This window comes from Eumetopias jubatus, unplaced genomic scaffold (assembly GCF_037043125.1).
Source record: "Eumetopias jubatus isolate StellerSeaLion01/CBP00866 unplaced genomic scaffold, mEumJub1_p1.0 scaffold_8, whole genome shotgun sequence".
Lineage (NCBI taxonomy): Eukaryota > Metazoa > Chordata > Mammalia > Carnivora > Otariidae > Eumetopias > Eumetopias jubatus.
In genome coordinates this window covers 8445517-8547428 of record NW_028274814.1, presented here as the reverse complement: position 1 = coordinate 8547428, position 101912 = coordinate 8445517, and the positions used below count along the sequence as shown (strand labels likewise).

Here is a 101912-nt window from a genome sequence, read left to right as displayed (position 1 = left end):
ATGGATATACATGGTTTATAAACAGTCTTTAAGAATCATTCCCCACTTTGATATACAGAGCCTGTAACATCTCAAACCCTAGGATGCACGGTCTCTTGAGTAGAAATGACAAAGGGATTTGTCCTCTGAGGCCTCTAGAGGAGCACTTCATCAAAAGCCCCTTTATTTCAGGAACTTGCTGAAAGTGGTTCTCCAGCTGAAACAGTTCTGGAGATGAACATTCCCTGGGAAGCTGGGTTCACAGCCCTAAGAAATTCCACAGCAAGTGGCAGCCGCCATAGTGGCTCCGGACCAAAAATACCAGTTCATGAGAGAGAGTGCAGGCTACGTCGCCAAGTCGGAGCCCACACCAATGCAGAAAAATGGCACTCAAGGGGAAGTCTAAACTTGAGTGAAAATGCTGAAAGGGAAGAGCTTCTCAGGATCTGATGCCTGGGACTGCTTCCATTGCAAATTTTAAGGAAAAAAAAAAAAGAGAGAGACAGGAATATCTCAAATGACAATCCCTGAGAAAAGAAATGAGTGAATCCCAGCCCCTCCTACACCCTGGTCCCACAAAAGTGGTCAATCTCATGGTGTCGAATTTAACCTCTTTTGAGAGGTTCTCCCAAGGGTTTTAAAAATTGAGATATAAAAAGACTCGTTTACAAAAGCCAGACTCTTAACTCTAGAGAACAATCAGATGGTTACCAGAGGGGAGTTGGGTGGGGGGTTGGGTGAAATAGGCAAAGGGGATTAAGAGCACACTTACAATGAGCACTGAGTAATGTATAGAAGTTTTGGATTACTATATTATACACCTGAAACTAATATAACACTATGTTAATTACACTGGAATTAAGATTCAAAAATGAAATGATTGAGATTAAAAATAAATGAATGAATAAATATTATATATATAAATAAAATTCATGGTTTAAAAGTGTACATATCAGTAGTTTTTGCATATTAACTATTACTATTACCTGTTTACCTTTAACTAAAACCACTAACAAATTCCAGAATAGGGGCGCCTGGGTGGCTCAGTCGTTCAGTATCTGCCTTCGGCTCAGGTCATGATCCCAGTATCCTGGGATCGAGCCCCGCATTGGGCTCCCTGCTCTGCGGGAAGCCTGCTTCTCCCTCTCCCGCTCCCCCTGCTTGTGTTCCCTCTCTTGCTGTCTCTCTCTCTGTCAAAAAATAAAGGGAAATCTTAAAAAAAAAAAGAATATTGTCCAGAATATTTTCATCACACCAAAAAGAAACCCCACACCTATTAGCAGTCAATCACAATTCTCTCTCCCACCCCCTGGCAACCATAAATCTGCTTTTTATCTCTACCGATTTGCCTATTCTGGACATTTTATATAAATGGAATCATACAGTGTGTAGCCTTTGTGACTGACTTTCACTTTAGCATATTTTCAAGGTTCATCCATATCATAGCATGTAGCAACTCCCATTCGTTTTGACAGCTGAATAGTTTTTCATTGCATGGATATACCACATTTGTTTATCCATTCATCAGTTGATGGCATTGGATTATTTACATTTTCCCCCTTAGATTTTATTTATTCATTTGAGACAGAGAGATACACAGAGAGAGAACACGAGCAGGGGCAGAGGCAGAAAACAGGTTCCCTCCTGAGCTAGGAGCCCAATGCAAGCCTCGATCCCAGGACCCCAGGATCATGACCTGAGCCGAAGGCAGACGCTTAACCATCTGAGCCACCCAGGCGCCCCGAGTGTTTACAATTTTTTTAAGAGATTTATTTACTTATTTGAAAGAGAGAGAGCGTGGTGGGGAGGGTCAGTTGGAGAGGGAGAAGGGAGAGAAGCAGACTCCCTGCTGAGCGCATAGCCTAGTGGAGCTCAATCTAGTGACCCTGAGACCAGGACCTTAGCTGAAAGCAAGAGTTGGGTACTCAACTGACTCAGCTACCCAGGCACCCCTGGATTGTTTACATTTTTTTTGGCTGTTAGGCATAATGCTATGAACATTCTTGTGCAATCCTAATTGGTTTTTAGGGTCATGTTCATGGACCCCAGACAAGCAACATAGGTTGACTAGTAAAGTTGAAAGAAATATTTTTCAGATACTTTTGAGGTTCTATTATGGCTTTTGACAACACTAAGTGCTGAGATTTGGAACATAATTATCTTTGGGATAACTATACTAAGATTTGGGGATTGCCTTATTTTTTTGAATGTGTAGGTGTGACAAACAATTGCTGTGTAATTTTGCATGCTTTAGATCCTTCACAGTGAGCCTGCTGAACTGTGTAGCAGGGAACAAACACAATTTCTGAAGTCCTGAACTGCTGCCACTCTAGAGAAAGACAGTCCAGGCTTCAGCTGCTTAAAGAATGCAGACATGGAAAATTCATCCAGCTGAAATTGAGCAGAGTGAGAATTTGGGGAGAATGATTTTAGATTTTAAACTGAGATTTGAGACTTTAATTTCTTGGATTCATAATGCCCAGGGACAGCAGGATTTTTTCATGCATTAGCCCTTTGGGACTGTAACTAAACGATTTTGGATTTTAATTTTTTAACATTTTTTAAAAAAGATTTTATTTATTTATTTGACAAAGGGAGACACAGTGAGAACAGGAACACAAGCAGGGGGAGTGGGAGAGGGAGAAGCAGGCTTCCTGCGGAGCAGGGAGCCCGATGTGTGTCTCGATTCCAGGACCCCGGGATCATGAGCTGAGCCGAAGGCAGATGCTTAACGACTGAGACACCCAGGTTCCCCTAATTTTTTTAATTTTTTAAGATGTCTATCTTTTAATTATATTGCTGGGAAATTAATAATGGGAGGAGGGTTTATTTAATTTTGGAGTATCATGATATGTTGACATATGATTTTTGGAATATTTTAATTTAATTTGGAATATTTGATTTAATTCTAATATTTTAATGTTGTTATTTTAATCTCTTGCAGAAACTCTGAGAGGCTGTTGGACAATATAGCTGGGCAAAATTTGGAATAGGAAATAGAACAGAAGTGAACGTGCATCTTTAAATTCATACATGGCCATTGAGGTCATTCAATTAATATACCATTCTGTCCCACTTCAGAGCCTAGAGCAAAATCTAATTCTTTTAGCAGTAAGAAAGGTCCCAGAACGTCTCAGAAAGATCCACAAAAGAGAATGGAAGGGCAGTTATTTTCTTACAACAAATATTTTCTTCACTATGATAAATGTGTATTAGTTCTATGCTAATAATGCCTCATGGAGTAATTTTTAGACAATATCTAAAAAAATGACCAGAGACCTACATTTAGAATAAAATTAAAAAAAAATGGAGCACAAGATAACTCTTCTGTTCAAAAGTAAAGGAAAAGTACAAGAAATGATGATTGTATTATCAGTTACTCTTCCATCTGGGAGATGGAAAATTTCTTTTGCCATAGATTTTTTAAGTAGCTAGATTACAGACACATTCAAATGTGAAAAAAATAGTCCTGGATTTTCCTCTCTTAGTTGAATCACTGCTACTTCCACAGCCAGGAGTGTAAAAATGGTGATTGGACTTTGGCCCTTCAGCGTTTTCTCCTTGGGCTAAAGTGGAAGATAAATTTGGCGGCTCTTCCAAGGGTAGGCCTTGAACCCTTTCCTGCCAGCAGGGAAAGAGGCTGGAAACCTCCTAGGCTCTTTCTACCCCTGACCTGCTGGCACTGTGGGGTCTTCCAGAATTTCCCCACTTGCTGCTACTTCGCATACTCTTCTCTGGAAAGGTAGTCACTTTTCCATTCCTGGCCTTTGGTGCCAGATTGTGGTATAAGATTGGACCTGTTTCTGTTTGTTTGTTTCATCGTGGAAGTTATATCATGGAAGACCTGTTTCTCACTGTTTTTACTTTTTAAGTTCATGTCATTCACTTTCAAGAGTGATTTCAAAAGGGATTTCAAGAAGGGTGCCTGGGTGGCTTAGTTGGTTAAGCATCTGACTCTTGATTTCGGCTCAGATCGTGAGCTCATGGATCGTGATCTCATGGGTTGTGGGACTGAGCCACACGTCAGGCTCCAAGCGCAGTGGGGAGTCTGCTTGAGATTCTCTCCTTCCCTCTCCCTCTGCCCTTCCTCCTGCTTACTCTCTCTCTCTCTAAATTAAATAAATAAATCTTTAAAAAAAAGAGAAATTTCAAAAATTTGTGCTTATATGGCCATTTTATTCCAACTTTAGACTATTTAGAAATCTTTCAGCCTCTCTTAAAAAAAAGTCTGGCATATTTGTTTAGTTAATACATGGACACCATGCCAGGCTCTGATGAAGAATGCTATTTTTATTAAAAGCCATCTCTGGAATTTTGAAGTTAAAGAAAAATTCTGTGAAAAATCCCACCTAGTCATCTAATTTTAGTAGTGTTAGGAAGTTTACCTATTTTTTTTTTCTTTTTGAAAGATGATTGAATACAATATTGCACAATCAGACCTTCACATTCTACCAGGCATATGGTGAGTGTTCAACAAATGTTGGCATTTACCATTACTACTCTTTAATTTGCTCAGCCACAGACGATCACCACACAACAGTTTTACCCTGTGCTTATGTAATATCTTCTTGCTCTCCTTCTCTCTCCCCTCACTGGCTCTTTCACTCTTCAATTTTTTTCTTTCTCTTCTTGCTGTGGTCAACTCCACAATCATCCTCAAAGTCCACTACTATTTCTATTCTCATTATTCCTATCAATAATTCCACCAGGCAAGTAGTGCAAATTTGTATATTTACAAATTTCTTTTTTTTTAAAAACAAGATTTTATTTATTTGAGAGAAAGAGAGTACATGAACGGTGGGGGGAGGGAGGGGAAGAAGGAGAGGGAGAGGGAGAAGCAGGCTCCTGGCTGAGCAGGGAGCCCAATGTGGAGCTAGATCCAAGGACCCTGAGATAATGACCTGAGCTGAAGGCAGATGCTTAACTGACTGAGCCACCCAGGCACCCCTGTATATTTACTTTGTAGTCCTATAAAGTACCAATGTGTTTCTTATTGAGGTATATTATTAAATTTAAACAAACTATTTAAATTACTATATCAACTTACACTAGGAGGTCCTATATGCTAATATAAATGCATACCACCCAAATATTATCGCTCATTGGGAGATCCCTTTAGTCTTCATGGACTGATGTGTCCATGGATGTATCAGATTGCATTTATAATGCAGAAGAAGGCCTGCTTCTGCTTTCCATGGCACCATTTTATATTCAAAGTAAGGATGCATGTTAGTTAGCTCATGGCATTTTCTTTCAGTTTAGTCTATAAGATGTGGACATTTGGGATGACATTTTGGCTCATGCTCATCATATTTCTTTGGTCAGTCCAGACATTCCTGGGAAGGATTTTAACACTTCTTTTTATAGCACTATGTTTTCTGGAAGTCAAGCTGTACTTTCATGGACTCTTAAAAATCAAGTCACATGTTGTTTCTAGTGCTTGGAACTATCTCTCAAAGACATTTGCTGATTACCATGTTAATGCCTAAAAAATGTTTTAAATCTTTTTTCCATGAATGCATTATCTTAGTATTCAGAATTGAGATCTGTCTCTGATTCAAAAATCAAAGTATAATCATGGAAACTATTTTTTCAGGAAATTAGATTTTCCTGGCTGAGATTGCAATGAGTCTGATTGTCAAGGAAAACTCTCCACATGAAAATATTCTAAAGGAGGAATAAAGAGGCTTTATCTGGGAATTTCAGAACACGGAGGGAAATGATTGTTTAAGGTGGGCCTGGTTTTGGCAATGATTCTTTAATATATTGAAAAACGTGAGATAAAATTTTTATTTTTACTTCTTCATAACCACAAGATGGCACCAGTTTCCCATTTTTAAAAGTGTGACACTACTGTTTTTCATTTTTTTACATTTTTTTTCAAGATTACAAGCTGTTGGGTGACGTTTGGTTATAACTTTCCTTCACATACAGGCTCATAGACTGTAAGACTAGACTTACTGCATTAACTAAGAATTTGTAGGTGGAATAAGGTTTATAATATGCATTGCTTGTAATAAAGCTTCAATGTGGAGGGAGTGACTAATGAATAAGGTGGAATATTGCAGTAATTTTGCTCACAAATGTGAAATTACAGAGTAAGTTTCAAACTCAAACCCTCATACTGGCAATTTTATGAGCATTTTCTCATACAAACTCATATAAATGAGTATAAGCCAGCAACTAAAAAGCAATAAGTACTAGAAATCTATTTACATGCTTTGGGATCTGGCTATATATATGTCTTGTCTTCGTTACCAGAATTGTAACGCATTTATGAGTTTGGATGGCCAAGGCCAAGAATCAAAGCAGATTGTATCTAATTGCTTCCTGCTAGTTTTTCTAGATTATCCTATAAATAAAATTCAGATTTCTCAAAATGACTACAAAATAGATTTTGGCTAAACATTCCATGATCACATTTTTTTGATGTTGCCTTTAAAGCAACTTGAAGTTGTGACATCCTTGTGACACTCTAAGCCCTGGTGAGTTTGGGATCGGGCCCAGGAATGATGAGATGGCATTGATGAAGCCTGTCTGTTTTAATTGTTTTCCACATTAGTTTACAAGTGTTAGAACTGTTCCAAAGGACTTAAGGCAGAGATGAAATTTTCTCATTCAACTGAAAAGTCCCCAGATAGCCTGGCTTCCAGAACAATTGGATTCTGGGCTCAAACATCATTAGGGCTTGATATCTGACCCCCGGCCCCTGCCTCGCACTGGGCTGGTTTATATGCAAGCTTCCTGTCACGGCCCCCTGGAACTTCTAGGCTCTCTCTTTGTGGCAAGATGACTAAGGCAGTTCTAGACCCAGAAGAGTTCAAGATTCAAGTCTAGTGAACACAAGCCCTTTATTTAGAGATCTGGGAATCACTCATATGTCCACTCACCAACCAAACTCCAAGGGCAGGGGAATGTGATGTGCTGATTGTTGTGGACCTGAGACATCTGGTCCACCATTGGACCAGTGTATGTGGACTAGACTGAGGAAGGAGTAACCTCCAGGTTGAAATATGGGGCTGTTTTGAGAATGGGTGAGGTGACAGGATCTTACTCTAGAAGAATCTTCCACAGCTCTGCGCCTAAGGAAAAACAGTACTGGGTGCAGAGGAGATCTCTATGCTTCTGAAAATATTTTTTGAATGAGTATTTTCGAAGCTTTGGAAAATGCCAAAGCTAAAAGACATGTGGGTCATACACTTGCATTCTTGCATTCGTAGTGCACACACTGATAAAACTAAGTAGGCAGGGTTTTCTTTGGTGTCCCTCAGATATCTTTTTCTTACCTATTATCACTGTGGAGGTCACAGTTCTCCAGGATTTCTGCATTCCTGTGTGTTCCAAAACTTTTTTACATCCTGCTAAAAAAACTCACGTTTCCTAAATAACATTCTATGTTTGTTATAATTTAGGTGCTAGATATTACCTCCTGGCTTTGAATGCCTTAATTCAAAGAATGACCAATAATATTGATTAATATTTTTAAATTTAATTTAATTTTATCGTGTTATCTTAGTTACCATATAATACATCATTAGTTTTAGATATAGTGTTCCATGATTCATTGTTTGCGTATAACACCCAGTGCTCCATGCAGTACGTGCCCTCCTTAATACCCATCACCAGGCTAACCCATTCCCCACCCCCCTCCCCTCTAAAACCCTCAGTCTGTTTCTCGGAGTCCATAGTCTTTCATGGTTCGTCTCCCCCTCCGATTTCCCCCCTTCATTTTTCCCTTCCTTCTCCTAATGTCCTCCTTGCTATTCCTTATGTGCCACAAATAAGTGAAACCATATGATAATTGACTTTCTCTGCTTGACTTATTTCCCTTAGCATAATCTCTTCCAGTCCCATCCATGTGGATGTAAAAGTTGGGTATTCATCCTTTCTGATGGCTGAGTAGTATTTCATTGTATATATGGACCACATCTTCTTTATCCATCCATCTGTTGAAGGCCATATCAGCTCTTTCCACAGCTTGGCTATTGCGGACATTGCTGCTATGAACATTGGGGTGCATATGGCCCTTCTTTTCACTACGTCTGTGTCTTTGGGGTAAATACCCAGTAGTGCAATTGCTGGGTCATAGGGTAGCTCTATTTTTAATTTTTTGAGGAACCTCCATACTGTTTTCCAAAGTGGCTGTACCAACTTGCATTCCCACCAACAGTGTAAGAGGGTTCCCTTTCTCCACAACATCTCCATATTTGTTGTTTCTTGCCTTGTCAATTTTTGCCCTTCTAACTGGTGTAAGGTGGTATCTCAATGTGGTTTTGATTTGAATTTCCCTGATGGCTAATGATGATGGACATTTTTCATGTGTCTGTTAGCCATTCATATGTCTTCTTTTGAACAGTGTCTGTTCATGTCTTCTGCCCATTTTTTGGACTTGAATATTTGTTTTTTGGATGTTGAGTTTGAGAAGTTCTTTATAGATCTTGGAAATCAGACCTTTGTCTGTAGTGTCGTTTGCAAATATCTTCTCCCATTCTGTGGGTTGCCTTTGTTTTGTTGACTGTTTCCTTTGCTGTGCAGAAGCTTTTTATCTTGATGAAGTCCCAAAAGTTCATTTTGGCTTTTGCTTCACTAGCCTTTGGGGTTGTAGCTTGAAAGAAGTTGCTGTGGCCGATGTCGAAGAGGTTACTGCCTATGTTCTCCTCTAGGGTATTGATGGATTCCTATCTCACATTGAGGTCTTTCAACCATTTTGAGTTTATCTTAATTAATTCTGTGATGCCTGTGTGACTCATTATGTTGTGAACTTGTTAAATACGTGGAATGTGTTTTGTTCATCTCTATGACTGATGCTTAGCTCTCAATATATGTTGGTAAAATGAATGAAGGCATAAAAAGATTTGAAACTTAAGGTGGATGGTTACCAGCCATCTGTGCTTTTCAGAGCTTGTAAACATTTGCCTCTTCTGACAAAGAATCCCTGATCTACCTGCCTAATTATAGATTGTAATTATTTTGTCCATTTTTTAGAGGTAGCTGGGGACAATATTAGCTGTTTACTACACTTTCAAAGTAATTTGGCACAGAATAGTATATGATCTCTGTTTTCTTCTTTCTGGATTAGAGTACTAAATAATAGCTCATGCCAGGGAAAGAGAAATGTAATTAACTGGGATTACTATTAAATGTGGGTATTTAAGTGGTTCAGTCCTGGTAAAGACAGTAGAGGGCTACTCCAGTGAAATGTGATTGGTTCTAAAGTAAGTAGGATTGGATTAATGAGAAGGTGTCTGAACGTATCTAATTGAGAATAATAAGTGATATCAGATATAGTCTATAATTTACCCAAAGGGTTTAGAGAGGGGATATGTTGCCCAAATATATACAAGGGCCATATCATTTTTAAGTTATATTTCCCTTAGCATACGAATGTTTTGATCCGCTTACATGTGTGTATAATAGAATAAACAAATGCTGTAAAGGCCAACGCTACAGCATATGGAAGCCTCCTTTGTTACAGGGGTGTGATTTAAATGGTTGGAATCTCAACAGGAGGGAAAGGAGTGTCTCTGGGGGTTTTGCAAGTGAAAAAGGCATTGGGCAACTTAAATTGAGTCAGATGTAAAGAGAAGAGAAGTCAGAGGTAAAGTGGTCTTGGCCAGGAGTTCCCTGTCTGGTCCAAGAGTATGAGTTGGCAGAGAATATAGGCTAGGATGAGAAAGAGGGTAAGAATGGCAGCTGTGCTGAGCGTCGAACTCTCCTACAAATGATATTTTGAAGTGAGGGAAGTACTGAGGGTGTGTTTGAGGAAGGAGACGGAAGAGATCAGAGAAGGAGAAGCATGCCTAAGGCAGAAGCAAAAAGTAGAAGGCAATTCCACCCACTTCTCAGCTCTGACCTAACTCTGTTAACATATTCTGGTTTGGCAAACTGTCCTGGGCCTACAGAAGACAAATGAAGGGAACCGCTGGGGAACCAGCCACCTTCTAAATGCTGTTGTAAGGTTGTTGTCTAGCTGTAGTTCTAAGACCTTCCTCTCCTCACCCTCCCTTCATCGCCTGTTTTCCTCCTCTTCATCAGTCCAATCCCTTTGGGTTATAAGTAATGGAAACCCAGTGCAAAGTAGCTTAAGCAAAAGGGAGTTTATCAACGCCTAAGACTTAAAAGTTCAGGGTTTGAATGACTCCAAACAGCTGCATATAGATGCTCCACTGTTGCCTCTTTCTATTTTTATTTTTTCTGTTGTCTTCATTCTCCCTCACATCTGTCCAGGGTGCCGGGAAGATTGTCCCAGCAGCATTAGACTTTCATGATTTTCATAGCTCAGTCTCAGAAGCCATTCGTCTCTTTCCCAGTATTCCTACAAAGGACCCTCATTGGTTGGTCTGGGTTGTGTGCCCACCTGGCTGACCACTGCGTAAGAATTATAGGGACCACACAAGGAGCAATACTCAAAAGAAAATGTTTATGGAAAGATTTTAAATGTAACCCATGTCCATTATATCTTCCTAGGAAACTGTCAGGACTGTAACACGGCCCCAGGCCAATGTTCCCAATGCAGTAAGAACTAATCTACTAAATACAGTGAAAATGCACAGTTTGTAATTACGCATAAGGACTAGATCTAAGTTTGGATCTAAGTTTGGAGATCTTCAACCTAGGAGGAAAAACTCATGGAGAGAATTACAGGTTTGACCTGTTGTTACCCTCTAGTATTTCTTGTTCTTTTTAGCCATTTACTTCCATGGGTAAGCATAACGGTGGGCAGGTTGACTTGAGAAGAATTTCTGGTCTCAGAGTCTCCCGACCTAAAATCAATTGCGTTCCCTCTCCCTCCTCCATCCCTCCCTCTGCACCTCCCCCACCCCATCACCAAATGTGACTGGATTTCCCTTGACCCACTGTACGTAGGACTTGCTCAGAATCCTGAAATGGGACATTCAACAGAAATCTTGGGACTGAAATCTTTGTGTTCAAAGTGGGGATTGGGGATGCTTCCTTATACTGACATGTGGTCATATAATTGTGCCAATAATGAAAGCTCTAGATGTAGCTACTTTCATTAACTTCCATTTCACAGAGGTAACAAGCGTTCCGTTGTGAGTGCCTGGGAAGATGTCTCTTGCCAAATCTGGAGAAGAATATATGAAGGGAAGAGTTCTTCTGGGTAAACCTTCTTGGTACGAGTTATCAGAAGCTTTTGTAGAGCTCAACAGCATACTGCAAAGTTTAATTATATACTCATATATTTTAGGCTCTCTAAGTTTATTTGATAAAGGTTCAACCCATTATATTAACATAATGACTGTGCTTTTCTTGTGGAAAACTTGGAAACAGACTAATAAAATATCTCCCCTGCTATGAAAACTAGATGGCTTTAGTTTGAGAGAATTGAATGTGGTTCATCGCAGTCTCACACTGATAATTTCTACACTATTTTGGACAGCATTCTCAGAGCATTTAACATTTACTTTGACGGCAAAGCTGTGGAAAGAAAGGTTCTGACTGAGTGGTTATGAACCAAAAATCAGGTAAGAAGTTTGACTTTTAGGCATAATTTCCACCCTGTTAATCCTCCTATGGCTCTTTAGGAAATGAGATAGAGAATAATCCATTCTTAGTGGGCCGAAGAGGCTCAACATCTGAAAAGTTAGCACGTATATTGGAAGTTAAATTTCCATTTCATACAATTAGAAAATAAGACAGACTATTCCAGAAACAACTATGGACGTTAGGAAAAGGAATATTTCTTAAAGAACATGCACCTGTAAATCAGAGAAGATGTTATCCTAACATTATTTGAAGTTTCAACAACTCAACATTGGTACAATTAATGATGGCAGCCCCTCCGGTGCAGCGTTCTCTCACGCAGGTGCTCTGCACACCACGTGAATAGTCACTCTCAGTGTCATAACTTCCATCTTGCCATCATCCGTCACCTCACCTCCAGAGGCAGAAATGACAGCATTTCACCTTCTGACCACAGCCTTCCCTTGTTCCAGATCACGTGGTCGTCACTTTCCACTACTTTGAACCTCACTGGCACAGACAGGTTCCTCACGCTCTGCTCCTCCCAGTACCCTGGGCCTCTACTCTTACCATTCCCAGCTTAGATTTCTCTTTCCTCAATGGCCAGTCCCCCCACTTGTATTTCAAATTCCATCTTCCCGTTTTTTGTCCAGTTCTTTACTACACTATTAATAACCCCTTCTCTGTCTTGTAACTTCATTCTACTTCTCACTGAATCCTCCTGTTAGCTTTTAAATATATTAAAGACTCTCCCATTAAAATAACTAGAGTTGGTTCTCATACACTGCTTCAGCTACCCTTCTGTATCTCTCTCCTCCACCCTCAGACTCCTTCAGAGAAGACTTGGAGTCACAGCATCCACTTCCTCACCTCCCACTTACTGCCCAGTCCATTCCTATGCAGCCTCTGGCTCGACAGAGGTATTCTCAACACCTTTCACTGAAGTCACCAGTTTTGCGCTTCCACATATAGGTGAGATCATGCAGTATTTGTTTTTCTCTGTCTGGCTATTTCACTTAGCACAGTGCCCTCAAGGGCCATCCGTGTCATGGCAATGGGAAAGATTTCCTTCCTTTTTACAGCTGAATAACTTCCCACATTCTATATATATAGTGGATATCTATATCTATATATCACATCTTCTTTATCCATTCATCCATTAATGAACACTTAGGTTGTATCCATAGCTCAGCTATTATAAATAATCCTTCAGTGAACATGGGGATGCATCTATCTTTTCAAGTTGCTGCTTTTGTTTCCTTTGGATAAATACCCAGAAGTGGAATTGCTGAATCATATGGTAGTTCCATTTTTAACTTCTTGAGGAACCTGCACACTGTTTTCCACAGTGGCTGCACCCATGTACATTCCCGCCAACGGTGTACAAGGGTGCCCTTTTCTCCATGTCCTCACCAACACTTGTTATCTCTTGTCTTCTTTTTAATAGCGGTTCTGACAGATGTGACGTGATATCTCACTGTGGCTTTGATCTGCATTTCCTTGATGATGAGTGATGTTGAACATCTTTTCAAGTAGCTGTTGGCCACCTGTATGTCTTCTTTGGAAAAATGTCTATTCAGAGCCTCTACTCATTTTAAGATCAGACCGTGTTTTGTTTTGTTTTGCTATTGAGTTGTATGAGACCTTCGTGTATTTTGGATAGCCCCTCCATCCCAAGTCCTATTTCCCCGTTCCCTTTGCATTGACTGGTACCACCATGCATTTGGACATGCTAGTCTATCTCTCATCCTATCTACCACTGGATTCTGACATCTTTACCTCTGGAGCATCTTTTGAATTCTTCTATCAGTTTCTACCATAGTCTAGACACAATTTTTTACGTGGTATATTGCATTATTGGCCTTAAAAGTGACCTTCTTGTATGCAATCTGACCTTCACCCTGGCAGAATATGAATCTGATGATACCACCCCTTGGACAAGACACTTCAGAAATTCCCCTTTCTATTTAGGATAAAGACTCCATTTCTAAACATAAGTCACCTGTGCCGGTATGATCTGGCCCCTCCCTTAAACTCTGACTTTCTCCTGCACCACCTCCCTCACTCATCTATGCTCTAACCTCTCTGGCCATGCTCTCTCTTGCCACAGAACATTCTCACATGAGGCTCCTTCTATCTGGATTACTCTTTTGCCCCTCCACTACTTACCAAGTTGGCTCCTATCTTCCCACAAGATAAGCTCCAGGTTTACCTCCTCGAGTGTGCCTTTGTGGACCCCCCTTGCATGTATTTCTTGGCACTTATCAGTGATAATTTTACATTTGCTTCTATTATTATTGTTAGCCAACAGTGCCTGTCTTCCCTACGGGACTCAAGCTCCACAAGGTAATGAATTATGTTGTTTTTGCCAATCATTATTACCATATAGTCCCAGGAAAGAGAATGTAATAGGAGCTCAATAAATATTTGTTAGATGAAAGATTGCTTAGATTGCTTTACAACGTATTTTTCTATCTAAAAAAAAGCAGTGTGTGATTACTGTTAGGTTTGTGCCGTCTTGAGAGTTGTCTTGAAGTGGCCAGCAGAAACTTTGATGGCATACACGAAAGGGAGCGTATGTAGCAGGCCACTGTGTGTGTTCTTTCAGAGTAGGTTGTGGATATAATCCCCCAATTTCTCAGAAGAAATGAATTGTGGCTCCTACCTTATTTCCTCTCTAGTCACATAAAAAGCAGACTAAATGGAATCAGTTAATTTAGCACCGTTTCAAGTGAAGTTTCACACTATTCCTGGGATGGGATAGCATTATAGGATAGTTGACATGATCTAAGATCGGCCGTGGACAATTGCAGTTGGTGTTCTTCCCTACACGTTGGAAAGCATTTTGAAGTTTCAAGAAGTGTTACCAGAAAAAAAGATCTTGTTTGCATACCTAAAAGCTGTTCCTACCTTTTCTCCAGCTGTAGAGCCTTTATTGCAATCCAGTGTGTAGCCCCAACTCATGTGACTTGAGAAAGACACACTATCCAGGCCCCAGCAATAAATTCTAATTGATCTAAGCCAGTCGTTGTGATCCAGTATCCTTGTCAGTTATTGAATCTGATGTGGGCATGCCACCGTATTTCTGCCCAGTGAGATGTGAGAAGCCTTCGGGTTCTTGGAGAAAAGGCTCTTCTCTTATTATCAGAGGCACACGGATGAAAGGTCCCTCTCCTTCTGCTCAGTGCTGTTGTGTCTGAATGGGGTCCTGAGAAGGCTGCAGCCAGCTTGTGACAATGGGAACTAGTCTGCAGATGAGAGACATACTGAGCATGGCAGAGAAGAAAGATAGAAAGCTCTGGGCCACAGGCTAGTTCTCCTCACTGATATGGCTGGGTAGGCATGCGCAATTTGCCGGACACACACACACGCACATGTTTGTACGTGTGCAACAAAGAATTTGGCAAAACATCATGTGCTTCAGTTTCCTTCTGCTGTTGCATGCATATACGTATAGAGTATACCCATCACAGGACAGAATCTTATAGGGCTATGTTTCAGGAATGAAACTGAAAATTAACCACTTCCATCAATTTCATTAAAGGTGAAAGAAAAATTGTGGTATGGCAAACACTGAAAAATTTCCCAGCCTCTCATGGTTTCTTCCACTTTTAAGAGCTTGGAGATTACATTGGCCCCACTTGGATAACCCAGGACACTCTCCCTGTCTTGAGGTCAGCTGGTTAGCAATCTTAATTCCATCTGCAACCTTAAGTCTCTTTCTGTATGCAACAAAGCCTAGTCACGAGTTCTGGGCATTAGGACGCAGAGGTATTTGGGTGTCACTCACATCCTTGCTCTCTTAGTATGTCTTCCACTTTAAGTTCATTCAAAAAATTATCCATTTGGTGAACATTTGAGCCCTTGCTATGGAAATGGAAATGAGAGGTGGTCCCTGCAATTAAGGAGGTGATGATTTAGCAATGTATTTCTCATAAAATGTTTTAATTTGTAGCATTCGATTTAATGGTAAGGGAGATATTGTTCTAAATAGTCTAGATATCCTGTCCCAGATACTCTAGATGTATGTGTGTATGTGTGTTTTTCATTTTCTAGCTGAGTAACAGGAAGTTTACTGAGGTAAAGCTACTCTTACCCAGGAGTGCAGTTGGGAAGACACGGAGACAGTGTGTGAATGGTGATGTTCTTGCTTGTCCAATGGTTTTTCCTCTGTATCAGTGAATGCTTTATGTATGAAGAATTCCGGTCTCGTTTTTGTTTTACGATAACTTCCAGAAGTGTAAAGCAAAAAGGGAATGTGGCTTTCCCTGTTTTCACAGAATTTCAGCTGAGAACAGTGGGTGATAGAATCCTCATTGCATCCATAAAGTGCAGGGACGGTAATTTCCAACAGTCTAAAAAGAATAAAGATTTCTTGAAGTTTTCTTTGACATACATCAGGAATACATACGTATGTGAGTGCATGTGAGCCTGTGAGTGGCTTTTCCTCTCTCCTCCTGGTGGAGAGACTCTTGCATGACTCTTGCCTTAAGAATTCTAAAGGCCGGAGTTTGGCAGGAGTTAATCCATCAGCGCCGCAAAGAGGAAGGGCAGCAGAAAAACATGCCATTTGGGAAGGAAGGGTATGTGATTTCATGGGCTGGAGGATATTGCACAGACGAACGAGCTGTGCTTGAGTGAACAGACGGGTCCCTCTCTGGAGGGCAGGGGACCTCACCAGGAGTTTGTGTGGTGGGAACCACAAAGGGGATTTTAAAAGAAGTCAGCTGCAAGAGCATCTGCGTTGGGGGATGCAAAAACTCCACCAAGGAGACCCAAGACAAAACCTGCCTTAACAGAGTGAACAACAGCTATTTTAGAGGAACGACAGTGACGGGGACCGCACCCCTTCTCGGAGACAGCAGCAGGATGGGAGAGGAGGAGTGGAGGAGAGGAGGAAGGCAAGAACAGACACAACCCCCTACCCCTTTCCCCTCGCTGATGTCAGTGCTGGGCGTATTCCTTTGTCCTCACGAACGACTTTGTGCTGAATGGTTCTCTAAAGGACAACTTTTAATTTTAAATGCAGTGTTTCTCAAACTTGGGTTTCTAAGTTTCTGGGAGTTACTAAGTCTAAAGGCTCAAGCTGTATCTTGGGAGGTCATGCTCCCGCCTTACTCATTTTTTCACAATATTACCTTCAGTATAATAATTTGTATTTAAAAAGCTATATCCATTGACATTGAAGAACCCACAAGATGTCACATTTATAGCTTAAAATAAATAACCCCGACTTGAGGAGACTCTTACCTGTCAAATGTCACAAGCACAGGCAGGAGTATGTCAAGATTTGTGTCTCATAATTGGGACTAAACATAGGACGAAACTTCGCTTTCGGTTTTGCCATTTTGTCCTGGGGATTTGTTGCACCAGTCCAAAGTGGAGTTGGTCTCTGATCTTTAGGAAATGAAACAGGGTCACTGTGGCAGTACATAAGACAATTTCTTGTCTTAGGGATGGGCGCTGTCTCTGTATACAGTGGCTTTGGTCTGGGTGGGTCCATGGCGGGAGATGGCCAGGAGAGGAGGTGACTGAAAGGGAGGAAGGCCCTTGTGATTCTCCTTAAGTAGGATGACTACCGCTGCTCTTTTCAAAAGGCACAGGCAGGGTTATCATCTCCGCATCTCTGAATGGGTACATGGAAATCTAGGTACCTTCAAACTTTATTTGTAAGTACACCCAACTGCTTCCCCGCACAGCTGACCCAGGAGAAATGTGGTAGAGTAATATACAGCACAACATACCCTAAGTTGATTTTGGATCTTCATCTATGCACCCTTTGGCGCTGCCAGCCATCGGTGATTTGAAGATTCTTCCTTCGGTCAGAGGAGGATGCCTTAGCCAAATTGAGGCAAGTAGCCATTGTTGATTAGAAACTTTCAAAATCCCCTATTCCTTCTAACCAGTGGCAATGGGGACCGAGTGAAGAAAACACAGACTGTGATAAGTAAAGCTTTACCCTAGAAAAACGGTCTGCTGAAAAGTTTTTGGTCTCAAAACGCTAATACACGAGTCAATCACTGGGAGCAGAATTCATATGAAGAAAATAACGAAGCTTTTTCTCAGGGAATGGGCAAAGTATTTCTCCACATTCCTGAAGTCACCTGAAACTGTAATGCATTTCACCACATTTCAGCAAGATAATAAGAAAGTGCTGTGGGGACAATGGCTTGTCTTGTACGCATTTGTCTGTGTGAGGATGAAATAAGCCACCAGTGGTGTGGAAAATCTGTAACTAGTGTTGAAAAGCATATTGAGGGGTGCCCGGGCGGCTCAGTTGTTAAGTGTCTGCTCAGGTCATGGGATCGAGTCCCACATCAGTCTCCCTGCTCCGCGGGAAGCCTGCTTCTCCCCCTCCCACTCCCCCTGCTTGTGATCCCTCACTGGCTCGCTGTATCTCTCTGTCCAATAAATAAACAAAACCTTTAAAAAATAAAAAAAGAATAGGGTATTGAAATTATAGATTATATTTATTCATTCCTTACTGGCAAAGGAATTATGCAACACACTGGCTTTAATTCATTTTATTACCAACAAATTGTTGGCAAAAGGCCTCGATAATGTATTTTCTTTTAAACACCAGATAAAGTGTTGAAATAAAAGTAAGCTATTGTTTATTTTTAAAGTTACCAAATTTCTGTTCCAGAAATATTATGACCTTCACTTTTAAATGGTGTCGATAATGTAGGAAATGAACTATATTTCTTGGTCAGCAATCTGAAAAATTCATAAAACCCTGTCCCCTCTTTGACTCTTGAACCTAGCAGCGGTAGGCTGCTCCCAGAATTTCCATTAGAGTTGATGAAAGACACAGGTGCGCTCTGAGAGGCAACCATATCTGGTGGCCTGTTATTTGAATAACATTATAAAAGACTGCTTTAGAGAGAGAACCAGTATGGGTAGGAGGCAAAAACCGAGGGACAAAAGTCTGTGTTTCTCTATGTGGGTGTATATTTATGGGATTTCATTGGTTGCCTAGTTCAGAGAATATCTCTTGAGAAAATAATTGTGGGGAAAATAACTCAGGAGAAAGAGAATAATGGAAAGTAAAACCTTAAAGGATTAATATATTTGGGAATCCAGTTTGCAATCTTGTGCACGCATGTGTGTGTGTGTGTGTGTGTGTGTGTGAGAGAGAGAGAGAGAGAGAGAGAGAGAGATGGGGGAGAGGGAAGGTGAGAGAGGGCGAGAGAGACGGAGAGAGGGAGAGAAAGGGAGAGAGGGAGGGAAGAAGAGAGAGAGAGAGACAGGGAGGGAGAGAAAGAGAAGGAGAGAGAGAGGAGAGGTGAGAGAGAGAAAGTAAGAGGGATTACTGACTGCTACCTCTATTGGTAGCATCTATTCAAAAACTATGCATACCTACTAAGATTGTTTTAGGCTCGGCCATCTCTATGCCAAATATCTGTTTCTTCAATAAATGACTTTTAAAAAACCTCAATAGCTCTATCATGGCTTGCAATTGATTCTTGGCTCAAGATTATTTGGCTTTAGGTTTTTATTGATGGGTTGTGTGTTTTTCCTATTAACATTTTTTTTTTTTTTGTGATTTCCATAGCAGTTTAACACCTGGAATATAGTTTTTATTTTGGAGGAAGAAAACTTATTTATTTCATTTTATTAATTTTTTTCAAGGTCTTTTAACATCATGACCTAGATGATTGTCCTCATCATTGTTGATGATAGTTATTATTTGAATGAGTTAACTGTCATATGGGCTTAGTCAACCTGAAACTTTAAATGTGTGAGTTTTATTTTGTTGGGCCAACATTACAACAGAGGATGAAAAAAATGTACCGTTCTGAATCCCTTAAGGCAGGCTCTGGACATCTGACATGCCTGTACAAAACATAATCACTTATTCTGCCTGAAAGCACATGCCAATGCTTTTTGCTATATTTCTCTGTTGCTAGATACTGGATTTTGCATATCTCTAAAGTCAATCTACCTCCACATACTTTGTAGTGTCTGATAGGCTGATTCTCTACAAATGTTCAGGGCACAGATATCACACCAGACTTGAGAAAAACGTTCCTTTGGTTGGATTTTGTTGTGTCACATTATGGAATTCCTTTTTCTCTTCTACTTTCCAAAAGGTAGTACTCCTAGAGATTCCTGCATTTATAAGAGTATCCTTCAACATGCCAGAGTGTGCTGAAGATCTGGAGGGCTTGGCGTTTCCAGTGAGTGAAGACTTTTGTTATGGCAAAATAATGAGGTGTGGGCTTTTTATTATGAAGTCTCCCTGGAGTGTCAGTGGTTGTTTTTTTTTTTTATTTGCTTTTCTACTTACTAAAAGTAAGTGAACCCTTAAATCTAATAAATTCTATTAAAATAAGGTACATACTTTATAATTCAAAATCAATTTCCTTGTTGATACCCAGAAAGTTGATGCCGATCCTAAGCCATTTTAGAAAAGAGAAGAAAACAGTAATCATGATTGATAATATGTAGGAGTACTACACTTCCTTTACCTAAATTTACTTTCCAGGTTAATGTATGTTAATATACTTATAAGAATAAGCTTTCATTTCCCCTCCAGTTTGCTCATGAACCGCTGTGGCAATTTCCTGCCCTGCCACCAACACATGTAGACACACACACAGACACTAACTGGTGTATGTATGTACACACACATTCCTATCTAGTGATGAGGTCTCACGTTATCCTGCTGGACTTCATGGTAATTGCAATCCAGATGCTCAAAAAAATATTTGTGAAATGAATGAACAGATTGCAGGCTTTTAACACTAGAAAGGAGATTTATTATTACTGTTGTCAAAAAGAAAGAAGTGTTAACAACCGCCTCTCATTTACCCTCCCTCTTTTAGTCGGATATTCATTCTCTGAGTCTGTTCTTCTTATCAGGACTGAAATGCCTAACAAGCAATGTGGTCGTAATGGCTCTTCCTGGATTCGGACTCCATTTGCAATCCCTGCCCTGCCTCTTGAAGAAAATCTGGGCTGAAGGTTTCTGTCTCAGGGCATTGTCCATGCAGAGTAAAGATGAAGTCCATAATAATTCCACTGTGAGTCAGGTCAGATGCCCTCTGAGAAAAACTGGAACTTTAGAATTCTTAAAGCCTTTCTCTTTTTGAAGAAAAGAATATATTCTTTTCAATTATCTATGCAAAAAGAGAAAATGAATGCTGATATTCTCTATTAACGTTAGAAAAATAAACAGTAAGATCATTTTAAATCTACAGTTGCCAGGAATATCCACTCTCCTCTGCACAGCGTCCGATAATAAGTATTCTATTATGTATCATGTACAAAGTATGTGTGCACATATGCACACATATACATACATATGTACATATATATAAAACAAAGCAGATATCAGTTGTGGACTGAGTATCAAATCAAAGTGATAATTTTAAATGCTTGTATGTTCTTCATTATAAGTATAGCTGTGTCATAATTTGATTATCTCTTTTTTTCAAAGTTACTCTCAGCTGATACTTTAAAAAAATGTTTATTTTTAAGTAACCTCTACACTCAGCATGGGGCTTGAACTCACAACCCTGAGATCAAGAGTCACATGCTCTACTGACTGAGCCCCTACAGTCTGATACTTATATGGCCAACAAATTCTTTAACTTTACACAGTATGACTATATACTTTGACAAATATTAACTGACAAAGTTATACATAAATCACCTCAAGGATTTTTCTCCATAAAGAAAAGGAAAAAAGTTGGGGGGAGGGGTGGGAATAGAGGGTGAGAGTCATCTTATCTTGCAGATTTGCAGCATAAAAGGATATTATTTATAGTGGTGATGTATTCTTTGGAATTTGAAGGCAAAAGTGTTATATGGAAGAATTTTTCTGAACTTCCTGGGCAATTGGCATAGGATATGTATCAGTCTCTTTTGCAATTTCCTTGAAAACCTATTTACTTTGTTAAAGCAAAGTCTTTTTGTTGTTATTTTAGAAAGTTTAAGAGACAATCAAGGGAATTGTAAGATCATTTTCGCATTATATGGCTATTAATTTATTGAGAGAGAAAAGGGATTTTCCAGATATATTGAAGTCCCATGTAATTAATTTACTTCAAAGCTTACTTCAAGGAGATGAACTAGAGTGAACCCAAACTGTAAACTTAGATAGCAAAATGACATAAATAGGAAAAAAGATAGGGGACTTGTTTCCAGCTCCGATGAGATAATTGAAAGACTGTCCTCTTATTGGAAATAACAAGACAAAATGTGTTGAGCAACTGTCTTCAGAAACCGGGCAATAAACAGTGAAGGACTATGATCCCTGGAAAAAAGGAAACAAATGAGGTGAACCATAGAACCCGGTTCTCTGACCTCCTTAGAGACATTTTCCAGCCTGCAGCCCAGGAAGGAGAATCTAAGCAAAGCATAGCATTTTCTCTAAGTCGAGGAGACCAAGCAGAGTTTAGCGGGGATGAGGTGGCTGAAATATGTGAGGCTGATTGCCAGGGAAGAGAGAGCTTTAGCGATAAAGTGCTTCAGAAATGTGCATGGGGTTCCTTGCAGTTTGTCCTCAAATCCCCAGTCACATATGTGGACGATGAACTTCTTTGAAGTCAGGCAAAGCCTGGCCAGAGTCTGTCCCTAAATACTTAACCACGCATGCATGGATAAAACTCCACGAGCTTAGGCAAAACATAATTAGAGAAATAGATGCTAAAAAGTTGCCCAAGCTAATCCAGAGCTGGGGGACGGTTAAATTTTGAACAGCCAGACTGCAGAGTCTGCCCTGGGGCTTTCAGGAGAAACTCCAGATAGTTTTGCCTCATACTATGGCACAACTAGCCCTGGGACTAAAGTCTACTCTAGACTTGCCCTAACAAGGCTTATAAATAAGTCTTGAAAGGATCAACCTGATATAGAAACAACTTCCTGTCAGATCAAAGTCCAATAGTATTTAAAGGAAGCAAAGAGGGGCGCCTGGGTGGCTCGGTCGTTAAGCGTCTGCCTTCGGCTCAGGTCATGATCCCAGGGTCCTGGGATCGAGCCCCACATCGGGCTCCTTGCTCAGTGGGAAGCCTGCTTCTCCCTCTCCCACTCCCCCTGCTTGTGTTCCCTCTCTCGCTGTGTCTCTCTCTGTCAAATAAATAAATAAAGTCTCTAAAAAATAAAATAACATAAAATAAAATAAAATAAAATAAAGGAAGCAAGGAAATTTAGTACTCAACATATATACTCTACAAGGTCCAACATCAAATACAAAAGTACTAGGCATGCAAAGGAGGAAAATATGACCCATAACTCTGGTAGAAATCAACAATGGTAAACAGTAGCTTGACTCAATGATGGCTCTCAATTATCATCACCTCCTGATAGTCATATCCTTTAGTCTCCTTGCACATTGAGTTAGAATGGGTTGGTATGACCAATAGAGTGCATTAGCGGTGCACCCTGTGACAATCTAGGTTAGGACAAAAGGACAATTGGATCCCTTGTTCTGGGAGAAGCCAGCAGCCACATCATGAGCAACCCTGTAATGAGGCCCAGATGGAGAGGAACTGAGACCTTCACAAAATAGGCAACCCAACTTGCCATGCCCATGAGTTAGCCACCTTGAAAATGAATCTTCTTCCCGCTCCAGTCAAGCGTTCGGATATATGCATCCCCAACTGACGTCTGAATAATCTCACGAGAACTGCAAGACAGTGCATCCAATCAAAGCCATTCCCCAGTTCCTTAACCACAGAAAATATGAAAGACAATAAATGTGATTATTGTTTTATGCTACTGAGTTTTGGGATAATTTGTTAAGGAAGAATAGAGAATTAATATAGACATTGGTACTGCTACTATTAACAAAACCCCCAAAATGTAGGAGTGACTGAGCAAGTAGGGAAAAGCTAGAACATCTTAAGGGGCCTTTAGTGAAAGGCAAAAGGCCTTGAAGTTACTATTAACGACATTGTGGCCCTTGAGGAGGCTGCCCCGGAGGCAGTAAGTGAGAAGAATATGATTGGAGACTGGGAAAAAGAGAATCCCTGCTATATGGTGGCAAAAAGTTGAGAGGCACTGTCGATACGCACAATACTGTGGTATCGTGGGAACTAGAAAAGGCACTGAATCAGCTGGATGATTAAACTAAGAATCTTTTCGGGCAGGAGGTTGCAGGTGCAGTCTGACTTCCTTTTGCAGTTTTTTGCACAACGTAAAGGACAGAGAGAGAGAAGTTAGAGAAAAAGTTGTTAAACACAAGCAACTGCTAGGTTTGAAAGCAAACAATGCTAAAATTAAGAAATGGCTCTAGGAAAAGATCAAATCCAAAGAACTGTTAGGAAAACATGGTCTAAAGATGAAACCAGACATGGCGGGGAGTGACGGCATCAAGATGGCAACACAGTGGTTCCCAACTGCTGTCCTCTTCACAAGAACAACTAGCAACTTTCCATAGGCAAGACACCATTTGAAAATCCCAGAACATGGGGGTAGGGCTGAAGGCCCCCCCCCACCCCAGAACACAGAGACTAAAAATGGATTGAATTAGAAGGCCGAGAGGAGCCCTTATACTCTGATTACATCACCCCTCCCCAGGTCAGCACAGGGAGGCACTGAAAGGCACCCCCCTCCTTCCCATCCCCAGGGCCTATCGTTTCTCCAGTGGGGGAAAAAAGAGCCCAAGATGAACATCTAGTTCTCCCAGCGTTGTGAGACATGCTTCCTGGAGGGCCCATTTGGGTCTTGCCTCACAAGGCTCATAGGAGAAATATATGAGGCTTGAACCCTGGGGATCAGATTGAGATGGAGGAGTTGGGGTAGGGTTTACAACAACTAGTGCTCAGATCTTGGCCAACAGCATTCTTCCTTGCAGGAGGAACCAAGTAGATATTGTAGCCAGTGGCTCTGCCCATCTGCAGAGCTGAGTTGGTGGCCCTGCCTGGCCAGGGAGCAGCTCAGGTTGATTATGTCCCCAGTAAATGAGCCATACACACCTTGGAGCCCATTCAATCCTTCAGCCTTGGCAGGAAAGCGAGCTCAAAGCCCTGCCTAATGCTGAATATAGCCTTCCGTCCTGCCAGAACAGGAAGCCTAACCAGAGTACCTGGGACAATGCATAGACAATCCTACAGACCCATATATAGTAGTAGCTGCACAGAGAGCCCAGCCAGTGGCTCTGCCGATCTCCAGAGCTAGCCAGTGGCCGGTTGGGTCAGGGAACTTGGTGGCAAGTTCTGCCTGATTCATGGACCCATCCGGCCAGTCATACCAGCCTTGGAGCCAGTTCTGTCACCACACCCAGGCAGGGAAGCAAATTCAAAGCCTGTCTACTGCAGAATATACCCCACAGTCCCGCCTAACCAGGAAGCCTAATCAGAGAACCGGAGAAGCTGTGGAGCCCATCCTACATGCTCTAACCCAGGAGCCAACTTAGCAAGTTGGAGATGAGAAGGATATGTGATTGGAGAGGGCTAGAAATTCACAAGTGAATTTTAAATTAAAAAAAAAAAACAAAACCTTTTGAGAAAAATTCTGTGCCCAGATGACTTCACTGGTGAATTCTACCAAACATTTAAGTAAGAAATTGTATCAACCATACATCATATATTTCAGAAACTAGAAGAGGACTATTTACCAGCTCATTCCCTGAGGGCAGCATAACCCTGTTATCAAAACCTGAGGAAGACATTATAAGAAAAGGGAACTGTAGACCAATATCCCTCATGATCATAGGAACAAATATCATTGACAAATATGACAAAACTAAGACACTAATATATGAAAACACTAATATGCCATGACCAAATGTGAGTCATCTTAGGAATGCAAGGTTGGTGTAAATACTAAAAAGTCATTCAGCATAAATTGCCACATTCTCAGATTAAAATAGAAAAAATAACATGCTAATCTTAATAGATGGACAAAAATTATTTGACAAAATCCAATACCCATCCATGGTAAAACATCTTAGCAAACTAGGAGAAAGGAACTTCCCCCATCTGATAGAAACAACTATGAAATACCTCGAGGTAATCATCATTTTTAATGATGAAATTTTGAACATTTCCTCTAGAGTTGGGAACAAGGCAATGAGATCTGCCTTTAGTGTGTTTTCCCACAGTTTACTGGATGTTTTAAGCCACTGCAATGAGTCAAGTAAGAGATAAAGATTATATAAGAAGAAATAAAATGGCCTTTATGTGACCTTTACATAATTGCACAGATAAAACCTGCTAAAGAAACTACAAGTATCTACAAGAACTGATAAATGAACCTAATAAGGTTACACAATATAATTTAGGTATGTTGAAATCAATTGTATTTTTATGTAGTAGTAAAAACAAAATGGAAAAGGAATTCAAATTTATTTACAATGCCATAAAGATAAAAATACTTGGAAAGTAAATCAACCTGAACCTATAAGATATTCCTGAGGGAAATTAAGGAAGACGCAAATAAATGGAAAGGTAAACCATGTTCACAGATTAGAAGATTCCAAATGGCTAAGATACCTATTTTCCCCCAATTGATCTGTAATTCACTATAACCGAGTCATGAACCCGGAAGGCTTTCTGATAAATTGACAAGTGATTCTAAAATTAGTATCTAAATGGGAAGAACCAAGACTAGCCAAAATAATTTGGAAAAGAAAAATGCTGGACCCATTATACAACCTAATTTCAAGATTTAATATAAAGGTTCAATAATCAAGGCACTGTGGTATTGGCTTTAGGATAGACAAACAGATCAATGCCCAGAAATAGAGCCACACATAAACTGTCAGCTGATTCTTTGACAGAGGTGCCAAATTAATCCTATGCTGAAAATGTAGTCTTTTTACTAATGATGCTGGAAAACTGAATGGGTAACTATTATGGAAAGATAATGAACTTCTATCCACACGTCTCAACAAATACAGATCTATGGATCATAGACCTGAATGTAAAATTAGAATTATGAACTCTGAGAAAAATCATAGATGGATTTTTTTGTAATCTTGGAATAGGCAAACTCTTCTTAGAGAGGACACAGAAAACACTGACCATTTTTTTATGATAAATAATAAATTGGATTTCAAAACTTTAAAAATTTCATTTTATCAAGATACACCGTTAAAAAAATGTATACAAAGCCCCCAGACTGGGAGAATAAATAATAAGTTATACTTTTACATATTAATGATCTAGGAAGTAGAATGAAAATAATATTCCATTTATATTATAATGCATAAAATATTTGAATTTCAGGCAGAAACTTCTAACAATGAAACAAAAGGAAAAAATAATTGGAAAGTCATACCTTATGAATGATTGTATAGACCGTAATAAAGATGACAACACTTCCTAATTTAGTAAAGATATTTTAATGTAAGCCTAATTGATTTTTCCAGGATATTTTCAATAACAGTTTAAATGAGATTTCCAAGCCAAGGAAACATGCCTTTGTTTTTAGTTTATTGACTATTTCTAATAGTGCACTGTTATCAGATTGGAGTGTGACAATCAGGAATTTTATAATTGGTCTTTGATTTGTTGGTGGATATTCAAACAAACCTTCAAAAAAAAAAGGTTAAGAATACTGGAATAAAAATTAGGCCATGAGCAGCCCCAAATACCATAACAAGAAACATCATCTTAAAAAATGTCCTGAAGATGTATGCTTTAGCTGCAGATAAAACACACACCCCTATTACTGTTGAAAGTGCACTTTGTAACAGTGGGTAGCCTAGCCCATACACTGCCTCAATTGCTTTTCGGTTTACTGACGGCTTAGAGCTGGAAACAAATGCCTAAGAAATGTGTGCAGAAAAATCGAAAGAAAACCCTATGCAAATGACAAGATTAACCATGGATATGGAATCGAGACTGACATTCCAGAATGCCAGGAGACCCGTTACTCCCACAATCGCAGAAGCAGTAGCAAAAGTTACCCACAAGGAACACAGTGGATGAGGAATTAACAATAAGGAAACAACGAACATAGCGGTTGATGCAACAATGACATTTCGAACAGTGTTTTCCAATACGGGGGTATACTGATCAAAATATACAAATGCCTGGTTATACACCATTAGGGGGATTTCGCACTTTTCAGCTCTGCTTCGTAACTGGGATAACACCTTCTTCTCATTGGCTGAAGAAGAAACACCCACGGTCTGAACGAAGCCCCGGGAAGAAATAATTTCATATGACGATGAAATATTAGTATCAGACACAAAAAGTGGAAAACGTGTTAAAAAATTGGGCAAGCCGTTCATAAAAGTGTCCTTATCATTTACATCTTGCTTGCTGTTTTCCATATACTGCACATACTCTCGTAACCAAAACTCTGTGAGATTTTTATCTACATAGTCACTGTTTTCCAAATCTGCCAGACATAGTTCCAGTTTTTGCCTAGCATCTTTATCCCAGTAGTCAAGAGTTTCAGTAACAACAACCATAACCCTGGGACCATAATCCAAAAAATATTCTTCTTCTACATTAAAACATGGTGTGATGTAGGAATCGTCACTTGCCAAATTTCGAAGGTCTAAACCTTCCTGCACTTGGAAACACCTATAGATACTACTTATGATGTACAAAATGTATATAAGCACTACAAAAAATCTGGACTCAGTGCTTGTGAGAAAAGGGCCAAAATAGTCTCGAAAGAACAAATTCATCAGATGGATATCAGTTTCTTGTTCATCCGGGAGAGAATCACATGGGAGACAGCAGGACCTTTTCAGTGAGGAACATTTTTGGTCAGCAGTTTCTGGCTTTTTCAACCAGCGTAGACAGACTCCTTCTCTTTTACCATCCAGAGCCATAAATGCTCCGAAACAGGTGATGTTATAGAAATAACAAAAGAGCAGGGTTGTTCCCGTATAGATGCAAAAGTATTGTATGGACCTGAAAGAGGTCATAATCCCTGTATAGAAGGCTAGGACGTTGGTGATGGTGGTGATTGTAATCGACACCGCCACTTTGGAATAGACACTGGACAGCCGCTGTTTTGTGTTATCCACGAGGCTAGTCTTCTGCCAGGCAGAAATCATTATGAACATATCGTCAACCGCAACACCTGTTAAAAGAGGGAAACAATCTTCATGCATATTAATACCCATTAAAAACTAAACACATAAACTCAAACCATCTTCTTTGTCCATCTCTTATAAGGGGTCTTATTTATCTTGCCCAATCTGTGCTTTGAAACTATTTTCCCAGTTGCTTTCTCTGGTTGCCTCTGAATCCACCACAGAATTCACCCCTTCCTCTGTAACAACTCTGCTTTGTACGTACTCCCGTTATTTGTACATAGCACAGGATGCTCTACTCCTAGTCTTTATGTAGGGTGTTTTAATGACGAGTCAGGAAACTGTTGTGGGTGTTAGTCGAAGTAGAATTAGCAGCATATCTTTGATTCCACTGGATTACTTGAGAGACCATTTTCCCTCATAAACCATTTTTTAAATTTTTTATTGTTATGTTAATCACCATACATTACATCATTAGTTCTTTTTTAAAATTTTTTTATTGTTATGTTAATCACCATATATTACATCATTAGTTTTTGGTGCAGTGTTCCATGATTCATTGTTTGTGCATAACACCCAGTGCTCCACGCAGAATTTGCCCTCTTTAATACCCATCACCAGGCTAACCCATCCTCCCACCTTCCTCCCCTCTAGAACCCTCAGTTTGTTTTTCAGAGTCCATCGAATCTCATGGTTTGTTTCCCCCTCCGACTTACTCCCCTTCATTCTTCCCCTCCTGCTATCTTCTTCTTTTTCTTTTTTCTTAACATATGTTGCATTATTTGTTTCAGAAGTACAGATCTGTGATTCAACAGTCTTGCACAATTCACAGCGCTCACCATAGCACATACCCTCCCCAATGTCTATCACCCAGCCACCCCATCCCTCCCACCCCCCGCCACTCCAGCAACCCTCAGTTTGTTTCCTGAGATTAAGAATTTCTCATATCAGTGAGGTCATATGATACATGTCTTTCTCTGACTGACTTATTTCACTCAGCATAATACCCTCCAGTTCCATCCACGTCGTTGCAAATGGCAAGATCTCATTCCTTTTGATGGCTGCATAATATTCCATTGTGTATATATACCACCTCTTCTTTATCCATTCATCTCTCGATGGACATCTTGGCTCTTTCCACAGTTTGGCTATTGTGGACATTGCTGCTATAAACATTGGGGTGTACGTACCCCTTCAGATCCCTACATTTGTATCTTTGGGGTAAATACCCAGTAGTGCAATTGCTGGATCTTATGGTAGCTCTACTTTCAACTGTTTGAGGAACCTCCATACTGTTTTCCAGAGTGGTTGCACCAGCTTGCATTACCACCAACAGTGTAGGAGGGTTCCCCTTTCTCCGCATCCCCGCCAACATCTGTCGTTTCTTGACTTCTTCATTTTAGCCATTCTGATGGGTGTGAGGTGGTATCTCATGAGGTTTTGATTTGGATTTCCCTGATGCCGAGCGATGTTGAGCACTTTTTCATGTGTCTGTTGGCCATTTGGATGTCTTCTTTGGAAAAATGTCTGTTCATGTCTTCTGCCCATTTCTTGATTGGATTATTTGTTCTTTGGGTGTTGAGTTTGATAAGTTCTTTATAGATTTTGGATACTAGCCCTTTATCTGATATGTCATTTGCAAATATTTTCTCCCATTCTGTCGGTTGTCTTTTGGTTTTGTGGACTGTTTCTTTTGCTGTGCAAAAGCTTTTTATCTTGATGAAATCCCAAGAGTTCATTTTTGCCCTCGCTTCCCTTGCCTTTGGTGATGTTTCTAGGAACCTCATAAACCATTTTATACAGATGCCCAAACACATCAAGCCAACATTCTGTTGCTTAAAATATAAGCTGGACTTATCTGTTCTACAGTTAGCATCTAACTATCAATGTGGTATGATTTGAGAGGGACCACATAGTTCTCTCTCTCTCTCTCTCTCTGTCACACACACACGTACACACACACACACACACACACACACACAGAACCGTTCACACTCCCGTGAATACACATACTATCCAATCCTGGTTTACATTAAATCAATTATATACACCTTAACCATAGTTGTTATTGGCTGTGGGGGGTACTGAGTGACTAAGTATAGCTGTGGACTAGACATCCAGTATACAGCTCATCACTGTCTCCCCTGGGAAACCAAATACTACTACTTCCAAGTTCCTTGCTTCCTCAAATATAAACACCTTTGTTTTCTCATGCTTATTATAAATTCTGAAAGTACAGGAAAATACAGAGAAAAAATTTGAGCAACTGTAATTCCACCCTTCATTTTTACATATCTCCATCCAGAATTTGTCCTGTACAAATACGCCTGTACAACTGTATCTCTCTATTTTGAACACCTTGTTTCATAACCGGCATTTTTCTGGTAGAGGTTTTAGGTCTTATATGTACCTTATAGATCTTATAAGTCTACCTCTTTCTAAGGACTGAATAGGATTCAAAATCTTAATATGTTACATTTGAGTTGCCCAATCCCATGTCGATAGGGGATTAGATGGTTTTCAAAACATTCCTGTTCTACATAATGCCAAAATGAACATAATTTTTCTACTTTTTAAGCACTTGTCCAATTACTAGGACAAATGCCTAGAAGTGGCATCAGTAAGCCAAAGCCATTCCCTGTTTAATTTTTAAGTCTTTTGATTTGTTGCAAAACTGGACTAACAGAAGGGTGTACCAGTTTATCATTGTCCCGTAGCAGGATGAGTGTTCATTTCCATACAACCTTCCTTCAATCTTGCTGACATTTATTAATCTGGTAAGAAAACAAGGTGTCTCACTTTTGGTTTAATTTTCATCCCTCAGTTAATTGAGAGAGCAAATTATTTTTTTCTTATATTTCCGGGGATTCATATTTCAGACTTTTGGGGTGTGAACCGCCTGTTCATGTCCCTTGTCTGTGTTTTTCCATCTGGGGTACTAGACTTCTCTACCTCTAAGGACATAGAATTCAATTTGACTTTCTTTTTCCTGTCACCTCATTTTGGATCTATAGAGCCACTTAAATTTAATTATTTTGCTTAATCTAACCTAAACTCCTTCCCTTATCTACCCTGCACCCCCACATTTACAATGTGTAGTCTCAACGTTTTGTTTTACTCACCCAGAATAAGAAACGGTGAATTTGCAACTATGATCACAAATGGCACCCCAATGTACAACATCAGGCCAAAACCGCTCACCACTGCCAAGGCCGCAGAAATCACTCCAAAGGCTGCAGCTCACGTTTTGTTGCGTACACAGTCACTCCTGTAAATTTGGAGAGAAAAATCATGGGATCTGTGGTGGTAGCTTCTATACTGAAATTCCATCGGTTTATAGCATTCTCGACTTGGACACCTGGTCAGAAAGCTCTTGGGCAATCATTCCCATACCTGTCTACTGGAGACCTTTAACTCCCAGGCACGATCCCAGACCAAGTGGGAAAAAGGAGAGAGGGAACAGAGAAGTTATCTGTGCTTTTGCCAAACTTCCTGGGTGATTCTTCTGCAGCTGAGCAAGCACTACTCCCCACTGACTGGTAGCTGAGAACCACAAAGATACACTAAAGCACTCCCGATGGTTAATTCCACTCTGCTCTTCAAAGGGTGTCAATGGAATACAACAGCAAAGGGAGGGCAAGCTGTAGCAGAGAAAGTACCCATACCCAGTGCTCTTTTCACCCAACCCTTGACCCCAGCTAGCCATAGATGCAATCCTAAATAACTCCTGTATTTCAGAGCCAGGTTCAATATGCATTGTGCTTAGCAAAATGTAGAAAGACTCCTCCTAAAACATTTTCAGGATTCTTGTCTACTGCTGAAGTGCGCTCAAGAAAAGTTGCTACTAATTGCAAAAGAGTTGGAAATGTAGTCCATTTTGAGTAACAAAGATGTGCCTGTTTCCCAGAAATGAGAATATATAGACAGCATTTTAAAGTATGGATTCAGTACTTGACCTACCCAACAACCACAACATGACATTTTTTAAAAAGATTATTTATTTATTTATTTATTTATTTATTTATTTATTTGTCAGAGAGACAGTGAGAGAGCCAGGGAGCACAAGCAGGGGGCATGGCAGGCAGAGGGAGAGGGAGAAGCAGGGAGCCTGACGCTGGACTCGATCCCAGAACCCTGGGATCATGATCTGAGCCAAAGGCGACGCTTAACCGCCTGAGCCACCCAGGGGCCCTCCACATTACATTTAAAAATATTGACAACCATCTCTGGTTTTATACCTCACTTGTTTGTTAACCACTTCAAAACAAATGACTGATACTCGTCTCTAGATATTTTTAGGAAGAGAGAGAAACGAAGTTTGGATTGAAAACTAGGAGTCCACTATGGAAATGGAAGCACTGATTCTAACACAGCAAGAACACGACTAAAGACCTTTTACTGTTGTAACAATAAAGTAGCTAAACTTTCTTATTATGAAAAAAAAGGTCTACGCCATGGCTGTATTTCACTTTTTTTCAGCCCACCGGCGCTAGGAGTTAAATTCAGGGCCCCAAATCAACCACATACGCAAAATTCCAGAGCAAAAGTAAATTGCTTTGTTAGAATAAAATTTGACTATAATGAATACTTTCTTCAAACACTACTGGCTTATAGCAGTTTAAAAGAAGAAAGTAACAAAGATGAACTCTGAAATCAGAAAGATTAAGGAGGATAAAAGTTACATATGACATTTATTTCCATTCCTTCTTTCAAGTTTCCGGATTTTTGGGTGTGAATTTTTCAGATGGGGGAGTATGACTTTACTTTGACTAGTTGCTGAGTTGACTTTCTCTCAATGACCTTTATTTTAATGTTCAATAGGCAATGGAAGAAAAGATTTGAAAGTGGAACACTGTAGGAATTTGGTGAATATACTTGCAGATATTCCAGTCCCCCAGAAGGATTTTGCTTTAAGCAGTTTATCAGAATGACCTAGGAGAGTCTTAGAACTTTAGATTTCCTGGAACCTAGCTATGCAGATCCTGATTCAGTAGGTTTGTAGTGAAGCTGCTGAGTCTCTGTGTCTAAAACTTTCCTCATATGATTGCAGTGCTCAGGCCGATTTGGGCATCACTGGCAGCAAAATGGCCAATCTTCTGAATTTTTTATTCACTTAGCCGAGAAGGGCTAGATTAGAAATTACTGCCCTTAGAAAACAATCTGTATGGTGAGGGTTACCTTCCTTGAAAGGTAATGATGTCTCCCATGAGTAAACAATAATTTAGAGTGTGTTTGAGAAGGGAAAGATTTTCCCCAGATTGTTTCAGAAACTGATCTAATATTTGGGGTAAGTTTTGTCATTTCCAGAATGTTAGACAATTCTGAAATAGTCTAGAAGCTCAATATACCACTACTTGCTGTAGAATAAGGTTTAAATTAGAGCATAAACTTGAAAAAGTCTTGCTATTGTTCACATGACTTCACTACAAGACAATAAACATAGAACCCTAAAATGTGTTCAAGTAAGGGTTCGGGGGCGCCCGGGGGGCTCAGTCGTTCAGCGTCTGCCTTCGGCTCAGGTCATGATCCCAGGGCCCTGGGATCGAGCCCCACATCGGGCTCCCTGCTCCGCGGGAAGCCTGCTTCTCCCTCTCCCACTCCCCCTGCTTATGTTCCCTCTCTCGCTGTCTCTCTCTCTGTCAAATAAATAAAGAAAGAAAAATCTTTCTTAAAAAAAAAAAAAACACGGGTTCTGTGTGAGGCAAATGCATGCATGCAAGAAATAACCTTCATACGTAAGTATCTGACACAAACAGGATAGGCAATGGCTTAGGGACTGTCTAGGAGGTCCTGCCCAGAACAGAGAGAAGAGATTCTCAGTGATAACAGAGGGGTAAGAGTGGGAGATGTCCAAGGAACTTACAAACACATTCTTGGGGGAATTAGTTTTATTTTCGAGCCCAGAGAAGGCTTGAAATTGAATTGAATCATCGAACTGAACCATCATGGCAGCATCTGTACCTTAAGAATTTTCCTGCTCCCTTTCCTCTTCTCCCTGGGCATGCTCCAACCCAGGAGGCAGCTTAGCAAGATGGAAAGTAGGGAGAGACGTGATAGAAGAGGGCTGGTGAGTCCCCTTTTTCCCCATTAAGGACTATCCCGCGCAGCCTGCTCTGGCTAAGAGTGCTGGGGGGAAACTTAGCTTCAAACCCAGTTACCCCTCTTGATTATTACATGGACACTGGCATTTTAATTCTGAATGGACCGTTTTGTCTTACCTAAGAATGACCACAAAAGTCATAGGACCTGCCTGAGTTTTCGGGTGACAGAGGAAGAACTTGCTCGACCTACAAAACTTAAAGGGAACAAAGGGAGACCAAAATAAAGTTGCTGTATGTTTATACCTCATGAGTCCCATGTGTTCAGTATGTTGGTTACATCCACATAAAGTCTTCAAAGAGACATAAATATAAATCATTTTCTAATTGCCTTTGGTATAAGATTTTCTGTATTACTGTCCATAATCATCTGTTGTTGTTTTTTTTTTAAGATTTTATTTATTTATTTGACAGAGAGAGACACAGCGAGAGAGGGAACACAAGCAGGGGGAGTGGGAGAGGGAGAAGCAGGCCTCCCACGGAGCAGGGAGCCCGATGCGGGGCTCGATCCCGGGACCCTGGGATCACGACCTGAGCCGCAGGCAGATGCCCAATGACTGAGCCACCCGGGCGCCCCTGTCCATAATCATTTGTGAAGAGAAGCAAGAATTGATATAAACTTGTAGCTTCAGAACCAACTATCTAGTTGAAAACTCTAGTTGAAAACTTTCTCTAGTAGAAAACTTGTACCAAACCAGTTGTTGGTACCTTGTAGATTCCACACTAGTTTAACTTTTTTTTTTTACTCTACCGACTTTAACAAGACTGAATTTTGTCTTTTCCCCTCCCCATTCTTTCTCCCTCTCTCCCTCCCTCCTACCCTTCCTCTTTAGTATTTTGGTTTGTTTGCTTTCTAGGGGATGTGGTCTTTCTTTCCAGAATAACAAAATTGTGAGATAGTTTATTGACTCCAAAGAAGTACCCACTGTGGTTAACTCCCTTTACCTCCTGGGGCCTCATTTTTCTCTACTTTAAAATCTAGAGAGTTAAATGATATCATTTGTTCGCAAACCAACCTATGCATGAGAATCAACTAGAGAAGTTTTTGAAATATAGATTTCCTAACTGAACCCACAGAGACTTCGTTCAATAGGGCAGGACCTCAGAATATGTGGGTTTAGAGATCTCTCTGTGACTGCTGTGAGAATCACTGGAATGATATAATCTGTGGGGTTCTTTCTACACCTCAATTCTTTTGTTTTGCTGATATTTTTCATATTTTGGCTGACTGATCACAAGAGCCCAAGTCAACCCTAATGCCTAAATAACAATTTTTAAGTGCTTAACAAGGTAAACCCACATCAGAACAATGAAGATACCTAAGTCAGTTAAATTAGAGATTAATTTTTTTATATACTTAGAAGTGCTAGTTCAAGCGTATAACAGAAATAAGGACTTGTTTAGTTCTATCAGCATATCTGCCTCCAAATGGAATAATTAGTCATAGTTGGCACAATATGTAAGATAAAAAACATACGCCAAATCAAACAAAACTGGCCACAATTTCTTTTTTTCTTTTCTTTTTTTTTTTTGAAGATTTTATTTATTTATTTGACAGAGAGAGACGCACAAGCAGGGGGAGTGGCAGGCAGAGGGAGAGGGAGAAGCAGGCTCCCTGCTGAGCAAGGAGCCAGATGTGGGGCTCGATCCCAAGACCCTGAGATCGTGACCTGAGCTGAAGGTAGCCGCTTAACCGACTGAGCCACCCAGGTGTCTCTGGCCACAATTTCTTTATTTCTTTTTACTATTCTCTCTGATTCCACCTTATGGCTAATCGGGAAAAAAGTTTAAAAAATAAGAGTTTAGTGCTGGACGTCAGCAAAACCTGGAGTAGGAATTTCCAAGTCTCATCACCCCTCCCAAGCCCCAGAAATATAGAAAAAGAAGCATATATTTTCAGAATTCTGTGAACTCTGAAAAATAGTCAAAAGCTTACAACAACCAAGCAAATGTTGACTAAAAGAAAAGGTGGGGGAGCACTTCAAACTAGTAGGAAGGTTTTATAGTGAATTTACATGCCCTGTCCCTCTCCCTCTCCAGTGTGGTAGAAGTCATAAAGTGGCAGATGTGTTAAAGTGGCCACAGGCTCAAGGTGGCCACAGCGTTAAGGCAGTGGCAGTCTTAAAGCCGTAACAGCTCATGTCACCAGTATGGAAACAATTCCCTGTTTCTGGAGGAAGCAGAGCAGATCGTATTCCTAAAACATTTTATGTCTGTTCTAACATGTTTGGGGGCTACCTGAAAGACTGATGCGAAGCACTCCTCTGTTTTGTCTAACTCAACTCAGGTTGAGAAAATTGGAAATGCCACAAGTTGAGTTAACAAACCTCAAGTGCATAGAGCAAAAGATAACAGCTCAAAAATACAAAAGACCGCTTGTGGCTAAAGATGAGTAGCATTTCTCTGGGAATTTAGGACAGTAAAAAGCACTCAGGTATACTGGGGAATTTCAAAAGTTACTCAGGGCAAGATGTATGCTCAGAAAAAACCTGAGAAGACCCTAAGCTTTCACCTAGGGCTGATCCCTAGGCACAGTGTAAGCCTTGCTAAGTGCTGAAGGAGGGTCCAGGCATAGAACCACTTTGCAAAAAGTGGGAGAGCCCCTGGCATCCAAGGAAATCTATGTCAAGACACTAGCTAAGGCGCCTGGGTGGCTCAGATGGTTAAGCGTCTGCCTTCGGCTCAGGTCATGATCCCGGGGTCCTGGGATCGAGTCCCGCATCGGGCTCCCTGCTCCTTGGGAGCCTGCTTCTCCCTCTGCTTCTCTCTCTCTCTCTCTCCCTCTCTCTCTCTCCCTCTGTCTCTCATGAATAAATAAATTTAAAAAAAAAAGACACTAGCTAAACACAAGCTAAGGTACAGAAACTTCAGTGACTACAAAAACAAGAATTACAGTCTTTACAATAATAGTTTGAGAAAATCACTAAGAAAATGGACTACTGCAGACTTAAATAAACACATTAAAAAACAACAGAAAACTCTAGGGAAGGGGGAATCTGATTTCCAGTTACTACGTTATGACAGCCAAATGCTCAGTTTTCAACAACAACAACAGCAAAAATCACAAGGTATACAAAGAAAGAGGAAAGTGGCTCAAAATATGTTTGAAACAAAATAAATCAACAGAAATAATCCTTAAGTAAAGACAGAGATAGGACTTAACTAAACAAACACTATAAACACTGTTCTAAATATGCTGACAGAGCTAAAGGAGAACACTGATAAGGAAATTAAAAAAAAGTTTGAATTTATAATAATAAATTAAAATAATGTTACATTTAAGATTTATTTATTTGAGAGAGAGCAAGAGAGTGAGTGGGGGGAGGGGCAGAGGGAGAGAATCTTCAAGCAGACTCCACTTTGAGCACAGAGCCCACTATGGGACTCAATTTCACCACCCATGAGATCATGACCTGAGCTGAAACCAAGAGTCAGACACTTAACCAACTGAGCCACGCAGGCGCCACCCTATTTGTGTGTTTTTGAAGTTAAGCTGGTATCAATTTAATGTAGATTGTTTAAAATTTAGAATTATATGAATCTCCATGGTAAGAAAATCTCACAAAATCATTGCCAAAGGAAATGACAAGAGACTCAAACAGCTCACTAGAAAAATGGAAACTAAATATTCAAGAGGCATAATGGATAAAATGAGGGACAAAAAGCTATAAGATACACAGAATGCAAAGAGCCAAATAGCAGAAGTCTTTTCTTGTCAGCAGTTACTTTAAATATAAATGTATTAAACTCTCCAGTCAAAACGTAGAGATTGACAAAATGGATAAAATAACATGATTCAACTATCTGCTGTCTACAAGAGACTCACTTTAGATCCAAAGACATAAACAAATGGAAAGTTAAAGGATGGTGAAAGATGTTTCATATGAATAGTAACCAAAGGACAGCTGGGGTGGATATACTAATATGAGACAAAAGAGATTTTATTTTAAAAATGGTTAAAAGAGACAAAGAAGGACATTATATATTGATAAAAAGGCCAATTCATCAAGAAGATAGAAAAACTACAAACATACATGCGCCACCAATAGAGACCCAGAATACATGAAGCAAATATTGACAGACTTGTAGAGAGAAATAGGTAGCTCTACAGTAATAGTTGGAGAATTCGGTATACCATTTTCTTTTTTTTTAAAGATTTTATTTATTTATTGAGAGAGAGAATGAGAGAGAACATGAGAAGGGGAGGGTCAGAGAGAGAAGCAGACTCCCCGCCGAGCAGGGAGCCTGACGCGGAACTCGATCCCAGAACTCTAGGATCACGACCTGAGCCAAAGGCAGCCACCCAACCAACTGAGCCACTCGGGCACCCCAGTATACCATTTTCAATAATAAATAAAACACCTAGGCAGATAATCTATAAGGAAACATAAGAAATGGACAACACTATAAATCAGTTAGACCTTACAGAGATATATAGAACACTCAACCCAATGATAGCAGAATTCTCAAGTGCACGTGAAACATCCTCTGGAATAGATCATATGTTAGGTTACAAAATATGTCTGAAAATATAAAAATATTGAAATTACACAAAGCATCTTTTCAACCGGCAATGGAATGAAGCTCCAAATCAATAATAGAGGGAAAACTGGATAATTCAAGATATATGGAAATTAAACAACTAATGGGCCAAAGAATAAATCACACAGGAAATTAGAAAATACTTAGCAACAAATGAAAAGAAATACACAGTATACCATATCATAATTTACTGGATGTAGCAACACCAGTGCTCACAGATAAATTTATACTACATTAAAAAAAGAAAAAGGATCTTAAATCACCTTATGGTGATTTCTAGACATTCTGTAGAAATAGAAACAAAACAAAACCCAAAGCTAACAGAAGGAAGGAAATGAAAAGATTAGAATAGAGAAAAATAAAACTGGAATAGAAAAACAAAGGAGAATGAACAAAAGTAAAAGTTGGTTATTTAAAAAAATCAACAAATTGACAAACTTTTATCTAGAGTGACGAAAAAAAAGAAGATCCAAATAACTAAATCAGATATGAAAGTGAAGGCATTACTACTGATTTTAGAGAAATAGAAAGGATTATAAAAAATACTATAAACGACTTACACCAACAAATTAGATAACCTAGATGAAATGCACAAATTTCTAGAAACTCACAAAAGACCTAAACTGACTCAAGATGAAATAGAAAATCTCAACAGACGTGTAACAAGTAAAAAGATTGAATCGGTAATCAAAAACCTCCCGACAAAGAAAAGTCCAAGACCAAATCATTTCACTGGTGAATTTTACTAAACACGTAAAGAAGAATTAACACAAATCCTTCTCAAATCCTTCCAAAAAATTGAAAAGGAAGGAACACTTCCTAACTCATTCTATGAGGCCACATTACACTAATACGAATGCAAGACAAAGACTACAAGAAGACTACGGATCAACATCTCTTATGAATATGGATGCAGATATCCTTAATAAAATTCTAGCAAACCCAATTCAATAGAACATTAAGAGGATTATACATCATGACCAAGTGGGATTTATCACAGCGATGCAAGAGGGGTTCAACATGGGAAAATCAATCAATGTAATACACCACACTAATAGAGCAAAGGATAAAAAGCACATGATCATCTCAATAGATGCAGAAAAGGCATTTGACAAGATCTAATACCCATTTATGATAAAAAAAAAAAAACTCAAGAAACAAGGAATAGAAATGAACTTCCTCAAAATGATAGGGGCATTTATGAAAACTGCAGAGCTAACACTATAGTCAATAGTGAAAGATTGAAAGAGTTCCCTCTAAAGTCGGGAACAAGATAAAGGTGCCCATTTTCACCAATGGCATTCAACACTGAAGTAGAAGTGCTAGCCAGAGCAATGAGATAAGAAATAGAAATAAAAGGAATTCAAACTGGAAATGAAGAAGGTAACTATTCCTTTTTACATGATTACATGATCCTATATCTGAAAATTCCAAAGAATCCACAATCAAACTAATAGAGTTAATAAACAAATTGAGCAAAGCTGCAAGATACAAGATCAACACACAAAAATCAGTTGTTTCTATTTGTGTGCAATCAACAATCCATAAATGAAATGAAGAAAGCAATTCCATTTAAATAGTGTCTAAAATAATAAAATATTTAGAAATAAATTTAAACAAGGAAGTGAAAGACTAAGAATTACAAAAATTTGGTAAAGAAACTAAAGAAGACCTAAATTAATGGAAAGAAATCCTTAGTTCATGGGGAGGAGGACAGTATTGTTAAAATGTCAATCACACCTAAAACAACCTATAGATTCAGCACAATCTTTCTTACAAAATTCCAATTGGCCTTTTTTCTTAAGAAATGGAAAACCCAACCCTCGACTTCCTACGGAATTGCAAGGATCCCTGGATAATCCAAACTAATCATGAAAAAGAAGAAAAGAACTGGAGGACTCTGATTTCCACAACAAAGCTACAGCAATCAAAACAGTGTGGTACTAGCAAATCAACAGACTTGTAGGCTAATGGAATAGAATCGAGAGTCCAGAAATAAACCCATACGTCTACAGCCAATTGATTTTTGACAAGGATGCCAAATCCAACCAACTTGGAAAGAACAGTCTCTTCAACACATGGTACTTGGACAACTGGATTTCCTTGTGTGCAAGAATGAATTCCATTTGTGAGTAGAATGACCTCTACTCACACCATATACAAAAATGAACTAAAAGCTGATCAAGGGCGCCTGGGTGGCTCAGTTGGTTAAGCGACTGCCTTCAGCTCAGGTCATGATCCTGGAGTCCTGGGATCGAGTCCCGCATCCAGCTCCCTGCTCAACAGGGAGTCTGCTTCTCCCTCTGACCCTCCCCCCTCTCATGTGCTCTCTCTCTCTCATTCTCTCTCTCTTTCAAATAAATAAATAAATCTTTAAAAAAATAAAAAAAATAAAAGCTGATCAACAACTTAAATATAAGAGCTAAAACCATGAAACTCTTAGAAGGAAACACAGGGAAAATGTGCATGACCTTGGACTTGTCAATGGATTCATAGATATAACACCAAAAGCATAAGTAGCAAAAAGAAAATGATAAAAGATAAATTGGATTTCATCAAAATTAAAAAATCCTGTGCATTAAAGACATTATCAAAAAAGTGAAGAGACAGTACATGGAAGTGGGAGGAAATATTTACAAGTCATGTATTTTTTTTTTTTTTTTTTGAGAAAGAGAGAGATAGCAAGAGTGTGAGCAGGGGAGAGGGGCGGGTGGGGGGGGAGAGAAAATCTTAAGTAGGCTCCACACCCAGCACTGAGCCTGATGAGGGGCTCGATCTCACAACCCTGAGATCATGAGCTGAGCTGAAACCAAGAGTTGGGACGCTCAACCAACTGAGCCACCCAGGCACCCCTAGAAATCCTATCTCTGATAAGGGTTTAATATCCAAAATACACAAAGTACTCATCAACAGCAGGACTCAACAACCGAAAGACAAATAACCCAATTAAAAAATGGGCAAAGGACTTGCATAGACATCTCTCCAAAGAAGATAGGCAGATGGCCAATAAACGCATGAAAAGATACTGAACATCATCAGTAATTAGGGAATTGTAAATCAAGCCACACTTTGCCACTACTAAGATGGCTATAATCAATAAAACCAAAAGTAACAAGTGTTGGTGAGGATGTGCAGAAATTGGAACCCTTATACATTGCTGGTAGGATATAAAATGGGGTAGCCTCTGTGGCAAGCAGTTTGGCTGTTCTTCAAAGAATTATCATACAACTCACCAATTCAACTCTTAGGTATATACTGAAAGGAATTGAAAACAGGAGCTCAAATAAATATTTGTCCACCAGCATTATTTACAATAGCCAAAAGGTGGAAACATTCCAAGTGCCCATCAACAGATAAGTGGATAAACAGTGCTGTTTATACACGATGAAATATTAGTCAGTCATAAAAAGGAATGAAGTTTTGATGCATGCCACGTCATAGCTGAACCTTGAAAACATTGTGCTAAGTGAAATGAGCCAGTTACAAAAGAACAAATATTGTATGATTCCACTTATATGAAATCTCTAGAACAGGCAAATTCATAGGGATAGAAAGTAGATGAAGGTTAACCGGGACTGGGGCCGTGGAGGGTTACTGCCTAATGCTTACACAAATTCTGTTTGGGGTGATGGAAAACGTTCAGAAACAGATAGTTGTGACGGTTGCATGTTGAATCTAATTCAACGGCTGACAGTGTGAATCTGATTAATGCCACTGAAAAATGATTGAAATGACATATTTTATATCTTTTATATGTATTTCATCGCACGCAAATAATTTTTAAAAAGAGTTAAACAACCAGTAAAGCTGTTTTACCTGTAGCATGATGCGATTGCAAATAATATGATTAGCAGGTACGCCAAGTGCAACAAAGGGATCACGTTCGTAGAAGTTTCTTCAAATTCCAGTTGTCTAGAAAGTGACGTGAAATAGACCACCTGCCACAAAAATATACCCAAGTAAATAACTTTTCACTCCAATATCTGTGTGTGTTACAAACACTACTGAAACACTATAGCTTATTCATTGAAACAACAGGTTAAAATTTAGCAAAAGATCAAAATATGTGAACTATGACATTAGAATAAAGAAGGCAACATAGATTTGCTTCTTCCCGCAAATCCCTGGCATGCTTTGCAAAGTTTCTTGCAAAAACCCGAAGTTTGACACTCCTGACTATACAAAATCTGAGTTCTGTATGAGACCGTGAAGTCATTAACAGCCACAGAAAAGTGTCACTTTTTCTAAATTTTATTAGGTTGTTGTCTTTTACTATTTTAATTGCATTGATATTTCAGAAAGATCTAGCATCCAAAGGCTTTTTCTAGTAGTTGTCTCACTTTGACCAGGCTTATTCACAAGTACTAGTAGGCTTGCTGGCCCAACGTTACCGAATAGTTAGCATGTGCCTGGCACTATGCGATCACTTACTCAGAAAATGCTAAGCTAGTTCTCTTTTCAAAAACAGCATGGAACTTCTGCTTAAAGGTGGTTTTTATTTTATTTTATTTTATTTTTTATTTCAGTGAAGTCCAAACAAGTTTTAGGGGGCTCCCCCAAACAGCAGAGACTTTAACTAAAAGTAGAAATTTCAAAGTCATTTGACTAGGAACCCTGATGGTCAATGTCTGTACGGAACAGACCTATGTTGAGGATGTAGGATTTGTGTTTTCTACCAGAACATTACCAAGGATTTAAGATTTGTGGCATTCTTTAATGTGTGAGATTAAGGACTCTGGACTCTGGATTAAGTACCAAATAGAGTAGAGCACTCCCAGCTTCAAGCCAAGGACTCCCTCAAATAATCAGGGAGTGCTACTGCTATGATCCTTGGAAGGAGTGTCCTTATTCCTCCCACCTTCTCCTGGCCTCCCTATCAAGCCCAGCCACCAGGTACCTGGATCTTCTTCAGGGCCAGACTCGTTTCGATGTTGCTAAATTGGTTCAGGAAATGGATCAACCACATCTTGCTAAGCTCGTTGATCTCTCCATCCTCAGTCTTCAGGTAGTACAGAAGCCGCATGGCTTTGGCTTTCACGAGTAACTGGTTCCTTCCCGTCCTCTTGCCTAAAAGGGTTCCTCCAATGGTGCCGGCCAGGGAGATGGGCTGACCTGTTTGGTTGAAGATTGGGAAGGTGATGTGTCTCAGGTCGAGGTTCTTGTTCATTTGCCAGGCAGCCAGGAGTGGGTTGGAGGGCACGCAGAGGCCCTGGTTCTTAGCGCACACCTGACTGTAGCGGATCTGGGTTCCGTTTTCCTCTGTCACATACAGATCCTGTACCACGTCCTTCAGTTTACCAATTTCCTCTAGGATTTCTTGTTCTAGCAGTGAGGCCGTGTTGGAGACTGCCAGAATACAAGCAAAATTGACTTCGGTGCTCTTCCTGGAGATGAAGAAGCGGTAAGAGTCCTTGCCGGTAACATGTCCCTGCACAAAGCGCCGCTCAGCCTTGGCCGGGCTCCCTATGGGGGTGTACTTCTCCTCGAGGTTTTCTTCTAAATCCTTGGGCCAGGGGCGCCTGGGTGGCTCAGTTGGTTAAGCGATTGCCTTCGGCTCAAGTCATGATCCTGGAGTCCCGGGATCGAGTCTCACATCAGGCTCCCTGCTCAGCAGGGAGTCTGCTTCTCCCTCTGACCCTCCCCCCCTCATGTGCTCTCTCTCTCTCTCACATAAATTAAAAAAAAAAAAAAATCTAAAAAAAAAATAAATAAATCCTTGGGCCAGTAAATCGAGCCAGTGCCCAGAGCGGCCGTCAGCAGCATGGGTGCCAGCAGGAAGATCCAGGGGTGCGAGCCCACTTCCCACCCCAGCCTTCCGAAGGCGCGGGAGAGGGGCGCCTCTAGGCAGTCGGTGTGGCAGCGGGGTCTCTCCGACAACTGATTTTCTGACCGGGGAGCCGGCCGACTTGAACGTCCCCGCACTGACACCGACTGGGAATGGGACGCTCAAGGGACTGCATGCTCTGCCATGAAGCCCAGTTCAGCTGTGCTTCCCGCCTCGCCTCCGCCTCGGGCCAGGCCTCTGGCACCACCGTGGAGGGACTAAGGCTCATTTTCAGCAAGGAAAAGCAACGTCCTCAAACTGGACAGCTGATGAGACCGCAGCTACTGGGGGGAGTAACGGCTTCCTGGAGAAATTCTACCGGAGTCTGTTTGACTTCCGGCAGTTCACGCCGGGAGCCTGGAGGCGTGGTTGGGGATCACGTTTTTTGTTTTTTGTTTTTTTAAGATTTGTATTTATTTATTTGTGAGAGAGAGAGAGAGTACAAGCAGGGGGAGCAGTAGAGGGAGAGGGAGAAGCAGGCTCCTCACTGAGCAAGGAGCCCGATGTGGGACTCGATCGCAGGACACTGGGATCATGACCTGAGCCGAAGGCAGATGCTTAACGACTGAGCCACCTAGGCGACCCAGGGATCACGTGTTTTGACCCATAGCCTCACTAGTCCCAAATTTGTCTGGGGCATGCCTGTGCCCTCGGGAGTCTAGTTAACACAGAAACACTTCCTAAAGGTGAGTAAGATGCGTGCCTGTTCTACAAGACTTACATTTTATTGGGGGAATTTGGTTTGTCCACACACACACACATGCACGTGTCCTAACCTTTCTGGGATCATCCAGTAACACAGTTATTGGCTAAGGTGAACCTGGTACACTTACTTTATTATTTTTATTAACTACAAAGCTAAAATAGACATTCGCCTTGTAAAAGGTTAGAAGTCAATATGTAGAATGAAATGTGAGTGTTTATCTTTGGTCTGTTCCACAGTTCCCAGGATGGAGGGACCCCTGTGTTCATGTCACCTTTTTTATGAAAGTCCTCACCTACCTTTTAACATGCAGGAACGGAAAGGCAGGTGGTGAGCGGTTCCTAGAGTTAGGAGAATTGCTTGCCATGTTTTCCATAGTTGGCAGTCACCTAGCATTAATTGTGATTGTGTTTTTCTGTGGGGAGTTATGGCATTTTACCGAAATCTCCAGATTGTAAGAATACCAAGGCCAAGAGTTTAAGGAAGATACCTTTAACAGTATTTTAAAGGAGAAAGTAATAAGAGATACTGTTAAGTTGGCTTTACAGAAAGTCATTGCTTAAGAGTGACATTAATAACCACAAGATGGCACACATTTTCTATTGAATTTTTAAAATTTTTAAAATTTTTTTATTTTTTAAAGATTCTATTTATTTTTTGCCAGAGAGAGAGATCGAGAGAGGGAACACAAGCAGGGGGAGCTGCAGAGGGAGAAGGAGAAGCAGGCTTCCCGCTGAGCAGGGAGCCTGACATGGGGCTCGATCCCAAGAGCCTGGGATCATGACCTGAGCCGAAGGCAGGAGCTTAAGGACTGAGCCACCCACCTCATTTTCTATTTTAAAAAAAGTTAGGGTAAATGGGACCGAGGATTCCTTTTCTCCTTTATCTGCACGTTGCAAGTTCTAGTTATAGCTACATCTGGAGTTTATCCTTGGTGTGCTATAAATCTAGAGGCACCTGTATCACATTTAAATGGAGGAACTGATCTGGAAATTCCATTTGTTAAACCATATCTACATTATGGAGAGAAATGGCTCAGCTGGTTTCCTAAACATTTAGGATGTAATGTTAGAGGGAGGGTGTTCACAAGTATTCTGTAATGTGCAAAACCAAACACAGGGCCTCTTACTGCCCATCTTTATGGTATTTCTTTAGCACAGCATCAGCGTGTTATTTTTTATTCTCAAAACACAACATTCAAAACAAAATTTCTACAATTGCTCATAAATCAGCCACTGTGAAGTACTAAATTCTTTTTTTTTTTTTAAAGATTTTATTTATTTATTTGAGAGAGAGAGAATGAGAGACAGAGAGCATGAGAGGGAGGAGGGTCAGAGGGAGAAGCCGACTCCCCGCTGAGCGGGGAGCCCGATGTGGGACTCGATCCCGGGACTCCAGGATCATGACCTGAGCCGAAGGCAGTTGCTTAACCAACTGAGCCACCCAGGCGCCCGAAGTACTAAATTCTATAGAAAAATATGTACCTCAAGGTTTGATTTTATCGAGTTTTTTCATTCTAGTTCATTGATTCTAGATTACGTAATTTTGCTAATCTAGTTATCTAGATTACTAATGTTTGTGTGGGTTTAGAATGTCAATAAAAAAAACCACTAATAGTTGTTCCCCACCGGTTTTACTGTATTATTCCATAAAAGGAATTTGGCACTTTTAAAATGAGGTCATCTGCCCTATTTGAGTCGTGAAACCCTTTCTATTGGTTTCAGAGCTCTAGACTAATCCAAGTGCAGCTATAACATGGCCTAGAAGTCACATGTCTTAAGTGACAAGTCTCTGAAGTTTCTTCCTTTCAATTCAGACAACCCTCTGGCCTTAATCTGAGAATGGTGTCTACTTTGTCAGGATAGGATTCTCCATACTTTATAAAATACCTTCTGGATGAGAAGGGAGTGGGTATTGGGAATTCAAGAATACAGTTTAGAACTTAAAATTTTATCTAGTATACTTCTTACCCATCTTCAGTCTAGATAAAATGAAGCAGGCAAAGCATTACCTTTTCTTTTCTCTTACACGTTGATTCCATTTTCTTCTGTTCCCCAGTCCCTTCTCAAGCCTGTCCAATTTTTTTTTCTCTTCCCCCTGTTTCTCCTTTTCTAAGTCCCATTCTCTCAGGTTAGCCAAACTGACTTTGGCATAAATAAAGGGCAGTTGCCCATTATTTTTTTATTTCTTATTGAAAAATTTTTTTTGCCATTTTTATTTATAGGATGCTTCTCTTTTAAGTCTGTATTTTAGTTACTTGATAATCTGTTTCCCACACTTGAGTATGAGCTCCTCAGACACAAGGACTGCATCTTGTTCATCCCTGTGTTTGATACTCAGAGGACACTCTAATGTTAGTCATAACTTAGGTGGTCCTGCTTGTGTTTCCACAGCTCTAGAAATGATATAATTCAAATACGGCAGACACAGGGCTGAAATATATTCTGTGGATCCCATAGGGACTGCTCAGATGCCTGTGTTGTAACTGAGACAGCAGGTATTTTTTTGCATCTTTTCACCTGCCCTATCTTAAGCTTTTTTCCTTTTCCTTTCTGGAATTAAAACAGTATAGCCATTCCTCCTAACTCGTATAATAATCTGTCACAGAGCGTTATGAAGTCACTCGGTTTTCCTTTTCTAGATTGAAATCTAAAGATTTAATAAAACGATTGGTCCTTGAGAAGAGGCTCTAAAATTGAAATATGAATAATTAAGAAAGCAACTGAAGAAAGGACAGCAGCAAGAATTGATCATGAATGTAGTGATGGGGAAGAAACTTTTTTTTTTTTTGAGAGACAGAAGAGGGAGAGAGAATCCCAAGTACGCTCCATGCCCAGTGATGAGCCTGACTTGGGACTCCATCTCACAACCCTGAGATCATGACCTAAACCGAAATCAAGAGTAGACACTTAACTGGCTGAGTTACCCAGGTGCCCCAAGGAGCATATTGTTAAAATGCATGTACATATAATGGTAGGGTGGTAGGTAGGCTTTTATATTGGTGGTCTCCAATGAATCGTGGCTCCCGGTATTTATGACTTTTCATAGTTCCCTCCCACATTCACTCTGGGTTTAGCCATGTGACTTACTTGGTTCAGTGGGACATTAGCAACTGTGACATAAGCAGAGGTTGATAAGTACTTGTGCATTTGGGGTTTGACTTCTTGGAAGCAAGAGAACTCAGGTTTTTATGGACTTGGGGTTCACAGCGCTGCTGGTAAAACTCTTCGAAGTAGTTATTTTATCATTGACCTTCATTAAATTCCTTTTTATGTAATAAGGTGAATTTCTCATTTTTTATACTATAGCGATGCCCAAAAACATGGCTCAGGAAATAGCAGAAGACAAGCTAGAGAATGCTTGAGAGAAAGAAAAATTAAGATTTCCTTAAAGGAATTGTTGGAATTTGGGAGAGCACATTAGACAGAACAGGAAAGCGGAGATCTTGAAGGCCACGCTCAACGTACAGAAAGGAAAACACAGCAACAGTAACCAGACTTGACAGCTTACTGTGTAGGACTTTAAAGGGGGAGGGGATAATTAAAAATTAATAGGTTAGAGAGAGTGACTAGAGTCTTAAAAAATGTAACAGAGGAAACCAGACTAATGCTCCCAGAGGGAGCACAAATCCAGGGGATACCTGAGTAACTGCAGGTGCCCTTGGGGATGTTCCCTTGAAGAACGGGAGAGCTAGTCACAGTGGTTACAAAAAATCTGAGTAGACTTTTAAGTCTAGAACGTGGGCAATTAGATTAGACTCTTTCGCATATTGTTAAGTCGGTCTCAAAGTGATGAAGTTATTTAGGGAAAGATTTTCGTATCTCCTGAGCCCTAGGGGACCAAGAATTTCTAGAGTTAAATCTTCTCAAAAGAGAAGCACAGGTAAGAGGAGAAATGCTACAAGGAACCAGGGGCAACGAAAGTGATTGACCCTGGGCTTGAAGTCCATTGGGAGAGTATGAATTTATCCAATGGAGGTGAAGGTGGGCGAGATTCGGTAAGCAGTGGGTAATTGGATCATTCAGTAACTCCTTGGCTTTATACTTCTGTCTTATGGGAGCCTTCCCAAAACAAAACTAGAAGACTATGTTAGCAAACCAAATGTCTGAGCCTTAAATCAAGGGGAAATAGTAAAGGGAGAGCACTCAGTGCCACCAAACAGGGCTGCTTACAGGTTTTTTGAGAAGGAAAGGGATCACTCTGAGGGGCAGGATAACATTTCTAAAACTAAGGGAACCTTCTTAAAAAGAGTAGAGCAAATGCAGCCCAGAGGAGCGGGTAGTCTATGTCCTGGATCTCCACCACAGAAAGCAACGTGAGAAAGGGAAGATCTTCTGCCTCCCACTGAAGTGAAGTAAGTTCTTAAGTGTAGAGAAAATCCAAAAGCTGAAAAAGATTAGTTTTGGTGGGGAGAGAACATGGCAGAAGTATTGATCCTTGCTAGACCCCAAGGGGCATAGACTTTAGGAGCATGAATAACAGATTCTGTTCAGGAATCTACTGAGGGTGACTCTACCGCTGAAATGGATATGGGGACCTCATTGGAAAGTGACCCTAAGACACAAATTCTAGGGCCCACATAAATTCTGCTCAAACAGGACTAGACAGAATCCACACTCAACCCAGGAGTACATGGTCTACACGGCCAGTGGAAATTAAGCAGTTTTGGATATTTTTCAAGAAATTATGGCATCCTGGTTAAAAGTATGGACGGACTTTGAGGTTAATGTGCCTGGGTTCACATCCCAGCTCTACCTCTTACTACCTGTGTGATTTTGGGCAAGTTACTTAACCTCTCTCTGTCACATTTTCCACTTGTCAAATGGAGAAGATAATACCTTGCTATTGGGGTTCTTAGGATTAAATTATTGAATACACGTGAAATTATTTAAAACATGAAATTCAGTAAGGACTATTATTATTAGAAATATTTTCACCACTGAATGGGATTTTTTGTTTGTTTTAGTTTTGTACCTTTATGAAGGTAAGGAAAGTTTGCTACAAAGTTGTTTTTTCATGATGGAGTTAAATTTTTATCAAATCATGTGAGTTAATCTAGTGGGAAGAACCTATGGAGTCTCTCCTTCATCTATGTATGCGGCAAATGGTATTATTGTTTTTTAATCTTGGGAAAAAAATGCTTGAAAACCCTAAATGTCAGAATATAATGCGGGTTCCATCTGCTAACTTTTATATAGCAATACTGCATTCATATTGTGGTGAGATTGGCCTCTAATTATCTTTTATGGTCCAATTTGGTTAACAAGCCTTATAAAGGTAATTTTCTCTCTTTTTCTATTCTCTGCAAAAGTTTATATAAGATAGAAATAACCTGTTTCTTTTCCCCCCTCTTTTTCTTTATTTTATTTTATTTTTCCACCATGATAAGTGTACTCTTTAATCCCCATCACCTGTTTCACCCACCACCCCCCTTCCCACTGGTAACCATCAGTTTATTCTCATAGTTAAGACTCTCTTTCTTGGTTTGTCTCTCTCTCTCTCTCTCTCCTTTGCTGGTTTGTTTTGTTTCTAAAATTCTACCTGTGAGTGAAATCATATGGTATTTGTATTTCTCTGACTGACTTATTTTGCTTTGCTTAACATTATACTCTCTAGCTCCATCCATGCCGTTGCAAATGGCGAGATTTCATTCCTTTTTATAACTGAATAATATTCCATTGTGTGTGTGTGTGTGTGTGTGTGTGTTTGTGTGTACACTCATACCACTTCTTTATCCATTCATCTGTTGATGGACATTGGGCTGCTTCCATATTTCGGCTATTGTAAATAATGCTGCAGTAAACATAGGAATGCATGTATCCTTTTGAATTAGTGTTTTTGTGTTTTGAGGGAAATACCCAGTAGTACAATTACTGGATCAAAGGGTGGTTCTGTTGTTTCACCGTTGATTATGATGTTGACTGTGGATTTTTCATATAAGTTCTTTATTATGTTGAGGTATGTTCCCTGTAGACCTACTTAACAGAGAGTTTTTATCATGCATGGATATTGTACTTTGTTGAATGGTTTTTCTGCATCTATTGAAATGATCATATGGTTTTTATCCTTTCTCTCAGTGATGTGACATATCATGTTGATTGTTTTGGGACTGTTGAACCACCCTTGCATCCTGGGAATAAATCCCACTCGATTGTGGTGTATGATTTTTTATTAACATACTGTTGGATTCAGTTTGCTAATATTTTGTTGAGGACTTTTGCATGAGAGGTATTGGCCTCTGTTCTCTTTTTTGTAGTGTCTTTGTCTGGTTTTGGTATCAGGGTGATATTGGCCTCATCAGAATGAATTTGGAAGTTTTCCTTCCCTTTCTGTTTTTTGAAATAGTTTGAGAGGAATAGGTATTAACTCTTTTTTACATGTTCGGTAGAATTTGCCTGTGAAGCTGTCTGGTCCTGGACTTTTGTTTTTTGGGAGTTTTTTGATTATTGATTCAATTTCACTGCTGGTAATTGGTCTGTTCAAATTAACTATTTCTTCTTGTTTTACTTTTGATAATTTATATGTTTCTAGGAATTTATCTGTTTCTTCTAGATTGTTGAATTTGTTGGCATATAGGTTTTCATAATACTCTTAAAAATATTTGTATTTCTGTGGTGTTGGTTGTAATTTCTCCTCTTTCATTAATGATTTTGTTTATTTGGGTTCTCTCTCTCTCTTTCTTTTCTTTCTTTCTTTTTTTTTTTTGATGAGTCTGGCTAGAGGTTTATCAATTTTGTTGATCTTTTCAAAGAATCAGCTGCTGGTTTCATTGACCTGTTCTTTTGTTTTTTTAGTTTCTATATCATTTATTTCTATTCTAATTTTTATTATTTCCTTCCTTTTGCTGTGTTTGAATGTTGTTTGGTCTTATTTTTCTAGCTCCTTTAGGTAAAAGTTAGATTGTTTACTTGAGATTTTTTTCTTGTTCCTTGGGGCAGGCCTGTATTGCTATAACCTTGCCTCTTAGAACCACTTTTGCTGCATCCCAAAGATTTTGGACCATTGTGTTTTGATTTTCACTCGTTTCTATGAAATTTTTTATTTCTTCTTTCATTTCTTTGGTTGACCCATTCATTGTTTAGTAGCGTGTAATTTGACCTCCATGTATCTGTGCTCTTTCCAGACTTTTTCTTGTGGTTAGTTTCTAGTTTCATAACATTGTGGTCAGAAAAGATGCATGGTCTGACTTCGATTTTTTTGAATTTGTTGAGACTTGTTTTGTGGCCTAATATGCGATCTCTTCTGGAGAATGTTCCCTGTGCACTTGAAAAGAAGGTGGTATTCTTGCTGTTTTAGGATGGAATGTTCTGAATGTCTGTTAAATCCATGTGCTTCAGTGTGTCGTTCAAAGCCACTGTTTCCTTGTTGATTTTGTGCTTGGATTATCCATCCATCGATGTATGTGGGGTGTTAAAGTCCCCTACTATTATTGTATTACTATCGGTTATTTCCTTTATGTTTTTTATTAACTGATTTATGGATCTGAGTGCAAAAATATTTACAATTGTTATATCCTCTTGTTGGACTGTCCCCTTTATTATACAGTGTCTTTCTTTGTCTCTTGTTACAATCTTTGTTTTAAAGTCTGTTTTGTCTGATTTAAGTATTACTACCCAGCTTTCTTTTGACTTCCATTTTCATGATAAATATTTCTCCATCCCCTCACTTTGAATCTGCAGTGTTTTTTGGTCTGAATTGAGTCTCTTGTAGGTAGCATACAGATGGGTCTCTGTCACCCTATGTCATTTCATTGGAGCCTTTCGTCCATTTACAATCAAAGTAAATATTGATAGATCTCCGTATCGATTGCCATTTTGTTACTTGTTTTGTGGTTGTTTCAATAGATTTTCTTTGATCTTTTCCTCTCTTGCTTGTTGGCTTTCTTTCGTGATATTCTTGGATTCCTTTCTCTTTATTCTTTGCGTATCTATTAGTGGTTTTTGATTTGCGGTTCTCATTAGGTTTGTATATAACATCTCCTGTATATAGCAGTCTATATTAAGTTGATGGTCGCTTAAGTTAAAACCCATTCTTTTCTCCTCTCCTTCCACATTTTAGGTATGTGGTGTCATATTTTCCATCCTTTCATTTTATGAATCCCTTGACTGATTTGTACAGAAATATTTATTTTTACTGCTTTTGTGTTTTTTTGCTTTTCATATTCTCCCTTATGGTCTTTCCTTTCTACTCAAAAAGTCCCCTTTAATATTTCTTGCAGGGCTGGTTTAGTGGCCATGAACTCCTTTAGCTTTTATTTGTCTGGGAAACTCCGTTTGTTTGTTTGGTTTGTTTGTTTGTTTGTTTGTTTTAAAGTAGGCTCCACACCCAGCATGACTCCAATGAGGGGCTTGAACTCACACCCCTGAGATCAAGACCTGAGCTGAGATCAAGAGTTTGAGGCTTAATTGACCAAGGCAGCCAGGCACACCTGTCTGGGAAACTTTTTATCTGAATGATAGTCTTGTTGGACAGAGTATTCTTAACTGCATATTTTTCCCTCTGGGCTCTTTGAATATATCATGTCACTACCTCTGGCCTGCAAAGTTTCTATTGAAAAGTCTGCTGATGGCCTTATGGGTTTTCCCTAGTAAGTGACTGTCTTCTTTTCTCTTGCTGCTTTTAAAATATTTTCTTTATCTCAACCTCTTGGGTTGAGTTTTTGGGGCACTCTCTATGCCTCCTGGATCTAGATATCTGTTTCCCTCCCCAAATTAGGGACGTTTTCAGGTATTACTTCTTCAAATAGAATTTCTGCCACCTTTTCTGTTATTCTTCTGAGACCCCTGCTTGATGGAGTCACTGAGTTCCTTAGGACTATTCTCAGTTTGCATAATTTTCTTTCTCTCTTTTGCTCACCTTGGTTACTTTCCACTCCTCTGTCTTCCAGGTCATTAATTCATTCCTCTGCTTCATCTAGCCTGCTATTTATTCCACCAAGTATATTTTTAATTTCATTTATTGTCTTGTTGATTGCTGGTTGGTTCTTTTTTATCTGTGTGTTAAGGGGTCTCACTGATGTCCTCCACTCTTTTCTCAAGTCCGGTGAATATCTTTATGGTCGTTAAATCCTCTATCAGAATTATATCCAGTTCACTTAAGTCTCTTACTGTGGTTTTGCGCTGTCCTTTCATTTGGGAGATATTTCTCTGTCTCCTCATTTTGTCTAACCGTGTCTGTCTCTGTGTGTTAGGAGAATCAGCTGCTTCTCTTGCTCTTAACAACAGTAGCCGTATGAAGAAGAGGTCCTGTAGTGCCTTGCAGTGCAGTGTCCCCTGTTCCCTGGGGCTTCAGGGAGTGTCTCCTCTGTGTTGTGTGTGCTCTGCTGTTGAGGCTTGGCCTCTTTTTCCTTCTGTCCAGTTGTCTGCAGAGGCTCTCTTTGCCTATTGTGGGCAGTGTTTTGTCCCCAACGGTGGTGGGGGTGCATTTTAACAAGGTGTGCAGTGGTCTCCTTGAAAATGAGACCTGCCCCTGCTACTGCAGGAACTGAGGTCCCGCAAAATGTGCTGGTCTGGAGATGTGGTGGACAGGTGGCCTGGCCTTCTCGGGGAGGGTCCCTGCAGCACTGGGAAGGGCGGATCTGCCCAAGCAAGTGGTTGGGGGCTTGGTGCAAACAAGTTAGGTAGCAAGTATTGACACAGCGCTTGTTCCCACAGATGGCCATTGTTTTTTCTGGGGGGTAGGGGGAGGGAAATGGCACCTGCCTGTTCCTTTGTCCCTGGAGGGGTCTTCCCATGATCTTTCTCTCTCTGGGCCACATTCTGATATGAGGAAATCACTCTCCCTCCTCTGTGACCCATCTGTTTTTCAAACTGTTTGTTCTGGTGCTGCATCTGCATGGGCTGTTTGTTGGCTGTCTCTTTAAGGGTGGGGACTCTGCTTTCTAACACCCTCCAGGCTCTCCCAGAGGTGAGCCTGCCAATTTTTAAGATTCCAGGCTTTAAGTCCCACTAGTTCTAAGAACTCATGAAGTTCGGCCTCTCTCTCTTTCAAAGGCAGATGTTTCGGGGATTTGTCCTCCCTGTTTGCGGGCTCTCCAGTGTGCAAGTCTGTTTTGTACCCTTCTCTGCACCACCAGCTCCCTCTCCACCAAGGACGTCCACGGTCCGTTTAGCTCCTAGACCGCGTCTTCCGTGTCTTTGCCCTTCCTACCTTCTTCAATGTGACTTCTTCTCTTTCTTGTGTAAGTCTTGCGTCATTTTCTGGGTGATTTACATTGCTGTGAGTGTTATCGAGTTGTATCCGTGGGAGGAGGCAAGCTTAGGGCCTTCCTTCTCTGCCTTCTTCCCAGCAGACCAGAAACAACCTTTTTCTAAAAGATTGCTAAATCTGTCCTGTGACTTCTCTGGGTCTAGTGCCTTTAAGAGATGGACATTTTTAACAACCAATTCAATTTCTTTGATAGTATCGGGTGAATCAGGTGTTAAATTTCTTCTTCAGCCAACTTGATAATTTTTCTAAAAATGTGTTTGACATTAATTTTTAAATTGCGGTAACATTTTCAAACTTTTTTTTTTAATTAAAAAAAATCTATTCTTTATCTGTACTTCTGACCCGTTTTCTATTCTTAATATTAATCTGTGTCTATTCTCTTTTTCCCTTAGGAAGGCTTTTAAAGCTATTTTTTATTTACTACTCTCTTAAGAGAAGCAGGTTTTGATTTTGCAGTTGAACTCTTTTAATATGCTTTGATCATTGTTTCTTTAATTTCTACCTTTGCCTTGATTTCCTCCTTCCAACTTTTTAAATTTTTTTCTGACTTAAGTTGACAGCTTAAGTCACGTTGGGTGTAGAGATTACTTAAAAATAAAATCTTAGGGGTGCCTGGGTGGCCCAGTCAGTTAAGCATCTGACTCCTTATTCTGGCTTAGGTCATGATCTTGGGGTTGTGAGATCAAGCCCCATGTTGGGCTCCGTGCTGGACGTGCAGCCTGTTTAAGATTCTCTCTCTCTGGGACGCTTGGGTGGCTCAGTCAGTTAAGCATTGCCTTTGGCTCAGGTCATGATCCCAGGGTCCTGGGATCGAGTCCCACATAGGGCTCCCTGCTCAGCGGGGAGCCTGCTTCTCCCTCTCCCTCTGCCTGCCCCTCCCCCTGCTTGTGCTCTCTCTCTCCCTCTCTCTCTCTGACAAATAAATAAATAAAATCTTAAAAAAAATTCTCTCTCTCCCTCTCCCTTTGCCTCTCCCCATCCCTGCTCACGCATGCTCTCTTTTTCTAAAAAAAGTCAAATGAGTAAAAATGAAAATAAAAATAAAAAATAAAATAAAATCTTAAAAAAAAGAATAGAATTTACTTTTTAGAGTCATTTTAGGTTCACGGAAAAATTAAACTGAAGGTACAATGCTTTCTCATCTACCTCCTGTCCCTGGACGTGTGTGTCTCCCTCCTTATCAACATCCCCCACCAGAACTATAAAGAATAAAAAGTGAATCTTTTCAGTTTTTACTGTTTCATTGTTACCATTTGGTGTGCATCCTTCCTCAACTCTCTGTCTCCATACAAACATAGACACACACGGTCCCATAGTGCATCTGTATCATAATACAAATGTGTATATACATTCATATACATGTGGTTGTGATGGTCAGTTTTATGTGTCAACTTTGTTAGACTATATAGTTCCCAGTTATCACATCAAATACTAATCTAGGTGTTGCTTTGAAGGTGTTTTGTAGATGTGATTAAAGTCCATAACCCGTTGACTTATTAGGAAGGGAAATTGTCCTAGATAATCTGGATGGAACTGATTGAGTTATTTGAAAGCTCATAAGAGCAGTGCTTAGTCTTCCCTGAAGAGGAAATTCTGTCTGGGGGCAGCAGTTTCAGTTTGTGCCTGACAGTTGTAGATAACTCCCTTCCTGAAGGCCCGCCTTGTGATTTTCCAACTTGCCTAGCCAGCCCTGATAATTGCATAAGCCAAGTCTTTGCAATAAATCTCCTATTATATATTTCTTACTGATTCTGTTTCCCCTGGTTGAACCATGACTGACATTTATATTTGTATATGTAACTTTTTGTATATGTAACATTTATATATGTAACTTGCTTTTTCACTAACAATATGTCTTAGAGATGGCATTATATTTATCTGCTGAATCATAGCACGTCATATGAATATACTCTATCTTATCTAATCATCCTGTTACTGGTGGATATTTTAGTTGTTTAGATTCAAAGTTAAATTAGATTCAAATTATTTTCAATTGCTTCTTTGGAAATTTGCTTTATTGACTTCTTGTATCCAGCATTGCTATAGTAAAATTGAACACCAGTTGGATTCTTGCTTCTTTGCAGATAATTATTTTTCTTCTTTGAAGGCTTTTAAGATTATTCTTCTCCTTTAATATTTCATAAGAACAGATTATTGGGGAGGAAAAAATTTTCCTTCTACTTTTCAAGCTTATTTGTCTGGTCTAATAATCGACTGAGCCACCCAGGAGCCCCTCTCAACACTCAACCTTTATGTCACACTTCCCACCCAGTCATTCTGTTGTGCTGCATTTAGGGCTGGGTATTCAGCTTATTAACTTGCTCTTCCCTTGTGTCCATTCTATCATTCAGCCGATATATGGAGTTTTATTGCAATAATAAAAACATTTTTTATTTTTAAGATCTAAAGTTTCATTTTTATAATACCTGTTCTTTTTTCATAGTTATGATGTTCTTCTGAGGATAATTTCACTTCTATTAAAGCCTCATTTTGTTTGCTCTATTAAGCATTTTTCCCCTCCAGTATTAGTTGTTTTAATGAAGTTTGGTACCTCTCTTTTATAGACACTGATTTTCCTCATATATTTGGCAGTTTTGGGTGTGGGTACAGCATTTGTCGAGGTCTGTCTCCCGCGATGGGGAGAAGGTACAGGATGGGTTACCGGATGTAGAACGCTAGGCATCCATACCCTCAGCGAGGACCACTTTGCTCGGCTTGCGTGACACCATTTGAAAGGGGCAACTTAACTTTCCATAGTCACTTCTCCAGCCTGGAGCAGATGCCTCAGTGACTTGCTCCTCGACCACGGGGAAGAGGGTCTTTGCAGTAGGAGGAAGGCGGTCCATGCATCTAGCATCCATCTCGCATGCATCGCCTCTGAGTTTGGAAACTTGCAGAGCATCCAGTTCACAGCAGTTCTTTCCTCAGCCAGTCCTATCTCCTTTCTGTTAGAAATGCCTCAGAAGTTTTTCTTCTCTTTTGCTTTCCACACTGTTACAGATTTTTATTTCCCACCCCCTGTCATTTGTAGGGATTTGGGGTAAGAGGGGAGGTGGAAGAGTGTTGTCTCTTCTGGTGCAGAGATAAAATCTCTTTATCTCTGCACTGTATTGCCATGAAATATTTGGGAGGGTTTAATTTGCCAATAACATTGAAAAAAAAACACATACCTTTGTCTTAAATAATAATAGTAATAATAATTTTAGAATTAAAATAAATGACTTGATTAATAATCTAGAAATTAAAAAAGAAACCAAAAAAAATAAATTTTACAATACCCTATTCCCCTGGGACGCCTGGGTGGCTCAGTTGTTTAAGTGTCTGTCTTCGGGTCAGGTCATGATACCAGGGTCCTGGGATCGAGCCCCGTGTCGGGCTCCTTGTTCAGCAGGGAGCCTGCTTCTCCCTCTCCCTCTGCCCCTCCCCCTGCTTGTGCTCTCTGTCTGACAAATAAATAAATAAACTCTTTTTAAAAAAATACCCTATTCCCTTTTTGTCAACCAAGTTCACACATCATGCCATTAAATTTGCTGAAAGTTACAAAGGAAAGAATATCAGGTGTCTTGTTGTTATGGACAATGTAATAAAAAGAAGCTCTAAGGAAATGATGAAAAATTTGCAGGTTCAGAGGCTCAGAGAAAAGCCAAAGAAGAATAAGATGTGTGTTCATGTATATGTGTTTATACACTTTTATTAGGATGCCGAATTTGAAGAAATACAGTTTCTGGAGAGGTTGATTAAGAATGCAAAATCACCATCAGAGAAAATGGAGTGTAAAACTTCAAAACATTTATCAGCGTGAAATGAGTGAAATCTGGGGATTATGAGAACAGCTTGTAGATTTCTGCTGTGATTTCCACTGACGGTAGGGGCTGCATTCAAAGATTGTGTATACCCACTGGGCTTAAATTCTTGAAAGAAGATGCATGGTTGTGTTTTCTTGGTCAGGAGAGCCCTAAGTCAAATGTCTGTTTCTACAATAAGGATAAAAGTAATTCTTTGGCTGCTTTAGGGGCGCCTGGGTGGCTCAGTTGGTTAAGCGACTGTGTTTGGCTCAGGTCATGATCCTGGAGTCCCAGGATCGAGTCCCGCATCGGGCTCTCTGCTGAGCAGGGAGTCTACTTCTCCCTCTGACCCTCCCCCCTCTCATAGGCTCTCTCTCTCACTGTCTCTCTCAAATAAATAAATAAAATCTTAAAAAAAAATTCTTTGGCTGCTTTATCATGAGCCTCAATGGACTCATGGCCCAAGATTTAATAGGCTCTGGGTTCCTATTGATGCTCTGCATGTTTTTCCTATCAACCACTTTTGTTTGTGGATTAGATTCCCCTCCCCATCCTACGTTGTCTTTGTTTTTGGTTTTGGATTAAGACTGATATTTCTACTGTACATGATCACTATGATGGTGACTTACTTGATTTGCTAGGCATTTGGCTTTGTTCTACCTGAAGCTTTAAATTGTGAGCTTGTTGTTGTTGGGTTAACAGCATAGTAAAGAAACATGTCTTAGATTGTTCATCAATGTCATTTTAATGCCCTAAGAATGTTCCAGGACATCTGGAATAAGTGTCTGTCCAAAGCAAGGTCATCAACGATGTCTCAGGGATACATCGTAAGCATTTCTATATATAATTCTATCTCTTTATATGCTGATGTTCAACAAATATTAAATGTATATTTGGGACCAAATATTGTAGTCCAGTTTGGAAAAAAACCTTTCCTTGCTATAGAGTTCCTTTCTTTTTCAAAAGAAGGAGGAAACATCCTTCCATCCATTATTAAGATTAAAACAGTTGGGGCTTCCTTTAATCCATTTTTAAGATTAAAGCACTTGGGGCATCTCGGTGGCCAAGTTGGTTGATTGTTGACTCCTGCTTTTGGCTCAGGTCATGATCTCAGGGTCGTGAGATTGAGCCCCTAGTCGGGCTCCATGTTCAGTGTGGGGTCTGCTTGAGATTCTCTCCCTCAGCCCCTCCCCCCTGACTCATGCGAGCATGCTCTCTCTCTCTCTCTCTCAGATAAATAAGTAAATCTAAAAACAAAAAAAAAAAACAAAAAACAAAAGCAAGCACAACAGTTATTGCATACCACATGAATGTCATGGAACTTACTGGAGTGCATTGACAGGTCTAGATTCAAACACTTTAATTGTATAGTGATAATATAACAAGAATGTGAATTCTGTTTTGTTTCCTGCAACTCGAAGGATGGAATCCTTATATTTGTTAACTCCTAGAACAGATTAAATTCCTGGGGTGTCCAGATGGCTCAATCAGTTTGGAGCGGGACTCTTGATTTCGGCTTGGGTCATGGTCTCAGGGTCATGATCTCAGGGTCATGAGACTGAGTCCCACATAGGGCTCTGAGCTCAGTGCTGAGTCTGCTTAAAATTCTCTCCCTCTTCCCCTACCCCACCCCTCCCCCTTGCTCACATGCACAAGCCCGCACACACACTCTCTTTCTCTCTCACAAAAAAGAAGAGATTAAATTCCTAACTCTCTGTAACATAAAAATCAATAAAAGCACATGTTGTACGATTCAAAAGAAATTTCCTTATTACAGTGTAGATGACATGCACTCATTTGCTGCATAAAGATAGATCAGGATTGGGTAAGATCATTTTATTTCTTTGGTGTAATGTGTTTGTATACTAAGAGGAATATGTGCTGTGGGTAAGCTTTAGTTTTCTCTAATTGGCTACATTCTACATCAGTTCTCTTCCTTCTCCCATTTCCTGCTCCATTCTGCAAAATGGGATTGAGGATTCAGGTCATTCATAGTTGAATTTCTAATAAAATATGCTATTTTCCAGCAATAAATGCACCTTAGGTGCTTTTTATTGAAGATGTCAAGTGATTGCGTTATATCAATATACAGTTGGAAGTTTTTAATTCCTGTTGTAACAATGCATTTGAACTCAAAGGTGGAAGCTAAAGAGGGATAATCTCTAAGATGTGAATTCAGTGCTGTGACTCTTGTAAGAAGGTATTGTAAACCGAACAGAGCCATTTGTTCTTTTCCCTTCCCAGTAAGGAAGGAAAGATTACCCAGAGACTGGAGCCTACATATTGATGAAACAGTCAACACTGTATCAAGTTATGTTGCTTCCTCTTTTAACATAGTTGTTCATTGTAAACCTTACTGCAAACATTTTCAATTTTTCTCTAACTTTGCCTTTGAAGAGATCACAATACCAAGGCATTACATTACCATGAAAAATATATCACAGGCAAGGTTTTCATTTATGGATTAACATTCTTCCTGGATAAGAAAGTTATGTGGGAAGTCGGTTTTACATTTTAAGAGATTTTAGTGCAGTGGGTCTTCATGTTTTAGGATGTAAATAGCTGATAAAAACCATGTGACTTCTTCTCAGGGAAAATGTGCATGTGCACCTGTGTTCATGGTTTTGCCTGTTTCTGGAAGCTCATGACTCCGTGAGGTTCGTTTTTGACTTAGCAGTTTGAGAGCAGAGCAGATTCTTCGATACTCATTTTGCCAGTACTGCAGATGGGACAGTTATGTGATTTAATTCCTATTTTAAAAAAATTTTCACTGTGTGGAATTTGCACATGCAATTAAAAAAAAAATAGGGGCGCCTGAGTGGCTCAGTCGGTTGAGCATCTGCCTTTGGCTCGGGTCATGATCCCAGGGTCCTGGGATGGAGTCCCACATCGGGCTCCCTGCTCAGTGGGGAGTCCACTTCTCCCTCTGCCTGCCGCTCCCCCGGCTTGTGCACGCTCTCTCTCTCAAATAAATTTAAAAAAAAAAAGAAAAAAAAAGACTAAAAAAATACCAGGTTAGAAAGGCTGCTTAGTTAAATCCTTAATAATATAACCTAGGGCAAGAAGACAGGAAGCTGTGTTTCTGTCATTTGTACCGATAAATCTAGCCCCCACATTCATTTATTCAGAGGTAGGATTGTGCACCGGTTAGTGGCATGAGCTCTATTAGTTAGGCACCTGTGTTCACCTCCCAGCTGGGCAACATCTTGGGTGTGTAACCTGGGGCAATTTAAATGGGGACCAACTAGAGCACCTGCTTCTAAGGAGTGTAAAATAGTGCTAGCACTTTGTACAAACTCAAATGCCCAACACACAACAAAAGAACTATGCTAATATTTAGAATACATAAAGCAATTGTTTGGTTATGCCTTTCTGAGCTCTCTTTTTGTGCCAGTTCAGTGAAATGGACTCAATCTAGGAAGAGTTTCTTAGACTTTCCTGTGTTGTCCTGACTGAGCTGTCTTCCCCCAGCACAGTCCCTGGGAAGTTTGGGTAGGGCAGGGACAGATGGGTCCCCAGACTCTGCAGCAAGCTGCTAGAACACGGATAATCTGCGTGCTTTCTTTCCAGGCCTGCAGGCTGAAGGTATGAAGCATTCTGCATTCCCTTTCTGCGGTTTACAGTCTGGATTTGAGGTCCTTAGATATAAGTTTTGACTCTTGAAAGAACTTAAGTCTGCCAAACAAACAAAAGATTTTGCAACAGTCCTGCTGAAGCTGTTATAAGGAAGAGATTTCAGCTCTTAAGTTGAATTTTAGCAATTAGATATTTAGAAATAAAGGATGATACATTTTACAGAAATAGAATAATTACAATTTTAAAACATTTCCCAGAGTGAAGCTCTGGAAATGACAACATTCAGGCACTGATTTTGATAATGGGTAATTTCAACAACATATGGTAACATTTATAAAAATGTGTAAGTAAATGATCAAAACAAATTCATTGGACATTTATATTTCTGTCATGTACTTGTGTAGGTGTTTCCTTATTCTGTAGGATCAATGGTTCTTTGGGTGACATACCATGTAGCAGATGGAAAACATTAACTACTATTTTCCATACTTGTCAAAATGTTTGGTAATCATTACTCTAATTATATATATATATACATATTGTACTAAGTCACAGTGAAGAAAATATTCATAATAAAGTGAACCACTGGTGTGAAATGAAAAAGAAGCCAGACTTTAAAATGAAAATAAATATGAATTGGATCTTGAGCTGAGTAGCAATTTTAAATTTAAAACCATACAGAAATAAAATGATAGAGATTTGATTTTGCTTTCTTGGATCTGTATGCAACTTTTCTATGTATTTTTAGTATCTAAAAAATATAGATGTAACATATTTCACAAATCACACCTGAGAGCTAATAACAATTTGTCATTAACACAAGTTTGTTAACTAACCCATAAAGAATATTCTGAAGCAATTGATCTGATTTTACTCTTGGAACTAAGTCAATTAAGACCTCTATTTTTGATAGTTATGTTCAATATGAAAATCCTATTTTTAGGACTTTCAAAAATTTATGAATTACTGTTGATGTCTTTAACATCAAAGCTAAAGAATTTTAGAACTAATGCTGGGGAGGGGGTGCTCCTGGGTGGCTCAGTGGGTTAACCATCTGACTCTTGATTTTGGCTCCAGTTATGATCTCAGGGTTGTGAGATAAAGTCCTGCTCTGCACTGGGTGCAGAGACTGCTTAAGATTCTCTCCCTCTCCTTCTGCCCCTCCCCCTGCATCCCTCTCTCTCTCTCCAAAACAAAACAAAACAAAACAAAACTAATGAGGAGCTAGGCAGTTATCTGGTCTACCTCTTTTATTTTATGTGAAACAGGAAGTTACATGAAGAAGAGTTTAAATGGTTTATTCCTGTTAATTGGGATCCATTATTCCTACTTTGCTTCTCAATTTTTTTCTCTTTATTTTTAGTGGAGGAAGTTCTGCAACTCTGGTGACTTTACCTTTGTTTGCTTTTGTATCATAGCTAAATAGATTATACTTCTTGGTTTGCTAACTGTACTTTCTCTTGACTGTTCACTAGAAATACTTGTCCTCAGTCTATAACCTACTAACCTTTCAGTGGCCATCAGAGAAACAGTTCTCACTGTCTTGATACTGCCTTGTAGCTTTTTTAAAGATTTTATTTATTTATTTATTTATTTATTTATTTATTTATTTGGCATGATCAGGGGGAGGGGCAGAGGGAGAGAAAGATAGAGAATCTCCAGCAGACTCTGTGCTGAGCGTGGAACCCATTGTGGGGCCCAACCCTGAACTAAGATCATGACCTGAGCTGAAATTAAGAGTGAGACGCTCAACCAACTGAGCCACCCAGGCACCCCTTACCTGCCTTGTAATTTTTACAGCACTACCTGCTGTTTCTTTGATAAATTAGAACTCTGCCAGGTAAAAGTGGAAGAAACTTTTTTAAAAAAGTACTTAAGAAATAATTTGTTAAATGTAGGCTGTGGACTCTCATAAAACAACTTAGCTTCTAGAAGGTCTGGGGTATACTTGGGCCTCAGGAAGATCTGGGACCAAACCTTGAATGCCATCAAGACTCTTGTGGTTCATCTGTTTTTCTGTCTGCCTTGGCTTCCTTTTTTTTTTTTTTTTTTTTGAATACAATGAATTTTTTCTCTAAAAGTCTACCAGCAGGCATAAATTTAAATCTCAATAGATTGCCAATTCCAGTTCTAAGCTTCTGGGAAAAGGACACTGATTGGCTTAGCCTGAGTCATGTTCCTGCTTACAGACTAATTGGCTGAGGCCAGGAAATGAATTACCACCAGAACAATGTCTTCGCTCAAGTAACCATTCTCGGTCCAGCCGTGTCCCAAAAGTGGGGTCATAGTGCCTCCCACCATAACCTAGGGTTTTGGGTAAAGGGCAGTTCCTAGAAAAGGGGTGCCTGATAAATGATTGTCATGGAGGCCACTATGTAACCAAACTTGAGATTTGTTCTCCATGGGTTCCCAGATCACCATTCCAATCTCTCCTTTCCCCAGTTCTAAAGAACATGTCTTTAGATTTTACCCACACATCTTTATACTGGTACCAAGATTTTTTATAGTTTTAATTGGGCAGTGGATGATACGTATGAAAGATCATACATAATGGCAATGTAATTTAAGAAGCACAAAACTAAACACCTGTGAATCCATGAGCTAAGCTGAGGAAACAGCATTTACAAATGCTAGTGAAGCCACTGGTGGGCACACTGCAGCACTCCTCCAGCATCTTACTTAATCTATTAAATAAAGGTTAGTATATTTCCCCTTTCTTGGCAGGAAGACAACAGAAGGTAATAAATACAGGCTCTGGAGTAGAATTCTGCCTTTTCCACTAAGTACATGCGTGAACTTAGCAAGTTCCTTCATTTTCCCGTGTCTCTATTCTTCATCTGTAAAATGGGATTTAAAAGCAAATGTTCCCATCTCAAAGAATTTGACAATTATATGAGAAATGCAGCATTTTTTGTCAGAGTGAAAACCTGGAACTTGGAGACAATATAATATGAATATTCATTAACAAAGGACACTTAAACAAGTCGGTAGACTCAAACAGTTGATGGTGATGAAGCAATGAACATCACAGAGCTTAGCTGTAGCTATAGGTATTTCCCTAATAGAAGGCAGTGGACTGTCTACAACACATGTGGCTGTTTCCCTGGTCTCTCTAGTTTGCAACAGTGAGGCCAGAACTTGGTTGGGCATGTAGAGGCTGAGACAAAGAGGCACCATACGTACTTGTGTCATAATGGAATGGAAAGATTGTTACTGAGTTTTGGCTTTCTCCTGTGGAGGAAAAACAGGCAAAAACAGGGAGCCGGGGACCTGAAGAGAGAAGATGCAGGGAAGCTTTGATATGAGTAGTCATTGGTATGGCAGAGTCAAAGTGTGAAGCAGCCAATAAGTGACACCCTCTGGTGGTGCGGGGAGGGTGTGGGTGGTGTGGGGGTAGGGGCAGTTTGGTGGCAACCTTTGGCCCGTTGGCCAAATCCAGCCCACCAACCTAGCTCTGTATAGCCCGGTAGCTATGGATGGTTTTTCACATAGAAATGATTGAGAAATAAATTTTTTAAAATAATATTTCCTGACACGTGAAGATTATGTGACATTTCCACTTCAGTGTCCACGGGTCACATTCTGTTGGCACGTGCCATGCACATTCATTTGCCTAGTGCCTCTGCCTGTCTTCCCCGATGGCGGGGCTGAGCAGTTGTGACAGAGGCGCTATGGCTCCTGAAGCCAAAAATATTTACTATCTGGCCTTTTACTGAAAAAGTTTGCCGATCCCTGCCTTAAGGCATAACCCGCAGATTTCAGGAAGAGATGCTAAAACTTAATTCATGCTGAGCACTCACTTTTGCCCAGTGTGGCTCTAAGCTCTTCATGGGTATTTAATGTAATCCTGTGAGTAACACTAAAGATGGGTACTGTTACCATCCCCATTTCGCCAGTGAGAAACCGAGACACCCAGGTAAGTTGTCCAATGCCGTACCATTAGCGAGTAGAAAAGCTAGGTTATGAACCTAGGTTGTCTCGTCCCAGAGCAGTAATGTGTAATATCCAGTTTAGTTTTATTTCTTGTCTGTTACACAATTCCTGCCAGTTTCCCTGGGAGTGTCAGTACTATGGTGTAAACAGTTTGCCCCCCGGGTCTCAGTCCTACTGTAGACACTCGCAGGATTACCTGTGCCTACACTTGAGGCACAGCATCAATGGAGGAGGACTGTAGCCTGGAGGAATGGTTCCGGTTTAACCCTGGGCTTCACATTTGATGGCATCATAGAATGGAGGGGATAATTGTGTGTGTGTGTGTGTGTGTGTGTGTGTGTGTGTGTGTGTGTCTATGTAATACACATAGAAGATGCCCAGGATTCACCGCAAACGGCAGATAGTAGTTGCCCTTGAAGACTGAATGGATAACGTAGAATTGGCAGATTTCTACATTTTAATTCTATGTAGTTTGAGATTTTTAAGTGAAGTTGTAGTCTTTGTATTGCCATAAACAACAACAACAGCAATAATAACCCTATAGAATATGGTAGAAAGAACCCTCTGAACCGGTTTTTCCTTTTGTGAGGTAAATTAGCCTAACTCTCCAGTGATTATCTCAGTGATACTGAAAAGAGATAAATTGTTTAATAATTCAATTCCCCAGGATACGGCCTAGATGGAAGAGAGATTATCCAACCACCAAAAAATGCCCTGCTCTTCTAATTGGGATATGCCCAACTTAATCAAGAGTGGAGGACACCCTTTCTTCTTTTCAGAGATAGAGAATGGCATTGGGCTTCCTTTTTATTTTATTTTAAATCCAGTAGAGTTAACATACAGTATTATATTAGTTTCAGGTATACAACATAGTGATTCAACAATTCTGTACACTATTCAGTACTCATCGTGGTAAGTGTACTTTTAATCCCCTTCACCCATTCCCCGCACCCCCTTCCCCTCTGGTAACCCTCCAGTTTGTTCTCTAGAGCTAAGAGTCTGTTTTTTGCGGGGGGCACCTGGTTGGCTCAGTTGGTAGAACATGCAACTCTTAATCTTGGGGTCATGAGTTCGAGCCCCACATTGTAGAGTTTACTTAATAAAAAAAAATTTTTAAAAAGAGTGTTTTTTGGTTTGTCTCTCCTTTTTTTGTTTTCCTTTGCTGGTTTTGTTTCTTAAATTCCACATATGAGTGAAATCATATGATATTTGTCTTTCTCTGACTAACTTACTTCACTTAGCATTATACTCTCTAGCTCCATCCATATTGTTGCAAAGGCAAGAGTTCATTCTTTTTTATGGCTGAGTAATATTCCATTATATATATATACCATTTCTCTTTTTTAATTTTTTTATTGTTATGTTAATCACCATACATTACATCATTAGTTTGTGATGTAGTGTTCCATGATTCATTGTTTGCATATAACACCCAGTGCTCCACACAGAACGTGCCCTCTTTACTACCCATCACCAGGCTAACCCATCCCCCCACCCTCATCCCCTCTAGAACCCTCAGTTTGTTTTTCAGAGTCCATCGTCTCTCATGGTTTGTCTCCCCCTCCGACTTACTCCCCTTCATTCCTCCCCTCCGGCTATCTTCTTCTTCTTTTTTTTTTCTTAACATATATTGCATTATTTGTTTCAGAGGTACAGATCTGTGATTCAACAGTCTTGCACAATTCACAGCGCTCACCATAGCACATACCCTCCCCAATGTCTATCACCCAGCCACCCCATCCCTCCCACCCCCCACCACTCCAGCAACCCTCAGTTTGTTTCCTGAGATTAAGAATTCCTCATATCAGTGAGGTCATATGATACATGTCTTTTTCTGATTGACTTATTTGACTCAGCATAACACCCTCCAGTTCCATCCACGTCGTTGCAAATATATACCATATCTTCTTTATCCATTCATCTATTAATGGACACTTGGGCTGCTTCCATATTTTGGCTATTGTAAATTATGCCGCAATAAACATGGGGTACATATGTCTTTTTGAACTAGTATTTTTGTCCCCTTATGTACATACCCAGTAGCAGAATTACTGAATCATATGGTAGGTCTATCTTTAGTTTTTTGAAGAACCTCCATACTGTTTTCCAGAGTGGCTGCACCAGCTTGCATTCCCACCAACAGGGTAAGAGGATTCCTTTTTCTCCACATCCTCACCAACATTTGTTGTTTCTTGTTTTTTTTTATTTTAGTCATTCTCATAGGTGTGAAGTGATATTTCATTGTAGTCTTTTTTTTTAAGATTTTATTTATTTATTTGACAGAGAGACAGCGAGAGAGGGAACACAAGCAGGGGTCGTGGGAGAGGGAGAAGCAGGCTTCCTGTGGAGCAGGGAGCCCAATGCGGGGCTCAATCCCAGGACCCCGGGATCATGACCCAAGTCGAAGGCAGACGCTTAACTGACTGAGCCACCCAGGTGCCCCTCATTGTAGTCTTGATTTGCGTTTCCTTGATGATGAGTGATGCTAAGCATCTTTTGATCTGTTGGCTGTCTGTATGTTTTCTTTGGAGAAATGTCTGTTCATGTCTTCTGACTGGGCTTTCTCTTGAAAGATATTCACACATGTTAGAGGATGAAGCTCCATGCAGACAGCTTTATCTGTTTGACTTTCTGCTGGTGGGAGTGGGAGAGGAAGTTTCTTCTTTGCTCAAGAGATTAAGGGAAACCAGTACTAGGCTTTGCTCACATGTGATACCTGCTGCTTCCCCTTTAAGATGGTGAAGAATGTGCTTTTCTTCCTAGATAACTGGGTACTCAGAAGGATTACGTCCATTTCTCTTGCCTTCTCCCCCTCCCCCAAATTCCCACGCCCACTTCCCCAGGACCAGGAGAAAGAATACTGCCAGATGTTTGGCTACTCAAGGCTGGAAAGATATGGCAGAACCCTCCAACACTGAGCCATCACTCATACCTGGCTCTAAGCCCTCAGCTTTGGACTGAGGAGTGAGCTCTGGTCTTCTGAACTCCTCCTGGTATTTTGGGAGACTGTCTCAAGTTTAGTAAAAAATAGTAGCGAATGTCGCTTCCATTTTTGATATGGCCTTAAAAATGAAGTAACTGAACAAGCTGGGCATCTCAGTTCTACTTCTTTTGCAATGTTGAATACAGACTCCCATGTTAGAATCATAGCTAAAGGAAAATAATCACAGGACACATGTAACATCACAATATTTTTGCATTCAATGTTAAAAAAATAGCATAAAGTCAAACTTTGTTTCTTGGAAAGGACTATCTTTTTATTTCTGAGACTATCTTCTTTCTGTTTGGGTGGGGGGGATGCCCTTTTATGAAATTAATTAGGAATTCCTATAATTTGCAAGAAACTGTTCTAGGTCCTTAGGTGTTAGCAGTGAACAAAACAACAGGAAGCCTCTTAACACAAGAGCAAATTCCAGAAAACGAACAAATACATAAAGCTATGTATTAAGTAATTATGTAATAAGTGCTATGAAGAAAAATGAAGCAAGGTCAGGAGTCTAAGCAGTGGGGCTCCACCTTGGCTCAATCCTGGAAACACCTGAGAGCTTTTTTTTTTTTTAAGATTTATTCATTTGTCAGAGAGAAAGAGAGAGCGTGCACAAACGGGGAGTGGCAGGCAGAGGGAGAAGCAGGCTCCCCACTGAGCAGGGAGCCCAACACGGGACTCCATCCCAGGCTCCTGGGATCATGACCTGAGCCGAAGGCAGACGCTTAACCGACTGAGTCACCCAGCTATCCCAGCACTTGGGAGCTTTAAGAAATGCCAAAGCCTTCATCCCACCTGGACAGATTCTATTTCAGTTGCTCTGGAGTACAGCGTGGGCATCTGGATTTTTAAGCTGCTCAGGTAGGTCTAATGTACAGCCAGAATTGCGAACCACTAGGTTCGAGAGTGACATAAATGCTCCTTTAGGTGGGTGGTCAGACACTGCCTCTCTGACTCAGTCACATGGGGAGAGACCCAAAGGAGGACAGACTGTGAGCCAAGAGCCTATCTGAGGTGCAATCCAAGTAGATGGACCACACAGGTCAAGTCCTGGGGTGAGGGCAAGCTTGGTGCGCTCTCGGGATTGGAAGCCTGTCTATTTGGGTGGAGCAGAGTGAGCCCAGGGGGAGAGCGAGAAACCATTAGGTTGCAGGGGTAGGCGAGAGGCAGATCACTTAGAGCCCTGGAGGCCATGGAAGGAACTTGGGTTTATTCTAATGTGATAGAGAAGCCACGGGAGGGTTTGGGGCTGAGAAGTGAAATAATTTAATCCATCTTTGAAAGAATTACTCTCGCAGCTCTTTGGAGAATAGGCTAAGTATCAGGTGCAAGAGGGGAAGTAGGGGACCAGTTAGGAACCTGTTGCTGTAGAGCAGCCTAGAAATAATGATGGTTTAGACCAGAGTGTTAGGAGATCAAGGAGCTAAGAAGTGATTGGATTAGGGATAATTGGGAAAGGTAGAGCCAAAGGAATTTGCTGCTAAATTGGATGCCAGGTGTGAGAGAAATGAAGTAAGAAGTCAGGAATAACTCCCAAGCCTTTGGCTTGAGCAGACATTTTTGGGTGGATTGGTGGTGCCATTTGCTAAGCTGGATGACACCAGAGAAACAGATTTGTGTTGGCAGGAAGGGATCAGGAGTTTTGTTTTGGAACATGTTACATTTGAGATGAAATGATGCTGGGATAATAAATAGTAGGGTTTTACTTGTTAATATCCTCAATTGACACACAGTTGGTAACATTGGTCCCTTAATTTTAGAAGTGATACTATTCTGTAAATATTTTAAGGCAGTACTTCGCACGATTAGGAATTGTGTTAGTGTTTATAAATATCTCCTGGCAAAATATGTCTAAAAGAAATTGGAGGATTTCCAGTTTTAAGAAATTAACAATCTTTTACCAACTAAGACTGTCAAAATCAAATGTTCCCGGTTTTATTATCTTCCTGAATTTCCTACATTTATGGCAAAATTAAAGCATCAGTCTAATGTTAGTCTGGGGGATTTCTATAGGAATACATTCACAACAATGGCTGGACTAAAGCCTTTCAGTTTCAGGCCACTGTCTGTGTGTAAAATTAAGATACCTATGATTTTATGAGACCTCTGTAGCCACTGTCGCATCTCAGAAGATGAAAATCAAGAATTTATGTAACCTAGAAAAAATATCTTTTCTTCCAGCACCATGAGTGATACCAGAGTACAATGTGTTATAAATGCAAAGAGATGTTGTTAATATTTAGTAGAGTCATATTGAATGTCTGACTTTCCCCTCTATTATTTGGCCAATGGAACAATAAAATAATTCCCTATGATGTCAGTAGCCACATTGTGAATTTGAGTGTTTGTAGGTAGAGTTCCCTGTGGCTCAGAATGTCTGAATAGGAGTCAGAATCCAAAGTGTGATATTACGACCTCTTTCAAATGCAAATAAAATGAAGAGTCCTTCCATGTTTCTCTGGCAATACAAGCAAAAAACTAATTACATTTTTCTTTTAGGAAAAATAAAATATGAAAGAAAAAGCCAAAATTCCCGAGAATCTGAATGTCTTTCAATGAAGTTCATTTCCTAATATCCAGTGATTTTTATCACTAGGTAGAAAGCCTCTACACTGAAAATGTACTTGGCAAAATTGATACAAAAGCAATAAAACCATCCCATGGGGACAGAAGCTGCATTTTGTAATTTCATTTGTCGTGAATTTATTTGCAACTAAACTGTAGCCATCTGGACACTAGTGACATTAAAAGCATGTCCATGTTGTGCCTATTTGGGTCACTTTTTGGGTAATTTTAAGGGTGTCTTCGTAAATATAAGCAGCCTAAGTACCCGAGCATTAGTGAGGTCCCTATGGAGTTTTTTAGGTCCATAATGTTTCTACTGATTTCTTTTCGTAGATCTATGACATGCATCCCCAAAGCAGAGCTTTGTATATTTGTTGAGGAATAATCACACACACACACACACACTAAACCTGCTTCACAGAGGCTCCCCAGAGTGCTCTCTCTTGGTCCCAAAAGTGCTGGGAACTGGAAGGGGCCATCGGGAGCAGCAATTCCGGGGGATCCCTATTCTCCCTCTTTCTCTGCTGTCAGTCTTTTTTGTGATCTTTTCACGGTCGTGAAAAAAATTTAAAAACATGACCTATCTGACGAAAGCTGACAACGAAATCCTACTGGCACAAATAAAAATCGGTCTTCGTTGCAGTTCTATGAGTCACACACACACACACACACACACACACACACACACACAGACTTCTGATAGTAATGCTAACATATGTTTAACATTTACTTTGTGCTCTCCATGCATCATTAATCCTGAAAACAGCGCTATGATGTAGGCATTACTGTTAGCCCCATTTTACAGATGAGGAAATGGGCCTTGGAGATTAAGGAACTTGTCTCAATCTATCCAGCCACCCAGTGGAGCATCTGGAAATGCTATCAGGGTTCTCCAAGAGCAACCACCACAGTCTCCCAGGCTTCTGGGCTCTTGACTAACCCCACATAAGGCATTCACCACCTCCTCTCCACCAGCTTTTCAGGAGACCCACCACATCACTAGGCCCTTGGGTAGAGGGTAATTAATGCCTGTCCTAAATAAGCAATATCCTGGAAGCTTAAGAGAACCAGAGATATTTAAAGCTAAATTCAGCCATCAGACACTATTTACTCACCTGGCAAAACCCAGTCCATGGGAAAAAGGAAAGAGCAATAATTATCCAATAAAACCTCCCCTTCCTTTTCCTGAAAGTTAATTTGAAAAGGGATCCTACTTCTGGTATGTAAAAACCTAGAGTTGAAAGGGATCTCTAAAGGCAAAGAAGAGATCAATTCTAGCTTCTTTGTATTTTAATATAATTCTTGAACATGAGTCTTTGTTTTAAAGTTTTATATATTGTGAAGTTTCAAAATAACAAAAGATGGCTGGTGTTCAGGTCTTAAGCTTCTCCAGAAGGAAAAGACTTGTCTTGAAAGCATTTCTAGCTAAAAGCTTCAGCAAGCTCTGGCAACGCTTTGGAATCATGAACAACCTTGTTCTTTCTCAAACTATTCCACTCAAAAGTCATTTCTACTTAACTCCTTGCCAAATGGTTGGGCTACCCTAAGCCCTGCTGCCTCCCAGAATTCATCTCCAGGCAGATTTGCCTTGTCGCCTTTCCCGATTAATCTGGTTCTGTGCACCTGAGCAGGGGACAGATCCAGAGGCTGTAATGCACTTAGGCAGGATTTTCCCTCTGGGCTGCCAGCCAAAGTCAGGCCCAGGTGGCTGGTGATTCAAGTTGAAACGAACGTTGGCTCAGTCCAAGTTCTTGGTTTTGATCTGTAGGAAAACTTCTTTGTAATGTGTGCCAGGGGAATGTAATTTTAAAATAATAATAATAATAATATAATAATAATAATAATAATAATAATATGCAGGGAATGGTTATATAAGAGTAAGAGTGCTTTATGGTCCCTTGGCTGGGATGGTTAAAATACTGTATTAGAGGGGGGAAAACATAACGTGGAAGAATACCACAACCAAGGCTATGGTATAAAACAAACCCCTTTTTTAAAAAAATTGGGGTGTAAGTACCCTTTTTAAGGGAATTTGAGGCCGTCCTGTGACTTTTCAGGAAGTCACCCCGTTTGCTGCTGCTGGGGTTTTCTCCCAAATCTTGAAAGTATTAGAAGGTGATGAATCACAAAAGCCAAGAAGAAGCTTCTCATTCTTGTCCTCATCACCTGGCATGAGACTATAGATTACTATATGTAATATCCTTTAAAAAGCATCTACAAAAGGAGATCTCTTGAATTCTAAGATTGATTTACATTTTAGGTAAATTTTTACTTGGAACAACATAGGCCCACATGGATATCGAGGTCACTTATTTCTCCTTTCCCCTCATTTGACTGATTTTTATCTGTGGAATGCGGTGGATAGTTGTGAAAACTTCTGCAAGTAACTCTCACAAAAAGTTTTAAAACATAGGTAGTTGAAATGATTGCTTCAGTTCTCCATGTATTAATGTTATGCAGACATATCAGTTATAGACCAATTATTTATACTGCAGTTTATTTCTGTGGTTAATTATTTTTTATTATTAATATTTTAAAGCATATCTAATGCTCGTGGGTCCTGAGAATGTGCATAACAACCATCTGCTTAAACTAAAATCTATTGTAATATGTGTCTAAAAATTAAAATTTAGCAATCATAAGCAAAAGCCGTACTTTAGGTAGAACATTCCTGTAAAATTATTTCCACTTTCCTGTATATATGAAAATTTACATAATAAAGGTGGGGGAAAAAAAAACAATTATACTTACCTGGTGGGACCTCTGTAACTTTCCCGTTAAAATACCCAAGAAGGTATACAGAGGGGCAAAAAACGGGAAACAGTACGGGAAAGTAAGGAGGGGGTAAAAAAAAAAAAAAAAAAGACTGCAAAGTTGAAAGACAATTGCGCTATGATATGGCTAGGGGTGGGCTAAGGGACACACTCTGGGGCTCTGTGTGCTGTGAATTCTAAACTAAAGCAGCAGGGATCACAGCAATAAAGGAAGAAAAAGGCTTTGATTGATCTCAACTACCTGCCCAGAACAAGGAGCTCTCTTGGACTAAAACACCAAAGACGCATTCAGCCGGCTCCCTGCTGCACGCGAGCTCTGAGCTCTGGTGTAAGCCGGTCAGAGTTGCGGCCCCTCAGCACTTACTCTCCTCCCCGCCCCCCGCCCCCAAGGCTCTTTCCTTTCTAGGTCCACTCAGACCCTGCAGCTCCTGCCACATCGCTGGCAGGCAGCGTCGTAAGTTTCTGTATAAAATGATCTTTATGGGGGCGCATGGGTGGCTCGGTCCTTAAGCGTCTGCCTTCCGCTGGGGTCATGATCCCGGGGTCCTGGCATCGAGCCCCACGTGGGGCTTCCTGCTCAGTGGGGAGCCTGCTTCTCCCTCTCCCTCTCCCTCTGCCTGCCCTCTGCCTACTTGTGCTCTCTATCTGGCAAATAAATAAATACAATCTTTTTTAAAAAAGTAAATAAAAATTATCTCATCAAGGGCAAAAAAAAGGAAGAACCCCAAGAACAGTGTCTGTAGGGGAAGGGTTCACAAATGTCACAACAGAGCTAGAACCGGTGGCCGACACTTGAGCGCAGCTGGAGAGCTCAGGATGTAGGGCACAGGTCCCCACTACCCATGACACATCCATTAGGGCAAAGTGTTGGTGACCACGGCTTGGGGATTAAATCCATGCTTTTAGGCTGAGTTGGTCTAAACCCACATATTTACTCTTTTGGGTGCTCTTCATTTTGTCTGCAGATTCTTCTACTGGGTATAATCTCCCTTCAGCCTACACATGTTCTGCCGACCTTTCTTGAAGAGACTGTCTATTGGCAATGAATTCTCTCAGTTTTACTCCGTTTGAAAATGTCTTTACCTTGCCTTCAGTTTTGAAGGAAAATTTTGCTGGATATAGAAATTTAGTTTTTCCGTCTCCCCTTTTCAGATCTTTAAAGATGTGGGTCTGGTGTTTTCTGGTTTTCATTGTTTCTGGGAGAATTCAGCCATCATTTGCATCATTATTTCTCTTAAAGCAATTTTTCCCCCCTCTGTGAATGCTCGTAAGATTTGCTGTTCATCTTTGGTTTTTAACAGTTTGACTCTGTTGTGTCCAGGGGCAGTTTTCGTCATGTTTATCCTGCTTGGAGTCCCCTGAGATTCTTGAATCTGTGGGTTGATATCATTAATCCAAGAAATTTCTCAACCATTATTTCTTCAGATTTTTCCTACGTTCCACTCTCTCTTTCCCTTGGGGACTCAGTTTCATGCACAATGTTAGGCCATTATTTATTTATTTTTTTAAGATTTATTTATTTGACAGAGAGAGAGACAGCGAGAGAGCACAAGCAGGGGGAGTGCGAGAGGGAGAAGCAGGCTTCCTGAGGAGCAGGGAGCCTGATGCGGGGCTCGATCCCAGGACCCGGGGATCATGACCTGAGCCAAAGGCAGACACTTAACGACTGAGCCACCCAGGTGCCCCCACAATGTTAGGTCATTATTGTTACTGTCCCAGAGAACTCAGATTCTCTCTCTTTTTAACCTCATTCTGCCCCCCACCTTTGTTTAGTTTAATTTGAATAATTTCAGTTGACTTGTCTACAAGCTCACTGATTTCTTCTCCTCTGCTGTGTCTAGTCTGCTGAGTCCATTGAATGATTCTCATATCTGTTACGTTTTTATTTCTGTTTTTAATTTTTAATTTAATTTAATTTTTTAAAAAAGATTTTATTTATTTATTTGACAGAGAGAGAGACAGCGAGAGAGGGAACACAAGCAGGGGGAGTGGGAGAGGGAGAAGCAGGCTTCCTGTGGAGCAGGGAGCCTGATGCGCGGCTCGATCCCAGGACCCTGGGATCATGACCTGAGCCGGAAGGCAGACACTTAATGACTGAGCCAACCCAGCTCCCCTAATTTAATTTTACTAAAGATTTTATTTATTAATTTGGGAGAGAGAGAGAGCACGAGGCAGGGGAGGGGGCAGAGGGAGGGGGAGAAATAGACTCCTCGTTGAGCGTGCTCGGGGTGGGGGGTGGTTGCCTCAATCCCAGAACCCCAGGATCGTGACTTGAGCTGAAGGCAGATGCTTTAACCGACTAAGCCACCTGGGCACCCCTGTTATGTTTTTATTTCCAACATTTCTATTTGTTCCTTTTTTATAATTTCCTGCTCTCTGGATATTGCCCATCTATTTATGCGTTGTCCATTTTTTACCTACTAGGTTCTTTTACATATCTATTATAGTTATTTTAATGTCCTGGTCTGATAAGGCCACTGTCTGGGCCATCTCTGGGTTCACTTTTATTAATTGTTTCTTTTTTCAACCATAGCTCACATTTTCTTGCTTCTTTGAATGTGCCATAATTTTTAATATTAGATCAGGCAATTATGTGTGAAAAAACAATGGAGAGGAAAATAGTATTTACTCCCAGAAAGTAAATGTAGGAGGCTGAGTTAATCTAATCTTTAGCTGAACTGAGTATGGACTTGGTTGCAGCTTTGGTAGATTCAGGTCAACACTAGATTCAAATGTTGTTGTTGTTGTTGTTGTTGTTGTTGTTTAAAGACTTATTTATTTATTTGGGAGAGAGAAAGGGGGGAGGGGAGAGGAGCCGATTCCTCACTGAGTGTGAGCCTGATGTGATGCGTGATCTCACAACCCTGAGATCATGACTTGAGCCCAAACCAAGAGTCAGATGCTCAACCAACTATGCCACCCAGGTGCCCCTAGCTTCAAGTGTTTTGAGGGCTGGACCAGCACTTTCCCTTTAGCAGGGCTTGGGACCTTACAGATGCTTTGCGTTTTTGTTTTTTGTTTTTGTTTTTGTTTTTGTTTTAGGTTCAGGGGTAGAATTTAGTGATTCATCAGTTGCATGTAACACCCAGTGCTCATTACATCATGTGCCCTCCTTAATGCCCATCACCCAGTTACCCTATCCGCCCTCCCACCGCCCCTCAGCAACCCTCTGTTTCTTAGAGCTAAGAGTCTCTTATGGTTTGCCTCCCTCTCTGTTTTTATCTTTTTTATTTTTCTTTCCCTTCCCCTATGTTCATTGGTTTGTTTCTTAAATTCCACATATGAGTGAAATCATATGGTATTTGTCTTTCTTTGACTGACTTAACTTTGCTTAGCATAATACCTATCTCTAGTTCCATCCATGTATTTGCAAATAGCAAGATCTTATTCTTTTTGATGGTTGAGTAATATTCCATTATATATATTTACCACATCTTCTTTACCCATTCATCTGTCATTGTGCATCTGGGCTCTTTCCATGTTTTAGTTGTTGTGGACATTGCTGCTATAAACACTGGGGTTCATGTCTTTATGCCTTATAACCAAGTCACCAGCTTTGTAAACCATGGAAGATCCCTTTCTGCTTTACAGGCTAGCTACCAAGTTTTTGGGTCAATGGGAAGTTCTCTTTGCATTTCAATTATGATCGCCACTCAGAGGGCCCCAGGAGATCTCTCTATGCCTTACCCTGATAGCCTATGCAGTGCACTCAGTGAAGACCCATAGAGCCCAGGGGTCTTTATCTCAGGACTCCGCTCTCCCCCAGCTATAGGAAGCTGCCAGCCGATGCCTTATACTGAGTGAAACATTTAGAGTTTTCTCTCAGTCCTCCTTACCTGCTCCCAGGCTTTGGTTTACCACCTCTGTGTATTCAGTGAAAGCCCATGGGATAGAATTGACAGGTGGGTGTAGAACCGATCTGTGGCTACGGATCCTTGGGATTCCAAAATGTAACGACAGCTGACATGGGGCATTAAGATTATGGGACACTGGAGTGCCTCGGTGGCTCAGTTGATTAAGCATCTGTCTTTGGCTTAGGTCATGATCCCGGGGTCCTGGGATCAAGCCCCACATTGGACTCCCTGCTCAGTGGGGAACCTGCTTCTCCCTTTCCCTCTGTTCCTCAGCTTGTGCTCTCTCTCTCTCTCAAATAAATCAATAAAATCTTTAAAAAAAAGATTATGGGACACAGCTAAAGTTGTCTTATAAGGAAACACAGAGCCTTAATGAATATAATGGAGAAGAAGAAATGCTGAAAATCAATGATAAATCTCCACCTCAGAAGATAGAAAAAAAACATAAAAATAAACCCAAACAAGGAGAAATAAGGAAATAAAAAAATTAATGAACTGTTTAATCAACAAATTGTAGAGAGGATTGAAAGAAACCAAAATGAGCCTTTAGAATGAATTATAAATTTAATACATTTCTGGGAACGCCAATTGAAGAAAAAAAGAAAGGCCTCAATAATCAAGAATGGAAATGAGATACACCTCAGATGTTACAGAAATAAAATAGTTTATAATAAAAACAAAACAAAATACTTCACACACACACACACACACACACACACACACACAAAGGGAAATTTAAGGGGATGAATTCTTGAGAAAAACAAACAAAACCTTAAAATGAACTACAAAAAAGAAAAAGAAAGCTTTAATAATCATTAACTAAATAAATAATAAAATTAAAGAAATTTTATCAGTAGTCAAATAGCTAAAAAAACCAAAACTTTGGGCGCCTGGGTGGCTCAGTCTGTTAAGCATCTGCCTTCAGCTCAGGTCATGATCCCAGGATCATGATCCCAGGGTCCTGGGATCAAAATGGGCTCCTTGCTCAGCAGGGAGTCTGTTTCTCCCTCTCCCCCTGCCCCCCCAACTCAGCGCGTGCACTCTCTCTCTCTCTTGCATGCATTCTCATTCTCTCTCTCTCTCTCAAATGAATAAAGGCAATCTTAAAAAAAAAACTCCAAACTTCAGGCCCGTGTGGCTTCACTGGCAAGGTTTCCCAAGCATTAAAGGCAGGAATAACACTATTCTTGCATAAAATCTTTTAGATAATAGGAATAAGTTGGGGGAAAACTTATTTTGTGAGACTAGCATAACTTTGATACTAAAGCCTAACAAGGACAAAACAGGAAAGGACAATGACAAGCAAACTGAATTGGGTAACGTGTAAAAAAGGATGACCGTTCTTACCAAGTAGGGTTTATATGAAAGATGTAAATTTAACATAAAAAATCAATAATATTGTAACTATATATGGTGACAAATGTTAACTGGATTTATTGTGGTAATCATTTCACAAGGTATACAAATATTGAATCATTATTTTGTACACCTGAAACTGTACATTATGTTACACGTTTTTTACACCTCAATTTTTATTTAATTTTAATTTTTTTAAAGATTTTATTTATTTATTTGTCAGAGAGAGAAAGCACAAGCAGGGGGAGCGTCAGGCAGAGCAGGGAGCGGGAGAAGGAGGCTTCCCGCTGAGCAAGGAACCTGATTTGGGACTCGATCCCTGGACTCCAGGATCATGACCTGAGCCGAAGGCAAATGCCCAAACGACTGAGCCACCCAGGTGTCTCAGGTATACCTCAATTTTTAAAAATGGAAAAGCAATAAATGTAACCGATTGACAAAGGAAATATGTCCTATAATAATCTCAACAGATTAAGAGAAAGTACTTGATAAAATTCATGATCATTTATGATCGAAAACTCCCAGCTATTGTGGAATAAAAACAAATTATTTGTAGATTACCAGAAATCCTCCCATAAACGTTATATGTAATGATGAGTCATTGAAGTTTCCGTTGGAGTTTAGGGAAGGACAAGAATGTTCATGCCACATTTTCAAATTAGCATTTTGGTAATGCCCCTAGGCAGAGCAATAAAACAAATGAGAAACATCAAGTTTTGATGATTGGAAAGGAAGAAACGAAACTGGTATAATTCACATGTGACACAGTTGTGTTTTTGGTAAAACAATATAATATACAGATAAAATATTAGCGTTAACAAGGAAGTTGAATGAGATAGGTCTATATAAAATCAGTACACAAATTTCCATTGCGTTCCTGTACACCAGCAAATTCTTAAAAACATACGATCTACAATAGCATCAAACAAAGTCAGCTATCTAGGAGTAAATCTGGAGATATAGAAAGGATATATTTATAGGAAAAATAGCAAACTCAAGAGACATTCACAGATTTAAATATATGAAAAACACCACGTTCATAGATTAAAAGACTCAATAATGCACAAATTAAATTGTTCACAAATTGATTTATAGATTAAAAAAAGTCAATAACTTTTTTCAGTGAAATCTCAAGAAAAGTTCCAACAGCTTTGTGTGTCTATCTTTGTGAAACTTGACAAATGGATTCTAAAATTTATACAAAAAAGAAAAAGACCCTGAATTTAAAATTCATATGAAATTTTAAAGGGCCAAAAGTAGCCCAGGTATTCTTGAAGAAGATGTACAGGATGGCAGGATTTCCTCTCCTGGCTATCAAGATGATTTCTAAAGCTGCAGTAATTAAGAGAGCCTGATATTAGTAATGCAATGGACAAATAGTAAATGGATCAAAATAGAGAGCTTATAAAAGGTTGTCCACGTACATGGACCTTGCTATATGAAAGAAGTTGTAAACAGACTAGTAGGAAAGTTCTTACAATAAAAGTGCTCAGGTAATGGGATGTCCATATGGAACAAAATGAAACTGAATCTCTAACCTTATATCATATACAAAAGTCAAAACCAATCAGATTAAGGCCAAAATGGAAAGGCAGAACTATGAAGTTTAAGAAGACAATAAAGGAGACTATCTTCACTGCTTCAGGAAAGGGAAGAATTTCTTAAACATGGCCCCCAAAAAACACATAAAAGAAAACATGAGTTGCATTACATTGAAATGAAGAATTTTATTTAAGAACATCATAAAAGAGGTGAAAACACAGCCATAGTGTGGGAGAAGACATACTGCAACTATATCACTGACAGAGGACTAGTATTCAGAGCATTTTGAGAACTTTCACAATGTGAAAAAGATAGAGAACCCTAAAAATAGGCAAAAGACTCCAAACAGGCACTTTACCAAAGGGGAAATCCAAATGCCCATAGACACGAATAGGTGCTCAATCTCATTAGTGATTGGGGAAATGTAAATTAAAATCATGAGATACTACTTCGATGTTATCAAATTGGTGGCTTTGCGGTTTCATCGTTTATTAGCTTGACTCATATCTTTTCAATATCTAGACATGGATATGAGCTCCACTTGTTAGTAATGTTAGCTGGGATTAAGTGATGAGGACTTTTTTTTTTAAGATTTATTTATTTTGCGGTGGGGAGAGGTAGAGAGAGAGAGAGAGATCTCAAGCAACTCCCCGCTGAGTGCAGAGCCCACTGGGGGCTCAATCCCACGACCCTGAAATCATGACCTGAGCTGAAACCAAGAGTTGGATGCTTAACTGAGCCATCCAGGTGCCTCGAGGAAGACTTTTTGATAAAGAATTTTGAATTTATAGAAAAGCTGAAAGAATGGCACCCCCCAAAACAATTTTTTCCCTTGAAACATTTGGTTGCAACATGTAAGTTGCTACATGATTGAAAAAATGTTACGGTCTCACAATATACCAAGAGTTGGCAAAGATATGGAACTACAAGAACTCATATGTAGAATAAATGAGTGTCTAAATTGGTAGAACTACATTGGCAGATGGTTTGACACTGTAAGGTAAGATTCACAATATGTCTACCCTGTGACTCAGAGATTCTGCTCCTAATTATACCCGGGATATATGTACGAGAATGTTCACAGCAGTGTTGTTGATTAAATTACCCCAAACTATGGGCGCCTGGGTGGCTCAATTGCTTAAGCGGCTGCCTTGGAGCTCAGGTCCTGATCCCAGGGTCCTGGGATGGAGGCCCGCATCGGGCTCCCTGCTCAGCGGTGAGCCTGCTTCTCCCTCTACCTGCTGTTCCCCCTGCTTGTGCTCTCTTTCTCTGTGTGTGTGTGTGTCAAATAAATAAATAAAATCTTAAAAAAAAAAATTACCCCAAACTGGAAACAGCCCAAAGAGTCATCATCGGCAGAAAGGATAAATAAATTGTGGTATTTTTACAAAGTAGAATCTTATATAGCAATGGAATTGGATGAATTATAGCTACATACAATATAGATGCAGGTTATAAACAAGTTAAGAAAATAAACAGGACAAAACAGATCATTCCACCTAAGAAATTTAAAACAGGCAACACTAAACACATTATTTATGGATGGAGGCTTACATGGTAAAAATATAAAGGAGAATAGGAAATGATTAGCATAAAAGTCAAGTAGGAAATGATTAGCATAACGGTCGGGATAAGCCAAGCCCTCTTTGGGGGAAGCAGGGTTTTGGGAGTAAGAAGGACTGCTCAATGGGTGGCTGCTATGCTAGGAATCTTCTATTTTGTGACCTACAGGATGGCTGCATTGGCATACGGTTTTTTAGCTATTTGTTCAACTATGCACGTACATTTTACATGTGGTAAAAAATAAAGTGTGTGAGAGAGAGAGAGAGAGAGAGGGAGGGACAGAGGGAGAGAGAGAGAAGATGGAGGGAGAGACTGATTGATTCTTGGTTTGATTTAATGTGGTCCCAATAAACTTATTGTTCACTGGTTTGGTTTATTATGGTTTGCCAACCATAATAAAATTTTTGCTATCTTAAAAAAATGAATTGAGGATGAGAAAATAACCATGTAGTTACAAGAAGAGAAGTCATTATTGTATAGTTCAAAGATAGGATTGAAATGTTACAGAGTTGGTGAGCTAAAGCAAATTGGTTTCACCTAGTGACATTCTTGCCCCTCTTGATCTGTGAAGTTTTGTGCGTTCATGGTGACTCCTAAAATAACTGTCTCCCTGTTTTCTTCTAGAAGTAAATGATACCAGAACAGAGTAGTTTTGTCCACTTGCAGCTCCTCTCATTTGGTGGAAGTGAATGAATCACATCTACTCATTCAGAGTTTTGTTCTGTCTTTGAAGTTATGAACTTTCAAAGTATAATAGCAAAAAGCAATAACAACATAACTGAATTGTGCTTGTAGAGGTTAAAAGGTGTATCTCCTTAATTCAGGGCCTATATACTAACATGGGAACACTGCATTCTTGGTTTTGCCCTTCACAGTTAGAAAGACAAGCTATAATTGTGTGGCTATATATAAAAAAATTTCTAACTTTCGATAGTACTAAGAGTTAGTTGTGAAACTTCTAGCTTCCCTGAAAACAAACAAACAAAATGAAATCAGAATGACCTCTGTACACAAAAACACACAAAACCCTCATCGAAATGACTTCCTATAATTGGAACAAGTGGGGCCCCACATTCTCAGAAATAAAAAAAAAAAGATCTGTATGTTCTGTATGCAAACAATTACATGCGTATTCAAGTAACAGGAAGTTAAGGGAACTCAAAGATCCTTTCAAGGGAGAATAGATAGTTAAGAGAGTCAATGCAGGGAATTAGTATATGCATTCAGGTCATGACCTCGCTCCTTTGGAACAAGCTGTTTTCATAGGTTTTTTAAATAATCATCCCGAAGAAAAGCACATTAAATCGCAGTAATATGGTTTAAATTAGAGTGCCGGAGTAAAATTAGGCAAGAACAAAATTGTTTATTATTTTATTTAAAGACTAATTTTGAAAAATCCTACCAGGATGATTGATTATGGTATGGAAATGACTTTTTAGGAAACAAATGGTTTCCCCAAACATTTTGTAGGGCTGGTCCTTTTTGGTACGGAGAATACCAGCCAGTTCAGATGTTCTTCTGTGGAAATATTTCTGCCCCTTTTCTGCAGGCTGTGGGCCCCACTACAACCAGGTTGTATCCCCCAGTTTTCCTTTGAGCTCCTGCAACTAAGACAAGCCAAGATAACTGGAAGGAAAGGACCTTAAGGTAGGGTTGATATTTTTGTGTACTTACAAGGTACAGAACTCTGGATTAAGAGCTAGACGATCTGGATCCCAGACATTTAATAGTTGAATGATTTAGAGCAAGGCACTCAAATTTTATTGGTCTGTGTTTTTTTGTTTTTTGGGGGCAGTTGGGGGGGTTCGTTATTTATTTTTTTCATCTGTAACCTAGGGATATAATTACATATCTTGCCTACATCACTGGGTTGTTAAAAGGATCAAATAAATATCATGTGTTGAAAAATACCAGTAAAATCTAGAATCATTTTTACGGCACTCTAGAACAATTCTGTGTTGCTTGTTCCCCGGCCCTGTGCCAGCATCCTTTGCCCTTGACCTGGCTCTGACCTTGCTCTTGGACCTCCAGAGCTTATCATGGAGCCAGTGATAGGATGGCAACAGTAGAGGCACAGAAAATGGGAGAGGAGGGACCTGAACAGAGCAGTCCCAACAGCTCAGTTGCCCCAGTTTATTAGCTACACTCTTTGTTAGAGTCCTAGCCCCGAAGAATACAAAGAATAATTTTTATGAAAATTATTGTGCAATGTCAGCAATGTGTTTCTGAACAATTGTATTTTTCTAGCTCTGAGTTCTTTCACTCTGATCTCTAAAATTAAGATTTAAGACCCTGTGGAGGAGGGTCTCTTACTCTGGGGCAATCACCGGCTCTGCCAGAAGGAGCTCCATCCACATTATGGAATCATGAAATGAGTTGAATATGGTGGGATTTGGTTTACTAAGCATTGCTTGAGACAGGAGGGACCGTACCGGTTTCAAAATGGTAACACTTGACGGAATGTAATACATGTTTTAATGGGGTATGGTGAAGAATGTGTAGTGACAGTGTTTTCTAGGCTTTTCTGAGGCAGATCTCAAGCTTTGCATTGATATTACAAGTGCATGGGTTATATACCTGAACATATAATCATAGGGGTCACTTTAGAGGGGAATTTTCTCATTCTTTATGAGGGTTCACAGGCTAAGGAAGGAATACTTTAAGGTTAGAGAATGTTAATACATGCGTAGGCATCAATAAAGTTGAAGCCAAGACTAACCAGAGTAACTTGCCTTACCACCATAATGGAGTTTCGCAACAATGGTGCTATTGACATTTTGAGCTGGATTGTTGTTGCAGGAAGCTGTCTTGTGCATTGAAGGATATTTTGCAGGATCCTTGGCCTCTACTCACTAGATGTTGATAACACTTCTCCAGACATTGCCAAATGACCTGTGGGGGGCAAAAATCACTCCGGCTGAAAATCACTGCACTTAAAACCTTTAATTTGATTCACTGCACAAAAATAGTCTTTTGCTTCTGGAAATTTGCTCTTATGAAGGAACATACTTTTCAAGTAATCAACAAATTTTAGTTCTCACTAATTTTACAAATAATTTTTATGGATTTATAATTTACAAAATATTTCTATGTACAATATTATAAAATTGAAAGAAGGAAAGGAGTCAACATTTATTAGTTACCATATGCCATCCGCTGAAGGACTTACTTCAAATACATTCTTCCATTTAGATCATGGAGTATTTCTATATGAGAGTCATTGCCTCCAGATTATATAGATGATCAAACAACCTTAGAGATGGTTAGTGGCTTTCCCAAGAAATGTAGTGAATCTCCTGTTTTCAAGTTTTACGACTCTTTATCCCACATCACAGCTGCTAGGGAGGCATTGATCTTTTACACCCCAAGGTGAAATAGCAATTATGATCTGTGTGTCAGAATTAGCTATCTCATAAGGGGCCCCAGTCTTTTTTTACAGGAGTGTTACACTTAGCTGTTTTGAGTTTGACGGGCCCCCAATCCACCATGTATCACCATTAAAAGAAAATTCAGTTCCGTGTTTTGCATTGGGCCAGTTAAAATAACCAAATCACTCACGCTCTCTCTGGGTCAGTAAGTTACATCAGCCTTCCATCTGGCTGGTCTGGATTACAGGGCGTGTGGGTAGCAGAGTAAGTAGGGTAACAGATGTTACTGGGGATTTGGAGCAAAGGAGGGCGATTTCCTTGCAGCTGATAAACAATTTGGAATTAAGTATTAGATACCCCTTTTCTTAAGAGTCCTTCAGTCCCTGCATTTCCGGAATGCACCCATTCTTTCTGGCTATCTTTTTCCCGGGCTTCAGTCTGCCATCACCCACAGCTTCATCAGTCTTTTCCTTCAAGTACCCCTCCTATTCCTGGACTCTCTAGATGCCTTCATCTTTAGTTCTCCCCTAAATTAGATTCCCTTCATTTACAGGACAGAGTGATTAGCTCTCCACCCCCTCCTCAGGTTGGGGTCTACCCCACTGTTGGAAGAGGCATTCATCACTCTGCTAAACAAAAGGCCATCTCCTCAAACGCTCACCCTTGTGCAGCACTGAAGGACGGGCAGCTTTGCAATTTCTGCCTTCCCTTCGTCCCCACCCCACCCCCATTCTCCTCCCAAGCTCTGTAAGTGGAAGAGGTAAATATAACATTTACTTTCCCATTGGTAAGAATTGTCTAGCTATCCCCAAACACATCTTGGAAGGAAGCAGTAGTCAGTTTTTTTGTTTTAAAATACTTCTTATTGAAGTATCAAATACATACTGAAAAGTACACAATTCCTAAGTGTACATCTCTATTAATTTCTATAAACTGAACACACCCATATAACCAGCGTCCAGAACAAGAAGCAGAACATTACAAGCATTCCAGAAGCCTCTTTGTTCCCTCTACCAACCAGTGTAGGATTTTCTAATAACAAAGAGTCTGTGCATACCCACATATGCTCTCCAACCAAGAACATTGCAATGAGTAACTTAGTTTTAGTACTGTGTTGGCATACAATCAGAAGCTCACCACATGAGGCATGATTGCTTATATTATTTGTACACAAGTCATTGAGTATGTAGTGATTGTGTTACTATTGAGGTTTAGGGGCTCAAGAAGGGGGAGAAATCTCCCATATCCTGTTCCTGGGATATCTCAGAGCCCGGGGGCCTTTCCTAGATGGGGTTCTCTCCTAGTCACCCAAGAAACCCCAATCTTCTTTGGGTTCTACAAGTATTACCTGTTCCGGTAAGTGATTACAGCTCTCCCAGCGGAGTTCACGCTCCGGCAGGTGAAAATATTGCTCCTAGAATCACCAACACCGCCACTTTCTACTGTAGTGTGTCAGCACATAGGAGACCCTGAAGTCGTAGAATTCTCTACCCCCAGTGGATCTCATCTCTGGCAGCACATTAGTATTGAAGAATTAAAAAAAAAAAAACCCAAACCCAAAACCAGCCAAAAAAACTCCACCAACCAGCCCAAACCACAAAAAACCCCCAACTCACTTGCACGGATTACATCAGACTCTCTTGAGGGGTAGGGTCCCGCACTGATACTTTGCAAGTTCCAGATGTTTCTGAAGGGTTGAACTTCTCATCTTCTCCTTGCAGCACCCCTCCCCATCAACAACTCTAATTGCATTCTCAAGGTGACTGAAGATTTACCCCAGACTTGATTCCCTAACTACCTTTCAAACATAGGGTAGGGCATTTTTTGTTTTTGTTTTTGTTTTTGTTTTTTTTTCCAACCAACGGACTATCCTTTGGTTATCAGAAACTGGCAAAACACCTCCACTATCTCCCAGTTTCCTTCCATTGGCCAGAGCCGCTGGGTTCCTTGTGATGAAGACCTGACCACGAGAAGCCCCTTCCGGGGGAAGCCGAGTCTACTCCAGCATAAGAGGTGCCTTCGTCCAGTCGTGTTCAGTTCAGGACACGCGGTCTCCCTTCACAGAGCCACGTGGACAAGAGGCTTCCGTGTCTCCGAAGGCAGTGTTACTGTCAACAGTCACCAGCCAGTCATTCACCAGCGACCTTCTGATGGCTTGTGAGCCGCACGGGTGACGTGAGGGGGTCGGAGAGTGGAGAAGATAGTCCGATCTGGCGGGGAGGGGTGCACCCCAGAAATTCAGTTCAGGAGAGGTGTGTGTGGCGGGGGAGGTGTTGGCCGGGCCATGGAGGATTTCTCTTACAGGAAAGAAATCAGTCCGTTTCCTTTCACGTCATCATGTGCCTCCTTTTTCTGGCTCTTTCTCTCCCCCTAGGAAGTATTGTGTCCACATCTTCCTTGGAACTGCATCCGGCTTCCACCACCGGAACGATGCAACAAGTAAAGGATGCGCAGTGACTTGAGAAGACAGCCCAGAGGCGACCTGTCACTGAGCCTGGGGGACGGGGGTGGGGGTCACAGGTATGAAATTAGCCCCAAACATCTCTGACTCCTATTACCCCCTTCTCCATGAGTTTCAAGAACTGGAAATTCCACCTTTTCTTTCTACCCCCTTCTCTTCATACAGACTTAAAAAAAAAAAAATTCCTCTTTTTCAGTAGTTCTTCACGTTCTTTTCTTGGGGGGGAGGTGCTACAATGTGGTTTAATTAAAGCACGGGGTCGGCACCTGTGGGCAAAAAGAGCTGCCTGCTCATGTTCCTTCTAACCTAATATTTTAAGGGCAGGAGGATGGATGTTATACTGGAGAGTTTGCTCCAAACTCTAGACTTCCAAGAGATGTCTTTGCTGGAAAACAACGTGTACCCCTTGATACACTTGAAGCCCCAGCTTTGAAACTGGGCCCCAAGCAAATAGTCCTTAACTTACCATTCCGCAGTAAAACCTCTGGGGAGTGACCAACTCTGATGGCAGTCTGATGGATGGGACTGGCTGGATTCATAATAATAATAATAATGGCCATCATTATTGAGGATCTGCTGTTCACCAGTCACTATGTATTCATCATGTTATATGATTAATCCTTAAAGGTGGTGTAACTCATGTCATTTTACAAATAAAGAAATCAGGGCTTAAAAACTTGAATGGCGGGGCGTCTGGGTCGCTCAGTCAGTTAAGCGTCTGCTTTCAGCTCAGGTCATGATCTCAGGGTCCTGGGATCAAGCCCCGCATCGGGCTCCCTGCTCAGCGGGGAGTCTGCTTCCCCCTCTCACTCTGCCTGCTTCTCTGCCTACTTGTGCTATCTCCCTGCCAAATAAATAAATAAAAAATAAAAATCTTAAAAAACAAAACAAAACAAAACACAACTCGAATGGCTTGCCTCTGGTCACACGGAGAGCGACTGAATGAAGCTTTGAAACCAGGTCTGGCTGATTAGATCCTTGTGGCCTTTCATAGACAACATCAATCTTCTACATTTCCCCCTATAAGGCAAAGCTGCTAAACCCTCTCAGGTGCCTGGTGCTCTTAGGCCAAATCTGAATTCCGAATTCCCCCCAATTATGACCCACTTTAGGCTTGCCCTCTTCAGTTCCACATGAAGACAGTTATGTACTGTTCTCCACTTAAGGCTCTCTCTCTCTTTCTTTTTTTAAAGAGATAGCTACCAAAGTAGGAACAGTTCCATATTCTATGCAAAATGTCATGAGTTCATCTTTGGTTCTTCTTGGAAAGTACCTTCAGTTTATGAGAGTTTTCCAAAAGCAATGCCTTAACCAAGATTGATGCTGATAGTTGGGATTTTAGGCATCTTGAAGAGAGAGATGTCTATGGGGTACTTTTAGAGGTTTTTTTGAATGGGTCAGTCAGGGCCCTTTGGTTGGCAAGTAAGGGAAATGCATACTCAGTCTAGCTTAAGGGGAAAGAAGTAATACTAGACAAATACTGGAAACATCAGAGAGAGAATGGTAAATACATAGTTTTATGGAATTTAGAATATTGCACTTTAAATGAACTATAACTATGTCTCACAACGTAGGTAAATCTCTAAAACAACACTGAATGAAAATGCCAAGTTGCATCGAGTACCTGTGTAATTTGATGAAATTATAAAGTTAAAAAATCTGTAAACCAGGTTTAAGGATACATAACTAGGTAGTAAAAATATAATGTCATGTTGGGCATGAGAAACACTAAATTTATGACAGTAATTATCTCTGGGTTGGAATTGGGATCTGCTGGGAGCACACAGGTTGTCTCAAATCTGCAATGTTTAATGCTTTACATGGAGAACACCTAAATTATGATGCTTGACATATTTGATAAAACTGATGTTCATTATATTATTCTCTACTCTCATCTGTGTGTTTAAAATAATTCATAATTGGGATGCCTGGGTGACTCAGTCAGTTAAGTGTCTGACTCTTGATTTCGGCTCAGGTCATGATCTCAAGGTCATGAGATCAACCCCAGAGTCAGGCTCCATGCTGGGTGTGGAACGTGCTTGAGATTCTCTCTCTTCCTCTCCCAGTGCCCCTCCCCCCATGCTTGCTCTCTCTTTCTCTCTCAAAAAAATTAATAAAAATAAAATAAAATAATTCATAACTTTCTTTAAAAAGGGAATCTACTATAGGGGAGCCTGGGTGGCTCAGTTGTTAAGCGTCTGCCTTCGGCTCAGGTCATGATCCCAGGGTCCTGGGATCGAGCCCCGCATTGGGGGGGGGGGTCCCTGCTCAGTGGGGGGCCTGCTTCTCCCTCTCTCACTCCCCCTGCTTGTGTTCCCTCTCTTGCTATGTTTCTGTCAAATAAATAAATGAAATCTTTAAAAAAATAAAAAAATTTAAAAAAAAATAAAAAGAGAATCTACTGGCTCATGTAAGAGAAAGATTTGTGAGCATCTGTGAATCTGGCTCAATCCAGAGGATCAAGTGGTGGTGTTAGGAGCTCTCAGTCCTTGTATCATGGCTCTACCTTCTTACCTCTGGGCTCTGTTCGAGTTCCTATTCATGATAGTTTGAGGGCTCCCAGTAGCTTCAGGCCCATGTCCTAACCTTTCAGCATCTCTTGTAAAATGGACTTCTCTCTCCTGACAGTTTTAGTAAGAGTCCTAGAATTTCATCCCATGGACTCATGTGCCCATCCACGAATTAAATCATTTTGACTAGGGAGTCTAGTCCCTTCCCTTAAGTGAGCTAGGGAACTAGGCCTTAGTTATGAGCCACCCCTTAAGACTGATGAGACAAGGGATCAGCTTGTCTCAAATGGTATTAAAGGAGGAGTTTCCCAAGGTAATTAGGAGAATGTCTGACAAGAAGAAAGGGAGATAGATTTAGGGTAAAAAGAAACATATATACCACAATAAACCCTTTGACAAAGAATGGTATATCTATGATTATCTTGGAATGATGCCTTCTGTGCTTGTCCATCTCTAAGTGAAAGTGACTTATACCAAAATATATCTCAGTCTCACTGAGGAATATATTTATATATGCAAACTCATAAAAAATATGCCAGAAAATATAACTGAACAGCATATAAAGGAACAATTTGCCAAAATCAATCAAGATTTATCTTAGCATAGAATAATGTAGTAAAATTCATTAATATAATACATTGCATTGATAAGTTGTGAGACATAACAAACAATAGGTGAAACTCTATAGGTATTCCCATTAAAATTAGGAACAAGAAAAAATGGTGCTCATTATCACTATTAATTTTTTTATGAAATGCTAGTCAGTGCATTAAGGGAGAAAGCAGATATAAAAAGTATCATAGCTAGAAGGTGGGGGAAATGTTCTACCCATAAAAGACCCAAACTAACAAAAGTGGACAGATTCAGTCCAGTTTATGAACAAAGAGAACCTGATCTAAAGGACGAGAGCACAAGCGTGCTTTGGAATGGGGACAATGGGAGTAGTAGATAACAGAGGCGGGTCGTTCTAAGAATTATCTCAGAACTAGAGAAAAAGAACAAGATCCAGCCCCCAGGAAATGAGGCTGGCAGGAATGAAGCCGGAAGGAGGTTCCAGCCAGCTGGCTTGGTACCCATAGGGCACTGATACCGTAGCACCAAGAATAGGGAAGCCCTGAGTCCTCCAGGTAGTAGAAAGTCAGGTAGGGGCCCAGACTTGCCACGTTGTATATCTGTCAACACTTCTGGGTATTCTGGAACTATAGACATACTTAACATAGGCATACTTAGATGAGAGCAAGAGGGCGAGAGATTTTGAGGTGGTGCAGGGCTGGCTCATCATTGGTGGGTGAGGGCAGGCAGCCTATTCCTAAATGAATACTCCTTTAACAGACAATATAACTTGGCTGAGAACAGTATGGGAGAAGCTCTGACAATGCTTTCTATGTGTATCAAGGATTGTGAATGGTATATCATAAAATAAATCATTATGTTTTAAATACACTAATGAAAGATATCTGTTGAAGTTTGAGCCCTTGACATGGGCGATTATCCTCTGTTACTCAATGGATCTAGCCCTCTGAATAGACTAGAGGGCCAGAAATTCCAAAACTGAAAAGGCACTGGTCAAAGTGTCTGCTTTCAGGTATATATATATATATATATATATATATATATATATATATATATCTGTATGTATATGGTTATATATATATATATATAATTATTTAAAATAATTAATTCTCAGTTAAAATTCTTTTGAAAATCTCCAACCCCAAATAGTTTTCCTGGTAAATTCTACCAGATAAGTAAAGAAGAAGTAACACTAATTCTACCCAATATCTAAATAAATTAAGTCAATAATAAACAATCCTCTCAAAAATAAAGCACCAGGCCTAGACGGTTTCACTGGTGAATTCTACCAAATATTTAAGGAAGACTTAAGTTTAAATTGAATTTAGGTTGGGGTGCCTGGGTGGCTCGGTTAAGTGTCTGCCTTCGGCTCAGGCCATGATGTTGGGGTCCTGGGATCGAGCCCCATGTCAGGCTCCCTGCTCAGTGCTCTCTCTCAAATAAATAAATAAAATCGTAAAAAAAAATAAATTGAATTTAGGTCAATTCTCCAAACTCTTCTAGATAATAAAATATAGAACATTCTCTAACTCATTTTATGAAGCCAGTAAACCCAAACCTGACAAAGATAGTACAAAGAAAACTAGAGACTTTCAGGTATATTCATATCAGGTTTATCTAGGTTTTAGATTCTCAGACTACACTGATTGATAACTCACAACTGACTTTATAATAAAACACCATACCCCTAACACTATATTTTCTTTTGAGATCCTTTTGTTAGCTTACCTCTTCCTGGCTTTTGGTAATTTAAGTTGTTGGCTATTGACATCATGGTCTTCTTATCATTCACTCTAAATATTAGCTATTCACTTAATATGTCTTCACGAAAATCTACAGCCTACCTTGAATTGTTGTCTATCTACTCCACCCCATGTTCAAATATCAGAATGCTCACTTGGAGTTTTGAACGAAAATGTCATCATCAACATGAAATATCTAAAACGTTCTAGTCAGTAGTGAAAATGAGTTCATGCAAATACTTGAATAGCACAGAACTCTTATCCATTTAATCAGTGTTCCCAAAAGTAAATTTCTCTTCTTTTGGCTAAGAGACAAAACTGTAAATAACTGGATGAGTTAGGGCTTCTTTTCCTATACCACTGGGTACTGGTGGTTGAGGAAATAAACCTTTCCAGGTTTAGCTAAAGTGTACATGTTTATGGTGATTCTATGATATGGAGTAATGGAAGTATATTAGGAGATATAATCCTGATTCAATTTTCATCCCCTGACTTATGACCTAGGGTAAATCACTTCAACTCTGTGACTCAATTTCTTTTCTTTCTTTTTAAAAAGATTTTAGTTAATATTTGAGAGAGAGAGAGAGTGCAAGAGAGAGCGAGAGAGAGCACGAGCAGGGGGAGGGCAGAGAGAGAGAGGGAGAGAGAGAAGCAGACACCCTGTTGAGCAGGGAGCCCATCACGGGGCTTGATCCCGGGACCTGAGATCATGACATGAGCCGAAGGCAGCTGCTTAACCGACTGAGCCACCCAGGTGCCCTTGATTCAATTTCTTTAACTATAAAATGGGAATAACATTAAATACTTACTTCAGTGAATTGGCGAAGAGAATGGCTACATTGGTCAAGGTTCCGGCAAGGAACAGAATCTAACTCAGGTGTCTCAAGAAACTATCATCAAGGGACTATTTACAGTAATATGGTCACGTTAGACAACCAATAATGTATGAACTCGGAGATTAATGTAGTGGGAAGTTTTTTCCACTCTAGACCTGAAGGGGAAGTGGCAGGCAATAATGGTACTGGAGTCCAGTGAGAGCTGGGACTATAGCAGGTAATCTAGACCTGGGAAGTCAGATGCTCTCCGTGGATTATGAGTTTTCTGAGAAAAGCAGCATCCTTTATAGCTTGCAAGTTTCAATTTTTTACTGTATCCTAAAGGACAACACTCCAGCCCCACAGGATATTGTCCTCACGCTTGCATCTCAACTGAGCCTGCCTTCAGCTATTCCATAGACCAGCTGCTTCTGGGTGGTAGGGTGTGATGATAACACCAGTGAAGTCCAAGGGCCTTCATGAGCCCGCTGCCAATGAATTCCTTGGTAGGAAGTGGTGTTGTGTAGGTTACAATGGGTCTGGGGTCCAATGGAGAATAACTGCACAATGGTCCTCTTCTCAGTCTCAGCTACCCTGTCCCCTGGGCCCCGAGACAGCCGTGCTTGTGTCTAGCTACAAAACCTAGTATGCAACGACATGGATGGAACTACAGGATGTTATGACAAGTGAAATACGTCAGTCAGAGAAAACCAATTATCATATGATCTCACTGATATGTGGAATTTAAGAAACAAGGCAGAAGATCATAGGGTAAGAGAGGAAAAAAATGAAACAAGATGAAACCTTGTTTCATCAGAGAGGGAGACAAACCATAAGAGAATCCTAATCTTAGGAAACGAACTGAAGGTTGCTGGAGGTGGGGGGAGGGAGGGATAGGGTAGTTTGGTGATGGACATTGGGGAGGGTATGTGTTGTAATGGGCACTGGGTATTATATAAGACTGATGAATCATAGACCTGTACCCCTGAAACAAATAATACATCATATATTAATTAATTGAATTTAAATTTAAAAAAATTTCAAAATTTAAAAAAAAGAATGAGGGGGAAAAAAAGCCCAATATGGCTACTCCAGCTCTTGACCCTGACCCCTCTCATCCTAGGGCTGCAGACCAAAGCTCTGGTGCATACCAATGGAGACAGGAGATACCCAGAAGGTGGGGTTGTTTTCGGAGACTCTGCTCAGCCAGGGGCAGAGGGAGCTTGGGGGCTGGGGGAGCGGGGAACGCGGGGTGGGGGGGGAATGATCTATGGCTCTGCACCAGTAGCACCCGAACTCCAGCCACAAAGGCCTGTTGTACTTGGACACAGCAGCCTTGTACAAGCCATGAGTTACAACGCTCATGTCGGTGCCTGTTAGAGCGTGCAGGTTCTGCAGGCGGCATTTCTATTCTCTTCACCCTGATGCTGAAAGGCACAGCAAAAAGATGCAGAAAAGTCAATGGCCTGAATGGGATCTCTTTCCTCTCCTGTCGTCCCGCCCTGGGGCCACTGGTGGGGGCATGTTGTGATCAGCACAGACTCCAAGGCCTTCCCCATCACACTTCCAGTCTTTCTTACTTACAGTCTCTTCCTCCATACTGGGCCTGCTCTTAGGTCATCTCAAGCTTCAGGTCTTAAGCATCTTGCCTTTGATTGAACTGATCATATTTTTGGTTAATATGGCAGAAGGAATTAATACTAATGTATGGAACCACAATAAGGTGTGTCTGAAGCCTAAGCAAGAATGATTCTTTTTTCCAGGGATTTAAGCATAATAGTGTATGTGTGGAACAGAGCACCCAGGCCAGATCATTGGTTAAGAATGTCATTGACCTGATCGTTCTGTTTTGGTGTCTTGGTATCTGCCCTGAATTTCAGAACCACAGTTCTAAAAGAGTTTGGAAAAATTTTGTGTCCAAAGCCTACCTTCATATAAAATTCAACACGGTTGAAACCTAACTCATTTTCCTCGCTCTTTCTTTCAGGAATTTTCCTTCTTAAGGGTGGTACTAAGGCTTAAAATATTAGAGAAATGCTTGATATTTTTCTCTCCCTTTTCTTCTCCTTGCCCTTCACCAGTTGCCCCATGCAATTATCCCTTGTGTCTTTTGTAGAGAGCCTTCCATTTCTAGGCCCCCTGCCACCACTATATTCCCACCCTTTCCTGAATACTTCCTATACATAGCCAGATTTATCCATCTAAAAGATTATATTTACCTATCATCCCAATGCCTTTGTTTACACTGAATTCATTCTGCCTGAAGTGTTGCTCCCTTCCTTGTACTGGACGTACTTTGTCAAGTCCTGCTTTCTTTGTGAAGCCTTTTCTGGTTGTTCTAAGCTTCACTGTCCAATTGCTCTGGTCTGACTTTCTGGAGCATGTATTGTCTGTATCAATCATTTAGCACACACACACACAAATACTACTTTGCCTTATCTGTGCACGAATGCTTGCTTCCTTTCTAACAGTGCCTGGTAATGGTTGTGCATTAAGAGTTATTGAGGTTTTGGGGCGCCTGGGTGGCTCAGATGGTTAAGCATCTGCCTTCGGCTCAGGTCATGATCCCAGGGTCCTGGGATCGGGCCCCACATCGGGCCCCCGGTTCAGCGGGGAGCCTGCTTCTCCTTCTCCCTCTGCCTCTCTCCCTGCTCATGTCTCTCTGTATCTCTGTGTCTCAAATGAATAAATAAAATCTTTAAAAAAAAAAAAGGAAAAGAGTTATTGAGGTTTCCCCCTCATATTCGAGTTAGAGATTTAAGAGACATCCCAACTTATGTAAAAAAACAAACAAGCAGATTTACATCATTCCAATTTCCTGAGGTTGACTTGGGGTTTTTATGTTGATAATTTTTTTTTGGAGCAACTATTCCATGCCTCTATGCTAGACATTATACTAGATGTTGGAGACAGAATAATGAAGGACAGCAGTCAGTTCTGCTTTCCAGAAGCTCACATTCTGACTGGGGAACAAACAATTCAACACAATTATAATACTGTGGAGTACACCCATCGTGATAAATGCGTAGGCACTCTCAGAACACAGAAGAAGAACATGTAATGCCGACGTGGGAAGCCATGGAAGTCGTCCTAGAGAAAGGGACCCCAAAACAGGAACACGGAGGATGAGTAGAAGTTGCCCACGTGAAAGTGCGCGTTGAGTGTGTGTGCAGGGATGGCGTGGGGAATGGGGGACAGAAGATTGCTCCAGGCAGAAGGAACGACATGTGCGGGGTCCTGAAGACAAGCAAAACTTGGTTCATTGAAACTATGGAGGGAGTTTAATTTGGCTGGAACACAGAGTACGAGGCATGGGAAAGCAAGGGATGAAGTTGGAGGGATAATCAGGGCTTGTGATAAGATAATAAACACTTGTGAAGACAGTGAGCAGCGGACTGAAGGCCAGGTGACTACATTAGATTCACATTTTGGGAATACCACGTTGCCTGCAGTGTAGAGAATAGTTTGAGGGGACAGGAGAGCGGAGGCAGGCAGGCCAACTGGGCTGCTGAAAATAGTAGGTAATCCAGCAAAAAGTGGATGATGACCTAATCACAGCAGTGGTGGTAGAGATGAAAAAAGTGGATAAATTTCAGGGATGCTTAAGGTAGGACTGCGAGGACTAAGTGGGTGTAGGGAGTGAGAGAGAGAGAGAGAGAGAGAGAGAGAGGTAGACGTAGGCTAAGGTCATGCCATAAGAAGAAAATCAGGAGAAAAAGCTAGTATGGAGGAGAAGATAATGCGTTCGGTGCCAGGCACGTTTAGCTTGGCATTCTGCACCTGGGCATAGCCACGTGGAGGTGTCTTGGCAGTTATGTACCTTGACCTAACCCTCAGGAGACAAATCTCTGCCAGAGATATCACTTTGGGACTACTCCAGGCAAGTGGGGTAAGGAAGCTGTACAGGTCCTAGAAGACAGTGTGTGTGTAGAGTAGTGTGGAGTAGAAATGTGTGTAAAGTAAGTAGATAAAATCCGACTAAAACCCAAGGAACAAAAGGGTTTAAAAGACGAGCAAGAGGATGTTATTAAAAAAAAAAAAAAAAAAAAGACCCGGAAAAGTGGCCCAGAGGTAGGAGGATACCTAAGAAAACATGGTGTTGCCTAAGTAGGTCAACAATGTTACATAGGATATCAATCGATCCAGGCCTGTTGTTTAGGAGAAGGTCTTTTGTTTTTATCTTGGTGTGAATACTACAGTGCAGCAGTTCTCACACTTTTTGGTTGTATAAATGATTGTATACTCTTACAAATTATTGAGGACTCAAAAGAGCTGGTTTTGTGGCTACATCTATTAACATTTACTCCATTAGAAATTAAAACAAACCTCTAAACTATTAATTAACAAATAATAAACCTATTTAGTTAATATGTTTATAAAAGTAACTATTTTAAAACAAAAAACTTAGAGAAGAGTGGCATTATTTTACACTTTGGCAAATCTCTTTAATGTCCGGCTGAATAGAAAACAGCTGGATTCTCATATCTGGTTCTACCTTCAATCCGTTTTGCTCTCACACGTTATGTGTAGCCTCTGGACAATTCCACTGTATTATCATGAGAGAACAAGAGTGAAAAAAGTAAATAACATCTTAAATAATTATGAAAATCGTTTCACTATTTTGCAGACTCCCTGAGAGGGAACTCTAGGGATCTGGGGACTATACTTGTAGAATCACTGCCCCAGAGACGGAGAGCTTGACAATACTGTGAGCCTCACAAATAACCTCTTGATTCCATAGTCAAAAGTAGGCAGGACAGAGTCGACTGAGGTTTCAATGGCTATTTTGCAAGAGGTTGAGGTTGCCTGTTTGCTACTATCTTCCAACGTTAGGAATGGACTCTAGAATGTTCATTCAATTAATTCATTCAACAAGTATACATTTAGGGGCACCTGGGTGGCTCAGTCATTTGAGTGTGGGACTCTTGGTTTTGGCTCAGGTCATGATCTCGTGGTCGTGAGATTGAGCCTTGTGCCAGGCTCGGTGCTCAGCACGGAGTCTGCTTGGGATTCTCTCTCTCCCTCCCCTCCTCTCCCTCTGCACCACCCCCCACTCACTCATGCATATGCTCTTCTCTCTCAAATAAATAAATAAACCTTTTAAAAAAACAAATATTTATTTAGCACATATTCTATGCCAGTAACTGTTCTAGATGCAGAGGATATAACAATGAACAAAACAGACAAAAATCGCCTTCATGGAGCTTCCCTTCCATTGGGGAAGATTACACAGTCAACAAAATAGTAAAATATATAGTATACAGGAGCATGGTAGATACTATGCAGAAGAATAGTATTTACTATTTACTATTTACAGAAGAACAAAGAGGGATAGGGATTGTTGGAAGGATTTGCAAATTTCAGTAGTAGGGACAGAGAAGGACTCATCTGAGCAAAGGCAACATTCCAGCAAAGACCTGAAGGAGGTGAGGGAGTCATTTGGTTGTCTGGCAGAAAAGCTTTTCTAGGTATTTGAAAAAATGAGGTTTTAAAATTTATTCTAAATTGTATTAATATATATTCTTTAATCAGATATCTATTGTATCTGGCATTAGCTGCAAGTATAAGAAAATAAGATCTGAGAGCTAATATTCATTTAGTGTCTGCCACGTACCAGGCACTTTGCTAAACATTATATATGAGGTTTGGTACCTTCACTAATATTTGCAGTTTAGTGAAGAAGACAAAGCCTATACATAAAATTCCTGCAGTTATGGTGTAGCAGTTCTTACGAGGAGCAGTAGTCGGTTTGAAGTTGCACCAACAGAGGTTTGTATGCACCTGATCTACCTGACATTCACATCTCTCTTTCACAGTGAACTGGCGCGTGAAGGGTACAACTCTTTAACCTAACAGAAGCTGATCCAGGAAGTTAATAATACCCGATCGCACCTTTTATAGAGCACTTGAGTTTAGTCGGTATTATTCTGAGAAGTATTGTTGCCTTTTATGAGTCGGGAAATAGGCTCAGAAGGCTAGGTCATGTAAGGTGGTTATATGGTATGCTGTGGGGTCTCTGAGCACAACAGTCAAGAGAGAATTCTTGAGGAGTTGTATGGAGCAACTTAATGTTTATTTAGGTAGCACGGGGACAGGACCCCTGAGCAGAAAGGGCTGTACTTTTTGTTGTATGATGCTGGTGGTTATATGCTTAGTGCTCAAGGGGGAGGTGAGATGTGCAGAGAGTATTAGATCATAAATCTTTTCTACCTATTTCTACTCCTAAAACTACTTTCACAAGATTTCTCTGGTGTTTATTATTCGGTTCAGTATTAACTATCAGTGAGATATACAGGCAGTCATGAGACTGTAGCAAGCAGCACATATTTGAACCTTATCAAAACTATGCAGGCTGCAGGTCAGCCCACAAGTTTGGTTGGCAACATTTTCCTAAAGGTATTGGATGGCTGACCAGTTAAGCTGTGTTAAATTTTCTGGAAGGTTACCTAGAGTGTTTATGTAATTGAGGTTCTTCCTCTAGTGTAAAATCAGTTGGGTGGATTTATTGGTTTCTTTAGTTCCCTCCCTTCAGACAAACTTGTTTGGATCTGATCTGCTCCAAACTTTTCTCAGTACTAATGGTCAGCCTTTTGGGCTAAAGATGAACATTTTTCTGCTTCTATCCCTCATCAGGTAGGGTTGGGACCTAAATTTACGATACCTGCCTTCAAGCACAAGCTTTTCCTATTGCAATGTAGCTGTTACGAGCAGCTGCTGAAATAAAA

At 40.3% G+C, this 101912-nt stretch overlaps 1 protein-coding gene across 1 annotated transcript; it reads right to left on the bottom strand.

Moving 5' to 3' along the window:
- Nucleotides 1-26947: 26947 nt before the first annotated feature.
- LOC148163632 (patched domain-containing protein 3-like) lies at nt 26948-96592 on the bottom strand. The gene is given in 6 exon segments (XM_088025514.1): nt 26948-28455; nt 31531-31676; nt 42865-42986; nt 43946-44546; nt 44762-44979; nt 96470-96592. Coding segments are annotated over 6 exon segments (2718 nt in total).
- Between the last annotated feature and the right edge of the window lie 5320 nt (nt 96593-101912).